We start from the raw sequence: 142,778 nt of genomic DNA, 5'->3' as shown, positions 1-142,778 counted from the left end.
CCCTGCTCAGCCTGCTGGGATCCCAGCTGGCTCTGCTCAGCCTCCTGTTGGCCTGGGTGAACGGTCTGGGGTTCCGTTCACCTAGGGTTCCATCCGCCGGCCTGGGGTTCTGTTCACCCATGGTTCCATCTGCCGGTCTGGGTTCTGTTCACCCAGGGTTCTGTCCGCCAGCCTGGGGTTCCGTTCACCCAGGGTTCCATCTGCCTGCCTGAGGTTCCGTTCACCCAGACCGGCAGGAGGCTGAGTGGAGCCAGTGGCTGGGACCCCAGCTGGCAGCGGGCTGAAGTCCCAGCTGCTGCCTCCGCTCAGCCTGCTGCCAGTTGGGGTTCTGGCTGCCAGCCCCTTGGCAGTCAGGCTCCCAGCTACTGGCCCCCCTCAGCCTCCTGCTGGCCTGGGGTTCTGTTCGCCGGCTGGCAGTGGGCTGAGCAGGCTGAGCAGGGCTGGCAGCTGGGACCCCAGACTGGCAGCGGGCTGAGGGCCAGGGGGTCTCTCCCTGCACTGCCTTTTCCTGCAGACACCACCTCAGTACCTCCCATTGGCTGCAGTTCCCAGAGACCCCCTGCCCCTCCCCCCAGCTGCAAGGACATACTGGCCACTTCCAGGAACGGCCCGGAACCTTCATGCCAGAGAATAGCTGCTCCCCGGTGTGAAGGAGGAGCTGGGAGGGAGGGGGAGGCGTTGAGGGAGGGAGGAAAGGATGAGTTGATCAGTGGGGCCCCTGGACCCACTGGTGTATCCTTGGGAACCCCCAGGGGACCCCACTTTGAGAAACGCTGACCTGACCTGGACTGCTGGCATGGAGCTGCTACCCCTTGGGGATTACCTGAAAGATACTCTGGAATGTCTCCAGCCCATTATTTCCTTTCTGGTGGTTCTCTTTGCAGGGCCTGATGCTGAGGACTTATCAGGGTGCTAAGCAGCACTTCTCAGGGTCAGGGTTACCCTTCTTCCCAACCTGCCCAGACATCGTCCCCTTGGCAAGGAGAGCAGGCCGTGACACCCCACTGAGCCCGTCAGTGCTGTGTCTTGAACTGGCCAGAAAGAGTGAGTCGGCAGGGGCAATGTAAGGTGCCACCGTCTCAGAGCGAGGCTTCGGCAGAACAGTCCCTCCCTGCCACTCAGGAGCAGCCTGGATCTTTAAATACCTGGTGCTGCTTTTAGAGTAGGAACAATTCTTAAACAGTGCAACCATTTGTGCTGGGAATCAAACCGCAGCCCAGCTCTCCCTAGGAACAACAAACCCTGGTTCAACAATATTCTCATTAAAGCTGCTGTCAGGATCAGGGGCCCTGCAAGCCATTATATTTCACTCCAAGGTCAGGACAGATAAACATCCAGCACATGGGAGACATGCAGCTTGCTGCAGAGGCAGAGGTTTGAGAGGTCAGGGCAGCCGCACAGTGGGTGTGTTAGAAGAGAGAATCCAACCTTTTCCACTTGGCCATACACCTAGGCTCTCTAGGGGGGAATCCGTACTGAATGTCAGATGCTAGAGAGCAGTGGTTCTCAAACTTTTGTACTGGTGACCCCTTTCACATAGCAAGCCTCTAAGTGCAACCCCCACCCCCTTATAAATTAAAAACACTTTTTAATATATTTAACACCATTATAAATGCTGGAAGCAAAGCAGGGTTTGGGGTGGAGGCTGACAGCTCACGACACCCCATGTAATAACCTCACGACCCCCTCAGAAGTCCTGACCCACAGTTTGAGAACCCCTGCTATAGAGGTCTGCTCCCTGACAGCTTTTCCATTGACTCCAATGCGTTTTGCATTGGGCTCTTCTTGCTTAGGTTAGCTAGAACCTACTGCAGGGCCATCATGCAAACTAAACTTCGACCAGCACTCCTTTCACACACTGCTCCCAAGACATGTCCTGCAGTGATGCCAGATGCCTTCTGAGCAGCTGCCCATTATGGGGATCACTTTACTATTCCAGTTTATTATGCTGGGCTGTTAAAAAGCATATGTCATGTTTTCCACCCATCTCTGGAGACACCCTCCCCAAAGCTGTAGCCCTGTCAGTGCCACTGTTGCAAGGTCAACCCCTCACTCGTGCCAGCAGAAAGCATTCTGGGTAAAAAACCCCACACCTCTCCCAGAATGCACTCTGCTCTGCCCAAGTGCCTACCACAGCACTACAAATGCAAAGGAAAAGCTGAACTAAGGAAAGGTTTGCATCCTCTCTCATCCCCTCTGTCTAATCCACTCATTTATCTGCACGTTATCAATGGCAAAGTATTGTTGTTCCTTTAGGCTACAGTGTTAGCAAGTATTGAGGGCCTTGCAGGGTTGTTTCTGTTACAGTTAGTGTGAGAAATTGATGACACAAGGCAGGTATAATCTTGATGGAGTCTTGTTTATTTACAAAGAATGTCCACAACATCCTGTTTCTCTGAACACAGTAGAAACAAAAAGCAGCAGGCAGTTTCTTTATCCAGAAATCTCCAGGTCTGCCCTCCAGCGAGCCCTGTGCCCAAGAAGCCCTCTGCTTCTTCTCAGGGTCACACTCACAACTGCTTCTTCTGGCTTTTGGCATCCAATGCACACAGCCTGCAACCCCAGTTAGCCTATCTGGGTTAGCTCTGGCCTGCCATGAGGCTTAGTGCCATGGGTAGCTACCACCAAAGTCTGCAGCTATCTTTGCTATATAACAGGGTTTGATTGTTCCTTCTGCCAAACTTGAAAGAGGGGGTGGCACCCACTGCTTTTAACAGGGTCTGTGATTGTCTCTGGACCCAAGACTCACCCACTGGCAGGCAGCCATTAGCACCTTTCGGCATAACAGTATCAAATTGAGCTGGCCAGATGCCTCAGATATATTGTCAAAAGCCTAAAACTTCAAATGATCACGGAAGGACTTGGTGCCATTGACAAGCACAGGGCATGTGAAACAGAGGGTCAATGGGAAAGGAGCAAAGAGGATGATGGTCTCTCGCCCACCAATGTCAAATGTTCTCATCCTATGTTCTCAGTGAAAAGAAATAAGTATTGGCTTCCATTTTCTCATGCGCAGCAGAAAGTTAATTACACAGAGGTACTTAAAATGGCCCATCACATCACTCAGTTAGCTTAACATGCCAGTGTTCCTCGTTTAAATAACAGCATATATAGCAGTTAGACCAGAACAAAGGAGAAGAGGATAGTTTGTTTCTGAGCTCAGGTGTTACTATCTACTGTAAGCATTGAGTGCAGATAGCCACCTTCCTGAAGCAAATATTATGAAATTATTACTTTAATATAATTAATTTGTAATAAATATGCAGAAAAGAAAGAAATATTCAGGGTTCAGAAAAGAGCTACCGGAATGAATCAAGGTCTGAAAAACCTCAGCTAAAGACTAAATCCATTTAGTTTCTTGAAGAGATGGTTAAGAAGTGGCTTGATCATGGCTGACAAGTACCTATGTGGGGTAGAGACTTCTCATAGTGGAAGGGGGAAAAAGCATAACAAGGCCTAGTGGTTGGAACCTGAAGCTGGACAAATTCAGGCTAGAAGTAAAATGCAGGTTGTTAACAGTATGGATAATTAACTATTGGGACAACTTAGCTGGGGATGGTGGATTCAGTCGTGAAATCAATCTCACTTGCAGTCTTTAAATCAAGACTGGATGGCTTTATAAAAGATTCACTGACTGTGCTATGCAAGAAGTCAGCCTAGATTATCACAATGGTCCCTGCTGGCCATTGAATCTATGAAATATGAATGAAATATTGATTTAATCATACTGCATATTGAGGCAGTGAGATGTTTATACTTAGCCACTTAGCTCACAGAGCATTTCCCAATGTATCAAACCCGTCAGTTACAGACAAACAGTTCCACCTTAAATTGTTCATTCGAAGCGACATTGCATTTTTTCCCCTGACCATTAAAAGTTCTTTGAAACTTTTGGTAAATGCTCTGCTGTAGCCATCTAGAATTCCTTCTCTCCCACCCTGGGGAGAGCAGCATACTCAGCACTGGGTGGTACGGCCCTCCACCCCAGAGATGGCTGCATTTTAAGGGCAGGCTTTCTATATAACATAGTCTTTGGGATCCTGCAGGATGAATGGTGCTGTAGAAATGTAGGATATTACATTATCAATCATGTTATTCTTCTATTAATCATTAATTATTATTGTTCCCTGTTCATTATTTCTCCATTAGGAAAGACTAAAAGGCACAGAGTCCCTGCTGCTTGTATTTGCAGTTAAGCACATGAAATATTTGTTTAAAATGGGCCTTTTCCCCTATGCAAGGCATTTGAATTGGGGGGAGGCAGTGACTTTGGAACTAGTGTGATGGCTTAAAGATCGCCACGAAATTCAAATCCAAAGAGCTGCAAAACGTCCCTAGTGGCAGAACTGCACATGGGCAGGGGAGCAGCGGCTGCAAGCGGGTAAGTACCTGTGCAAGCCCCAGGGAGCCCTCTCACGTCTGTATTTTCCTACAGCAAGGGCCTGGCCATCCCGCTGCTAATCCTCGCTAGCCCGGCAGAACAGTGTTATGGTCAACCTGTAGGTGGTGCTGCACGGCGCAGTGTGATCAGCTCTGCCGGAGAATGGTGATTCAAGTCGCGCCGCTGGTGTAGTGGTATCATGCAAGATTCCCATTCTTGCGACCCGGGTTCGATTCCCGGGCGGCGCAGAAAAGTTTTTTCTTTTCGGAAGCCACCCCCGCCCTTTTCAATGTCAGTGGAGTGCCTAGAATCCTACTCATCGGCTGCACCCTTCGGGCTTCTCTTTAACCTGTCCCCCTCTGAGCCCCCCTTTTATTTGCCTGTCCCCCTGTTGCCAGCCACCAGCAACATGGGAGCGAGGGAGGCTGCAGGGGACATTGCCCCCCTCTCTGCTCCTTGTGGGGCATGATCCCCTTTTTCCTTTGTGGGTTGTCATTTCAAGCAAGGGCTGGAAGGTTTGGGAGCTCCCCTTGCAGACCCGTAGTGGGGCAGGATTATGTCCCTCCCCTAGGGGGCATTTGCACTAAAACTCCCCCTCCCCACCATACCTCCCCCCATCATCTCCCCATGAGAAATTGGCTGCGCTCACTTTAAAGCGGGGGGGGGGGACAGGGAACCAGGTTGAACTTCGTGCATTCTGGGATTTTTAGTCTTCTTGCTCTGATCTTGCCGCTACCTTCCCTGGACTGCCGCACTCGCCGGGACTACAGCTCCCAGCATGCCCTGCGCACCCCGGCCGGCTCTGGTTCTGGACTCCGCCGGCGAGGTGTGACGCAGAGGAACTTTGCGGGCACTGGGGCTGCGGGTGCCGGCTCCCAGAGTCCGCCCCCTGCAGCATGATCGTGGCAGCGGCGGCGGAGCGGAACAAGGAGCCCATCCTGCGGGTGCTGCGGGACTACGTGAGCCCCGGCGCGACCGAGGTGCGGCTGCTGGAGGTGGCGTCGGGCTCGGGGCAGCACGCGGTGCATTGCGCCCGGGCGCTGCCCAACCTGCTCTGGCAGCCCTCCGACGTGGAGCCCAAGTGTCTCGAGAGGTGGGAGCGAGCTGCTGGCGGGACCCGCCGCCTCTGAGCCCGGGGAGATCGCGGGGGGGACCTCCCAGGTGTGGGTGTCACGGGGCCTGGCCCGGGAGTGGGTGCCACACCGACATCCAGTGCGGGTCTGTGGAGTTGGTGGCGGGGTTGCTCACGTGACAACTTTGTCACTCCATTCCTGTGGATTTCTGGTCTGATCCAGGCGTAATTGCATCCAGAAACCAGATCCATAAAGATCCCTGCTCCGGGTGTCCCTTCGCGTGGCAGTAGAGGAGGTGGTTATTGGAGCTGGGCTTCTTGTCTGATTTAAAGTTTTTTATTGTTATTTTACCGTTTGCATTTTGAGTAACTTATCTTCTTCACGAGGATGTGCTTCATAAGGAAACGAATCTACACCAACCCCAGAAACGAGTCAGGAAGATTTCTGGGCATTGCTCAGACTTCAGTTCCAAATCAAAACAATAGAATATATTTCAAGCTGCTTGCAGTCAAAATCCCCATCCCATTCACAGTCTTCACAGATCAATCCCAATAATGTAACTAATTACATCGAGAGAGGTTTAGCCTAGTGGTCAGAACACATCTGGGAGCCAGGAGCTCCTAGGTCTGCAATGGCAGGCAAATCTCTTGAGTTAAGGTTTTCAAAAGCTGCCACTGTTTTTTGCCTACCTGGATTGAGAAACCCTCAGCCTGTTTTATCACCCAAAATCTGTGGCCACTTAACCAAAAAAAGTTGATATCAATCTTGTTGTCCCATTTTCCCATCTGTAAAATGGGGGTCTATTTACTGATGTCCCACGGGTGTTCTGAAGTGTCATGAGATGAAGCTTGCAAAGTGCACCGGTTATGAAAAAAGCCAAATGTTCTCATATTAGTGGGAGATGGACCCTGATTTCCCGTGATTGTTACCTTAATAACAATACTAGAGTAACAAAGTGCAGTTGCAAACAATAACTTGTTACACTGTATTAAGCAGAGAATTGCATCATTCCCCCCACCCCCAGGGTCATTGCATTGCAACTATGGCTAGGGTGAACAGCAGGCTCCACTAGGGTGGCTTTAACCTTGTTACTCCTGAGCACTGCACCTTCTACTTTTTAATGAGTGCTCTCCTTGCTCAGTGGAGTGGGGAGTCTGATGAAAATGTGCTGCCAGGCTGTATGAAGATCTGGTTGGAAACCACGTAGTACCACTGCAGAGTTTGAGGAGTGTAGTCTGATAGGTAGTGCACTGGACTGGGATTTAGGAGATCTGGGTTCTGTTCCTGACTCTGCCCCTGATCTAATGGGTGACCTTGGGCAAATCACTTCACCCACCTGTAGCTTAGTTTCCCCATCTGTAAAATGGGAATAATGAATTAAGGTCCAATCAGAGTAGAGCAGAAGAGTTACTTCTTGTATCTTGCTTACAACAGTCCTGCTAATACATCACAGGACATGTTTGGTTTTTGTGAAGTAATGTTACACTGTTGACTCATAGTTAGCTCGTGATCCACTATGACCCCCAGATCCCTTTCCTATTTATATCCAGGGAAAAGAATCTATGTTTGAAAATGCACTGTAGGAAATTATTTCTCTTCACCATTTTGCCAAACCTCCTCTGAAACCCTTAACACACCATCCCTCTCACCAGTGCTGGGTGTCAGTTTCAGAGTGCACATCTTGAAGCCTATGCATGGAATTTGGCCATTTTGAATGTCTTGGTACTGATTTAAACTCTCCCCTCTTTTCCAGCCAGCCTGCTCTTGATTGAAATTCCGAGTCTGTCAGAATTGGAGTTACCAGGCTTCGAAGCCTCCACGTTGCCATGGTTGCGATGGGAAATTTGCATGCTCCTCTTCGGTCTGTGCCCTCTTGTCTAGACAGTCTCAGCCTGGTGACTGGTTTTGGCAGTTGTAGTGCCTGTGCCGGAACGGCTACTTGGGGAACAGAAGGACACTGCTGTGTCTCCCTGCTACTGGCATCATACCAAACACAGAGCTGAGTCTGTTCAGGATTGGCTTTCCCACTGCTTTTGTGGCACAGTGCCTCATTGCTGTGAATCAGTGGCTAGAAGGCCCGTGTCCGGGCTGTCAGAGCGTGCGAGGCTAGGGTCTCCTGCTTATTTGTAACCTGCAATGCGTGGGGTTTGTGTCATACCTTCCTGGGCCTGGCAGTAAGAGGCAGAGACACAGAAGACTGGATTCACCATTGCCCCGCATCTATTGCAGGGTTGTTATGTTCAAAGGGAAGATACCCCTGCTTCTCCCCCAAGACCTTGGATTGCCCCTTCCGATTTTCGCAGGTCTGTCTTCTGCTTTGTGCCCCCGGGCCCAGCTTTGGAAGATATTGCAGAATCACATTGAATGCTCTGTATGCCAGTTCAACTCCACCCCACCTCTCGTTTTTCTGAAGTCCTGTCCCTGGCCTCAAATCGCCATCTGCACTAATGCAAAGTGGATGTAAATTATCTGATATAAATGAGGACACTGGGGATGAGGCAGGGCGGTTGTCAATCAGAACCTTAGGGTGTAAAACTGTCAAAGTCCTTCATACCTCATTGGCTGAGCAGGGGGGTTGGGAGGGACAGAGTGGAAAATGGGCATTATGTCAACGGGCAGGTAGGTCATCCCCGTGGCCACCCACTGGCATGGCCAGTGCAGCAGGCTCCTTGGCTTTTCTCTTTTAAATCCCTCTCCCTGCTCCGATGTGTTCCTGTCTGTCAGCACAAAGCACTGGACTTCCCTGTACCCTCCCAGAATGGTCTATAACAAAGACACTCTTGGGGTTAAAGGACTGGCTTGGGAAGAAGGGCTTTCCCACAAGCTCCCCTTGGGCCCTGGTGGTTGTCACTTAATCTCTCTGTGCCCCTTCTGTAAGATAAGGACAGGAATCGTTCTTCCATCAGTCATCTCTTTTTAGACTGTAAACTCTTATGGTGCTATGGTGTGTGTACAGCACCTGGCACAATGGGCCCTCAAGGTGCTGTCATACTACAAATAAGATTGACTGCGACACTCAAGTCCCTTGTGTGGCTGTTCTGTCTCCCCCGATGCAGAGGGCTGGGATGTGTTCTCATTTAAAAGGTGATCTAGCAAGTGGTGGTCTAAAATTGACCTGCTCCTAGTGTCTATTCCATGAGCTAAATCGCTGGCTATGGCTGTGCATTTCTTCATGGTTTGGTACACGTCTCCTCTAAAGAGGACCCCTCTCCTGCTGTCAGAGGACAGCTAATGTGCTTATCTTGAGAGCCTCTAGGTTTGCCCCATAAAAAGCTGAGATCGAGGTGTATTCAGCAGTAGCCCCTTGATTCTGGAATTTGCCCCTCCGCCTTGTTCTGGCTGGCCTGACTCTAACTTTCCAAGCATGGTGTTGCAAGGCTATTGTATTCGTTCAGACTTCTGATGACTGGGTTATTTCTCTTTTCTTTTTAAAGGTTCTCCCCAGGGTGGATTTGATTTAAATCACTAGTCAGGAAGACTCAATTTAATCATGGATTTCTACATAAAAGTGCAATCTTGTTGGTTGGTATAACCTTAATACATATTCTTCACAACTCAGAGATGGATGTAGGTTTCATTTTTAGAAGGTACACACTATACATTTTTAAAGTGATTTATTTTGAAAACTTTTTGGATTAGTTTTACACCTATATCAGAAAATGAATGATTGTTTGGTTATTTCATTTACCAAAGGTAATTGAAGCAGATAGTTCACCCCCTAATGACTTCATAAATATCTCCAATTCAACAGGTTAATCATTAATACTTGGAGGATTTTCTTGCCATGCTGTATTAGGAGGAAAACATCACCATGTTGCCGCAAGACAGAACATAGAACACAAAACATAATTTCTGTTGTGCCAGTAAATGCATGGTACGTTGAATGCTGTTCAGCTGGCATCAGTTTTCTCTGATTATCTGAAAGACAAAAAAACAGATCTACCCCTTCTGGGCAGTCAATCATCACTTAAAATATACAAATTACCCTTGTTGATTTCAGGCAAAACAGAGGAATTACCCCATAGTTTCTTGTATTAGTTTCATAGGCAGCCCAGGTTTTCAATTACATAACACTGTGTACATTCTTCAGCTAATTCAACTAAATTATTCATAGCCAAATTAAATGATTGCAATCCAATCATTTCTTTGCCTGAATTTATTTACAAACATTGCAAAGACATTTCAAAGACACCAAGAACTTTCCTCTTTGGCATTTTTACAAAGTTCAACTACTGTTCCCTCCAGCAACTACAGAGTTAACTTCTCACTCTCCCTTAAATCACTTGCTTGTCTCCCAACAGCCACTTTTACCAACTCAAATCACCATTCCAAGTAAGTCCTGAGTATTTGAAATCCCCATGCATACACTTACTGACTCCTTCCTTCCACTACACCCTCAAAGTATTTCAACCTGTTTTCCAATCTCTCTGTCTGTTGCCTGCCTGCCTGGGCCCGATCCTGCTTTTCTTGCTGAACCGTCCCTTCCATGGGCACCAACTTGTTCCACTACCAGTTTAGCTAGGAGGGTGGGCTTCTTAACTAGCCCCCACCCCTCCTGGTCTCTTCCCTTCAACATTCTTACTCACAAGACTACCCGAGTCCTCCCTCGTGAGGCTTGTCACCTGGATAAAAACACATGGCCCATTGGGCAAAGGCCATTTACTTAACATACAATCCAAACCCCTTTAGAGGGTTTACTCAGAGACCCACCCATCTGTCTGCTGACACTTAAACAGAAAAGAGAATTACACAGAGAGCAGAGGAAATTACAGTCTAAGCCAGGCTTTCCCACTTCTATACACTGACCACTACAGGAGACAGGACAGAAGGATCTCAATTTGACCTCAGAGCTTCCTCGTGCGCATGGCTTCCACTCTGAGGAATTACGAACGAGAGGTTCAGTTCCGCCCACACTCCTAACGTCCAAATGAACAGAGCAGAAAAACAACAGTAACCGGTTAAACAAAACAGAACCAAAACCAGATAGCGTTTCCTTATCCTATTAGAGCTCACTTTTAATTATGCAGTTCTCGACATATAACACCAACAGTACCAAGCAAAGCAAACATAAAATAACAAGGGTAAAACAAATAGATGGTGTAAATTCTGCAGGGCTCCCCCCTTCTTAATTGCTCACCAAACTGTGACAAATGTCTGTTACCAATCTATCCCTCGTGTCAGGTGATCAGGCTGACACTACAGGATCGTTGGGGGAAGATAAAGAAAACATGCCATATAACTGAATTTTAAAGCTTCATTAATAAAATAATAAAACAACAACGGAGAGTGTTGGGAACACTCCCACATCACTCAGGAAAAACATTAATGCCCTAAGCCCCTTTCATACTCAAACACGTACGTCCAGACTGGCCACTTCTGTGTATGATGTTCAGAGAAGGGGGAGAGGTGGATGGGAGATTATCCTGTATATAGCTTGTCCAGAATTTCCAACATGCTTCCGCTCTTGGGAGGGCTGTTCTCTTACACCCTGGAATCTCCTGTGGCCTCTCTTTCAGAGATTCCAGTCCAGATCGGCTGCCTGTGGCTTCTTTGGTGTCACCAAGCCACACTGGCTCCGGGGTCACAAAGGCACACTGTTGGATCTTACTGGACAGTTAAGCTTTGCAAATGTAATCTCAGTTCTGTAACTTATATTGCCTTTGGTTCGCCTCTGTCAATTTTCCTTTTTCTGCAGCCAGCTGGGGCCGAAAGCAGTTTTTCTTTGTACTAAGCATAGTCTGCGTTGATTCCTGACCTTGAATGCAAAGCAACTTTCTTTTTATCCTTGGGCCAAGATGAATTTCAAATTAACCCGTTCCTTTCCTCAATAGACAAATTTGCTCATGCTGTGTTAGGGCTTTTTGGTGATTAAACGCTCCTCTTAGATGTGTGGTCTTATCTAGATTAAAGTACCTTCTACTGGGCATTGTTTAGATGGATTTTCACGTGTGTAAATATTCCAATTCTCTAAATACCTGCAGGTTGATGAATCATAATGTACGTACATGTAATATGCAGGGGTACCCTTAGGGGGTGAGGTGGAATGTTTAGACTGTCCCCCTACCCATTTTCCACTTACACACACAGGGAGGGTGCCCTGTCTGTGCTAGTGGCTGATAAACTAAGGATTTTTCCCTACAGGGTACTCACACAGGAGAGACTAACGAGTATGGCCACGACCCTCCTACACCTCCCTTCAGCAAAGAGCGTCGGCTAGTCTCTGGGAGACGGCGCCGCTTACTCTGATTGCATCCAGTGAGATGATCAGACTGTCAGTAGCCTACATGGAAAGGAAAGGGGAAGGGAAGATGGGTACACACACTCCTAGACCCAGGTAGCTTCCTCACTGGACGATGCCAGGCCGAGTCAGCCCACCATGGGTCAGACCTCCTAAAGATCCACTAGTTACCGGGCTTGCGTTAGAGTACTCCTGGTCACAAGCTTTTGCTTCACAGGGTACTCTGGGTGTCTTCCGGTAACAGTCACTCACACTGGCCCCCAGTACCATTCTGCATCTTTTTTATTTTATTTTATTTTATTTTATTTTTGGCAGCCACAACAGGGAGAGAGTGCACTAGGACATAAGGTCTCCCCTTCCTAGACAGGTCCCTCCTCTGTCCCTGAACTATCCCTAACCTGCTTTTTTATCCTTTCACTCCGCTAGACAGGGGGGAAGAACAGGAGCTACGGTGGTCTTTTTTTTTGTTTTTGTTTTACCAGAGCTTTTCGTACTAACAGCTTCAGAAGCTACCTGTTCACTGACAAAACAGGAGTAATTGGAGGATGGTACTGTAATTTACTGATCATTCAGGTGGCCACCTTTTTTGACCCTCTAATGGGTACTGAGGCCAGTCTACCGTACAAAACCTTTGTAACCTACTTTTGGTCATCGGATCCGATCCAAACACCTTCCAATTTTCTAGAATGCATTCTAGGGGGGTACACCGTGCCTTCCCCACCTTGCTCTGTCCCTGCCCCATGTCGCAGGTAGACGCTGGGCTTCCCCAGGTCCTAACAGAGAGAGTCCAGACAACCGGACTTTTCCTACCTTATCCAAGGAACCGGTTCCTCACCGTCGCCCAGGACCGGTTCTACACCGTCGCCCGCAACTGCTTCTCCACTATTCAAACGCGTTGCACCGTTGTGCCCTCTGGGGTCGCTCACACCGCGTCTCCGCCGAGGCCCCCAGTGAAGTCACCGGTGTGCACTGGGCGTCGGTCATCGCTGCGATCCGTTGACCACCAGGAGGGATCCGGGCAAGGCTAATTTTCGCCTCGAGCCCACCCAGGGACGCCAGGAACTGTTGCCGACACAGAGGGTGCCCGAGGCAAGCAACAGTGGTTCGTTGCCCAGAGTGCGTAGCGCCAATGAACACACCAGGGTGGAGAAGCAAAACACAAGTTTATTTGAGCTCCAATAAGGTGCAAGGGAGAAATAACAATCTCAAATCCTGCACACCTAAAACAAGCAGTTTCTTCCTTTTATGTCCCAGTTGTTTACTACAAAACTTTTTCTTGCTGACTAGCTGATCTTTCACTCCCCCCTCCTTTCCCATCCAGCTGCAGTATCTTTTCTCATTCAATCTTTTGTCTTCCCCCTTCCTCCCCCCTCTCTGCTGCTGAGACATGTATACAGTATCTTAAAATGGCCTTGAGCGTGCTTTAGCCTAGCTTCAATGTATTACAGCAGAGAACTGGCTATTACAGTCGAAAACTAACTGCTAACACTACATTTTTGCAGCTATTAGTATATTAGGTTACACTAGGTTACACAAAGTGTTTAGCATGGAGGAACAATGGTTTATTGAGGCCTGAGCAGGAAGGGCTTCATCGGCACTCGTGATCTTCCACCCTCCAGAGCTACCTAGATTTATGCCTAGTGACACCAACAACCAGACAGTTAAATTGTTTTATTTAACTAAAACAATGTTATATATTCTGGATTTTTTTTCTTCAACAGCAAACATATATTTTAACAAAACAAGCATATGAATTTTTGAGTTTAGTTAAACATTCAAGTTTTTTAAAATCAGGTTTGTTTTTGTTAAAATTGTTTTTAACTAAAATAGTTAAAAGAAATATTAAAAAAAAATTAAATCAACTGTCAGCCTGATCCTCATGAGAAACTTAAAATATTGACTTCTGCAGCTAACTCAGTCATCTTCACCTTCATTTTCCTGATTGTTCATAATCTGGAAAAGAACAACAAACTTTCCTGCTTTTTCAGGTCTCAAACGATTTCTCAGTTTGGACTGAACTACTCCAAAGGAAGAAAATATTCTTTCTACACTGGCAGAAGAATCTACTGCTTTTAAAAGTGAGATTATCACTTAAACAGTCTCTGAATTCAAGTGCTTAAGTGACTTCCACCATTTCATTGGTGTGACTTTCTTTAAAACATCATCAGCAAACACATATTTCTTGAATGGTTCACCCTTAGCTCTGAAGTTTATTATAGTTGGCATTATGGAGGGATGATTGCTGGATGTCCATGTCATGGCCAACTCCTCTTCTTCAGCAGTTAAGGTTTGACCCTGATACCAAGTATTGAGAATATTTGCAAGAAAATGAGCTGGAGAGAGTGCTTGTCCCGTTCGTTTTTTTAATGCTTGTAATTTAACTCTGTCATTGGATATTTCTCTTTTTAAGATCTCACTCAGTTCCTTCCGAATTTCAACAGCATCAGCAGTAAAACAGCTGTTTCCCTGCATTTTGTTCAAGGCTAAAGAAATAGGCTTCAGGGTAGTCAGCATGTGCTCAACATTTCTCTGACTACAGAGAAGGGAGAGAGTGTGTCTGGGCTGCATCTTAATAACAACGCCTATGAGAGGGGACAGCTGGGGAAGTGAGGCCTGTTTTCCTAGTCAACAGCAGGAAGGGAATTCCATGCTGGGGAAAGGAGTCCTGGAGTGCAAAGGTCTCTAGTTATACAACCAGCTCCAGTCCCTGCCTGAGAACTCCTTGCTGAGCTGCAGGGTTGCTTCCCTAGTGACACAGAGGTTAGGGGTGGGATTTGCATTTGCAGAAGCACTCGGGTTTGGCCCAGCTTTGTTCCCCTGACTCCAGTGCTGGCCCTGGCCCAACCCCCATCATCCCAGCTAGGGCTAGCTGACTCTCTCCTCAGTCAGTGATTTAGATGGTGAGCTCCATAGGGCTGTCTCTTTCAGTGTGTCTGTACAGCATTAGCATCGTGGGGCCCGGGGAGCTCAGTCACTGCTGTAATAGTGCTGATGGCAGTCCTGGGTTAGAGTGCCCCCTGCTGGATGAGAGAAGGCAGGCGCTCCCCTGGAGCAGGAGTGGTGTGTGCTGGTTCTGTGGCTGGGAACCGGTACTTGTGCAGTGCTTGGGTCTGGCATGCCCATCAAGCAGGCGTTCTCCCTTCTCCCTCCGCAGCATCTCTGCGTTCATTGCGGCGCTGAGAGTCAGGAACGTGAGGCCGCCGATTTTCCTGGACTCGTCCCAGAGCTGGGAGACATGGGGTGGTGTGAGGCCCAACACACTGGATCTCATTGTCAACATCAACATGATGCACATCTCTGAGATGAGGTGCACTGAGGTGAGAGCCCTTCACTTTGCCTGGGGCTATGGGAATTCCCTGGACCCCGTTGGGCTGGGCAGATGAGGGTTGGGCTGGACTCTGCCCACAGAATATAGTCATATTCTAGCTGCCTGGCATCTCAGCTGGCCTTGCCTGAATCTTAGCCTTGGGCAACCAATATTCTGAAGAGCTGTGGTGCCATCTAGTGGAATATAGATGCTTATTCCCCGATTGTGCCCCTGATATTGTCCCTTCTAAAGCATCTTCCCGTCCTAGATCTCAGAGCACTTTACAGACATTGATGAACTCAGTCTCACTAAGCCTGGGGGCAGGGCAGTGCATTTATCCCCATTGGACAGATGGGGAAACTGAATTATGTGGCATTTGAAGTAACCTGCCTTTGGTCCTCACTCCCAGTCCTGTGCGTTTAACTCCAAGTCCATCCTTGGGGGACAAATCTTTGACTCTTGCCCATTGATTAATCCTCACATTTGCTCACAACATCCCCAGGGTGTATGCAGGTGTCCCATGGTAGAATGAGAGCGAAAGAGCTTGAACTGATTCTAGATATCCCTACCCCCTTGTGGCCCCACGGTCTCAGATCGTGTGTGCTCACAAATGGGCTGGGATGGGGCACGCAATATGTACAAGCAAACAAGCTAAGAATCCTTCTCTCAGATGCTTGGACCAGATGGCACAGGTGGAGCCATTTTTATTTTTTTATTTTTTGGTTTAGCATCCACTTCGTAAGTGTGTGAGGGCCCCTTGTGCCACCCTGGGAATACTGGAGCTGGCCCACACCCAGAGTCACATGCTGGGACACTGAGGGGCAGGGGGGGAGGAACACAATCAGCCATGGAAATGAGGGAAAAGGTGGTCACTGCCTCTGGTGGGCGCTGGGAGGAGACCGGCCATTGCACACTTGGCAGGCATCCAGTTTCTTGCGCCTGGGGGCTCCACCCTTTACTGAGTTTCTTTTTCCCCAGGGTTTGTTCAAAGGAGCAGGGAAACTGCTGAAACCCAAAGCTGTTCTGATCACCTATGGGGTAAGCAATGGCCCCTCGGTGGGCACAGCCCAGCTGGGCTTGGACACTCTGTGTACCTGCAGTCCAGGCGGGTGTTAAAGCCGCAAAAGGCGGGTGGCGTGAGCGCAGTGGATGCTGTGTGTCTGGGTCAGGGGGCGAGTCTGTTAGCTGTGCACAGCCACTGAGGGGTTAAGCTAGAGCCACCGGGGGCTGGATTGGCACGCTGGGTGCTGAGCACTTCTGAAAATCTGGCCCTGAGTGTGTGCCGAGCCCTGGGCAGCCTCCCTTTCTGGCACAGGTACTCCAGCACAGGTGGCCCTGCTCACAGTTTCTGCTTTCTGGTTTGTACGTTTGATGGCTCCCGCAAGGTTTTACACACATGTCCTAGGTGGAACACAAGCTTCCCCCCTGCTTAGGACATGAACGCTCTGCCTCCATCCCCCCATCTCAGGAGCTTGTCCCTTGTGCGAGCACAATCCCCATCATCCTCCCCCCCCTTATGTACACACCTGGGGTGCAGTCTGGTGGGCAGTGCTTCACCCGTACCATACCATATTGGCCTGGGTGGTTCATGGGTCCAGGTCTGTCTGCTAACCTCGGTGTGTTTCCATCTCAGCTCTTTGATTTCTCCCCTGCGCTGTTTAGGAATTGGGGAGTGAGGTGGTGGCTGGGCCCAAGCCTGACCCATTGGGAAATTGCGCCCGGTCTGTGGCATCTGGGATGCTGGTGCATGCCTTGAGTTGGCTCTGTAATGAATCCCTTTACATCCTTTCCTCTCAGCCCTACGCCATCAACGGACGGATCAGCCCGCAGAGCAATGTAGACTTCGACTGCTGTCTGAGGCAGAGGTAGGAGAGCCTGGCTCGGGTGTTGGGAGGGAGAGGGGGCTGGGCCAAGGGGATCTAATGACCCAGATGCCCTGTGGCCACAGGGGTGGCGCTCTCTGACACCGACGGGGACCCAGCCCCAGCAGGCGTCTGCAAAGATCTAGGTCCCAGTTGCTTGGGAAGTGGGGCAGGGTTGGAGGAGGGTGCAAATCGGCAGAGTGTACTTTTCCTCCCCTCTTCCCCACACCCCCCTGTCTGTGGAGCCATAGCTTCCTTCTGCATGGAAAAGAGGGGGTGGGGAGTGAGAGTAGCTAGGCAACATGCCCTCTCTTGTGGCCTGGAGCAGTTATCACTGCTCTCTGCTGCTGCGTGCAGCCCAGCCCTACTCCACAGGGTGCAACCCCCTGCCCAGGGTCAGAGGAGCTGAGGGAGGGACAGGCAAGGAAACCCCACGGTGCACCCCGCCAGACGCATGCAGATTCCCACAGGCTGACTCAGGCCCCAGGGCATTGGTAGAGGCGTGGTCTGTGGGGGCTGAGGAGCTATGGGGACCAGTAACAGGCTCAGCAGCTGTTTACCCCCAGTTGGCAGTTTGAATCCCGCCCAGGCTCGGAACATGCAGTCGTTGGCACTAGCAGGTGCAGTTTCTGCTGCAGGATGGTGCGGTGGATCTTCCCCAAGGGCCGTGGCTGCGTCTCACCTTAATGGTGGGTAGTATTGCTCAGCAGAGAGGCCACAGCAAGACGGGCCATGCAAACCGAACTCCCATAGAGGGTAGTGCACCTAGGCAGGGTTGGGGTTTGCCCTGCGTCTGTCCGATGCTCGGTCCTGGGGACTGTCAGTCCAGGGCCTTCTACCAGCTTAGACCCAGCCATTCCCCTGCCCCACCCCCAGTCTGTTGTGCAGCTGGGTCTCCACCCCCAAAGGGAAGGCTGCTTCCTTGGGTGGGCCCACTGCACCCCCATATTTCACAGGGCACGGCCTTGGCCTGTCATAGGCAGCATGCAGCACCTTGGCTGGTTTTGTCCTCGTGCCTTTGAGTCTGCTCCAGCCATTCATTGACTGAGGGGCTGAAAACATTACCCACAATACTCCTCTCCCAGTGTTCATCCAGCCACCACACCACAGCTGGTGCACTCTGGGCGCGACCCTAGTCCTGGGCAAGAACCCCAGACAGGATATCTGAGGGCGGCTGGATCCCCGGGGCTGCCTCTGTCCTAGCCCCGTTTGTAGGGGAGGGGCTGCCTCTGAACCCCAGAGTCCGAGAGCCCTCAGCACCGTGGGGGCCTGTGGCCATGTGGCAGGAATGACACGTTTGCCAAATGTTTGGTCTCTCTCTTTGGCAGAAATCCGGCCTGGGGCCTTCGGGACACGGCTCTGCTGCAGCAGCTGGCCGAGGCCAACGGGCTGTGTCTGGAGAGGATGGTGAGTGCCCAGATCTGCACTGCACTGGATTCCCATATACCAAGAGGGCACATGCCTGTCTTGGAGCCTGAGTGAGAGCCCAACAGGGGCCTGGGATCCCACATACAGGGGGATATTGCTAGGAGCGTGGGATTGTCCACCCTGCAAAGCACACCGTCAGAGCACGATTGTCCACGCTTCAAAGCTGTGGCAGAGCTGGGCAGATCGGGCCCTGCTTTACAGCTTGGCCTAAGGTGGCACTTCTAACAGTGGGAATAGGCCCGGCTCCTGGGACGGGATTAGAGCCCAGGACCAGGCAGCACTGCAATAGGCGCGCCACCAGCACTGGTGTCTGCAGATAGTTCCTTCCCACAGCCAGTTGTGTTCTCTGGCCCCTCACTTCATAGCTGTGTGGGGGAAGCACCATTCCTTCTCTGCAGCAGAAGCCTGAGTCCGTTCCCTTTTGGGCCCTGGGGTGCAAGGAAATTATATGAACCAGGTCCACCCGCAGTGCTCCCCCTCCCCGATAGCAGAATCTGGTTGGTGATGGCCGATGGAGGGCTGGCCTCTCTCCAGTGCATTTGTGGGTGTAGCAGAGGTCTGGTTTGATTTGATCATAGGAGAGGCTAGGGCCAGAGCAACTGTGAGCTCCCCCCACATCCAGTGTGCCCACATCATTTCCTGCAGTGCCTCCTGCTGGAGAGGTTGGGGCTGGCATAGCTGGGCACTCCCTCTGCGTATCCTCCAGCGTCTCCTGCTGGAGAGGGTGGGGCTGGCGTAGCTGGGAGCTCCCCCTGCACTTCCTCCAGCGCCTCCTGCTGGAGAGGCTGGGGCTGGAGTCTTCCCCTTTCCCTCTCCCAAGTGTTGATGGCCTTTGGCACTCTGGGGCTTGTACACAGTGAGCTGGAGCCAGGCTGCCTGGCAAACAGGCCTCTTGGTGCTGCCGCAGAGCTCTAACTCTGGCTTTGTGCCTCTAGGTGGACATGCCCGCGAACAACAAGTGTCTCATTTTCCGCAAGCAGTGACCTGCGGCGCCCGCCCCAGGGGCCAGCTGCCTGCTGAACTGCACCCCGCGGCTTTTCAGTGTCCATAGCACTCTGTGGGTCTTTTCGTGGAGCTGCCCTGCCGGAGACGCACCGCCGGGATTGATACTGACTGACTTTAGGTGGATGTTGCTGCTAATGTGCGGTGGAGGGCTGTATTGTATGTAGCTCGTGTTCCCGCTCCCCAAAGCCCCCAAGGATGAGGCCACAAAACCAGGGTCTCTATTGCAAGCCCACCTGCGCTGCTTGCTTCTACCTACCTGAGCTGATCAGGTCTTGGCAGCCTACGGTGGCTTATTGTCATGTCCCAAGGGGTGAGGGGACCGGGTGAGGAATAAGCCACCTAAGTGGATACACAGCTTGGGTCACCTCTTCCACTGGAATGTAGCCTCTGCAGTCGAGCCGGGTCTACCCGTCTCTCTTGGTGACTGTTCCACAGCCACCATGGGCCTCAGCTTCGTTTTAGTTACACTTCTGTAGCTCTTTATTTTTCTCTGCTCAAACCGAATGTTCTCTGAGCTCGAAAACTAGCGGTGCCATCTGGCTACCTACTAAGTGGCTTGGTATCAGGAGCTGAGCACCCACAGCTCCTATTGACTTGAGCAGGTGCAAGAGCCTCTGACCCCACACCAGCTTATTTAGGGGCCTCACCTCAGGTATGCTGGTCCTGACAGACTGGCCCGAGGAGCTGTTGTGCCTAGTCATGTGTAGAAGGGAAGCATGAAACAACCCGCAGGCCGGCTCGCTGGCCAGTCTGAATGCCTTCCACCCTCCCCCCACGTGCCCCCGCTTTGTGAGCAATCCCAGGCTAGGCTGCCAAGGAGGTAATGTGAACGGGGACTAAAATATAGGGGTGGAAGTTTTCCAAAGTGCCTATGTGATTTAGGGGTATAGGTCCTCTCACTCTTTGAAGGGAATTTGGCTCCTAAATCACATGGGCACTGGAGACTCACGCTAGCTACTGTACTTTACAAAAAAAAAAAATTCCTGCATGGTTGCTGTAGACTGTGAGGGGCTCCCTCTAGCGGCATGAGTGTGGCACGGTATTGATTTGGGTTTCAGGCGGGGAGGACCAGTTCCTCCAGGGAGTCTGCTGCACTGGATCATGTGGCCTTTGGCACAATAAAGAAGTTGCTTTTGCTGGTATCTGCGTGAGGTTGGTTAGAGTGTGTTTCTGCAGCCCAGGTCTAACGTGGGGCTTTGTTTTCCAAGAGGGGGGGCACGTCCCCTAGCTGCAGCCACCCTCCCGCCTCCTCCCCCATTCCAGGGCAAGCGTTCAGGCAGTGTAGCCCCCCAGGGCTGGCAAAGCATTTGACTCAAGCAGCCTGATCCCTAGCCAACCCGTGGCTTACTCAGGGTCCCTGGGGTGGGAGAGCGGGGGCATTGTGGCTGCTCAGCAGGGAGTCTTCACCATTGGCTGTTGCTGCCCACAGGCGGCTCCAGGCCCCAGCACGCCAAGCGCATGCTTGGGGCGGCAAGCCGCGGGGGGCACTCTGCCGGCACCGCGAGGGCGGCAGGCAGGTTGCCTTCGGTGGCTTGCCTGCGGAGGGTCCGCTGGTCCCGTGGCTTTGGAGGACCTCCCACGGGCACGCCTGTGGGAGGTCCACCGAAGCCGCACGACCAGCGGACTCTCCGCAGGGAAGTCCGCCGAAGCCACGGGACCAGCGGACCCTCAGCAGACAAGCCGCCAAAAGGAGCCTGCCTGCCGTGCTTGGGGCGGCAAAATGCCTAGAGCTGCCCCTGGTGCTGCCAGGAGATAAGAGGGGGATGTGGATTTTCTGGGCATGCAGTGATGTTGGGGGTGAGATCTTGGGGGCTAGAGGGACTGGCTGCAGGCAGGACTTCGCCCCAGCCCCAGCCTGGCATCACCCCTTGCCCTCTAGTGTGGGTTTCCTGCTCTTCTGTGCAGCAGGCATATTAGTAGCAGCTGGGCTGTGAGCACTGAGGGGAGCTCCAGCCACCCTCCTAGGGGAGGCCATGAGCAGCTTGTCAGAGGAGCTGTCTCCAGGGGACTCCAGCATGGAAGGGGGAACAATGCTGCTGAGGGAGAGCAGCTAATGCAGAAGGTTCTGTCCACAGGCCATGGGCGTGAACATGCCTGGGTTGGTGCAGGGCAGCTGGCACAAGGGGGTGCAGGGGCAGTAGGGATCATCACAGCAGCTTCTTGCAGGGGGGCTTGGTGGGCGAGTCTGAAAGCTGCCTTATAGCCCAGCTTGGGAGCACAGGCCCCGATGTGCTGGGGCAGCTTTATTCTTCCAGCAGCCTTGTGCTGAACTGCTGGCTGCTCTGTGGCTCAGGAGCCTGCTGCCTTGAGGCTGGATTCAGCATGGCCCAGGGCAGTAGTAATTGAAATGAGGCTCCCTCATGCTCTGAGGGTTCCTGGCTAATGTGGCTCCATCCCAGGACCAGTAGCCATGTAGCCCAGAATAGTCTCAGCAGAAGGAGGCTCTTGTGCATAACTGCCAGAGGGTTCAGTCGTGCTGTTGAAGGGGAAATTTGCCCTCTGCTGTGCCTATAGTTAGAGAAAGCCGGCCACATGGGGGGGGGGTTAATGGAGGCAGTGCGGCCAAGTACACTGCCCTGAGCCCCTTGCTGCACCCTGCACCCCAACCCCCTTCCCTGAGCTGCCTGCCGCATCCTGCACCCAACCCCCTGCCCTGAACCCCCTGCCGCACCCCATACTCCTCCTGCACCCCAACCCACTGCCCTGAGCCCCCTGCCACACCCCTCCTGTACCCTGATCTCCTGCCCTGACCCCCTGCTGCACCCCAACCCACTGCCCTGAGCCCCCTGCTGCACCCCTCCTTCCTGCCCCCCACACCCCAACTCCCTGCCCTGAGCCCCTGCCACACTCCACACCCCTCCTGCACCCCCTGGGGGCAGGGAGGGGGTGGAGTTGGGGTGTGGATTTCGGAGGAGAGGTTGGAATGGGGGCAGGGAAGAGGTGGGGCAGGGGTGAGGCCTCATGGAAGGGGTGGAGTGGCAGCAGGGCCAAGGGCAGCAAGGGGGAGATGTCAGTAATGTGGCCCTTGGGCCAATGTACTAGTCCTCCTCTGGCCTTCGTGGTCATTTGAGTTTGAGATCCCTGGCCTAGAGCAATCCTTCCCTCTGGCCTGATGGTTGAAAGGACACCACCCTCCCCCTTTTCCTGCCTCTTCAAGGAGTGATCTGCCTCTCTCCCCGCAATTACACTTTGGAGCAGTACCATGGGGCTGGAGTAGCTGGCCTCGTGGAGCTTACACCATAGCAACCAGGGACTGGACTGGTCTGGCCCATGCTGTAAAGATCTCAGCACCCTTGGTGGGGAGCAGGCTTGCTCCTTTCTATTCCCCCCACCTTTCCCCAGGCTCCTGGAGAGCTCCACAGCTGGTGGGCTCTGGGCAAAACCAACACTCACAGTTTGGGGGGGAGTGGGAGGGTGCTGATTTTTAAGCCCTTTCTCTCTGGTGCTCCAGGGAGCCCTGAGCCTTTCTCCCAGCGGCTGGTTTCTGGTCGAGTGGGCCCAGGGGGATGTACTTGGCAGCCTTCCCTCACTGCAGCAAGCAAGCGCTCCCTGCCCAAGCCAGGACTCAATGTCCTCACACTGCCTGGCACCATGCACACAAGGGATGTTGGGCCTGCACACCCCCAGCCCTAGGCCCCCTACTGGCACCTTTGCAATGGGTGAGCTAGATGCCACTGTCTGGCCTGTAGTGAGCACTCCCAGCCCAGGGGGCTGGCAGATTCCAGCTTCAGGCACCTGCCTAGGCCAGGTGAGCTCCAGGGGCAGGGCCCGCCCCATATAGCACACGTTTAGGTTACTTTGGCCCCTCAGGCAGGGCTGCAAGGGGAGGGGCAGGCAGCGGGAGCACATCAGCAAAGGACTTTCTGCACTTGCAGCCCTGGGGCTTTCTTTAGCACTGGGAGCTCCCCTGCCAGCCCCCTCAGGCCAGAGAGGAGCTCCCCTGCCTCGGAGCAAGCCAGAGCCTGCATGGCCTCCCTCTGGTTGCTCTGTAGTGTGCTGCTGCCCAGCAGGAGGGCAGAGCGCAGGGCAAGACCCACCCCTGCCCCTGGGAGTTCACCCAGGGCTAAGTTTAGCCCCCACCATGATCCTGAGCCTTCCTCCACAGAAGCCAAGGGGGGATTTGATGATTTAGCCTATCCAAGTGCAGTGCCCATTCCAGACTCCGATGACTGAGCATGGGAGAGTCAGCAATCACCTCCCCGCCAGGTCACGCTTTTATTGGTATAGTCTGGCCTCAAAACGGTACATGGGGCGGGATATGTGGGCAGATAAATTACAGTTAGACAGACAGACAGAGGTAGGTCTGGGTAGAATCAGGCTCGTCACCACCACAGCCCAGGAAGTAAATCAACCCGTTACATGCAGAAATACCGGGCTGTGGAGGTGGCCATGGGGTTCTGGGTGGGAGTGTCTCCACTCTGACCCCAAGGGAGGAGGGTTTGGGGAGCAGGCAGCTCCCCCAGGAATTGCCCCCTGGGTGGCTCAAAGCCATGACCGGCTCGAGAGAGGATGGCAGGGACTGTCTATTTAGCCTGGTGGCTCTCACACTTTTGTACCGCTGACCCCTTTCACATAGCAAACCTCTGAGTGCGGCCCCCCCCTTATAAATTAAAAACACTTCTTTATATATTTAACACCATTATAAATGCTGGAGGCAGAGTGGGATTCGGGATGCTGGATGACAGCTTGTGACCCCCCCTGTAATCTCACAACCCCCAGTTTGAGAACCCCGATTGAGCCTGACTCTCCCCTTCCTTAGGCTGCACCTCTAGTCCTGGAACCTGTTGAGGAGCTCGCAGGTTTTCTTGTCAATCAGCTCATAGATCTTCTTCACGCGCTTGTCATTGGCAGCTCGGACGTAGCTATTGGGGTCCAGCACGGCCATGCCATCGTGCACCTCCCCCATGATAATAAGGGGCCCATCCTCTGTGGTCATGTTGGGGCAGGGGCAACTCCAGTCCATGTCGCTCAAGGTGACCTCCAGGTACTTGATGTTGAAGAACTTGAGGCCCATCTTCTCATCCTTGAGTATGTCCTCAAGGGCGAAACGGGCGATGCCCGAGTCCTGGTCCTCGATGATCTCCATGAGCCGGCCTACAATGGCAAAATCACTGCGGCACAGGCTCAGTACCATCTTGCTCTTGAGCCGACAGGCCTTGCACTGCAGGGTCTTGGGGAAGGGGCAGGCATCCTCACAGGTCTCCTTGCTCTCAAAGTTGTTGTCATTGCCCTCGCAGCCACCGTAGATGAAGGAGTGGCACTGCTTCATCAGGTGGTTGTAGGCCCAGCGGGCCTCCCAGTTCTTGCAGGGTCCCTGCACCATGGGTAGGGTGCACATGTTGACGGCGCTGCTGACACAGGCCGAGCGGCATGCCTCGTAGGTCTCAAAGTGGTTCTGGTTGGCACCACAGCCGCCATAGCGGAAGGTGGCGCATGACCCCTTCTTGGAGTCAAAATGCCAGCGCATCTGCTGAGCCTCGCATTCCCTCTTGTCGGGCTCCTTCAGGCACTCGGTGGCTGGGACCTGCTGGGTGCTGGGTGCCCTGGGCTCCCCCCCGGAAGGCTCTCTCTTGATGATGGAGAGGGGGAAGTCAGCCCGGAGAAGGCCGGCGGAGTTCCTGGCTGTGCAGGTGTAGATGCCGGTGTCTTCCAGCTGGGCATTGTAGATGACCAGCTGGCCAATATTCGTGACCACCACATTGCCATACATCTGGTCAGGCCGCATGATGAAGTTCTCTTGATGGTCGCTCTGCTTCTCCCAGGTGATGTCTGGCCGGGGCCGCCCGCTCACGTCGCAATGGAAGCTGACGGTGCCACCCACGTAGACTGACTGGTGGAAGGGGTTGTTGTAGAGGGCTGGGGGGATGGGCACCTCAGCAGCAGCCCCAGGCGTGGGGTGAACCGTGGTCTCCAGCGGCACCGGGCTGGTGTTCGGCCAAGTGAAGATGTACTTGCATGGCACCACGCTCAGGCTGATGCCCCGGATACAGGCCTCCGCATCCATGTAGCACTTGTTGTAGTATGTGAGCCCATCTGAGGCACATGTGAAGTTGGGCTCCTTCTCACACCTGTCCTTGCACTTGCAGATGGGCTGCCCGTCCCAGATGTCGCAGTCTGAGCCCTGCTGGGTGCACACAAAGCTCTCGCATGAGGCCTCCTGTGCCAGCTCCAGGGACGAGACACTGTCGGCATAACGGGCAGCCACGCAGCTCCGCAGGCCACAGACATTGGTGCAGCACTTCTCAAAGCCTTCACAGTCCTGCAGGAAAGCAATCAGCAGCAGGCTTAAAACCAGCATCCTCACTGCCATTAATACCTCACATTTATACCCTTACATTAGCTGTCTATCAACCACTTCCACCCACAACTGGAATGCAGCCACCTCTGGGGCAGCACATTGGCAGCTATTTAACAGCACACAGCAATATTACGCTACAAAGATTCTGCATCCACTGGAAACTGCAGGGGGACTTAGGAATGGAATTTCAGCAGGACACATCCCTGCTTCTTAAGGAAAGGCCCAGAGGAACATCGCAGGCCCTGAGCTTTGCATTTCATGGGGCCACTGGAAGATCAAGGCACTGAAGGAGCACTCAAGGAAGACAAGGCCATTGCAGAGAAACAATGATTTTTTTGCATGGGTTTTCACTGCAGAAGATATGGGGGAGACCCCCGCAGGTGAGCCATTCTTTTTAGGTGACAAATCTGAGGACCTGTCCCAGATTGAGATATTAGTAGAGGAGATTTTGAAATGAATGGATAAATTAAACACTAATAAGTCAGCAGGACCAAATAGCATTCACCCAAGAGTTTAAAAAACTCAAATATGAAATTGCAGAACTACTAACTATGGTATGTAACCTATTACTTAAATCAGCCTCTGTACCAGATGACTAGAAGGTAACTAATGCAACACCTGTTTTTAAAAAAAGGCTACAGAGGTGATTCTGGCAATTTCAGGCCGGTAAGCCTAACTTCAGCACCAAGCAAATTGGGTGATGTTATAGTAAAGAACAGAATTCTCACACACATAGATGAACACAGCATACTGGGGAAGAGTCAACATAGCTTTTGTAAAGGGAAATCATGCTTCACGAATCTATTAGAATTCTTTGAGGGAGTCAACAATCATGTGGACAAGGGTGATCCAGTCAATATAAAGTACGTGGACTTTCAGAAAGCCTTTGACAAGCTCCTTCACCAAAGGCTTGTAAGCAAATTAATCAATTGTGGGATAAGAGGCATCAGGCTCATGGATCAGTACCTGGTTAACCGATAGGAAACAAAGAGTAGGCAGAAATGATCAGTTTTCACGATAGAGAAAGGTAAGTAGTGGGGTCCTCCCAGGATCTCAACTGGGACCACTGTTGTTCAACATATTCATATATAATCTGGAAAAGGGGGTTAACAATGAGATGGCAAAGTTTGCAGATGATACAGTTTGCAGTTAAGTCAAAGCTGACTGCAAAGGGTTACAAAGGGATCTCACAAAACTGGGTGGCTGGGTGACAAAATGGCAGATGAAATTCAGTGTTGATAAGTGCAGAGTAATGCATTTTGGAAAAAAATAATCCCAACTATACATACAAAATGATGGGGTCTAAATTAGCTGTTACTACTCAAGAAAGGTCTTGGAATCATTGTGTAGAGTTCTCTGAAAACATCCACTCAGTGTGCAGAGGCAGTCAAAATAGACAGACTGTGAGGAATCATTCGGAAAGGCATGGATAATGAGACAGCAAATATCATAATACTGCTTTATAAATCCACAATACACCCACACCTTGAATACTCTGTGTAGATCTGGTTGCCTCATCTCAAAAAATATATATTAGAATTGGATAAGGTGCAGAGAAGGGCAACAAAAATGATTAGGGGTATAGAACAGCTTCCATATGAGGAGAGATTAAAAAGACTGGGACTGTTCATCTTAGAAAAGAGACAACTAAGGGGGGATATGAGGGGTCTATAAAAACATGATTGGGGTGGAGAACATGAATAGGGAAGTGTTATTTACCCCTTCACATAATGCAAGGCCTAGGGGTCATACAATGAAATCAATAGGCAGCAGGTTTAAAACAAACCTAAGGAAGTACTTCACACAATGCAAGTCAACCTGTGGAACTCATTGCCAGCGGATGTTGCGAAGACCAAAACTATAGCAGGGTTCAAAAAAGAACTCGATAAGTTCCTGAAGGACAGGTCCAGCAATGGCTATTAGCCAAGGTGGTCAAGGATGCAACCCCATGCTCTGAGTGTCCCTCGCCTCTGACTGTCAGAAACTGGGAGTGGAGGACGGGATGGATCACTGAATAATTGCCCTGTTCTGTTCATTCCCTCTGAAGCATCTGGCACTGGCCACTGTTGGAAGGTACGAATCTGGGCTAGATGCACCATTGGTCTAACCCAGTCTGGCAGTTATTATTAACCGTATAGTAACTGTCTCCTTTGCGTTCTCCATGCACCTCCCCTCCACGCAGCTCAGCGCACATTACAAACATTCATGACCTCAGCCTCATGGTTCCATGGGACCATTCTCCCCATTTTACAGATGGGGTAAACGTAGGCACACGTGGGGGGTGCTTTGCCCATGGGGCATGGTGAGTCAATAGCCGAGCTGGGACTAGAGTCCTGGCTCTCAGTCCTCCAGGCTTCATCGTATTCATGAGTCATGTTCCATAGTGGTTTTCAGCTCTATGGCTTCACACACACATTCCCTGCCCCAAGGTGCTAACAGCCGAGCTCTGTGGGGCGCCCCAGGAGTCAGGATTCTATCCCTGCCCACCATGAGGCTCTATAACTAGGGCCAGCGGGAGAGAGCAATGGGAACATGCCTATAAAGTCTGTTGAACCTCACAGGCCTGGGGCAGCTAGGGTTGCAGGCACCCCCTCCCCCCCACTCCCATTGGCTGAGAACCAGCCAATGGGAGTGCGGAGCCAGTACACAGGGTGGGGCAGCACGCAGAGCCTTGTGGGCGCCCCATCTAGGAGCCAGACCTGCTGGTCGCTTCCAGGGCACAGCGCGGTGCCAGGATGCGTAGGCACTAGCCTGCCTTAGCCCTGCAGAACCGCCAACCAGACTTTTAACGGCCCAGTTGGCAGCACTGACTGGAGCCGCCAGGGTCCCTTTTCAACCAGACAACTGGCAACCCTACGGGCAGCCCTGGGGAGGGACAGACTGGGAAGTGAGGGTGTCATAAACAGATAGCTAAGGGTTAATGTCTCTTTCACCTGAAGCACCTGACCAGAGGACCAATCAGGAAACCGGATTTTTTCAACTTTGGGTGGAGGGAATTTAGTGTCTGAGTCTTTTGTCTGTCTGCCTGCTTTCTCTGAGCTTTGGAGAAGTAGTTTCTACTCTCTAGTCTTCTGTTTCTAAGTGTAAGGACAAAGAGATCAGATAGTAAGTTCTATGGTTTCTTTTCTTTGGTATTTGCATGAATATAAGTGCTGGAGTGCTTTGATTTGTATTCTTTTTGAATAAGGCTGTTTATTCAATATTCTTTTAAGCAATCGACCCTGTATTGTATCATCTTAATACAGAGAGACCATTGGTATGTATTTTTCTTTCTTTTTTTATATAAAGCTTTCTTTTAAGACCTGTTGGAGTTTTTCTTTACTTCAGGGAAATTGAGTCTGTACTCACCAGGGAATTGGTGGGAGGAAGAAATCAAGGGGAGATCTGTGTGTTGGATTGCTAGCCTGATTTTGCATTCCCTCTGGGGGAATAGGAAAGTACTATTTGTTTCCAGGATTGGGAACAGAGAGGGGGAGTCTCTCTGTGTAGTTTCACAAAGCTTGTGTCTGTGTATCTCTCCAGGAGCACCTGGAGGGGGGAAGGGAAAAAGGATTATTTCCCTTTGTTGTGAGACTCAAGGGATTTGGGTCTTGGGGTCCCAGGGAAGGTTTTTCAGGGGGACCAGAGTGCCCCAAAACACTCTAATTTTTTGGGTGGTGGCAGCAGGTACCAGGTCCAAGCTGGTAACTAAGCTTGGAGGTTTTCATACTAACCCCCATATTTTGGACGCTAAGGTCCAAATCTGGGACTAAGGTTATGATAGAGGGCCTAAAAAAAAAAAAAAAAAATACAGCCCCGGCTTACCCTCGACCCCCTGAAACACCTCCTCTTTACACCTTTGGCGGGGTGGACTGGGCACCTGGCAGCATCTGGAAGTTACTGTCTTGCAGGAAGTCACTGGGAAGGGCCTAGTGAGGCTGTTTCCTCCCTGCTCTGCAAACCAGCGTGAGCCAGCGCCGCCTCCCAGCACCAGTCACCCCCGTGGGGCGCTGGGGCACGTGGACGGTTGCTCGCTGCACCGTTCCCCTGGAGCTGGCAGTGAGGGTACAATGCCTGTCGCACAGGGTCCATGGCCGGAATGCCAGCTTGCTCCCCCTTCCCTCTGATGCAGGTGAGACAGGTCCCCCTTATGTGCACTAGGGTCTGGGGACCCTGCCTCTCGTGGGGGTTTGAGCCCCTCCCCCTGCTGTCCCATGTGGGAGCCAGGATCTGGGGGCAGCCTGCCCTGCTGGGGGGTCTGAACCAGACAACCAGAAAGACAAAGGGTGGGCAAAGAAGCAGGCACAAAAAGGGGAAGTGACTCACCCACAGTCACCCCATAGGTCAGTGGCGGAGCTGGGAATAGAAGGCAGCTCGCTTAGTTTCTCCCTAACCACTAAGCCACACTGCCTCTCCACTGCAAGCCTCATTTATCACTCACAGCATACGGTGCTCCAGGGTCTGCAACTGGCACCCACATGACACAAAACGCTGGCTCAAATACAGTTTAGAGCCTCCCAGGCCAGAGGAAACCACTGGATCATCTAGATTGACCTGGTGATTTTAGCTGGGGGCTATGGCACTGTGAGTGACAGTCACAACACTAGGCCATCTATGGGCCCTCCCTTATGTCTACAGCATGGGGACAAGCCCTACTGGCTGGCTGGTCCAGGCTGCATTGCCTACACAATCACATCCACACCTTTTGACCCTTGAGAATATTGCCCTGAAATCCCTGGCTGATCTGCAGGTGGCTCCTGGCTATTTGTTTTCTCTGGCCCAGAGCCGGATTCATTGCCAGGCCCTTGTTAAGGCATCTCCCCCACAGGGGAGGCTTTGGCTGTGCCTTTCAAGGAGACACGTCCTGTCTCGCTCAGCCTGTCCAGTATCCCAAAACAGTCAGTGGGATGAAACTGACCAGCAGCCACAATTCCTCCTCCCACCCCTGAGAACTGCAGCTAGCAAATAAAAACCTGCCTGGATCTGAGCAAGAGCATCTGCCTGGACAGGCTGAAATCTCACACCCCAGGAGCCTGCAGAACAGGCCCTTGGCTCTTAGGCCTCAGGCAGGACATCACTGCAAGACTGCAGGTGTGCACAAACCTGACCCTCCTTCCACATGGGCTAATGCGGGGCGGAGGGTGGGAGAGAGAGCGCAGTGAATAATTCCTCAGGACTGGTAATCCTGAGTGCTTGTGCAGCATCTTACATCAGAGGATCAGTGACCTCACTGGCCAGGCCTGGACCCTCGAGTGCCAGGGTCATGGTTTGAGCTTGGAGGGGAGAGGCAGAGCTCACCTGGTCAGTGTGGCACTCCCGTTCGCAGGTGCTCTGGGCATCCACCCACAGGTTGGGGTTCAGTTGGTTGGGGCACACTCCCAGATGACTCATTCGGATTGGCTGTAGGCTGGCGCTCTCGGCCAGGACAGGCAGTAGAGACAGGAGCAGTGTGGCCAGCATGGGGTCGGGCTGACCTGCCTCCCGGAGCTGGAGCTCCCCTTTTTTCCTCTTTAATCCCCTTCTTCCGAAGCACCAGGAAGGCATCAATTCACACCAGGCTCCCTCTCCCCAGCCAGGAGGGCTCTTCGCCTTGCACAGCTCCTGACACACAAGAAGAATCACATCCAAAAAGCAACCCGGCACGTGCAGAACCCAGACCTCTGGCTCTACTGTGCCCAGGGCAAGCTCCGCATGGGCTCTCTGGAGACGACGCCTGACGCACGGTCTGCTTCAGGGGCTGCTTGCTGGCTGCAGAGCCCCCCGAGGCCCTTTAAAGGTCATCTCCCAGCAAAGGGTTTCTGAGAGATCCCAGGGCGAGTGCCTCTGGGGGAGGGGGACTGTTAGAAGAGAAGATTCATGCAAAGAAGGGGGAGAATGGATCCATCCATGCGATTCCCAGATCCCCCCAGACTTCATCCATCTGGTTTCCTAAGGAGTTCGTTAAACCCCAGCCTCAATGGGTGTTTGGTTCACAGCCAAGGCTTGAAGTGTGGCTTTAGCCCTCTTGGGTGTGTGGAGCAGTGGAGTATCCCACCGAGTGGCTGTGAGCCTGGTCTGGGGTGTGCCTGTGTGTGTCTGTGGCGTGGGGATGGGAGGGGAGGGGAGGGGAGGAGAGGGAGGCAGGCATGTAACCTGAGTCCACTCCTCTCTCACGGATGCGTCTGGGTGTTTGGAATGGAAAAGCCGCTGACCTCAGACTCTAACCCTGTCTGAGCTGATCGACTGGGCAAACAGTGGGAGAACATCAAAGGGCCTGTGGAGCCTCCAAAGAGCGAGAGGGAAAGGGGGGGAACCTCCAGCCAGAGAGTGAATTCTTACGGGATGAGAAAATCGCCCCAGCACATTGCCCATTTGGAGTGTGATTGACCATGCCAGGCCCAGTAGCAAGAGACAAGCCCAGATCTTTTGCCAGGTGCCTGGCCAGTTTGCTGAGCTGTTTCTCCTGCTTCCTTTTTATTGGAAAGCTGTTTCCAGGGGCCCAGGGAACTATTTAGGGGTGGAGTGGCAATCTCTGGGCTCAATTTGGAAGGGCTCTCAGATACCACAGTGATGGGCACCATATGGGAGCCTGAACTCAGGAGGTGGGCTCCAGCAGCTAGCACTCTAATGCCTGCTGATGCCAGGGCAATCTACGGGCGATGACTTTGCCAAGCAATGACCCAGGCGAATTGCTCTGAAGGGCAGGGGGAGTTGCTTAGGGACAGGCTCTGTGCTTAGCCATGGCTGGGGGAGCAAGACAGCGGACAATGCCTGCTTGCCCAGGGGCTGCAGTGCATTGTTATCCTGCTAATCCTGAGGCCATTCACAGCCAACTCAGGGGGCTGTATTGAAAGCTCAGCAGGCCCGTTTGCTACCTAGGTCCATGTTGGGGTGACTGGAGCCAGGAAGTAGATAGTCACCCACATGTCACGCGTACTATCCACCGCCCCACGCAGCACACTAGGAAATGACACAGGGGGAAAACCTGAACTGATGCTATTGGAGTTTGGCCGTTGACTTACTGAGGGCCTAGCTTACATTGTTTTCCACCCACAGATCTGCTAGCTTATCACACAGAGGGGCCAGCACTGTTAACCCCACGGGAAACAGGCACCTCAGGGAGGTCAAGCAATACTAGGGGCATCTGACCAAGGCCTCATATAGTACACTCCGAGGCAGAATTTCAAGCCTTCCTAGCCAAAGGGGGAGCTACAATACCTGGAGCTTTGTTTGCCTGGTGCCCATCGTCCTAGCTGGCAAGGCAAAGAGCTGGAGTGAGGGCTGCACCCAGATCTGGAGAGGAGGGACTGCATAACTCTAATGGAGAAACCCAGTCAAAAGGGTGTGTGCTGTATCCAATGCACCCATCTTCCTCCCAGCACATGCACACCTGCTACCAGGGGCTGCATCCTTGAGACATGGGAACAACATGTGACCACCTCTGGTCAAGCCTCTTCTGGATCTAATGATTGTAAGGAGCAGCCGCTGAGTAGGCTTCCGGAGACACGATGAGGACTAGCTCACTTCCCAAGAGATGGCTTGGCTCAAAGGCTCAGCACCTTGAAGTGAGAGATGAATCTCTTTAACGAGAGCAGTATGGTCAGCACCTGGCTGGATGCCCACAATGCCAACGGAGGAGGAGAAGGTGGCTACATGGTAGTGGACTGAGCATAGGTTTGGGAGCCAGGGATTCCTGATTTATTTTCTCCAGCTCTACTCTGAACTCCCAGGGTGATCCTGAGCAGTCACTGCCCATCTCTGGGCCTCAGTTTCCCCATCCATAAAACAAAGCTAATGATCTTGATCTCACCCCCGGACTGCTATGAAGACTCATTTGTGTTTTCACACACAGCCCCCCCTGGTTATAGAGGGCTAAGTGCCATTGTTATTACTCTAGATGAACAGCCTGGCCCTGACGACAGCTGCAGCCCATGCAGGAGGGTTGGATTTGGAAAGCATGCCTGTGGGTTTAAGGCAGAAGCCTTTACAATACTGTAATAAATTCACAGCCCCAGGATGCCTCACAGTTGTTGCTATGGTGCACACTCTGGTCACTTACAGCACTACACAGCAGCAGCAGGGCTAGGACTCAGCTCCTCCATCCCGAAAAGCGCAGGCACCTACCACTTGAGCTAAAGGACAGTAGCTAGCATAGGGTCATGACACACAGTGGAGCTGTGCTGACCCCATCTGTAGAGGGCAGTGGTAACACATACTAACCAGTTTACTACAGTATAACAGAGTGCAAGGGCATTAGATCCAGCATCTAGCTGTGACCCTGTCCATCGTTGGTACTAATACAGACCTTCTGACCATAGTATCTGAGCACAATCTGTGGTGTATTTATCCTCACCCCACTGCTGGGAGGTGGGGCAGGGCTCTTGTATCCATTGTACAGCTGGGGAACTAAGGGACAGAGAGATGCCTGGCCTCGTCTACCTTGGGAAATTGAGTAACAGCTATTGGGGAATTAAAGTTACTTGTATTCTGGAATCGTAGCCAAGTGGTCATAATTGGGTTAACTAGGATCTCACAGTATTGTGGGCTGGAGCCGTGCTCCCCTCCCCCCTCCCTTAGTGCCTGTTTTGTGATGCAGCTGAATGAAGCAGTGAGTTCCTTGCCTGCAATCCTGGGAGGAGAGAGTTTGTTTTTGTTGTGTTGAGCAATCCCTTTACAATCATCATTATTCCAGAAGAGCTTATTCTGGTCAATTTCCCCTTGCAGATAAGGCCCAAGGCCACCTGGGAAGTCTAGGATTCAACTCCTTGGTCTACTAGTCTCCCAGATCTTAGGCTAGTGCACTAACCCCTGCTCCTTTCTCTTGGGGAGGCCTCCCACCTGATTGCAGCTGAAGTTTCCAAATACCAGTCACCTCCTCTGCCCAGAAATACACAAGCAGCTCATTTCCCCACAGCTCAGAAATGTCCTGCTCTGACAGAGATCAAGTGATAAGCAAACCAACAGCAACAACAGTGCTTTAAAGCCAACTTTTCCAGGTCAACAGGTTGTGTGTCACTGCCAGAATGAATGACTTGTTAGCTGACTCAGGCCCCTCCCTTGTAAACATCCTGTATGGGTCCCAGGATGAAACCAGCAGGAGGAAACCACTTCACCCATTCCTTTGGCGCCAGAAGAAGTGATTTTACAACTGCAGGTGCTGAGAATTAAGGATGAAATTAACAACATAGGGAATAAGGTCTTTGGAATTGACAGAAATTAGCTCTGTGCTAATAACTTGTAAGAGCAAGTTTCTCTAGAGTGTACACTGAAATCCAAGGAAGATGCCACTATTATCTAAGACAGTGCTTCTCAAAGTGGTGGTCCGGTCCGCGGCAGGTTTCCTCATAAGAGCGTCGAATAGGATAATAATATGGCACCGGTCCCTGGCACATTGGGAAAAAAAATTGCTGGTCCCCCACATTAGATAGCTTGAGAAGCACTGATCTAAGAGACTAAGCTGAAGTCTCGCCACACATGTCCCGCTCCTCCAATTGGATCAGCACAGATGGGCCCCTGGGGTCCATGCGGAGTAGAAATGAAAGCAAAGAGTCTCTGCACAGGTGCAGGGATCTGCCTATATGGATCCAACTTCAGGATCAGGGCCCTAGTGACTCCAGTTCTACTTCAAATTCATCCTGTTAAGCAACTTGGTTTTTTTGGGGGTGCAATAGGAATCCCTTCACCCAGCACTGAAATGCAGCCCCTTCTGAGGTGAGATGTGGCAGCTGTCAGACAAGGTGAGAACCTCTACCTTGATATAACACTGTGCTCGTGAGCCAAAAAATCTTACTGTGTTATAGGTGAAACCGTGTTATATCGAACTTGATTTGATCTGCCGGAGCACGCAGCCCCGCCCCCCTGGAGTGCTGCTTTTACAGCGTTATATCTGAATTTGTGTTATATCGGGTGGCGTTATAACGGGCTAGAGGTGTATTTTAAACGGGAACTTAAAATAATGTAGTAATCAAAATAACTATTTCTAGAGACCCTCCCCAGACCCATGCAAATGGGACAATCATGGCATCATGCATTGCAATTACACCCTGTCAAACAACATTACAAATCACTTGATGCTGTTGCAGCCAAGCACTTTGGAAAGGATAGTTCAGTAGGGCATGGATTGGGACCCCTTGAACAAAGAGGATTCCCTGAATCTATCTGAGGGACTAATACAAACCCCATTACAGTAATAACCTCACACTCTTAATGTATTTGCTCACAAACCCCTTTTAAGATACCTTGCCCTATTATTCCCATTGTACAGATGTGCGAACAGAAGCACAGAGATTCAGGCCCTGCCTACACAAGGAGATTGACTGGAAGAGCCACTGTAGAGTGAGCTGTTCTGCCGTAGCCAGGACCGGTACTAGGGTTTTGAGCGCCCTAGGTGGACAGCAATTTCGCCGCCCCTCCCGCTGGTCCCGCGGCTCCGGTGGAGCTGCCGCAGTGGTGTCTGCGGGGCGGTCCACCGGAGCCGCGCGAGCAGCCGACCGTCCACAGGCACGACTGCGGCAGCTCCACTGGAGCTGCGGACCAACGGATCCTCCCCAGGCACCACTGCTGCAGCTCCAAGGGAGCTGCCTCCCGCCCCCTCAGGCGGCTCCCTGACCCAGGGGACACCCTGGGCTGCCGGCTGCCGTGGCGATGCCCTGATCCGGGGGACCCCCTGGGCTGCTGGCTGCTGCAGCGGCACCCTGACCCGGGGGACACCCTGGGCTGCCGTGGAGGCACCCTGACCCAGGGGACACCCTGGGCTGCTGGCTCCCGCCAGCAGCTCAGACTCCCTCTCTGTCCCAGCAGCAGTGGCTGCTCAACCATTTAAAAAAAAACTGGGGGGCGCTTTTTGGCACCCCCAAATCTCGGCACCCTAGGCAACTGCCTAGTCCGCCTAAATGGTTGCACCAGCCCTGGCCGTAGCTTTGCCATTCAATTTCCCCGGGTAGACAAGGCCCGCCCAAGGTCACACAGGAAGCCTGTGACAAAGCAGGGAGTTAAAAGCAGGTCTCTTAAGGCCAGTGCGCTAAGCACAGGACCAGAGCCAGCCTGTGGGACAGATCAAGGCCTTCTTAGAGCTGGGGGAACTGTGGCATACAAAGGCAAAGGGGTTTGGTCAAGGTCATGCCCCCAACAGAGGCAGGGCTAGAGTCTGAGCTTGCTGGCCCCCGTCCTGTGCGTTACCCACCAGAACGTCCTCCCTCGAGTGAAACAAACTGTGATCAAGCTGCCTCACCACATTCAGCTTCCATTCACTGAGCAGGCGGGATCTGTGCCCATCGCTCCTGCAGTGATTGACCGGAAGCCACTCAGGGGAGCCCCCGAACTCCCCATCCTCCCCTAAGGAGAATCCAAATTAACCTGAGTTTAGATAGTAACATCCATGCTGTCTGTGACAAGAGCACTTTCCACCTTTGAGAGACTGTAGGTAAATAATTATCCAGAAATGATACATGGCACATAGGAATTGCCAGGCTGTATCGGACAGTGGCCAGTACCAGCTGCTTCAGAGAAAGGTGCGAGAACCCTGCAGTACTAATCTCATCTAGCTCTTACATAGCACTTTGCATCCATAGAACTCCAGGTGCTTTACAGACAAGGTCAGTATCATCACTCCCATTTTATAGATGGGAAAACTGAGGCCCAGGGCAGTGAAGTGACTAGCCCAAGGTCACCCAGCAGGCCCCCATCAGAGTTGAGAAAAGACACCCCACCCCCAACACACACACACCTGGGTTTTATCTTAATCCCAAATAGTTAGAGCTTGGTTTTATAGCCCTTCCCACATTGGTTTGGTGGCATTAACTATTCCGCCTCTGGATCTTCTGGTTATCCTTAGGACTCTCCAATCCCTCTTTGAATCTTGCTACGAGTGTGTGTAATTAACCATGCTTGTCTGGAATGCGTTCTTGTAGCACCTGGAGTCCCATCCAAGACTAGGCTCCAACATGCTTGGCAAGCTACAAATAGAATAGAAATTGGGCCCTTCCCCAAGGAGTTTACATGGTCACTATACTGCAGACAGTAGGAGCCTGGAACATTATGCCAGTGGCAGGGAGAACATTCAAATCCTCTTGCCACACTGAAGCTAAAGGAGAATCTATGTTGGCTACCAGCAGTATAAGGTTTATGACACATTGTTGAGCAGTTCTGATTCCATTCCGTAGAGAGCAACTGAGAGACTGCCCTGCTCACTGCAATATTTACAAAATGGCTGAACACACAGTACGTATGGTAAATGCATTACGAGCAGGGGAAAGCAATTGCGAGTTCTAGACAGGCATGTTAATGCCCTGTGTGAGCAGAGCGCAGGCCAAGAGCCAAACGTGCCCCGGCATACTGACCCCAAGCTAGCAACCCACAGCGTGGGTGGAGAGAACAGATGTGCGCTCTGGGGCAGCCGCTGCCGGAGTGTGTGACACAAACATGGTGACCTTGACTCTGTTTTGATATCTGACCTGCATCTCACTCTCCCCAAACAGCCGGCTTTGCCAGAGAAATTGCTCACACGGCCTCAGGTAACCTGCCTTGGTCACGGGATGGCTGTATTATACTACGTGTGGCCATTACCAGCACAACCTAGAAGTGGCAAAGGAGGGACTGGAGAGCTGCTCCCTGCAACTACAGAGTTGGGGTTGGCTCGCTAGCCCTGGAGGCTGGAGCCCTGCACCCACAGAACAGGTATGGAGGCAGTGCAGGCTCCCTCAACTCCACGCTGCCAACATGCCTCAACCTTGACCTGGATCAGTCCCTTCTAGGGGGGCCTCGGAACATCTCCATAACCTCACCCGTCTTTGGCTTTTCTGCTGGCAATGAAAACATGAGAAGGCTGCTGCATGGAATTGGAATGGCTCAGCTGTGTCATAGGCCTCATACTACTAAAAGCAGAGAGAGTCTCTTTTAATGGAAGTGGCAGGGATCCTATGGGGAACTGACAGCTCATTTTAGCTAGGCTACCAAGCAACCATTGGATGGAAACAAGGCTCGGCTAGACTCAGCCTAGTCCAGTAAAGGAGCAAAACTCCATGACCCCTCACTGATCCCTGGAGCTATCAAGCCCCACCTTCAATTTCCACATTATTTCTGCTGGTGAGCTTGGAATGCCCTAGAGTCTGTGGGAGATGCCTAGTGGAGACAGGGCAGTGAGCCTTTGACATATGTTAAACGGATTGAAGGACACAGTGCCTTTGCTATGCTGGGCTTCACACATACTAGCTAGCACCTTGTCAACACTAGCCTAGCCTTGGACAGGGCAGGGAAGGTGGGTTCTACTGCCCCCAAGGGAACTTACAGGTGTTTTCACGGTTAATGCGCACTAAAACGGCTGTGGTGATTTCAGCAACACTTCCACAACGGCTGTCTGACACCTGGAGCCAGGCCTGAGTGGCCCTTGTTCAGCAGGGAGGTAACTGGGAAACCTGGTACTCTAGCAAGTGGTTGCCTTATAGACTCATAGACTCATAGACTCTATGAGTCTATGAGTCTATAAGGCAACCACTTGCTAGAGTACCAGGTTTCCCAGTTACCTCCCTGCTGAACAAGGGCCACTCAGGCCTGGCTCCAGGTGTCAGACAGCCGTTGTGGAAGTGTTGCTAACATAGTTCATGCAACTTGTTCTATGGTAAGAAAGGAAGGTTTATGAGCTGTGACAGCACCGCACATGGAGTATCAGCTCTGTCTGGTGACTAGAAATCATCCCAAGCTTTCCACTCCAACAGGAGTTCTGTTCTGACAGGTCACTACAGTTGGTCCTGCCAGGCACAGTACCAAGCCCAGCCTTGACACCTTTGGTTATGTTACTGCACCACACTTACCATGGGCCTGCTGCACTTTGAAGGTGCGTGGAAACCCAAGCCAGTGCAGGATGCAGCTGCCTGCTTACCAGCAAAGCTCTTAAGACCAGAAGACACCACGCTGATCATTCTAGTCTGAGCTCCTGCCTGGCACAGGCTATAGGATTTCAAAGCTTCCCAAGAGCACGACTGTCAGATTCCCAGCCATTTCTACTGTATTTCTTGTTTCGCTCGCATCTCCTCTGCTGGCTGAGTTTGGCCATGACACGAGTGTCACTAACCGTTCTCTGCCAGCACTAGATTAAAGGGTGTGTTCATCTCCAGGGCACGTTACCGAGAGAGAACCAGTCCAATATAAAACAATCGTGAACAGCGGCAAAGGCACAGGTGCTTCCTGTGACACTGACAAATGCAAGCTAAGGGCTGAGCTGAGATTCACAGATTTGTTTCACTTGTGGCAGCTCAGATTCATGCTCAGATTCACAGCCCCAGAAAGGCTAGTTCAGCAAGTTGTCTCCCCTTCAAACTGCCTGCCCTTCAGGGCCATTGACAAGACAGCAGTATGGTGGACACCGGGGCCCTTTTGGGTGCAGGGGTGACGGGGCTTCCTGTGTTTACAGAAGAGCAGCAGCGATACTGGGAGGAAGAATATGTTAAGGCAAGCTACTGCCACAAGTTGACAATTCCACAGTTCTACAACCGTGCTTGCATAGTGCCCTTATGTGATTGGCTCACTCTTTTACCTGGGAAGCGAGAGACACTCAAAACACAGGGATTTTGCATTAAGCAGCCCAGCTCCTAACGCTGCACGGTGTACACAGGTAGTGTATCCATAGCTGGGAAATATCTACCTTTGGATCAGTGCTAGGGAAGTTGGGCTGGGTCACAGACCCGCTGCAGGTACAGGCCACAGCAGACTCATGGACCCCTTATGGGGGACTCCCTTCCCCAGATTAATTCCCCACTGTCCTTGCTCACCCGGTAGGTAAATGGGCGATTTTTGCCTGGCTGGGAAGCACCCCATCCTGTCTATTCTGTCCTCCTTCCAGCATCACTTCACCTCGTCTGAGCTGAACTTTGGCCCCCGGCTTTTATCCCTGCCCCCAGTCAGATGCTTGGGAAAGCAGAGCGCTGCACTGTCCTGACGACTGAGACCTGGGTGCCATCCCAATGGCCTCAGTTCTTCCCCTCAATTCCACCACAGCCTGGCACACAAGAGGAGGGGGAGACCAGGCCAAGCCTTGTGCACTCCATGAGAGCGCCAGGGCAGGTGAGCAGCCTGAGTCTGGAGCCTCTTAAATTAAATGTCTGCTCCTGCCAGAGCTGCTGACAGGTGAACACACCTCCTGGCAGATGGAACCATAGACAGCTGGTGGGGCTCCCAGGATCGGCCCAACCCCCTGCTGCGCTCAGTTCCTGGGAACAGCCAACCAAGCCAGCGCAGGGTCTAGCAGGTGCACAGGCTGTGACAGAGGGCCAAGGCCTCCCAACTCACGTCCCCCGCCCCCCCACCCCCCAGTGACACCTTAAATAACTGCTTCTTGGAGCAGCTATCCTGAACCTCACAAGAGACGAGGCAATTTTTGATTTAGCTCTAAGTGGTGCACAGGATCAGGTCCAAGAAGTAAATAGAACTGGACCCTTTGGTAATAGTGACCAGAATATAACCAAATTTTATATTCCTGTGGCAGGGAAAACACCACAGCAGCCCAACACTCTAGCATTTAATTTCAGAAGGGGGAACTACGCAAAAATGAGGAGGTTAGTTAATCAACATTTAAAAGGTACAGTACCAAAAGTAAAATCCCTGCAAACTGCATGGAAACTTTTTAAAGACAGTGTAATAGAGGCTCAACTTAAATGTATACCCCAAATTAAAAAACACAGTAAGAGAACCAAAACATGGTTAACCACCATGGAGAAACAAAAACATAAAAGAACAGTGAGAGGCAAAAAGGAATCTTTTAAAAACTGGAAGTTAAATCCTAGTGAAGAAAATAGAAAGGACCATAAACTGGCAAATGAAGTGTAAAAATATAATTAGGAAGGAAGGCCAAAAAAGAATTTTAAGAACAGCTAGCCAAAGACTCAAAAAGTAATAGCAAAAATATTAAGTACATCAGAAGCAGGAAGCCTGCTAAACAACCAGTGGGGCCACTGGATGATCGAGATGCTAAAGGAGCACTCAAGGACAATAAGGCCATTGCGGAGAAACTAAATGAATTATTCGCATCAGTCTTCGTGGTTGGGGATGTGAAGGAGATTCCCAAACTTGAGCCATTCTTTTTTGAGGTGACAAATCTGAGGAACTGTCCCAAATTGAGGTGTCATTAAAGGAGGTTTTGGAACAAACTGATAAACAATAAGTCATCAGGACCAGATGGTATCACCCAAAAGTTCTGAAGGAACTCAAATGTGGAATTGCAGGACTATTAACTGTAGTCTGTAGCCTATCATTTAAATCAGCTTCTGTACCAAATGACTGAAGGACAGCTAACGTGATGCCAATTTTTTAAAAAAGCTCCAGTGGTGACCCAGGCAGTTACAGGATGGTAAGCCTGACTTCAGTATCTGGCAAACTGGTTGAAACTATAGTAAAGAACAAAATTGTCAGACATATAGATGTATATAATTTCTGTGGGGGTGGAGGAGAGTCAACAAGGTTTTTGTAAAGGGAAATCATGCCTCACCAATCTACTAGAATTCTTTGAGGGGGTCAACAAGCATGTGAACAAGAGGGATCCAGTGGATAAAGTGTATTTAGATTTTCAGAAAGCCTCTGACGAGGTCCCTCACCAAAGTCTCTTAAGCAAAGTAAGAAGTCATGGGATAAGAAGGAAGGTTCTCTCATGGATTGGTAACTGGTTAAAAGAGAAGAAACAAAGGGTAGGAATAAATGGTTAGTTTTCAGAATGGAGGGAGGTAAATTGTGGTGTCCCTCAGGGGTCAGTACTGGGCCCAGTCCTATTTATGAATATAAATAATCTGGAAAAAGGGGTAAAAACAGTAAGATGGCAAAATTTTCAGATGATATAAAACTACTCAAGATAGTTAAGTGCCAGGCAGACTGCGAAGACCTACAACAGGATCTCTCAAAACTGGGTGACTGGGCAACAAAATGGCAGATTAAAATCAATGTTGATAAATGCAAAGTAATGCACATTGGAAAACATAATCCCAACTATACATATAAAATGATGGGGTCTAAATTAGCTGATACCACTCAAGAAGGATCTTGGAGTCATTGTGGATGGTGCTCTGAAAATATCCACTCAATGTGCAGCGGCAGTCAAAAAAGCAAACATTAGGAATCATTACGAAAGGAATAGATAGTAAGACAGAAAATATCCTATTGCCTCTACATATATCCATGGTTCACCCACATCTTGAATACTGTGTGCAGATATGGTCACTTCATCTCAAAAAAAGATATATTGGAATTGGAAAAGGCTCAGAAAAGGGCAAAAAAAATTATTAGGGGTATGGAACAGCTGCTGTATGAGGAGAGCTTAATAAAACTGGGACTTTTCAGCTTGGAAAAGAGATGACTGAGAGGGAATATGATAGAGGTCTATAAAATCATGACTGGTGTGGAGAAAGTAAATAAGTAAGTTCTTTACTCCTTCTCATAACATAAGAAGTAGGGGCAACCAAATGAAATTAATAGGCAGCAGGTTTAAAACAAACAAAAGGAAGTATTTTTTCAAACAATGCACAGTCAACCTGTGGAACTCCTTGCCAGAGGATGTTGTGAAGGCCAAGATTATAACAGGGTTTAAAAAAGAAATAGATAAATTTATGGAGGATAGGTCCATCAATGGCTATTAGCCAGGATGGTGTCCCTAGTCTCTGTTTGCCAGAAGCTGGGAATGGGCGACAGGGGATGGATCACTTGATGATTACCTGTTCTGTTCATTCCCTCTGGGGCACCTGGCTTTGGCCACTGTCGGAAGACAGGATACTGGGCTAGACAGACCTTTGATCTGACCCAATATGGCTGGTCTTATGCTATTATGTTCTTATGAGGACCAATGGGCTGAGAGGAGCTGATGCCCTGTGCTCCCACAGGCCGGCGTTCATGTCCCCTAGCAGCGGGCTATGTACCGCACTGCCTCCCAGGCCCCATGCGCAGACTGCAGACTCAGCTTCTCCTGGTGCACCTAGGAATGCAGGGAGAGAGACTCAACCCAAGGTGACACTGGCTGCCATGGAAGCAGAGACACCCAGCCACAGACACTCCACTGTCAATCTGAGCAGCCAGAGCCTATGTTCCCAGATTATCAGCCCTGCGGAGCTGCTCCATGGGCCAGAATTTACAGATCTGCTAATGCTGTACTTACCAGCCACCAGCACAGCCGTGACACAGGATTTCACCACCGTGGCTGGCCAGCCTCAAGGCGAGCTGCTGCTCATCAGAATGCCACAGGACCCCGGAAGAAGGATGTTTAGGAACAAACAGCAACAGCAGAGGGCAAATGCATCATTTTAGTGATAGTCATCAGAGGCCCATGAATGGAGACACAAGATGTCCCATTTCAATCAGCAGAGCACTGTGTAGCACCATAGAACTTGCTAGTCCAGTATCCAGACGCTCACAGTGACCAGTACATTATTACCGAGGAAGGTGCAGGAAAGCCTGCAGTGGGCAGGTTATCCCAGAATCTCTATTTAGCCTCGCAAATGAATTCTTCCTGACCCTCCAGTTAAGAAGTCAGCTTGTGCCCTGAAGCATGAAGGTTTATGTAGGACAGGCCAGAAATCATGGTACTCAAAGCTGTGTTAACACAGGAAATAACAGTTTGGACAGAGCCAGACAGCGCTTAGAAACCAGGTCCCTGCTGGTCTCCAATATCTGACTGAATGTGGCCTAACTCCACCGGCCAGCCAATCTGGGTTTAATCTGGAACAATTCTTAGCACCTATACTAGGATTCCAGAGCATTTGACAGAAGGCTGGTAAGTCTCATTGCTTCCGTTCCCAGATGGGGAAGTCGAGATACAGACAGGACACAACGTGCTCTAGGTCACAGCAAGTCAGCAGCAGCGTTAGGAACTAGAATCCAGGAGTTCCGATGCTCAGTCCTCTGCTCTGGCCACAGCACAATGCTGGTTCTGGGGTTTAAGCAGAGGCCTTAGTCCATTTAAGCTTGGTTTGTGTAACACAGTTCTCATCCCAGGACAGACAGGGCAAGGCCCATACAACCTTTCCAGTCCGATGGGCCAGAGACTTAGTTCGCCATGTTGTGGGCACCTCGGAAAAGGGGCTGCATGGCATCATCGGTCCCCATCCAATCATGTTTCTGTACTTCCCCCTACAGAGTTGCTGCCTCTTCCTCCAGAGAGCAAGGGGGACAAGCTTATAGCAGTTTGATTCACCCCCAGCAGCAGGGCCAACGAAACAAACAGAGCAGGGGGGACCGGTCTTTCCTATAGTTCTGGACACAGAACTGGAGCTATTCCTTTCCAGTTCCTCCTGCTTCACCCAGTCTCCGTCACCCGCTTCTGAGTTTTCCTCTTGATCCAGGCTCACTGGGCAGAAGAGCCAAGGTCATCCGGTCCCCAGCCCTGATGTGGTAAAGACATTGATCAGTTGAATACGCTGTATCACCTAGTGCCCTCTGCAGGCAGCTGGGGGTGCCACACAACAGCAAGTTACACATTGGAGGGACTCTTTTACTCACCGCGGAAATGCAGCCGCTTCTGAGATAGAACATGGCAGCTGCTCAACAGCCATGCAGCAGTTAAGGCCAGGCTAGTGGGAGGAGAACATTACCAGGGGAGGTTGATCCTGAATGTTCACAGAGGGGGAGCTGCATGGGGTGAACACAGGTATCACAGAGGGGAAAATGCTCAGGTTTGAGGGGTAGGAAGTACCTAGGAGACTTTGGGAAATACCCGTGTCTGTTTCGGGGGGCATGTGCATGGCAGTGGCACCTCACAGGACCTCTATAGGGGAAGGCTTGCAAGGGACAAGCCTTTCTCTAGGGGCAGTGACCCAATAAGCCAGAGGAGAGGGCAGACTGGCTCCCAGCCTGTCACATGTCCCAGAGCTGAGCCTGGCAACCTTCTCCCCGTATGCCCTTTGCCTTAGGCTCTATCCCCTTCCCTTAGACCTGCAAGAGCGACCCGAGGGGGGCTCAGGGCTGTGCCACACGCTGGGGTCTCCCTCATCTGTCTGATCAGGAAGCTGGGAGATGCAGGGAAATGCCGGCTGCACGGGGCTGAGCGGGTTTTGATTCAATAATCAACAGCAGCTTCTTGCCATGAGCTACACCTGCCCCAGTCCTGCCAAGCTCCTGGCTTCCCCCTCTCTTCTCTCCTGTCCCACAGCATCTCAGCTACACCCTATCCTTGATGCACTGATGTGCCCAGGGGTGCAACATGGACACTGCAGCAACTGACCTGTCTCCAACTGCCCAGGGTCTCCCTCCGCAGGCAGCCCATGACACCCCCAGATCACTGACAGAGCAGCTGCAAAGACAAAGAGAGTGACCTCACCGTGTGTTAATAGAGGCCCGAAGGGGAACCCCAGCAGGAACCAGCAGAAACGCTGTCACTGGGAAGTTAAGCACAGTACATGGGAATGCTGCCAGCAGCCATATAATCCAGCTCGTTTAACCTTGGAAAGTGTCACAGGTCCTGCTATGCAGGGCTGGGTAGCCAAGATCTCTGCCCATAGTCCGTAGACTCGCTCGCTTTACTGATACCTTAGCCCTGCCCCACACTTCGGGTCTGTTGCATCCACACACTGCATCTTCTTTACCTGATTTGTATCTCAGCACCATCTGACCCTGGTTGTTGTCCCACTGTGCTGGGCCCTGCACCAAACACACAGCAGGAGATAGTTCTGTCCCCAAGGGCTCACAATCTCTGTGGACAAGAGGCACAGAGGGGGAAGTGACTTGCCCAAGGTCACAGGTCAGTGGCAGAACTGGGACTAAAACTCAGATCTCCTGGCTCCCAGTCAGATACTGGCATCGCGAGCTCACAGGCTGCCTCCAGCCTACGCTGGGAGCTCATCAGGGACTCTTCTGTGCATGTCTGCACCACTTCTAGCCTGTGAGCGCCATGTCCCAGTGCTGCTGCTGGACTAATAGTCCAGTGTGTGAGGGAGACGTGGCCTTGGCACCTCCATCCACACGTCCATAGTAAGGGCAGCCAACAAATCCTGCAGTTGGAGCACAGGGCTGACAGCCCAGGTCTGCAAGCCACTTCTCTCTGGGCCCTGTCTTCCCCAGTTGGAGAAGGGTGACCTGCAATTAGCATCTGCAGAGCGCTTTGCAAACAGAAGCGCTAAGCGCAAAGGGTTAATCCTTACTGAGGCCACTACTCTTACAGACAGCCACCAAGCACGAGGGGGAGCAGGTGGCAGGACAGTGGCTCCCACCTCAAGCGGGCACCACACTGATGGCTGCAGCACACAATCCCAGCTAGAGAGCAGCACAGCCAGCTGGGGTATTTAATGGGGAAAAAGGCATCACCACCTGAGTTCAGCTCCCCCATCATCTGCTTGCTAGTAACAGCAAGGAAAGGAAGCTGGGAGTTTGCTGCAGACTGTTTCAGGCAGGTCCAGGCACGGGATCGCAGCACTGGCTCTCAGCAGCCCAACTGGCTAAACAGTACAACCCCAGCGCCCCGGCCAGGAGAGCCTTCCAAGGCAGCCCTGTTTCACATGCACTCCTGAGATGTCTCACCCCGCAGGTCACAAAGATCAAAAGCAAACAGGGAGGATAAAGGGCTGACAAGAACCTTTGTTTCACATGCATCAGGCAAGCCCAGGAGAGGCCCCCAGACCCAGGAGCTATTTCCTCTCTTGTTTGATCTGAGAGCTCCAGTAACTTCTGTCATGACCTTTTGGCCCAGGAGACAGGAGCAGAGATGCCTGACCTCAAAGACAGAGCAACAAACTAACCCCCAGCCAAGGGGAAGAGCAGCAGAGCCTAACACTCCAGGCCAGGGGAACTCTTCCTCTGGGCTAGCAGCAGAAGCTGCAGCTCCGACCAAGCCTGCAGCTCAGGGGCTCATGTCTGGATTCAGCAAAGCAGATACTTATGACATGGATGAGACTAAGGCCTTGATTCAGCAGCACAGCCAAGCACATACTAAACAGCAGAACGTGTGGCTCTACAGAGCCTAGCACGTTGTTTTCTGTAGCATGCTGTGCCTGCCTGTGGCACTGCGCCACTAGATCACTCACTCTTGCTGTTGGCAATGTTAAACCACTTACGTGTAGTGGCTGACAAACCACCCCTCTCTGGGAAGCAGCCTGGCTTCAGTGCCAGTCGCTTCCAGCCAGAGTTTGTTTGTTTAAATGAAAACCATTTCTTACCTAGTGACATGACTCCAGGAGCTGGGGCTTTCAGAAAACCACCAGCTCTCACAAGAGTTGGGAAATTAGTAAAGTGATCCCAGTGCAACATGCTGCTCCTGCCTACTTCTCCATGGGGGGTGAGGCTCAAGGAGTTATTTGTGAGAGTCATTTGAACTCGGGCAGAAAGAGGCTAGCGGGGCACAGTGTTAATCATTTGTCCTGAGCAGTTTTCTTGCCTTGTTCTTTCCGAACAAGGACATCTGCATGAAAACAGAACCTACTGCTGGAGAGTCACTGACTCCTGCTGATCCTTCCCCACCTGAAATCACACAAGTCCTTTGTTTAGGCTCCTGGGGTGAGACTGCACAGGGTACTTCGAGAACCTGCCTGAAAAACAAGAGGCATGTTTGCTCACTCTTCCCTGACCAGGCTTTTACCCCATTATGGGGTTTTTCCATGCTTCAGCTGTTATCTGATTTCCCTCCCCCAGCAAGCACTAAGCTGCTAAAACAAGCCTGGCCAGCCGGGTTCAAAGTGGAGATATAATCCTACAGAGGAGGTGGGGGGAAGGGGAGAAGAGGCAGGTCAAAAGGAGGGCCAGTGTCCCCTGCTTCCTTAGAGGGTGAATGAGAAGAGAATCAGGCCAAGAGAAGCTGTCCCTCTTCCCAAAAGTGACTGCTTCTCTGGGATCTAAGAGCCTCATCCCCAGTGATGACCATACAGGCCATTCTTCTAGCTGGGGGTCTCGGCATGCTCTGTGACCCCATCTCTCTGATTGCCCCTGTTCACTCTGGAGTGTAGTGACTGCAATATTTGCCATCGTCACACAAAAACAGAAAGTGAGGCAAACTATGAAGTCACAAGACAGCGCCTCCACTTTGTTTATAGCTTGCTTTCGAAATTCACTTTGAATCTATCTTTATATCAATTTCATTAGCAGCTTACTCCAATTTGGATAGTTCCATTACAGCTCTCAGAGTAGTTACCCCAGATGTAACAAAGCAGAAGAAGATCCCTACCTGGGATTGAAGCTCTGGTGGCCAGCAACTGATGTAGCTGCACAGGGTGAGTTTTACACCACTTGTAACCAACATGAGTCAGAGCTTATGTGGGCTTGATGTGGGGTTTAAACACCTGCGTTGCAAACTGTTGTGATTTTCTCACAAGTCTCAGGAGATTGAATGTTTTTCAATGTTTTTCTTTAAACATTAAAAACATATTTTGGAGACTAGACACGTTTGAAAAATGACTCAAAGGTTCAAAACACTGAAAGACAAAGAACAAAACCAAATGTGAATTGAAATCTCATCATCTGTAAGCCAAATCTCATGATTTTTGAATGGCTGGGAAGGGCAATCCTGGGAACACTGGTATAACGGCCCCCCTTTGGCAAGCTCCCAATCACCATGAGCCCCGCCACATCCCACCCTCATCCTTGAGCAACCCCAGAAAACCCCGCTTAAAGACCTGCTAAAACCGCAGCCCCACTTGAAACTGATATGATTGTCCAGATCCCGCCTGGTAGTTTAAAACAACAAAAGACTTTAATTTATATAAAACAAAACATGTATATCAGTTGAACAACACTGACTGTACAAAGGAATAAAAGAAAGAGTCCAAAATAACATTGGAATGGTCCGAGTATCAGACAGCAGCTAAAGACTAGTGTTGATATCAGATGTGAGAACCGCTTTCTTTTCAAATGGAGAAAACAAGATGAGTTCAGTTTTGATCAGCAGACACTCCAGCTCAATGAATCTTTCCTTTGGACAGGATTTGCTGAGATTGTACAGGGGAAAATGTACGGTGGGAGAAGAGATGGGAGAGGGTTTATTTGTAGGGGATAAACCATCCACAGGTAGTTGGAAGAGTTTCTAGACATGCAGAATGGAATCTTCCATCTCCTCCTCACACCAGCTGCGTGTACCAGATATTAGATATGGAAGAGGCAACATAGGTGAGTTACAGGCTGCTGAGGGGCTGCCACAACTAACTGTCTAACGGAAACCAAATTCAAAGAGGGTTTTACACTGACTGATAGGGGTGTGTTCTGCCTCCCATCACCTGTTAGCCATATATCCCTACACTGCCTGGCTCCTTCTGCTCCCTGTTGAGTGACATGGAGCAGTGGGTGTACACTGCTGACAGGTTCTAGAAATCCCCTGGCTTCCCTGCGACGGCACTGAACTGGACTACAGCTTTAGTTCTTGGTCTGTACCATGGCCACAAAAGACACCCCCAGCCCTCGGTTTATTTTCTCCTTCTCCCTCATTTGAGCTTCGTTGGTGGCCTGGTTTATAGCCCTGCAGCTGGGCTCTCTGTGAAATCTGTCCTCTGGGATTTGAGTGTGCGCAGAAACTCCTTTGTCTCCAGACCCTGTCAGGGAAGGAAGGGAAAGGCACAGCAGGGAGTGCTGCTGTGGGAAGGGGTTGTGCCATTTCCCTGCCACCCGTCTTTTAGTTGCTGCTTGAACAGAGTGGGTGGTCAGCCGTGCAGGAAACGCAACAGCTTCATCCTGCCCACGTAACAAGCTGCTTTAGGGTGACAGACTAAGCCTGGCCTTGGAGAACTGCTGCTAATGGGAGACAGGCGGTAACAATAGAGCACCAGCATCTCAGAGCAGACGTGCCAGTTTTAGTTTCCCAATAAAGAGGGAGGTACAGTGGAGGCAGAACAGAGCAACCAAAAGCAGTTCATACAGTTAGATGATCCTGAAAACCACTGAAAAATTACAAGTCTTGGTGGTCTCACTCACCTATGACTGAACTTGCATCGAACTGTAATCAGCCTCTCTAGCTTAACAAGAACTGGGCACTACCTCTGCTGGAAGCCCTAGTGGAAAGTTAAAAGTCCTACTGCTATGGGACTAAGTAAGGGAAGCTGCTGCTATTGTCCTAGATGGGATTTCTCTAACATCACATGCCTATCCCAAGCACATTGCCAATTAGAGAGATTGCTTGCTCTAGAAGCTGTGAAAACCTTGGTGACAATAAAAACAAGCCAGTGCATTTGCCTTCATGTTTTCCTGCCACTGAACAGTAATCATGGCTGTCTTGATTATCCAATGCAGGCAAACTCCAGACTAGCAAGGCTGCATTTTAATACCACTTAGAATGGCTACTAGTGCTCGAGTCCTGGTCAGTTCTAATATGCCACACTCCAGTGTGAAGTGTGTTCTCCCTTCTCCTGCCCCCATCTAGAAGAGGAGCCATGGGCAATGCTAGAAGATTAGATGTTCCTTGGAAAGGTGAAGTGGATATTTACAGGTGCAGAAAGGACCCTGCATTCAGGGCCTGCTCAAAGTCTCCGTGCCTATTAGAGGGTTGACCTTATGGCCCAGAAGAATGGGAGGGACAAATAGCAGTACTGGGGAGGATGGGGGAAGGAACAGTGACCCCAGAAGGGTAGCTTGTGATCAAGCTGTGTGTTTCTCTCCATTGCAGGCCCAGCAGAAGTGTTTTACTTCTGTGCCTGCAGCTCCTCAAGGCCAGCACTGATCAACAAACCTCACATGAGAAGATGCTGCCTGTCATGGGAAAATAAACCTGGTACCAGCTGACTTTTGGGTCTCTAATATTTGGTCTGACAGAATCTTTGTCTTCAGGCTCCTGCAGGCCACGGCAGCCTCACAGCTGCAACTCTATTTGGGTTTTGGTTTAAGTGAGAGTACAATCAGCCTCTGTCCCTCTCACTATTACATTTAAATCCCAGCCCCCTCCCAGGCCCTCACCCTTGTTACCAGGAATGTTCAGAAAAGGAAGGATCCGGAGTGTAGCATACAAATCGCTCTCTCCTTTCGCATAGATAGTATTTAAAACAAACAAACCCAGAGCAATCCTGTTTGTACAATTCCCCCAAAGTGTTTGTAGATATTCACCTTAAAATCCCCCCTCTCCTTTCCTCCCCCTTAGCTGGTGCATTGCAAACAGAGGTCCCATGCTTCTATTTACATGGCTGCATAAAATTTTCCCTGCTTCTTAAAAAAAAAAAAAAAAAAAAAAAAAAAAAAGGTAAAAAAATGTGAGATCTCTCTATAATTTTTATATAAATAAATGAAAGGCAAGCAGGACTGCTTCCTTCAGATTCCCAATTGGCCAACTCTTGCCTCTTTTTTGTCAATGGCAGGTTAAAGTCCAGGTAGAATTTGCCATCATCTTATGCCCCGTTTATTCTTAGAAGTCCACTGTTCACTATCACACCAGCAATGCATCTGGGAGTTCAAGAGTTACAATTGCAGCACAGATTCTCCCTTGACCACCCCATAAGCCTCTTGATCTTCCGCTAAATCCCCTCCTCTGCCAAGACTGGACGAGCTTGTCCCTCCCCCATGCCAGCAGCTGCTGAGTTTTCCACCCAGGCTGAGGAAAATCCCAAAGCATTCCTGAAGGTTCACTTGGCACCGTCCCCTTTACCAGCGATGTGGGATCCAGTCGATATGATGGTCTGAACGTTAAGCTGAACTCGTTTCCCAAAGCTATGCATGTCATCAAAAAAGTGACCCAGAAACGTTCAAAAGGATCCTATTGAAAAGGGTTACGTGTGCAAACATCTGTACATCGGTGGGTGGGTGTGTTTGGAGCACACAGCATTACAGTCTTGCTAAGATATCTTGCAGTTGTTGCGTGAGCAGTTCTGTGGGGGGCTCTGCGGTGGGCGGATTGATTTGGATCTCTTCAAGCTGTTACCTTTGCTGCTGCTCCCGCCCCCACTGCTAGCCAAGGAGTATGACCGGCCGTGCATCATCACTGCGTTCATTCCATTGGCCATGGAGAAGGATTTCAAGTGGCTTTTGATGGTGACAGGCAGTGGCAGCTTGTCAATGAGGTGGACCGGTGTGCAGGAGACTATTGCACGGCAGCAGAGGTCCTGTAAGCTGAACACTGTCGGTAGAGAAAGAATCAAGCACAGTCAGAGGGCAAGTGACACCCAGGTGGTGCTTCCAGGGAGAGAGCTTTCCTTGCTGCACATCTCACCTGCACTGTACACCACCCATTTCTTAGGGAGGGAGAAACTAGTGGTGGCAATACAGTGCCTTAGAGACTGCGGATCTGATGGTGAAAACAAGGAACTAGGAGACAGGACTTCCAAGTTCTCTGAGCTCTGCCTCCAAGTCTCAGTTTAAACCATCAACACAATAATCAATCCTTCCCAACCCCGCCATACAGTGCAGCGAGACCTCATTTAGTCAGTATTTGCAAAGTGTTTGGCAGTTGAATTGCACAGCCCCCTTCTTCCCACTCCAAGATACAAAGAGCAGACATGGTCTGGAGGAAGGCAACAGCCTTGCTGGGGCGAGGCAGAGCACATTCCTGTTTGGGACCTGTTCAATCTGTACAAGCCCAGGGGCAGGCTATTCTGAACTCTGACCCCATCATCCAGCAGAACTGCCAGCCCCATACAGCTAGAGCAAGACTCAGCCTCTCTGAGAAAGCCCTTACTTCCTTGAATTCAGTGTAAAAAGCATGTGACACTGCTTTGTGAATGCCCCAGCTCATGCGGGATTTCCTTACAGCTGGCCACACGGGGGCACACTCCTATCTTCAGTCTGCCCAAGGACCGAGCCTGCATAGCACTGCTTTGTGGCTTTGCAAGGGGCACAGAAGCTTGCGAAGACTGTAGACCCTTCCTATGGAAGGCGTTCAGGACAGATTTGCAGTGCACAGAGGACTTCAGCTTTAAATCTTTACTGTTGTTTAGCAGGGCAACAGAGCAACTAGACTGGCTTGATCTTTAAATCAAGCCAGCTGTGTATGCTGGCTCTTGACGCAGGGAAAGCTTGCACCACAGAGCAAGGTATCTCCCTGCAGAAACTGCAGCAGCATTGCCTTCTGCCTCCATCAAGATGTGGGTTTGAATCCCCTCTAGTATCTCACTGACACTCCATATGCATCAAACAGCAGTGTGCTAGCAGGCCCAGCTACAGGGACCTTGACCATTGCCTTGGCAGAGAAGGACTCTCTCATCCCTTCTGGATGACGCACCAGCGCTTCAGTGATGGCTAGTCAGTGCCCAGGACAGAGGGGAGAGTGTCTAAGATAAAGGGACTTGGCTCACACTTGGATACCTAGGTTCATTCACCCCCCTGCACCATCTGCAGGAGAAAATGTGCCACCATAAAAGGGGATGACAGTCTATTTCTTCCTCCCCAGGGTACTGCGTACCAACAATCCCTGCCACCTCCACTGCAGCCACCCCCCCACATCTGGAAGAGGGTGGAACGAGCCTCACCTGGAGTAGAGCCAGCAGCCAAGTGCCGCTTCTCCCCCAGCCTATCAAAGGACTGAGCTCATTCACATACAACACTGCACCACAGGCCAAATGAGGTGCCTCTTCTTTTAAGCTCACCACACAGTGTACTATATAGAGCAAAGGGCCTGTAGCACTGGAAATTCAGGAGTGGATTACTCAAGCCTTCTCTGGCTGGAACTGGCACTAGTGGACTGCCACGTCAGACATAGTGAGTTCAGCTAGTGAATCACCACAGCTCGGAGTGGTCACACAGGTGTGCTCGAATACAGTAGCAGCATGGCCCAGTGGTTAGAGCAGGGGAACTGAGTCCAGTCTCCTGGGTTCTATTCCCAGCTCTGATAGCAACTGATTCTGTGACTGTGGACACACTACTTACCTTTGGTGCCTCAGTTTCTCTGTGTGAAGCAGGGATATGTTTGCCGAGCTCCCAGAGGTGGGTGGGGACTGAGGCACTTTGTGATTGTGAAGTGCTTGGAGGTCCCCAGATGGTTATTAAATACTGCCTCTTCCGAGCAGGAAGGCAAATGCCCACCCCTTCAACGTGGGCAGTTTCTTCTGCCCACAGAGCATCTCATCAGCACAGCAAGAGCAGGTCTCCACTCACCTCTGTTAGGTCTCCAGATCTTCTCCATGCCATGCCGCATTAGCACGATGCGAGACAGCTCCGTAAAGGACTCAGTCACGTTGAAGTTGCACAGTGGGCTGACCTCGAAGAATGTCATGCAGTTCTTCTCAGCGTAGGAACGGGCCTGCTCCGTGGGCACCTGTCGCTTGAAGGCTAGGTGAAGCCTGTTTCCAACCAAAATCCGGGGGACACCTGGAGCATGCTTTAAAAGACCATGGCTCATCTTCAGAACAGAGCATCAAACTCACTGACACACCAGTGAACACACATTATAACTAGTAGGCTGCTTAGCTCACAGTATCAAAGGGCACATGAGGAAGCGAAACTGCCTCTGCTAGGACTGGCCACTGTGATATAATGCTGGTGTCTAAGGAGGGACTCCTCATACAGATTAATCCATTTCAGACCTTTCCGCTCATGATTTTACAGGACATTGCCCCAAATTCCTTGGTTAACAGACCCACAACTCAGCTGTACGGATATCCTTCTCCCTATTGTCTGCACAGTTTTAGCCTGGTAGAAGTGGATAGCAAGAGAGAGGCTTTTCTTTCTTCTCTGACTAGGGAACTGCAAGTACTTTCTCTCCACAGGGTAGTCCGTCTTTGCCTCCAAAGGTCTCCTGGACACAGCAGGGATTTCAACTCCTCTGCATCAGACCTTGGTTTTGTGGCTCATTACAACAGTTTGTAACACACCCTACTGCCTGCTAACCCTCAATTACTCACTTTGTTTTAAGTGGCCTTCTACAGTGTATGCGAACCCCTTATGCTGAACAGTTTGCCTCAACCTGTAGTTAGCCCAGGCCTGGTCTACACTAGGAAATTAGGTCACTATAACTACAGTGCTCAGGGGTGCGAAAAATCCACAGCATTAAGTTGATGGGAGAATTCTCACATTGACCTAGCTACCGCTTTTTGGAATCCAACTCTGGATTACATATGCCAGTGCCAGAACCCCTCCCATCAGTGTAGGTACCATCTTTACTGAAGCACTTCAGCTGTACCGCTGCAGCATTTTCAGTGTAGACAAGCTCACAGACACTCTGGTTGCCTTTCCTGGACCTGAAGAAGAGCTTTGTGAAGCTCAAAAGCTTGCCCTTCCATCAATAGAAGTTGGTCCAATAAAAGATCCTATTACCTCACCTACCTTGTCTCTTTTGATTATATTTGTAATCTCTGCTTTCCAGCAAGTGCCATCTGTGGGGCTCAGTAAAATCAGAAGTGTAAGCATCAACAGGCTATTCAGCATCCAAGGGGACCTGCCACTTTTACAGCATAATGATATTTCTGTGCTGGCACCAGAAGCTGCAGAGTTTATATTACTGTTGTCACACCAGGCCCTATTGTGATAGATGCTGTATGAACACATCCTAAACAAGTTGCAGTGTCACACTTACCTCGTCTATTTCCTTTATCCAGCGGTCTATCCCATCGAAGGACCAACGGTTAGTGATGTCATACACCAAGAGAATTCCCTGCATGGAAACAAATGTGAGCCTGCTGAATTTCATGCTATGCAAACTGAAAGGGAGATGCAGCTGGAAAGACCCCTCTCCCTTGAATTTTTCAGCTGAAAGAAACGGACACTCAGCACGAGAGACTAAATACTGCTTACCTTGGTCCTCTAAAGTATGGGGATATTGTAAACTGCCCTGGGGAAGACAGCCAACTCTATTTTGACTTCCAAACAGCAGTCTTTATCATGACTGAGAACATATGGGCAAGGATGAACACAGTGGATTGACACCAGCCCAGGAGGTATGTTTACAAGACTAGCAGTTTGGGGGATGGGGGAAGGAGCTGCCCAGTAGCATGTTTAAATGGACTATCTGAAGCGGAAACTGAGTCATTTTTACACAGAACAACTTCACATGAAGATACGTTGGCAACAAAGCTGACAAAGTTAAACCAGTACAGCACATCTAGCACACTGCCTGCACTTATTTTGCCAAGAATGGTTTCACTCTCTGTCCAGACTTTCTTTTGGTGGAGAAAACTTTACATTTGAGTGAATTCACCAATCAGGAAAGCAAGGGACTAGACTAAATAAGACATGGTACCGTGCAAGCTCCCAAACAACTGTCACTTGTGCATTGTGCGCGCAGGACAGATCACCATTCTGGCTGCATCCACGTGGGACAAACCAGGCATTGGGACATTCCCTAGGTTACTCTTTTGGGTTTTATGAATGGGCTCCCTGTCTTGATCTTTTGGTTGCTGATGGCACTTAGCTACCATGACGACGAGGGCACTATAAATGCCTGTGACAGACAGGCATGGCTTTGCAAGAGACTTTGCTGTACTAGAGAGCATTAAATAAGTCATACGGTGCGTATACTACCTTCTCTAGAGAAGTTTTACAGCTCAGTTTCATTTTTGATAGTTCACCATAAAGCTTCCTCAGTCCTGCAGTCAGAGCAGAGCAACCTTCATTGAATGGACCTTTGGTTTTCAACAGGAAGACAATTTTTAAGCTCATGCCTTGCCCTGAGGCTGCGACAAAAGAAAGCAAATAAGGTGGTAGATATAAATGTGACTGTGTGTGATGGGAGAGAAGGAGACTTTGTTGATAATTCCTCTGGATATTTACACCGGAGTAACCTCTAACTATTTTTGAAGATTCAAGGGACCAGGCCACACATCTGGGCCGAAGAAGTACACTTTGCAAGACATCCTGTTTATGTTTAGGTTGCGATAAGGCCGTCTTGGTGGTAGGAGACGACAATTGTGAAAAGAAGCCAGCCGTGGAAGATATATCATCAAAAGGTAAAAGCATTAGAGTCAAAACAGAGAATATAAAGCTTACGAGGAAGACTAAAGATGGCCCAGGAGGGAAGAATCTCAGGTTAACTGCGGGCAGTGTTGCATTTAAAAGCATCTCAGTCACCAACAGCTGACGAGAACACACATCCTAAAGAAATCTGTCCCTTCTTTCAAAAATAAAAATAAAAGCATGAACTATTTCATCAGAGAAAAGGGCAGAATTACTGTTCTCATGTTCTGCAACAGCCTGCTGCTTGCAATGGATTGCCTAGATAGGTAGCTATACAATGCTGCTTTTAGCTCCAGGTAGTCCATTGAAGTGACAACGATCACCATCAAAAAGCTGCCAGCTGCTAACAGTTACTGCCTAGTAGCTGAAATATCACATTTCCTGCCCTGTACTTTCATCTGGAAACTATAATGGTTGCTGTGTGGTATCTGTTGGGCAAATCTTGCCTTTTTAATGACAGCTACTATACAATGAGTCCATAGTGGAACATATTAGAGAAAACTTGGATTAGTGTTTCTTACTGAATCAGTCCAGTTCCAGGCTTTCCTGTACTCCCAGCACCAAGCGATGTGTCTGACCCTACAAGCACACATTTTACCACCTCTGGTTTCAAAGCATTGACCAGAAAGTGAGCGGACGTTTAAATGATGCAGAGATTCTTCTTAAAGGGCAGCTAATGCCTGATGCTAGCGCTTTCAAATGCTTCTACTTTATTTGTTCTCTCTCTCCCCCCTTTCTCACCAAGGGTATTTGAATGAAAAACAGGAAGTTCAAGGTAATCTACTCCTACAGCTCTGCTGCTACTGTTGTTGTAACTGGGTTGCATAGGAAGAGTCACAATGGAAGATAGTGATTGGAACTAGAGTAGGAACAGATGAACCAACATTGTTATGACACAAAGGCTCAGCTGGAAATAACTACATCATAAGGAAAAAAATCCAGCACTGATACAAATGGTCAGAGGCCAATGTAAGTGCAAGACAAACAGGTCCAGGCCATAAAATTTAGGTCTTGCGGCAGGAATAGCGTAGCCAGGCTTCTAAGCAAATGCAGCTGATGTCCCCATAGGACAGTCAGGTCTTGGGTTGGAGTTAAAAGGTGTGCCCCAAATCAAAACAACTTGCCCTTTAGTGAGAAAAGAGTCTCGCCTCACCTCTACCCTGGATCTGTAAGCAGTGCAGTGAAGTTTTGAAGACTGCACTGACATTTCAGTGTACCGACTGGTAGAAGTCAACTGACCTACAGGATATTCCAACAGACCGGGGGGTTACTGGTGCTACTGCACAAAAATCTGTGCTTCATTCAGTTAGAAGCACAGGATTTACTGTACCAGATCAGACCGCAAATCCACCTAGTCTTCCAGGATCCTTGTTCTACGTCCAATACTTTAAACAAAATCCCATAATGCACCAGGTCAATTGTACAAAGCGGTATAGGGAGGGGGTGGGATTTTCCTTCCTGTTCTCCCAGGGCAGGAGCAGAGCATGTGGTTTGGATTACACTGGAGTGATGCCTGCTGGGGCATTCTAGCTATGTCAGTATTTGTACCATGTACCACTGTTATTGTCTAGTTTAGTCAAAATTTGCCAGCCATTTTATAAAGCAGTTGCAATATTTACCTCCCTTCTGTAGTTGTGGATAGCGCAAGGAAAACATATGCTTGGTGCAGCTGAAAATGTGTTTTCACAACGGACTTCCCTTTAAATAGGTTTCCTTGCTTATGGAAAGTGTTTTGGGATTGGGGTGGGGGAAGGGCCAGGGCCTGGCCAGTTTTTGCTATATTCTTCAATACCTCTCAAAGCAACTCTAAATTCCCCTTTCTATACAGTTCAATAGCCCTGATCCATAGAATCTTCTGTCCTCTACAAAGCCTGCCCACTCCTCTTTATTAGTCTCCATCAATGTGGAATTTCTGTTGCCTGCAGAAATGTGAACATCTGTCCAAGGCCCAGTGTGCCAAAGCATAAGGTCATGAGAAAGTTGTTAAAAATCACCACCATCTGCATTATTTACATCACCTAAGTGGGAAAAAGTTAACATTTTAAAAATGTAAGGTTTTGCCTAAAGTACCTGATTGATAATTATTTTTACAGTCATAAATAGCAAGAGTGAGATCAAGAAAGTGTATGTATGTAGGGGGGAGAGGGAGGAGGGGGCAGAAAAAAAATTTTCTTCAACAATTTTGCAAAGTTCCTATCAAGTAAGGATTTAAAAAAAAAAAAAAATCACTCCAGTTCTGTGGCCTTCTATGGAGTCATCTACTAAAACAGAGAAGACAAAAATTAAGGTGCTCCCAAAAGTAAACATACAGGTTTTTAGTTTTTGTTTGTTTGTTGTTGGTTTTTGGGTTTTTTTTGGGAGGGAGGGGGGAGATTTTCCATGATTTCTTCATAAATCAAGGCAGACAAAACAGAAAACAACTTTTCCTTAACGAAGCAGAAAGTGGGATTTCTTTTTTAAGAAAATTAAACTGCAAACCAATTAGACAGAAGACATTATGCAGCTGTCTTGTTTACTTGTGGACAAAATTCCCTTAGCCAGTAGAAACAATCATGAGGTCTAATTTGTCAAGAGTCTCTTTCTGCCAGACATATGCTGTAGGATAGCACATTTAAACACTGGAGATCTTGGATGGCAGCTCCCAAAGAGGAATATTGTGTATCAATGCAATACATTACCAGGAAGATTGTGCCAAACTATCAGTAGCTGAGTGAAAGATCAAGGCTATATACTTGCTTTGACTTCAAGAAAGAAGTAAGTACTTTATATTATAATTCCATGCACACATGGACTGGAGTTTAGATTGCCAAGTGTGAAATCAAGAAATACCAAAGTTAAAGTTGTCTGTGACCCTTCACTCTGCCACCATTCCCCCGTATGTGCATTAGGATAGAGTAAGCACATACTCTTTTTTTCTGCACAGGATGCATGCTACTGTCTGCATGAGGCATTTTTTTTTTTTTTAATATCCTACCTTTTGTTCTGCCCAGTGCCTGATACCTGCCGAACTCATTGCATGGTCTGTAGGGTGTGCTTTGGAAACTACTGTCACTGTTCATTTGGAACAAAAAAAACAGTGACACAGCCATATTATTAAGCACACATGCAAATGGGGCCTGGGATAGAGCTGCACAGGCAATCCTAACTTAGACATTGCTTCACTGAATGCCTCCCTTTTCCAACTTACAACCACACTAACTAATGTTCTGTATGGAATTTCTTAGGTTACTTTAAAGAACAGAAGAATGCCATAGTGTGTAACTATTTGCTAATCAGAAGTAGTACAGTCTGTCACTCTAGGTACTTACATGGTTCTCATCATCATACACCTCACCAAAAAAAAAAAAAAGGTCTGTAACCTGATAGTGCTCCTCAGAGGTAAAAGACTTTTATTAACCCCATTTTGCAGATGAGCAAATTGAGGCACAGGGAGATTAAGTGACTTGTCCAAGATCACACAGGAAGTGGTGGAAACTGAATCCTGATCTCTTCACTCCCAAGGCAGTACGTTAGCCAGTGAATCATCCTTCCTACCTGTCCTGCACAATCAATTCACTCACCTTCATTTTTCAGATGGAAGAAGGCTGATGCAGTCCTAAGCCTGTCTCATTCCACATTTTCTGATGCATTTTGAAAATGAAGTGCTGCTCGGCTTTTTGGCATGCGTACGTATCACCAATACAACACAAAGAATGAATGTGTGCTTGTCTCTCTCCCTCTCTATTAAGTGGAAGTGTCCATGTCATGTATATGTGCACATACATGCAATGAAAAAGGAATGGTCATTTGTTATTGTATAATAAAGCAGTGTGCTTACACATTTATTTTTAAAGCATTTTAACTGTGCTGAAGTTAAAGCTGATTTCCACTCGACCACCAAAAGGTATTTCTGCATAACCAAGAGGAGGCGGCAGGAAAGTCCTGTAATTGCAGGGGAAATCAGAGTCCCAGGGAGAGCTGCTGCTACTGCATTAGCTAGAGATGACTAGATTGGGCCTATTGAAGACTGAAGATCTATGAAGTCTTTACAGGGTGTTTGTTCTGGCTACCAATGCAATGCATGTTATTTCTGCTATGGTGTTTTGAGTATTTAATGAGTGAGCAAATTGTGGCTTGGAAAACAAGCTTTTGAGATTCTTCGAGAGAGAAAAATACAAGAAAAAGAAAAACAAGGCACTAGGAAATTATGTGATTGCAAAAGGCCTCAGCTTAACCCAGGTGCATGCTATTTAAAAGTACGATTGTCTGGAGTTTGATATTCATTAGCAACCCTCTCCCTAGAAGGCTGCTGGGAAGGAAGGCTGGGAAGAGCATCTATCCTTCTCTCTTGTTCAGGGGAAGCCGCATGTAACCTGGATAGAAAAATCCTCTGAACTGGAGGACTGAAGGCATTTATTGTAATCAGAGCAGTTACATGTTGTCCTTTGCCGCCTCCTCTCACCTTGGCTTGAGTTGAGTGATTGACATAACCCATATATCTGCTGTGATCTAACCAGCTGCAAGGCAGAGCACAGCCAGCATCTGAGAAACAGCAAAAGGTGCCAAAAATTCCAGTATCCCACCAAATACTGTTAAACCATCAACTGGGTGATCAAAAATGTTGTTACTAGGCAGAGCTCAGCAATATTTTTATTGTGTTATGGCTGCAGCTTGGAGACTCCGATCCAGGCTGCCCATGGAATAATCTTAGAATGCATATTAAAAATGAACTGCAGACAGCTGTCTGGAACAATTTATGTAGCACATTCTTTCAATCTCTGTGTATTACAGCCAATGTGAAGGATGGCTGGTCAAGTCTCCACAGTGTCTGTGGAAACAAGTTTAGTTATTGGCATCCACAAGGGTGCTGAAAAGAATGACTCCTCCCCAGACTAGAAACTATCCAATACTTGAAAGAGCCACATGATTGCTGCAATGTTATTTACTCCCTACTACTCTTATAACAAGCTTAGGAGCACTAGTTGTGAGCATCAGACTAGAACGATTTACAACAGAGAAGGGCAAAAGACTAGAAGCCAAAATGGTATGTAGATTTCTGCACCATCTTAAACACAGTTAAATATGCTATGTGTACTGTATGAGACACTGCAATGGTTAATTAAACAACATTAACAACTACTTTGTATTAAGTCATCCCCCTGAATGTTGGGCTTTATTTTTAACACATACACATGCAAATAAAAACAACTTCAAAATCAAGATTTGCATTTCTAAAGGACTGGTGATTTCCTAACAGGATGCAATTTCTGCTCATTAGTGTAAGCGGAATCTGATCTTCACAGGCATCAGAGGGTCCCAAGTGAGAGTGTCACACAAGATGTGCCATGAACAAGAAGGCAGTTTAGAGTGCCAACTCCCTGGTTGCAGAAGGGAGGGGAAGACTGGCGCTCTACTGATTGTTAGTAGATCCCAACTGATAAGAATTCTGAAAATTCAGCTAATGAAGCTCGTTTGTTCGTGCTTAATGCTCAGTTATGTGCCACAAAAGTTATCGCTGTCAAAATGCTTCCCAGGTCACTCTGATCTGGCAGACTAGGTTGTATTTGCACTACTGTCAGAGATGTGAAAGTTTACAATGATAGCAGGCCCTTGCTCTAGCTGTTTGCTTTAAGCCCTGAGAAATGGTATTACACGAACTAGGTTGCAAACAAATTTAAAAATCAAACGGTAATCAGCTATGCAATCCCCTACAATTACAACTGCAATGTGGACACTGCCACATATTGACACTTATTCAAATATCATGAAACCATGGCTGTGCTTGCTAACTGCACCATGGCAGGCTTAACATGGATCAGTTCAGAGGCAGTCAGATGCCTTAAGGTATGCTACTGCTGGCTATTTCTCTTCTAGGCAAAGTCTATTTTCTTTAGTATGTGGTCTAGCAGATGGAGTAGAGTCCCTAGATTCTGTTCTTGACTTTGTGACATTTTGATGGTCACCTTGATCCAGTCACAGTTCCTCTCTCTCAATGTACCCATCTATAAGATGGAAATAAATGTCCACCTTGTCGGTAGTAGAAACAAGGTGTTTGAGGCTTGACTGATGTTTATGTAGAAAGATGCTTTGAGATCCTTTAATAAGAGGTGCTACTGAAGAACAAGCCAGAAAATCCAGAACTGATACCTTGGTCATGAACAAAAAGTCAGATTAATTTGGCAGAGTGAGAGAGCCTAATTCACACACGCAACCCTTTAATGTCAGGAGCGTTTTAGCACGAGGTACAAATACCAACTAGCAAGAGCCATAATAGTGACAGCTACAGGCCTACTGAGGGTTTTTGCTAGCTGCTCACACTTCTGACTAGAATACAACCTTGTAGGATTTTGAACATCTACGTACAGTCCAAACTCACTAGCCCCACGATGTTAAATCAGTATGGTGGGTCTAAGTAGCTGAGGGCCTGTCTATACTTACAGCTAAATTGGCACTGCTGCGAGTGATGCAGCAGTGTTGATTTAGTGGGTCTGGTGAAGACACGCTAAGTCGGTGGTTGAGCGCCTCCTGTTGACACAGCATGGTGTAGACACCGCTGTAAATTGATCTAAGTAACATTGACTTCAGTTATGTAACTTACATAGCATAACTTAAGTTGACTTACAGCTTAGTGTAGATCAGCCCTTAGTTACATGAGTGGCAGATGAAGTTGTAAAACAGCATGAGAAAAAAGGAGAAATAGGAACTGGAACAGCTAGCTGTCAAGCGTGAAGAGTAAAGCCCTCATCGCCCTCCCATTTCAATCAGAAAGAGCATGCAAGGGCAGGGTGAGGAACGGCAAGCAAGCCCCAGAAGGCAGTGATCAGTTTGCTTTTCCAGACGTCCTAGCCTGTCTCTTAGGAGCACTCTTCTGACATGACAGCAATTGAGTTAGCCATCAACACACACTACTTCTTTCCTATTTATTTTCTCTGCCTGAATTCCCGAAGTCTGAGCTGCACTGACAGCATCTGCCGGGAAGCTGCTCACACAGGTTTCAGTGATGCTTCCTCATTCTTCCCTGCCTCAAGGATTTAAATTCATGTAGTGAGAGCAGAGGCTAGGAACACTGAGGTACTACAGAATAGCTTCCATGAAGATCTTTCTGCGGTAGATGCAGAAATTCAAGCTGGAGAGAGGTCAGAAAGATTAGAGCGCTGTACCCTCAGTGGACAATTATTCCAGGTGGTGAGCTATTTGGCACAGTTACGACAGGAATGGCAGCATCTACTACACAGATGCACAGCCCCAGACTGTGATTTACATGTGTTGGATCTTCCCCATCCCAAATATGGGGAGGGGCAACAGGGGGCTGTTCAAGTTAGGACACCAACTTAATCACACATTCCATCTGAACAGTTTGTAACTTATTTGTAGCATCCAAGGTCACTATTAACAGAAAAGATTAGAGACAAAAGTATTTCCAGTTAGGTAATTGAGTGCGTGTTTGACAGAGCTTTGGGTAAAGTTTACAAGAGTACCTAAATCTCCCTGAGTTTCACAGTGCTCAAACCACTTTGAAAATGGGACTTAGATGCTCTTGAAAATGTTGCCATCTGTGACTACTCTGCTTTTCTGTTTCCTTGTAGTCAGTTTCCCCTGTCCGTATGCACCTTTCATCCAACAGCGAAGAGAAAAAATGACATTCTACCACCACAAAAAACTGGCAAGGGGCTCAGGGGTAGATATAGGGCTACTTAAGAAGAGGCTGTTAAAGTACTGGGGGGGAGCCTATAGTGAGGCTTTCAAAGATGAGAAAATGGAGGCACAGATAGGCTGGAGTGCCTTGTAGCTCTCTCACATTCAGGAGAAGAATTAGGACTAGAATGCAAATGTCCCAAGAGTCACTTGTTCTACTCACTAGGCAGCACTGCCTGCAACAGCCTATTCCTAATTCTGATGAAGACTCAGTTAGGGAGAAACGCACGATTGTTAACTAATGAACACTAATAGACAAAGGCAGCATTTCAGACCACAGCCTAAAGAATTTAGCCTAATGTTCTACTGGCCTATATCACTGTTACTGCATTTTAAAGCCCTTTTGATGAGGCTCTTAATTGGTACTGCTTTCCTTCAAGCCTAGACAAACCTTTTATCCTTTTTAAAGCAGTAGGTAGCCAAGTGAGTTAAATCACCTATTCCTTGTCTAAGGAGATGGCGTGGCTTTGTCGCTTGCCCTACTGTACTCCAATCATGTGTTCATGGCTCCAAGCACCACCTAGTCAGGTGGGCTTGTTTGCTTAGGCTGAAAAGGGGACTATTCTTCATCGTCAATATCTGAAATTGGCTAATCTTGGACAATGAGGTTTGAATGCTGATACGTCCAATGACTGACTTTTTCCAGAAGATCAAAGCATGTGCCCAGCTGAAGTGGCCCATAAAAATGTGTAATGTTGTTTACCATGTCCAGTGACTGAGAAATGCTAATAGTGTGCAATCTGGAGATACAGCAAAGTGTTCAAAACACATGATTCCTCCCTGTTAATGCAGACTAATCTCCTCTCACAATCCAGAGCTCAGGCTGAATGAGAAGATGTATGGTACGGGAAAGGGAATCGTCAAGGCAGATTCTCTTCCCACGCTGAGATTGCTTTCCAGTCCATGGCAATTAGGACCAAATTTCTTAAGGAAACTTTCATAGAGGTTTTGCTCTCCCCACTCCATTCATTCTCCACACCACAGTTAAGCGCAACCTCCCTGAAGAGGAGATGCTTCTCAGACCAAGCGGCTACTTGGCATTTATACCTAGGAGCCTGAGACCCGGCTCCTGGTGAATGGTAGCTTTCAAATCAGAGGAAAAAGCAGAGGTGCCAGTCTAGTGCGAAGTCTGTAGGAGCATTTTCAAGAGCCAGAAGGTGGTGCTAAGAAATTAATGCACCAAAGCCCATCCTTGCAGCAAATTCAGCCTTCTGATGCAACCAGTCCCATCCCTTTGCTTGGCTTCTTAAAGAGCAGTTTACACTAGAATGGCCTTTTTCCTGAAACATGAGGCCAGCTTCATGAGAAACCGCGGGCATAATTTATTTAAAGGGACATCATTCTGTAATGTTTTAATCTCGATACAAAGGCACCCTGAGATCTGCACAAATATTTCAGCAAAAGCTCAGGCTACACAGTGCATTCTACACTATGAAGGACAGTAGGCACCAAATTGAAGGCAGCTGTTAAAATTTAGAATTAGGGATCACCTTATTCCTCTGTATAATATGATTTCAAGAATGTCATGCCATGTGTCACTCTGAATCCTAGAGCGTGAAGTGATGGAAACAGCTACAAACATGGTTAAAAGGTATTTTTGTTTAGAATATGACCAGGTGCAATCATTACAGGGATCTGTGGTCTGTAACTGCCTAATTTCTAAGTTCTCAGCCTTTTTTTTTTTTTTTTTTTTACACACATGACTTTACAAAGTACAGCATGGGCTTTCAGCTACTAGTATTGAGCGAAGGTTCTGTTACAAACCACATAGTGGAAGGATCCCTGGGCTTCCTGTCCTTAGCCTCCAAAAATTGCCCAAGTTTCCCCACACAAACGCTTGTCTCATGAGAACAACGCTATGAGGTTGCAGTGGAAATTGCATTCACATGCTGCAGAGAGGTTTTCATTTAGTGTCCTTTTGCTTTTTAATAGGTCAGCTCACTCACTATTTACACTCAACCTTTAGGATCACTTAACAAGCAAGAGAGGTGCACCTGTGGAAAGGGAAGTTACAAGCTGTGCAGAATCCAGAGATTTTGAGGAAGACAGAAGTTGTACCTTGCTACATAAGCCCCCTGCTGGTTGTCAGCTCTATTTACATCCCTGCACACAGTCCTTTGTTTACACTAAAATGACCCCCTCCACCCAGATCAGCTGTAAAGTCTGGGCTAAAAATCACATTCCTCACAGACTGCTCCCAAGTGGCAAGGTACGCAGGGAAGGTAAGTGAGGCATACTTTCCACACAGATAAACACTTTCAAGCTTTAATTGGTCACTGTGGAGTGCTGGTGCAGGCATTGTTGGATGTGTGCAAACACCAGCAGTTCCAGACTCTTCCATTCAAAGGAAACATCCAACGCTCTTGTATAGGGGAGGGAGGGAAGCTACCGCCTAAGAAAATGCTCTATTTGGGACTGAAAGTCAGCTCTCCCAATTCAGTTTCAATAAGAGGCTACCCCTCCAAGCCACCTTGTCACATCACAAGTCATTCCAACAGACAGCAGTGCTGAGGACAGGCCTATTTACAGGAATGAAGTGGTTATCCAATGCAGCCATCTTGCATTATTTATTTTGATTTCTAGTGGTATAACTAGGGTGATCATATTTCCCAAAGGGAAAAATGGGACACCACATGGGTCTGAGCCGCTCAACCAAGCCCTGTCTCCTCCCCTCCGTTCCCCGCATCATTGTTCACTCAAGCCCTGCCTGCCCCTTGTACAGGGCTGGAATCGCTGCTCAGTCGAGCCCTGCTTCCCCTGCCCAAGCTCTGCCTTCCCCTCCCAGAGGCTAGCACTGCCACTTGCCCCCGCACTCCACTTTTTTGACAAAAGTGGGCATTTGTCCCATTTGCTCTTGCCAACTGATGACCAGTTAGCAAGAGCAAACGGGACAAATGCCCACTTTTGCCAAGAAAGTCGGGATGGCTGCAACAGGGCTTAAAAAAGGGACTGTCCTGGTCAAAACGGGACATATGGTTACCCTAGGTTTAACTCCATTCCAGTTGTCCAGTTTTGACATGGTAAGAGGTTGCTTACCACTGCAAGCCCGCTTCTTTAGCCTTTTGTTTCTCCCTCACTTTTGTACTTGTAGGGTTGGAAGTGGTTAGAGGCCCCAGTTGTGGACCAGGACCCCCTTGCACTAGACACTGTACATGGACCTAGAGATGTCCCTGCTCCAAACAACTCTGTGACACCCCCATTCGTGCATATGCTGATCAGAAGGGCAGGGACAGGACATCGGAAGGGAAACACGAGATGCTGGATGGTTCTGTTTGGCATTAACTTGCTTCCCATTAGTCTGGAGAACTTTGATGGTGAACAGGCCCAGTCCAGCATAGCAATGCTGGTAGTGCTTACCTGAGCACCTCTGGAGTAGGATCTGAAAATGGTGCAGAACCTTCCCTGGCCAGATGTGTCCCTGAAACAGAAAATCCAACAAATTGAGAAGAGTTAGACAGACAAGCCTGGAGAACCCCCTACTGACATTGCTGACGGGAGACTGAAGTACGAACCAATCCATCAGTGAGTCACACTTGATCTCTTTGTACGTGCATAGTATCTGGCTGCTCAGCAAGATGCTTTTACATGATTTTGGAAAGTTTTTCCTCCCCAGTAGGTGACCACCTTTAGGATATACCAGGAAGTCCCCTGCTGCAGTCATCATCCTTCCTGTGGAGCAGTACTCTATTTGCACCTTCTCAGCACTACTCTATGATTAGGGCTGCCCATTTGTCACACCATTTTTTAAATCAAAAATTACAAAGCAGTCATGGTAAATTTAGTAAAAATCATGGATTTGAGGATTTTTAAAATAGAAAATGTTGTGATTGTAAGGATGGGTCGCAGCAAAGGGGCTGAAGAGCAAGCCCATTCTGCACTCACCCTGCAGGAGCGGCTTACTACTCTGAGCATGGTGACTTGGCACACAGGGTCACAGCACTGCTCAGGTTTGGCCTGGCTGCCCCCTCATCATGAAAATGGGCCAAACATGAGCGGTGCTGTGATCCTGCACACCAGGTCACCATACACAGAGTGAGGAGCCAGGCCCAGCCCTGTGGGACAGAAGCAATCGCTGCAGGGTGAGTCACAGAGACAACGACAAGTCATGGACAAAACAGGAAAATCAGCATATCCATAACAAACCTGCAGCCCTCTCCATGATGAGCCAAGAGGCAAACCGAGTCACTATTCAAAAGGGCAAGGCATCTTCTCTTTAATTTTGCTCAGCTCCGAGCGAGACTGGGCTAGGAATCCCTTCTCTGGCAATGGTGCAGACCTAGCCTACCTTCTTAATATTTTTATTTGAACTCTTTTTTTTTAAAAGGGGGGGCAATGAGAGTCCTCCTTGAGCTCATCAGTTCAGAAGCCCTTACTAAAGGGAAGCTGTATCAGGGACCCTTTTTGGCTGTAGGAGAGACCTTTACACCCAATCCTCCTTGGCCAACATGTGTGCAGACATGACACAGCACACCATCCTTGGGAACAGCACATAGCAGTACAGCATGTTCTGCAGCACACAGGCACGATAGGGTGCATTACAGACACTAAACACCTCAACTCTTTATTTGTCATTCTTTTAAGTTAATGTCAAGTTTTAAATAAACAGAATTTCAATGAGTATGTGTGGACATCTGGGAGATTATGCTGGAGCACAGCACGGTGATCTATCAGTGTCTACTGAAGTGCAATTTGAGGTCAGGCTAAACAGACAGTGAACTGGGATGTCTTCTGCGCCTGTTGCGTCCATTCGATACTGATCTAGGAGGCGCACGTCAACAAGCAATGTGAAATCACCCTGGATCAAGTTTCCCAGAGACTCAATTTCAGACTCTCATTAGCTGCATGGTAGAGTCAGATGTGCTTTAAGTTTCAACACAGCACTGCACTCAGATTAAGCTTTGAAATGTCACATTATGGAACCTGGGCATCACTGTGACAGCTCAGTGTAGATCTCTGCTTAATGGGCAGCTATGGTCAAAACAAACAAACAAAATATTAGATTACATAAGGAGTAGGATGGTGATTAATACTGAGACTATTATAATGCTGTTATATAAATCAAAAGGTGTGGCCTCATCTGGATAGTGCGTATGGTACTGCTCACTGCATCTACAAAAAAGATATTTCAGGATTAGAGGGGTTCAGAGAAGGGCAACGAAAAAGACAAAAGGCCTAGGAAAATTCTCCTAGGAAGAATTACTGACAAGACTAGGACTGCTACCTTTGAAAGAAGATGTGTAAGAGGGGACACGATAGATAGGGATTGCTATCCATATAAGCAGCAAAGGAAGATTGGGAACATCTGCTCTCCCTGTCACATAACAGCAGCAGGACAGTCAATCAAATGAAAAGGAATTCAAAGCCAGTAGAAGGAAACATCTTTTCACACATCTAATTCAACTATAGAACTCAGTCATGGCTACGCTGGCACTTTACAGCGCTGCAACTTTCGTGCTCAGGGGTGTGAAAAAACACCGCCCTGAGCGCTACAAGATACAGCGCTGTAAAGCCTCAGTGTAATCAGTGCTGCAGCGCTGGGAGCGCGGCTCCCAGTGCTGCAAGCTACACCCGTAAGGGATGTTGTTTACGTGCAGCGCTGGGAGAGCTCTCTCCCAGTGCTGGCGCTCCAACTACACTCACACTTCGAAGTGCTGCCGCAGCAGCACTTTGAAATTTCAAGTGTAGCCATACCCTCAGTGCAACAGGATGTGGAGTCCCAGAACGTAACAGGATTCAAACAGAGATGGAACATTTACAGGAACAACAAATATACAGTGTTTTCATAATGGTACACAGTTTGTGGAAGGGATATTAAAACCTCATACTTCAGGGCTTAAGTCAATCTCTATTAGATCAGGGTGAGACCTATATGGGGGGCAGATTCCCCTCACCTTCCTGCCTCAGGTCTTACACATTCCTCTGAAGCACCTGTTGCAGACCCCGATGCAAGATAGTAGACTAGATGGACCACAAATCTGATCCAGTCTTGCAATTCCTATCTACCCACCGAGGACACTTCATGCAAATATTGTACTCCATTCTCATTATTCTCTGCTACAGACTCATGTTATTGCAGTAAGCCCTGTTCCCAAGAAACTGAATGCAATCTATGCCCTTTTAGTTTTGGGGTCTGTTCCTTGCTCATCATAGGGCTCCCCCTCACTCCAACTCTTAACCTAAAGGGTGGAAGCCAGGGCCCAACAAAATCCAGGGCCAGCTCACTGGAAACAGATGTGGAGCCCCACAACCAGGCTTCTTTCCTTCATGTAGTTCTTTCCCTGTGTGATCTGGGAAGGCAGGCATTGTAGCTGAAAAAGGATTTTTTTTTTTTCCCTTTTTTAAAGTGCAGGAAGGTTGTGTGGGAATTGGGTGACACGCTGGAGGAGCAGCAAATGGGACTGCTCTGGGAATAAAAGATGGTGGTCTTGTTGCTGGGACTGGGTGTGCAGATGGTGTGGGCTGACTACAGTTGTACAGTGTGGGAATCCAGCTAACAAAATGTGTTGGTTATGTATTCCAAATTTTCATGGGCCACACACTGAAAAGAGGATATGTATTAATGCTGCCATGTGAGTTACTATGACAAAGAGGGACATTAATTGCACCAAAGCAGCTTAGGTAAACTGTGCCTGGAGATTAGGTATGTCACCTTTATAGTGCACTGAAATCTTGTGAACTAAAGGTGCAAAGCTCTCAACAGGACTGTAGCAAAGCACTAAATTATATCGGCAACATTTCAGCTCTCTCCTTGGGTGTGCTACTTACTAAATAGGAAACGGTTTGGTCATCACTAGGTTATTCTAATGAAAAGAACGAGGAGTCCAGTGGCCCTTGAAGAATTCCATATGGATTTCAACAATTTCCACCCCACCATCAACCTCAGTTTGGACCAGTCCACACAAGAGATCCACTTCCTGGACACTATAGAGCAAATAAGTGATGGTCACACAAACAGCACCCTATACTGGAAACCTACTGACCGCTATACTTACCTACATGCCTCCAGCTTCCATCCAGGACACATCACATGATCCATCATCTACAGCCAAGCCCTAAGATACTACTGAATTTGCTCCAATCCCTCAGACAGAGACGAACACCTACAAGATCTTCATCAAGCATTCTTATAACTATAACACTCACCTGGGGAAGTGGGAAACAGATTGACAGAGAGAGATGGGTACCCAGAAGTCACCTATTGGCCATCACTTACAGCCTCCAGCTAAAACCTCTCCAGCACATCATCAACGATCTACAACCTACCCTGGAAAACAATCCCTCACTCTCAGACCTTGGGAGGCAGGCCAGTCCTCGCTTACAGACAGCCCCCCAACCTGAAGCAAATACTCACCTGCAACTACACACCACAGCACAGAAACATTAACCCAGGAACCAATCCCTGTAACAAACCCCATTGCGTACTCTGTCCCCATATCTACTGTAGCGACACCATCAGAGGACCCAACCACATGAGCCACACCATCAGGGGCTCATTCACCTGCACATCTACTAATGTGATATATGCCATCATGTGCCAGAAATGCCCCTCTGCCATGTACATTGGCCAAACCAGACAGTCTCTACGTAAAAGAATAAATGGACTCAAATCAGACATCAGGAATGGTAACATACAAAAGCCAGTAGGAGAACACTTCAATCTCCCTGGACATTCAATAACAGATTTATAAGTAGCCATCCTTCAACAAAAAAAACTTCAAAAACAGACTTCAAAGAGAAACTGCAGAGCTACAATTCATTTGCAAATTTAACACCATTAATTTGGGCTTGAATAGGGACTGGGAGTGGCTGGCTCACTACAAAAGCCATTTTCCCTCTCTTGGTATTGACACCTCCTCATCAATTATTGGGAGTGGACCACATCCACCCTGGCTGAATTGGCTTTGTCAGCTCTGGTTCTCCACTTGTGAGGTAACTCCCTTCTCTTCATGTGTCAGTATATTTATGCCTGTATCTGTAATTTTCACTCCATGCATCTGAAGAAGTGGGGTTTTTTACCCACAAAAGCTTATGCCCAAATAAATCTGTTAATCTTTAAGGTGCCACTGGACTCCTCGTTGTTTTTGTGGATACAGACTAACAACGGCTACCCCTCGGATACTAATGAAAAGGGGAATGAGCAATAGGTTTGCATTTCTTACAGCATTACAAGTGAATTGAAGAATGCTTTCAAAAGCTATCTATATTCTCTCTCCAGTCACGCAGAGACTTGACCATGTTTGGAGATACTGGGCCTGCTGCCAAGATAGCTTAGAAACGTAAACTCACCAGAGTTCCAACTTGACCCTTCTGCCATCCAGCAAGATAGTGGTGGTCTTGTAGTCAATTCCTGCAAAAAAACCAACAAAAGCTGAACAAACACTGAGCAGGTCTTTAGAGACACAAACATGCAATCTACTTTCCCCAGCTGCTGACAGTTCTGCAAACCTTTGAACCATAGAAGATGCTGCTTCATCCCAATATACTATCAAGTACATATGGAGTGCTTGGAAGTAGAAGAGTGATCATTAAAGTAGCTCCACTGGAAAGTACTTTGCTTTGATGCAAGAATTACCCTTCCCTCAACCATGTTTAACCTTTTTCATCATATGCAGGTGTGACGAGTTGAATCACAGAACCCTCCTTGGAAGCTGCCATCTGATGGGCCAAGACTACTTCTGCCTCTGCTTTCCTGCCATCAGCTTAGGACTTCAGTGCCCTGCCTGATTTGAGCCAGACTTGCTAGCCTGCTGCAAACTCAGTCCCAGGGTCTGAATTTCTTGCCCCAAAGCTGCAGATTTAACTGAAAGCAGCTTACAAAAGTGTTCCTGTCTTTAACACTCAAATGTCCAACTCCCAATGGGGTCTAAACCCAAATAAATCTGTTTTACCCTATATAAAGCTTATACAAGGTAAATGCATAAATTGTTCGCCCTCTATAACACTGATAGAGAGAGATGCACAGCTGTTTGCCTGCCCAGGTATTAATACATACTCTAGGTTAATTAACAAGTAAAAAGTGATTTTATTAAATACAGAAAGTAGGATTTAAGTGGTTCCAAGTAGTAACAGACAGAACAAAGTGAATTACCAATAAAATAAAACATGCAAATCTAAACCTAATACAGTAATATAATTGAATACAGGTAAAAATCTCACCCTTAGAGATGTTTCAACAAGTTTCTTTCACAGACTGGACACCTTTCCAGTCTGGGCACAATCCATTCCCCTGGAACAGCTCTTGTTCAAGCTCAGATGGTAGCTAGGGGATTTCTCATGATGGCTGCCCCTTTGTTCTGTTCCACCCACTTATATATCTTTTGCATAAGGAGGAAATCCTTTGTCCCTCTGGGTTACCACCCCTCCTTACTGGAAAAGCACCAGGTTAAAGATGGATTCCAGTTCAGGTGACATAATCAAGCCTTCATTCCTCCCAGCCTGACTCACAGGAAGGCTTGCCTGCAAACAGAGCCATGCACAGTGAATTGTCCTGGTTGATGGGAGCCATCAAGATTACAAACCATCATTAATTGCCCACACTTTGCATAATAACAATAGGACCTCAGAGTTATATTTCATATTTCTAGTTTCAGATACAACAGTGATACATTTATACAAATAGGATGAACACCCTCAGTAGACTGCAAGCTTTGTAATGATCCCTTATAAGAGACCTTTTGCATGAGGCATATTTCGGTTACATTTACTCATTAGCAAATTTTTATAAAATCATATAGACTGCAAAGTCACACCAGGGCCTTGGCTATACTGGCGCTTTACAGCGCTGCAACTTTCTTGCTCAGGGGTGTGAAAAAACACCCCTGAGTGCAGCAAGTTACAGTGCTGTAAAGCACCAGTGTAAACAGTGCCCTAGTGCTGGGAGCACGGCTCCCAGAGCTGTAAGCTAATCCGCACAGGGAGGTGGAGTACCTGCAGTGCTGGGAGAGTTCTCTCCCAGCGCTGGCGCCGAGACCACACTCGCACTTCAAAGCGCTGCTGCGGGAGCGCTCCCACAGCAGCGCTGTACAGCTGCAAGTGTAGCTATACCCCAGGGCTTCCAGTCTTCAAGAAAAAACTGAAGATCCTGGTTACATGGAATTTATTGACTTATACCACTACCCTGAATGGCAGTGCTGAGTATTAAGTTCAAGCTTTTACGCTGATTAACTGGTGAGTTGGCAACTTTACATCAAAGGAGTTTTTAATTTATTTAGCCTGAGAACCAAGAATCTTCCTTTCAGTGAAAGGACATCACCTCCTGCAACTTCCACTAAGGGTATATGTCTACATCTACAATTTTGCAGCGCTGGTTGTTACAGCTGTATTAGTACAGCTGTATAGGGCCAGCGCTGCAGAGTGGCCACACTTACAGCAACCAGCGCTGCAAGTGGTGTTAGATGTGGCCACGCTGCAGCGCTGTTGCACACCGCGGGGAAGGAGACCTGCTTGGAGGGGGGGTCGGGGAACGCCAGAGCACACCGCGGGGAAGGAGACCTGCTTGGAGGGGGGGTCGGGGAACGCCAGAGCACACCGCGGGGAAGGAGACCTGCTTGGAGGGCAGTGGAGTTTGCTTGATTACCAGAGAGGCTTCCTCAGGTATGCTGGGATACCTGCTTATTCCACGGAGGTCAACAAAAACGCTGGTGAGTGTCTACACCTGATGACCAGCGCTGGTGATCCAGCGCTGGATCCTCTACACCCGAGGCACGACCGGGTGTACGGCCAGCGCTGCAAACAGGGAGTTGCAGCGCTGGTAATGCCTTGCAGGTGTGTACACATCCTAAGTTGCAGCGCTGTAACCCCCTCACCAGCGCTGCAACTTTGTAGTGTAGACAAGGCCTAAGTCAGACTTAGTGACAAAGGCACTCTCTCAAATTTCACTTCATTATAAGAACAGTTCCTCCTCCCTTATCACCTACATATATGTCAAGATAAGGAGACGGCAACACACACTACAGGATTGCACAGCATTACATCAAAATCAGTTTGAGAACCATGCTCCAAACCACAAGGAGCAAGTCCAAAAACAACAACTTCTAAATCTGCTGACAAGTCAGAAATGTATTGCAGCACCTCACAGCTTCTTTGTTTCTGCAGAAAGGATGGTTGTAGGAGAGAGTCATATCATGTCTTGTAAATGTCAGAGGTAAATGTCAGGGACTAGTGGATTGTGTTTCTTTTTCATTTACTTAACTGATGAAGTCATAAAATGATATCCATTTAAAAAGGAATCTTCTGTTCAAAGACACCTTACAATGGGAAGCTCAAAGTTATGCTTTCCCAGATTTCTGTAGAAGTGTTTTTCCAGGCTATTCATGCATTGTCCAGGTGGCAATACCATTTCACCTTGCCTGCTCCTTGTTTAAGTTTTTAAGAACTTACTAGTAGGAGGTGTTCACAATACCTAGGACAACAACACAAACATTGTTTAAACTCTTAAAAGTTTAGTCATGGAAGCGACAGTTGTTAGTCTAAGATGACCCATGCAACTCGTATGCTATTTGGGTCAAGTAGGGAAATGAGCACCCTTCAGACTGATCCTTTTCCAAGCGTCTCTAGAGGAAGTAGGACAGTTTAGAATTCTAGTTCAGATTTTTAGCAAAATGTGTATTGAGCTGTAGGCTCAACAGCATAGAAATACCAAAAAGTTCCTGATGTGGGCCATGTTAACAGTTAAGTCCCATTTATTTGAAGGTGTTTGAAAACTTCTGGATAAACAAGGATTTTTGTTAAAAATCAGGGAGCCAGTCCGCTTGCCGTCTCCCTCAGTTTCAGAGGAAGCTGGATCTCCTTCCAAAGTGATTGGATGGAAAAGGCTACAACATTCCTAGTGAGCACACTCCTTTTTAAAAACTAGCCAACATGCTGTTCATCACACTACAGGTATGTGGGGAACAAAGTGCACCCCACAAAGCCAGGTAGCTTCAGATGTTAAGGGAGCCAACTTGCTGCTTTTCAGTGCTCTTATTTAGGGAGCCTGGAATGTAGTGAAGTTTACATTCCCAGTGGCAATGCTGTAAAGAGAAGTTAGGCTACAGTCCAACCCTGTTTCACCAAGCAGAGTCCCATCTTCACAGATGGAACCTACCATGTTAGGGCTCAACCTTTCTTCCCCTCCAGCTAGATTTCTCAAGTCTGGAATTAAAAAACAGCTAGCTGTCAAATTACCGAGTGTATTTCCTCTCTGCTGCAACCAAAGTCCTTCCCCACTAACCTATTGATAGCTACAAGTTTGGTCAATAAAGCAAATATCCTGCCCAGCCATCTGATTTCTGCTGATGAGAAGTTAGAGTTGAGCTCTGATTGGGGGGCTATAAAAAGCCATAAAGATAATTATCTTGAATTCCAGCTATTTCCAGTACTTAATCACACAGTACATACAGTTTATATTTTAGCTTCACCTGGAGACAAGCTACTGATCTGGATTTACTTCCATAGATAAAGATCTCTAGAGTCCCAATCCACAAGCTACTTGAGGTCAGTCCAGTCCCTGCATTAATACTGGTGAAAGCTTGCTCCCTCCCATAAAGGAAAGACACTGTAAGAAAACATCCAACCAAATATCCCTTAATGGAACACTGACCACCCCAGACACGGCATTACTCTGAGGGGGTTCTGTTGGGGGACAGAACTAATTAAGAATGCTGCCTTGTTTCAGCTGCAATGCCCCTGGAGGCTCTTCTCCTTACAGAGGGGCCCTGCTGTTTTTCATGCGCCACAGCTCTGCATGAGGAAAGCACTCAGACGGAAAGCTCTCTGTGCCAGCGTTCAATTGCATTAATGGAACACTTGTAAAAGTGCTAAACCAAGCTGACTACAGGGAATAGCAGCATATTCTTATGGGTGCAAAGGCCATGTGCTTCTAAAATACCTTTGCCAGGGTAAAACTAATCACTTGGCTATTGTTTCTTTTAAAAGCTAGCAGTGCTTGATTAGCTCAGGGAGGGTGGAATATGTAGGCTCTAATACAAGACTATTAAAGGAAGCAAAAAAGCTATATGTAGTCTCCACTTTCATTAGCCACCTACTCTGTACATGAACAAGAACTCCTAGTACATTCTGAACAAGCAGCAATTACCCTGTTGAGAATTTATGCTGGTTAGTCACAGCAGCAGTGCTTTCTGCAGTTCTATGTAAAAACAGTCTGTGTACTTTAAAGAATCAAAACAGACTAAGAGAAGGTCTTTGGGCATGGGCACATCTACAATAAAAGCATTAAGCAGTGGGCAAACATCTCTGTCAGGAGTTTACCTAGCAGTCTCTTGCACTCCTACTTCAGACATGGGTGTGTTAGATGCCTAGATAGAGGCAGAGGGTTAAAGCAGTAGCCCTTCACCTCAAAGCCTTTGTTCAAATGAGTGAGTTTGGGTGTTTCACTTTAGCCCGCCCCCTCCCCTCCTAGCAAGCCTCTTACCACATGCCTAAATCAGACACTGCTAAGACACAGCTGGCAGTTCGGGCCTCACTCAAGCAGAGAATTGAAAGAGTGGGCCGTGATAGAGGTACATTGGCAAAGCCATGTAGCAGAAGCTCAGAGCACCTGCTCCCACTAAGCCTGACTCTAGGCAAATGGCAGTCTCACTCATTAAAACAAGTAAAATAAAAAAAACTAGGGATCTAGCTGGTGAACAATGTGACAGCACTCTAAGACTGTACTAAAATAGAATCAGACCAGACATTAGAATGTTTCCTCTCTTTTTAGGCAATGGAGTCCCATCCCTGCCAATGGAGGAAGGGTCCCTAGAGTATTTCTAATGCTTTGCTCAGTCTAATTTTAAATGTCTTAAGCAATGGTGCACAGCAAGGAAACTGTCAAGTCTGCCTCCAACTCTGCACTTAAAGTTTCAGGCAGCGGCCCAATAATTTCTGTTTACAACAGTTTAGTTAACTCCTAAAGGCAGCCTATATAATTTTTTCTACAGTGCTTATTCCTTGCTATTAAGTGCTGGAAAGGGAAATTGCATTTAGGGTTGTATACCAGCCACACCCATTGACCACTATCGCAGCACCTCACAAGTTTGAGAAGTCAGGAATTTGTATTAGACCAAGTTAAAATCAAGACACTTCTGTATCTGCTAGACTTTTCTATTAAAATATATTTGATGTCTAAATAGTAACTGGTAACTTGAGACTTGGTAAACTGAACCACCACTACAGCTTGCATAGATTTAAGTTCTCTTGCTGACTTTACCACTAATCATGACTGGCAGTCATGAAATTTCCTCATCCTGTATCAACGCCATGCTAAAGGTACCTGATCATTGTTAATGGGGATGGGGAAATATATGTTATATGCAATGGCAACATTTCAGAGGTGTCATTTAGAAAAACACATACATATGCACAGAGCTGTACAGGTCTGGCCTATAGGACTCAATAAGGTTCTTTCAAGAGCGTTAGCCTGTGAGACACTGCATTTTATGTCCTTGTTGTAGGTAGGTCAGTCTGTTCGAGCAGTATGTTGCATATGCCTGCAGCTTCCTGCCGGACTGGTGGGAAGGTAATGCTCATACACCCGTGCAGGAACACCGGAAGACTCATCAAATCCATGGGTACCCTTTACTGCTCCTGGGAGCTACAGTCATGACAGAAGCACCTGAAGTCTTATCTTGCAACACTGCTGGCAATGCCACAGCTAGGTGCAGGACCCACCCACCTGTACTTTATTATTTGTTTTTAGAGAGACCATCAACTAGAGGCAGCAGACGGGGAATACAGCTGAATAACTGACAGAGTCCCATGTGAGCCATTGCGGGAAGAGGGAATTGCTAGACTGGTACTAACACAGCCTTGCAGCAGTAATCTAAAGTCTCACTACTGCACAACAGAGCAGAACACTCCTTTAAGGTTTTGGAATCTGCAGCCCTGTTCAATATGGAATGGAAAACCTGTTTTATGAAAGGAGACTCAAAGAGCATGGCTTGTTTAGCCTAACCAAAAGAAGGCTGAGGGGAGATACGATTGTTCTTTATAGACATATCAGAGGGATAAATACCAGGGAGGGAGAGGAATTATTTAAGCTAAGTACCAATGTGGACAGAAGAACAAATGGATACAAACTGGCCATCAGGAAGTTTAGATCTGAAATTAAATGAAGGTTTCTAACCATCAGAGGAGTGAAGTTCTGGAACAGCCTTCCAAGGGGAGCAGTGGGGGCAAAAGATATATCTGGCTTCAAGACTAAGCTTAATAAGTTTATGGAGGGGATGGTAGGATGGGATAGCCTAATTTTGGCAATTATCTGATCTTTGACTATTAGCGGTAAATATGACAAATTTCGTTGTGATGGGATGTTAGATGAGGTGGAATCTGAGTACTACAGAGAATCCTTTCCTGGGTGCTGGCTGGTGACTCTTGCCCACATGCTCAGGGTTTAGCTGATCGCCATATTTGGGATCGGGAAGGAATTTTCCTCCAGGGCAAATTGGCAAAGGCCCTGGGGTTTTTTCGCCTTCCTCTGCAGCATGAGGCACAGGTCACTTGCTGGAGGATTTTCCATACCTTGAAGTCTTTAAACCATGATTTGAGGACTTCAATAGCTCAGACATAGGTTAGGGGTTTGTTACAGGAGTGAGTCTACGGCCTGCGGTGTGCAGGAGGTCGGACTAGACCAGGGGTAGGCAACCTATGGCACACGCGCCAAAGGCGGCACGTGAGCTGATTTTCAGTGGCACTCACACTGGCCGGGTCCTGACCACTGGTTCAGGGAGCTCTGCATTTTAAATGAAGCTTCTTAAACATTTTAAAAACCTTATTTACTTTACATACAACAATAGTTTAGTTATGTATTATAGGCATATGGAAAGAGACCTTCTACAAACATTAAAATGTATGACTGGCACGTGAAATCTTAAATTAGAGTGAATAAATGAAGACTCGGCACAGTACTTCTGAAAGATTGCCGAACCATGGACTAGACGATCATAATGGTCCCTTGTGACCTTAAAGTCTATGATTCTATGAATACGTTTACCAGTACGTACTACCGCATTTCCTTCTGAAGCCGAGACACACATCACACTCACTCATAACTCAATAGTTAGCATTTTAATTTTAAAAGATTATACATGTTTTAATCCTATTAGAGCAGAAACATTCCCTTAGGCAGTGTGTGTCTAACTACAGCTACCAGGAGTTTGCTCCCCATTGAAAGCATCAGGCTAGAACAGACAGTGAGCCAGGTGGAGTCATGCTTGATTCGCTGCACATTTGCTACAACAGATCCCCAGTTCAGGTGTGCAGGGTTATGCTTTTCTTTTTGTTGCATTGATTTTGCAACTGGAGAGATGAGTCGGAACATAATAATATTTTCATGTTCATCTGCCACTAGATGCCACTGTCTCACAGAAACTTTTGGCAATGCGACAACCTACTGCTCAGCCATGACAATACTTCTCTTGGGTCTGGAGAGGGCTGATCTTTTGCAGTTTAATTTGTCAGCTTCTAAAGAAAGTTTGAAATTGATTTCTGAGAGAATTAAAAATTGTGGTTACAGAGTTTTCCCCCCTTTGAATGTACAGTCTACCAGTAGCAAAGTACAGCTCATTTTGAAATACATGTCTCATAGGTCAGCCAGAACTAGTTTCCATGCCGAACATATCTACTAAGGAGCCCCATACTTGCTACTATTGTGGCATATGCAATATCGGTGAAAGAGTTAGTCCAATAGCTGTGGCTGCTAGGTAACCTTGTCCTGCCCTCAGGATGCACAACACTAAGAAAAATAGATTCTGATGTAGGGCTTATTGATGTCTTATTGGTTGAGGATGAGATCACTTAATATCTTGTTGAAAATATTTTGGACATGTTGCAATGGATGAAGTCTGGAAAACCAGCGTGAGCTGTTGTCTCTAGGCCAGAGTGCATGCTAGGTTTTCTGCTATCCTTCTAACTCAACTATAGCCTGTTAGACACTAGCCCAACTTGAGATTTTGTAAGTAACTAAAGCTATTTGGCATAAGATGCTGTAATTGAAGGTGAAATAGACCACCATATCAGGCTGCCTGCCTGCCCTGGCTCCACGCAGGTCCCAGAAGCAGCCGGCATGTCCCTGCGGCCCCTAGGTGCAGGGGTGATCAGGGAAGATTTGCGTGCTGTCCCCGCCCTGAGCACCGGCTCCACAGTTCCTATTGGCCGAGAATGGCAGGCAATAGGAGCTGCAGGGGTGGCGCCTGCAGGCATGGGCAGCTCATAACACACACTCCACAAAGCCGCCTGGCTGCGCCTAGGAGCCAGACATGTTATCTGCTTCTGGGAGCCGCATGGACCCAGGGCAGGCAGGGAGCCTGCCTTGGCCCTGTTGCACCACTAACCGGGAGCCGCCAAAGGTAAGCGCTGCCCAACTGGAGCCCGCACACTGAACCCCCACTCACACCAATGCCCTACACCCCAGCCCTGAGCCCCCTTCTGTATCCCAACCCTCTGCCCCAGCCCTGAGCTTGCTCCTGCACTCTGAACCCCTTGGCTCCAGGCCAGAGCCCCCACCTGCATCCTGAACCCCGCATTTCTGGCCCTACCCCACAGCCTACCCCCCCAACCAGCACCCTCACCGCTGCCCCAGCCCAGCGAAAGTGAGGGTGGGGAGAGCGAGTGACAAAGGGAGTGGGGATGGAGTGGGGTGGGGTGGGGGGGACCAAGGTGCTCAGTTTTGTGCAATTAGAAAGTTGGCAACCCTAATTCCTCTCCTTTGAGTAGTAAATTTTGAATCCCTGGTGCACTTTCAGGTGGACCAGGGATTACTAGTATTATAGAAGCTTCCAGGTCCTGCTCCTAAAGGATTCCAAACCCATGTGATTTCTTTTGATTGTCTGTGATAAGAACAGCCATTAGCTATAAGGAAAGTTAAAGCCAGCATTTTTCATGAGAAAATGCAGCCACCTTCAAGAGAGCGGGATCAGTCATACATTGCAGGATTCTCTAATCAACCTACCAAAACTGAACTCAGGACCCTTAAAGGGACATCAACTTTTGAAGAATTACACTTCCAGTATAAAATTGTGTACCTGCCAGTTAACTGCAAGACTTCAAATGTCATGCATTTGGCAACACTTAAGTTTCTCTATTTTTGATTGCCAGTTACATGTCTATTAGCATGCACAGCTGTGGAGGAGCTCATCTGCATACTTTTACCAGGCCCTGCAAGAGTGCTTGCTAGCAGCAGCAGGTCAAATCTGAAACCAAACAGGCAGCAAGCATGTATGTGCGCAGAGCAGGATGGTGGGGGTGGAGACAGGGAGGGTGTATGCTTGGTGGTACTGCTCCCGGGCCCATCCTCTCTCTCTTGTTCAAAATATCTTTAAATAGATCAGTAGGGAAGCATCCCCCCCCCACCCCCCGGTTAAAGAAAAGTCAGCTCCTGCCAGAATACTAAATAAGTGCGCTATCAAATCAGTTTTTTATACTCCGTTAAAAATATTCAAGTTGACTGTTCCTGTAAATACTCACTGCTCTCAGCCCAGTAATTGCTCAGAAGGACAGGTGGTCTTGTTTTTGTTTTTAAAACTTAAAACTTAGGATGCTTTAAAAGGTATACTGCAAATGATTTTTTTGTTGTTGTTGCCAAGCCTTTACTGCTTCTTATGACAGGGACCTGGCAATGGTCCTCTTCATTTTAAAAAAATGATCAGATTAAACTTTTAGGACTGAAAAAGGTTTTTGTCCAAATCTATGGCCAGAGCAGTAGAAAAGAGTGCATGCCCTTTTTCTCCTTTGTACATCATCCTGGAAGCCCTATTGACAATGGAGTCAGAACGACACTATATTACTGTTTAAACATGACACTGACTAGCAGCATGATAGTGCTTTTTTTGGATCAATGTGAACAGATTGTTCTTCCCTCCCTCAAGGGCTGTGCTAAGCCAGTCCCTGAAGGCTAACAGCCCTAGGTAATACTTCCTGCTTATATCTACATAGCATGTTTACAGAGGAGGGAAAATATAATTTTACAGATGGAGAAACATGTATACAAGTGAAGTGACTTTGACAATCTCACAGAGTAAGCAACCAGTCCCTCATCGCCGACCCCACGATTTGCCTGCCTGATTTTGACCTGCCCCATCGCCAATGGTCCCTGTTGAACAGGTTTTGGACCGGGCAAGATCTCTCTGCAGCTAACCAGTGTTGCTAGGGCTTTTGTAACAGCCCTTTTTGCAGCTGTGGTGCAATACAGACGACGATGCACACTGTCGATGAATGCCTGCTGACTAAGTTCAGCCGTGGCCTAGAAGAACTGCATCATGCCATTGAAGATGCCATCGCTTGGCCAGACAACTATGCACATGCCAAAGGGAAAAAAAAAGCAGAGTAAATGAACAATGGTCTCCATGCTTGATCTACAGGACCACACTGCCTATATAAGTAGTCTACAAAACACTGTAATAAACAATTCCAGCACAGTATTTGAATGCTGCCATAGCCTGAGGTGTCTTTGAGCAAAATGGAAAAGGCTTTATAGTTTATCTATCCATAAGCCTGGGCCTGGAGAGGCTCTTTCTAAAGAAAATAATCCCCCAAATCCCACCCCAAAAACACAACAAACCCTCCATGTACTGGATTATTTATAGCTTTAACATATGTTTGCTTTCTTCCCAGAAATTCTTAGTCATTTGTTGCTAGAGATGTATGCATGTATATTTGTTGCATTAATTGTATACTGATCTGAAATGCTTCATTACATATGTTCATATGTATGCTTTTTACCACTCAGAGGCTGGAGACTCTTGTCTTCATAGTAATTTATTAAATAAAATGTTTGCTCTAGCAAAAAAAAGCCAAAACCAAAAGAAACATCTCTGCTAAAATTCATTAAAAAATAAAAAGCCTAGCTCCGACACATCACTTTTCACCAGTAGATTTCAAAGTGTTATACAAAGACACAATCTGCAAAATGAGAATTGTTCAGCTTCATAAATAAGCTATTATTAATTTTAGCTCTGTTAGAAATCATGAAGGGGAAAAAAAGTCAATTGGCCCATTTGATTTTATCCTATATAGGGTCAACATTTTAAAAGCTCCATTATTCTACCCTCCATAGAAGAGCAAAGGATGACTCCTTTCAGAGCATAAGTAAGCAGATGGGAAATAAGGTAAGCTAAGTAGAATTGTGTAACCCAGTCTTGCTCGTATGGCTCCCTAGAACTAGCAGATTGCTGTTTAAACAGCAGACATAAGTAGAGCAGAAGGTGCACGACTCCAGGACTCTAGAGACAGCTACTGGAATGGATTTAGACTCTCATCTGGCAAAGACTAATGAACAACATGTGGCTAGCCCAATGAGCCTCTGGAGAAGGAATCAGATGCACTGGGATATATTATCCTTGCCTCACAATCCATCTGGTAGTCTCAGTCACAAGAGGAGACAAGAGATGCTGTGGCAGTGCTCTGCTGCAAAGGAGGAAGACACACTGGGTAAGAAGAATATAGATGACTGAACTTGGCTCAGTGTTGCTGTAACTATGTCAGTCCCAGGATATTAGAGACAAGGTGGGTGAGGTGATATTTTTTATTGGACCAACTTCTGTTGGTGAGAGAGAAGCTTTTGAGACAAGCTTTCGCCAACAGAAGTTGGTCCAATAAAAGATATTACCTCACCCACCTTGTGTCTCTGAACTTTGCTTAGACAGGATAGTTATGTTATTTATATTTACAATGCCAATGAGCTTCCATTCTGCAGTTAAGAGTATGGGGAAATTCTCAGGAAGGTATGAAAATAAAAAAGTGACCGTGGGTCCTTGGTACAGACCATTAGCACTGAAAGAAGAAAAGATTTCTGGACCAAACTCTCCAGTAACCATAGTTATATTTTATTTCCTCTGTTTTGTTTTAAACCTACTCAGATACCCGAACATGTTAACATACAATCAAACATGCAAAGAGCTAAATCACACAGAAAATGTTGGGATTCCATACGTTCTGGATCACAAAGGATAAGCGATCCTGGATTTCTCTCTTTCTTACAAGGAAGAACTGATTCAGAGTCACAGGGAAAATTGCTACCAGTAACCACAAACTACCTGAATTCATCACTAAAAGGAATATATTCACAGAATACATCTGTACAAGGGTAAACTCTTTGAGGCATGCACCAAACAATGAAGCAAATGGGAAAGTCTCTGAACATCTAGTTAATGGAACTGTGATCAGTAAGGACAGGTTTATAATCAGTAAGCCTTGACAGTTCTCCCATTATTCCCCCCGACCTGAACAACAGAATTAGAGGTTAAAAAGGAACATTATATAGATTTGATAGTCTTACAAAAATTTCTTTATGGAGTCAAAACTTGCAGTACAACTGTAAAAAAAAGTAGCGATATATCAAGTTGGGGGAAGTGCCAAGTGGGGAACAAACTGGGATTCAAGTTAGATCTCTACTAAAGGTTTCACGAACATCTGAAACGTTACTAAAATTCACCTCCTTAACTGGGAGATACTGTCAGTCTCAGGAAGGACACATACAAGAGAGCAGCTAGGGAAAATCAGAAATATGAACAGAAAAGAGATGAGTCACATTTTTGGAAGAGATACTTTCTATGTTGCGTGGCTTGCAATTTCAAAGATTCTGTGGGAGAGAAAAGCCTAATTTCTAGCCCTACAGCCCCAAAAACAATAGCAAGCATGTTAGGTGTGTGACAGCAAGAAGCCAATGCAATTTTGGCTCCATTGGAATGTCATGAAGCAGGGAGTTAAGACAGAGTTTCCTAAACTATGGCCTGTGGACAACTGGTGATCCATGGGAAACTGGCTGGTCACATGGTACAAAATCTCCTCGTTTCTAGAACAGATAGAGTACACATAGGAGATTATAGAAGGGACACTTAGTGCACTAAAGCAGCTACACATACTTTCCTGATGTAACTTTTCCCTCTAAGTAGTTTCTGTAGTTGTCACAAATGTTATATGATTTGACAGCGAACAGGAAAAGTGGCAGCCCATCTGATTGCAAATGGGAGTGGAAGCATCCATAAGACCAGACGACAATATATGGTCCATGAAAGGGTTTGACAAATCCTGCTTCTACCACATATGGCTCTGGAGCAAGAGCATCCGGAATACTGTATTCAGTTCTATGTACCACATTACCAGAAAGGTTGACAAATTTAAGGGAATTCAGAAAAGAACAAAAGTCAGGAGACTGGGTTGATGAATGAGACTAGATTAGAAGAGCTAATGATACACACTCCGGGAGTTGGAGGAGTGAGGAAGAAGAGATTGACATAGGACAACAACTATTTGAATCATGTAAACATTAAGAGAGGAAATTGAGATGATCCAGTGGGAATTAACTAGGAATAATTGGATGAAATTAAGAAACGGGTATTTAGGTTAGAAAGTTCTCACAGCTATCCAACAGTGAAATTGATTAGACCGTACTTAAGGTCAGGAGTGGCAGTCTATTGAGACATTTAAACAATGGACTGGACAGTATATTAGTAAGTATACAGGAGAGAACAATTTTATATTTTCAGAGGTTACAGACTAGATTTTTTCCTTCAGATTTCTGATAATATTGTCACTAATTGGGAATAAATCACTTGAGCAAGGAAACAGCGCGTGCAGCTCAAGCAATTGATGGAACAAAAGGCATATATGCTCGCATTTGAGAGGTGTACTATGCCTCGGCAGAATCCTTCGGGAAATGTATGTTTACTGTATGCACTACATTCAAGCAGCTGAAAATTCTTTCCCCTCCTTTCCCACAAGAGTACTTATTAAAAACAAAACATTTCATCTAAACTAGCTCCTCCTGCATATCTAAAAGGCTACAGCTCTGTAGCCATCACTTGTTCTCAGTTTTACATTTCTTCTTTAATGTAGGCAATATTTAACTATTTTCTGTCCAATGCAAATTATAGAGCAACCAGGGATAACTCTCCACAAATTTAACTCTGCCTTTTATTCAGATTCCAAGAACTAGAGTATTACAGAGTATTAGCCTTAGAATTACTGTGCGGTGCATGGAGGCTACCTGGCTTTGTACTGAGGTGCTGGTGCCAACCACAGCATAATCAAGATGAGGACCAGAAAAAGAGGCGGTGTGATTCTCTCTCGATGAGCTGTGAAAGAGGTTACCTCTGAGAAAACAACTGCTTTTTCAATATAGAGCATGTTGAGTGTTTCTTGCAGGTGCAGCACCATTGCGAAGGTCTGTTAACAGAATGTGTCATATGCAGAAGATGCCTTCTGTTCACAGCTTGCAATGTTAGGAATGTTCAGTCAAGCAAGCCAGCAATCTGATAGGTAAATATTCCCAAGTGCTTTACAATCTACTGCTTTTCAGATGTTAAACACAGAGTTTCACTGGTGTGGGTAAGAGCAGCAAGATTATTTGAAGGTTAGGCTTGTAGCAAAGGTGATGTTCTGGATGGGCTTCCATAAAGCCAATAACTTTGCATTAACAACAAACTGATGGTATCTTCCCTCCAAGCCAGTCTTCTTCATAGGTCTTGCAACTGTGTGACAGGTTCCAGATGCAAAATTTAAATGCTTGATCCTCAATAGGAGCACTTAATGTGAATTAGCCCTGCACAGCCAGTAAAGTAATCTGGTCATAGACCTCTCCAATTCAGTACCTGATGGCAGAAGGATGGAGTGGATATAATAGGTGACATTTACATACCTGAGTTCAGAAGACTTTTTCTAACATGAAAGGGTAATTTAAAAAGGCATTTTTGCAGCCTACAGAATTTGAGTGAGTTTTACATGTAATGCTTTAAAATGGCTCTGCTTAGGGACATAGAAAATGCTACAGTGGATCAGACCAATGGGCTGTCTAGTCCAGTACCCTACAAATGGCCAATAATCAGACACATCAGAGAGAAGAGCAAGAAACCTGATAAGGAATATTCACACACAGTGAAAGGCGTTATCTCATCTCTTCACTTAATGACTAGCTTATGCTCTGAAGCATGAGTGTTTATATCCCTTATTTTTTATTCTCATGCAACTGCAGAGGTTCTCATTATCCACAAAGTGTCTATGTGGAACTGTGCTAAAATCTTGGACTATCTTGGAGTTGTAAGTTCCACAGGCTAATTATGCTTTGTACACAGTAACAGACTCCTCATGCCAAACGTTGACCCATATTCTGGATAGCAGAGCAAAATGCAGAGACTGTCCAGCCAAAGCTTTAATTTGGGTGAGTGACCTACCGCAATAGCCTTTTGCTTCCAGATTAGGCGAACGATCCCTCCTGCAGCTCGCTGGATAACAGGAGTTTCCTGACAGTCAAGAGTTGCAATTGTCTTCTTCCTCTGCCCCAGACAAACTTGGTCACTTTTCCTGGACTGCACACTGGCTTAGACCGCCACACCACCTCTGACTATTTGTGGAAGAGGATCATGACCCCTAGAATACCAACAACTCAACTGGTTATACTCTGAGTGGAGAATGATGGGTCACTACACGTTAAGAGTCAGAAACCAAGAGACAGGAATAGTAGTTTCAAATCTGTGTTGTGACAAAGCACCACCCCACAAACCTTGTAACAAAAGCAACATTTCCACTTCTAGATTTCAATATTCAACGAAACTTCTCTGAAGAGCTCATTAAAGTAGCTGGTAGCAGCAATTTCAATACAGAGGAACTGAGACACTCAATGCAGAGCTGGCCTACAAAAAGCCATGGACACTAGCTGATCCACAAGCAGCAGTCCTAGCCCCAGTTTCTCTATCATGTCCAGCATTAAAGATGCTCCAATAAGTATGAATGAAGTGGGGTGGGGAAGAAGAGGTGCAAGATTATATATGCAACACAAATGAGAGCAATGAATCAGTATTTCACATGTCATCTATATGGAATGATCACGTTCCCCACAAATCCTTTAATTTGAAACACTACAGCAGGCAGAAGCCACCTGGGACCCATTTTCCTGCATAATGACTGTATTCCACAAGGAAGTGGAAGCTATAACAGAGGGCTGCTTTGAAAAGATGGTTGTTCCCCATGGAGTCAGACAGGCACGCAGTGAACAACAGGAAGCGCTGTTACGGGGACCTTCTGCATTGGCAGCAGGAAAGATTCACTATCTTCTCCGCCAAAGGTCCACGGAGGCTTCAAAGCTCCTTGTAATTATTATTTCCCTGGCACTGTTTTAGCAGTCATCTTCCTTTGCACCACTACAGACAGACACACCGTGGAACCATAGCCCTCAGGGACTATAAAATAAAAGTATGAAGTCAGATTCTAAAAATGGCCACTCATCTGCCCTTCCTCTGCATTTAAATTCTCACTCAGAGGAACAGTTTCAATGTGCATTACCTGGCACACAATATGGCCTATTTTATTCAGGTTCATACATTTTCATCTGAGCTTTGTCTGCTCGTTTACAGATCTGCAGCCAGAAAGGTCCATGGTAAGATTCACTCTGAAGTAAAACAGATGCATTAGAGTTAACACTCAAAATCCTGACTGACCTTCCACTTGTAACTGCTCCCTTCCTGTCTTCACAAGGTGGTGAGTGAAGGGCGGAGTTATCAGTCTTGGTTGTGAGACTGAGCTTTGAATGGTTTCTTACTTGTTTGCATAAGTTAACACAAACATTAACAATTTTTCATTCCATTTCTCTAACAAAACCGTCAAATGAGTCCATATGGCCCTCTTCACTCTTGCACACTGACAATGTAGCTGCTATCAGTTTAAAGGGTATTTTATACTATAGTATGCAATGAGTGCTAGTTATACATTCAGAACTTTCTATTAGCTATGAAAACAGTTAATGGGAATGGTATAGAAATACCCCACGTGCACACAGGATGCAGGTATTTAGGATCCCTGATAATGTAGTAACAATGCTATTATTTAGAAAATATTGCCATGACATAAATGCACAGCAAAAGAAAATGCAGTTAACCTTGAGGAGCAACTTTCCATCTACAGATGGATCATAAACTGTGAGTGGCCCTAAGTCTTCCAGAAAAATCCATTACAAATAGATAAACATTGTCTTGAGCTAAAAAAGTGAAGCTTTATGTTAAAATAATGGATAAACACAGAAGACATCTGAACCTAGATTTACTAGTGGTAAGGAATTTCTCAGCTCAGAATTATAAGCCATGGAAAGATGGGGTTTCCAATGGATGTAGAGAGTGACAGAAGCTTTATTACAGCTAGAATCATGTTCATAGTTATCCAATTTGCGTACTCTTTAAATATCTTATTTAGTAGATATAAAAATACTCATCTTCACTGCCAAATAATAGGGTTCTCCACAGGTCCGTCTTTTAAATGCAGTGTAGCCATGCTGGTCCCAGGATATTAGAGACACAAGGTGGGTGAGGTAATACCTTAGGACCTGAAGAAGAGCTCTGTGTACCTTGAAAAATTGCCTCTCTGACCAAAAGAAGTTGGTCCAATAAAAGATATAACCTGTTTAAAAGACGCAAGGTGAGAGAGGTAAACAACCACAACCAGTCAACTCAGGCCTGTGCTTTCTATGGTCAATATATTTCCTTTTTAAAAGATACAGTAAAGTTCCCAGGTAGGATAATATCAGAATAATGCCCGATAGTACATGAAGTGCTAGGACTTAAGTAGCAGTCAGATCAGAAGGAGTGGAAACTATTTACTGATAATGGCACTACACTGGAAACAGTTAAGGAAGCCTCTTTAATTTGATAGCAGCAAGGGAAGGTCTCAGTCTACACCAAGCACTCTGGAAGAACCATAGTGACTATGACAATTGTGCTCTCTTACAGTGTAGCATGCTGGTTTCTGTCTCTTGCCTGGTCTACCCTGTAGCCATTTGGTTTAAAGCCTGTGGCACTTCCTGCTCACCAGAACATCAAATGCAAGATCTATTCTTGCTGCAGGTCATGATGGGCTGCAGCTGCAAGGAGCTTTGAGTTTTAATTCTTCACTCTTAAATTTTTTACTATGTGTGGCCATTAGGAGTTATGACTCTTCCTATTGAGTCTAGGAATTTATCCCTATAAGTGGTCAAGCGGCAGCATACCCATGTTTGGGAAGGATCTGCAGAAGCCTCATATTAGTTCCCTCCAACTAAAGTGTGAATGGTTTGGACTACATTGCAGAAAGTGGGCTTGGGTCTGAGAAACTGATGTACCCAGAACAAACTGACAAGAGGCTTAGCATCAGGGGCATCAGAAGATCCTGGAAATGAGAGATAACAACTTACCTGCTGACTTGGAGTTACTACAGATATAAAAGACTTTAAACAAAACTTGCTCCGAACTCTCTCCTTGTCTGTATCCAACAATTTTTTTCATCTTTCACTTAAAATGTAAACCGGGGTCGGCAACCTTTCAGAAGTAGTGTGCTGAGTCTTCATTTATTCACTCTAATTTAAGGTTTCACGTGCCAGTAATACATTTTAATGTTTTTAGAAGGTCTCTTTCTATAAGTCTATAATATATAACTAAACTATTGTTGTATGTAAAGTAAATAAGGTTTTTAAAAATGTTTAAGAAGCTTCCTTTAAAATTGAAATGCAGAGCCTCCTGGACAGGTGGCCAGGACCCGGGCAGTGTGAGTGCTACTGAAAATCAGCTTGCGTGCCGCCTTTGGCATGCATGCCATAGGTTGCCTACCCCAATGTAAACTTTGGCGCATGGACTGTCTTCGGTGAGTGTACAGCACCTAGCACAATGGGGTTGTAGTTCATGGCAGGGGTTCCGAGGTACTGTACAATACAAATAAGTATTGCAAATTGGATTTTGTACATGGACAGCAGCAGAAAGCATGTTCTGACACACCTGTAAAGAGTCCAGATTTGTAGACTACTTCATTCTTCAGCTTCTCTCTCTGCAATCCAGCGGAGAAAACTTAAGCAGCTACAGTTTCCATTCACAGTAGAACTTTGTTCAAGGCCTCATTTAAGGATAGCAACTGCATCTGAAAATTGCGTTCTGAGCCAAATTCAAATCTGTTCCTAAAGTTCCAAACAATTTCAATGAACACTCAGGAAGCCAGAGAAACAGTCAAGACTCAGTCTAGAATTGGGAATGTTACGTGGATTTGGTCTTTAAAAGAAAATTAAGACTGATTTTATGCACAGAAGCAACACAGACAAAAGTTCTTTCATGATTTACAGTTCAGTTAGCCATAAAATTATACAACTGCACTTGATAAAAGACTATGAGGGAAATCAGAGGGCATCATAACAATCTGCATTGTTAGATTACAACACAGATGCAATTATAGATCTGTTCTGAGATAAAATATTCAGTATGGTCAAAATAAATTTTAAGGGAACACAAATATTGTGTTTTGAGGAAAAGCTATGTTCCAAAGCCTGGAATTTGAGAGAGAAAGTTTGTTTCTTTAAAAAGAAACGAATCAAACAAACCAACCACCCTTAATCCTGGATAGCATGTAGTACTTTGGAAGTATGGAGCGCAGGCACCATGCAGAATTCACAGATGTATGCTTCAAAACCTATGTATGGCATCAATGCATAGTTTGGGCAACACAGCTGATGAAAGTTTCCTAGAGTGCAAACATGGCAGCTTCCAGATTTTAGAATTTTGTGGTGTTCTAGATGCACATGGACATAGCTTCTAATAACTTAAAACACGTGTGAAGAATTCTCACAGGCACTACTCTTCACCAAAGCCAGCTGTTTAAAACAAATTCAGCATTTCTAAGCCATGCCATTTGAATCATCACATTCCAGAGACACACCAGGAAAACATTGGAGTAGTGAAAACAGCCCAATTTTTCAACCATATTATCTCCAAAGTCCTTGACTCAATTTGCCCCAAACTATCCAAGAAAAAATAAATAAATAAAATGAACTGCAGCATTCAATCACACCTGGGGAATTTCAGGTAAATTGGTTAGGTCTAGAAAAGTTAAGTGTCAAAAACATCAGGTTTACAATGGCCCAATCATAATTATGGAGAGATCAGTGTTCATAACGAATAGAGGAGGAGGTTGGGACTTGGCTGCAGTTCTCCTTATAGCACCCTCAAGCGCTGAAGTTTCACACATCAGTATGCATTTCCAATTGCTGACATAGCTACAACATTACGTACAGCACTTCCCAAGGTATTTGACCTTCCCAACTTGCTCTACAATTAAAGGTATGCTCCTTTGTATTCTCCTTTATGAATTCTGCAGTGTTCCAGCAATATTGCTTCAGATCTGAATAGGAGAAACTTCGTTTCCAAGCAAGCTACTCTCAAGCAGAGACTACACAGTTCATTAAAACCCCCATGAGCCCTCCTTTTGATCTACAGTCAGTGCACAGCTCTGGCCTGTGAAGAGCTCAGTCCAGTTGGTCTCTTTAGGGATGCAGCAGAGTTAAGGTACAGAAATAACGGAGAAAATTAAGATGCATGGGGGCAGGCAGAGAGAAAAAAGAGCCACTCATACTTGCAGTCACAGAACTACTTCCTTAATTACTTTCCTCATTTGAGAGGCAAAACATTCATTTGGCTGTAAGTCTAGATGATGCCAGTGTTTTAAGTTTTAAAGGGACATTGTATATTTTAAAATTGTACTATGAGTTTTTAACCTAATGTTAAAAGCAACACCTATGAGGATAGAGGCTAAGGCTTCACTGCCAAAAAAGGTGTGTTTTTTCAGTAAGAGAATTAACATGTAAGCTATCTTATTATAAAATCCTTGTGGAAACAAGGCTCTAATTTTTACCATGATGAAGCTATGCGAGGTCATCTGCGTATGGGAGTGGGGAAGTATTGACCTCACTCAGCTATAATCACTGTAAAAACTACCTGTACATTATTTCCACTGGACTTTCCAGAAAGGTAACTAATGCATATTTGTTCTCTCTGTAAAAAAAAAAACAAAAAAAAAACCACACCTCTTTTTGGCAGTGGAAACAGTCTAAGATGAAACAAACTGGAAAGAGAGGAAACAAAGTGCACTGTTGTTAAATAAGTCTTTGTATTTAGTCAGTTTCCCCAAGCTCCTCCAGGTGCAGACTGCATACCTCTGTTTGTTCTAGACACTTGACTAAAGGGGTCCTGATCCCAACTGGAGAGACTGGACTTTTCTGTAAATCAAAACCTTTGTAGTTTCTCCTGTGTGTCAATCTCAAACAGCAGAAGGGAGAAAAAAAACCCAACATTTTAAGACAGTAAAGTGGGATTGTAAAACCACAAGTGCTGGCAGGTGATTCAAGGCCTAGTGTAGAACCTGGAACTATTTAACTCTTAAAATAGATTCAGTTGAAGTCCCTTTAGGAATACAAAGAAGTCCGAAAGGTGTGACAGAGTAACTAAGCATGAACCCAGAATTGCATTGCTGCCTTCCATTTAAATATTGTCACTTGTTTAATGTATCTTAAGTGTGCCTCCCTCCCTAGAATGGCCTAACAGTAAATATATTGTGTCAATCTTAACAAAATCCTATCGCAATTAATACCATGTCTTATGTTGAGATGATCACCACATCACATAGTAGGGATGACAAACACATCTCTTCTTGATACATCTTAATGAAAGAAGCCTCCTACAGAAAGAAAAGCCTCCTACAAAACAGAACTTTGCGTCAAATGCAATCACCAGACTTCAGACTCAGACCTCCATTCTCTAAGGAAATCCCTTTTAGTGTATGGGGTTTCTGGCATTCATCAGAATATTTATAGGAAGGGAAGAGACACCAGTTCCAATGCTTTCCAAGTTAGACAGCTTCTTCCTACTCACCCAAAGCCTGGAATAGGCTAGGAGCCCAGGTGACGTAATGCTGCAGCTAAGGAAACAGATAACATACAGAAAGTTTCTGGAGAAACAAGTTTGGAGGGCAGTGGAAGGTAGAAGAGAGACTTACCAGGGGAAGGAAATGCAGAAGCGAGCTTAAGGAAGTCAGGGAGCCAGACTTATTACTACCCACAAATGTATTTCAAGCTTTCTGCATGGCTACTGCAAGTACCATTACAGATGCAACAGGAAGATGCCTTCCCTCTCCCTCTGCAAAGAGTAGAACTTGAGGAAAGTGTGTCAGGAAATGCTTGGTAACAGAAGCTCACTGGGAAGGAAGACAAAGATTTTCCATAGCAGAGTGCATGTAACTTTTGTATTGAGCTTGCAGCCTTTCCACAAAGAACTGGGCAATGCTATATCAGGACAATGATGAAAACGCTAAACCTAACAAGCACTGCTTGGTTAATAAAGCTGTTGTAAGAGCAAGATAGCAAAAACAAAACATAAAAGAATACCACTTTTCCTTTTAGTTATTAAATATAAACTTCTGACTTCAGATTTATCAGCTATAAATCCATAGTGATAAAGATGCAGGAGTCTTAACCACACACAGACAGACATATAAAAAGTGTATTATAATCTGTGATTCATTGTATTAGCATTTCCAAGCATCCATGGAGCATTTTGAAGGGCACTTCCCCCATCCCCTGTATTATAAATTTGTTCTGTAACTCTAAAGCCTAATTCCAACCAATCCCTTCCAATGAGGTAACCTCAGCCCAGTCCTATAAGGTGCTTAGCACCCTCAAAAACCCTCCATGAGAGTTGAAGATGTTCAGGATCTTAGATGATGTTCAGCACCTTGCATGATCACACTCCTAATAAGTTAAGTGGGAACAGGATTCTTATAACCCCTGTTTAGAATTAGCCCCACCTGATTCATATCAAGCAGAAAAGAGATCTTACTAAACACAGAGTGCAGAATCTGCAGAACATTTGCTCATGAAAAGAACTAAAAAAGGAGACAAGGATAAACTAGAGGTGTTGGAATTGGTTGGATTCAATGCTAGCTCTGATTAGATTAGAGCTCTGTCCCCCTACTGTAGTGGAGATAAACGTTTCCCTGAAGGGGACTGGAGCGAGTGCTAGCAGATGGAAGGGATTACTGTAACAATTGCTCTCCACTTGTACTGTATTTCAAGCGATTGCAAGAGAAGGAGATTCCTAGCTGCATGGCCAATGCAGCAGCCCTGAAGAGTTCCCTGCCTATTAATTCTGCAGCCACTGAGGGAACTTGATGGCATGGCTTCATTTACAAGATTTTGTCCCTATCCATCACTCACCAGAATGCTGAAACCTCAGCATGAAACATAGTTGCCACAAACAGAAATCATGCCAGAGAATGAACAGTCATTTCTATTGGTGTGTGGTGCCTATTAGTGGGCCAGCCCAAACTGACAGCTGATGTCTATATTGATGTGGAAAATACTGTTCTGTCAGGACACCATGAAACACCCAACTGCATGCAGTCAGGGAAAAGAAAAAAAAAAAAAAGATGGGTAAGCAGCAGAGAACAGGTGTCAAGATAACTGTTCCCTCCCACCTCCCAGACATGCTGCTGCTGTGTCCTTGATGCATCACTGCAACATTATAAAGAAAAATCCACTTGGGTCCAGATTTGCAAAAGTACTTTGCTGGCCAAATCCCACTGATATTAATCAGAATTAGGCACCTAAATACCTGTAAAAAATCTGGGCCCTGGACGTACAAGTCTGCCCAAGCAACGCAACAGCATCTAAGCCTCGAGAACTTGTGCTGGTCAGAGGAGAGGGCAATACATCTTGATTGCCCCATTCCAAGATTTTAGTAAACACTGGGTGCAAGTCAGACAGATGCTTCCTGTGCACCCCAAAAGGGAAAGGGTAGACTAACTGCATGCTGACAAAAAAAGACAAAGGCCTTCTTCTGAAAGAGTTAGCAGTCCAGAAAGCAATCTTAAACAATTTCACTTGTCTGCTAACATTTCTCAAGTCAAACAGTGGCAGAGCAGCGGTCCCAGTCACTGCAGAACTCTGCCCCAGGAAGACCTGATTTGGGGGGGAAGGAGGGGCAATGCATGCAATGGGAGTAGGAGGCTGCTGCCTCTCTCTGGTGGATCTCAGAAGCTTGGCAGGAATAGGAGCATGGAGGGGAGGATGAAGCTCTTCTGTCCTTACTGAGCAGGAAATAAGGAGACAATCTTTCCCTCCTTTCCACTCCTGCATGCACTGATTGCAAGAAGAATACGTCTTTTGGCTAGGGACCTATAGGATTGCTACACAGACAATCAAAACATACAGCTAATGCACTGAGTGATGACAAGGTGGAATGATACTGTGGTGCTGCAGGTTAGATGGTATTGTTTAGAGGACATTTTAAAGGAGGATTTGAAGCAGAGGGTGAAAGCCCATAAGACTTAGTTGAGAGGGTAGTTCCAAGAGATGGGTCAGAGAAAATGACAAAGGGAGCACTGGCATGTGATTTGGGCAGAAGACAAGATCTGCTCTGGAGAACCACCTAAATGGATTATTGCTGATTAAATGAGAGTAAACTTTAATGGAAGAGTGTATGCGGTTAAAGATAGTGTGGTGGGATCTGTAGGTATTGGGGGGAACCCCATATATAACAGTGAAGTGCCCTATCCCCTCCTGAGGATTCACCAGCACATCCATCTATTCTCTATAGCACAAACTAGGGGTCAGGACCCCTCAGGAGGTTGCGTGATTATTACATGGAGGATTGCGAGCTGTAAGCCTCCACCCCAAACCCTGCTTTGCCTCCAGCATTTATACTGGTGTTAAATATATTGAGGGGTCGCACTCAGAGGCTGAAGCCAAAGCCTGAGCAATTGCCTTGCTTGCTACCCCATAAGGCCAGCTCTGGCTTTGTGGCACAGCTGGGCCGTGGTGTTTTTATAGCATGTTGGGGTGGTCTCAGAAAGAAAAAGGTTGAGAACCCCTGATTTATAGTATTGCTACTTGCCTGCCTTCTTACCCAGAGAAAGCACATTAGAGTAACACTGGCCTAGATTCTTGCACCTAGTGAAGTCAAAGTTTCAGCCAGTGGCATCTGTGTCCACCCTGTGCTGAGTTTTATTATTTCTCTAAATGGCAAGTCCACTGCTATATCCCGCTTCTCTTCCTACCCTAGTCCTAGCCAGCAGTGTACAGAGTTGTCTAGAACTATGACCAGACCCTACACTGGATACCTCGGTAAGAGTGGAGAAAGTAGAATGGGATGGAAACAGGGAAATCTCATTTCAAATCCCCTTATCTCGCTTAGCTGAGTTTTACTAGAAAATTACTGAAACTACAAAGCCCACAGAGAGAAGGAAAGAGAAGAAGAGGGGTATCAAAAACAGCACACCCCCTATTTATCTCTCTGTTTTAAATGATTAGACCTCACAAAAGACTGAACAGTTTCTCAGATCAATGGAACCCATGAACAACTATATTGTAGAAGGTCAGAATCTGACTCTAGTTTATTTTAGTTTTTTCCCCTACACCCCCACCTTTGCCCATTTTATAACAAAGACCCTGCTGGAGAGCTCACTACATCCCTCCTCTGAACAAATGCACGATACCGTATGGGGTTCTAGAGCACTTAGAAATGGTGCTTCTCTCTGTACTGTAGCCCCAACTAAGGGTTACTATGTCTAGCAGACACCTCTTTCCTTAAACCTGTTCAAACTGATAGTCACCACTCTGATACAGTAGGAAAAGAAAGTTGCTTATCCCATTCCAGTCCAAACCCACCTGTGTAGGAAAGGATAAGTCAGAGATAGAGTAGAACAGGTTCCCTATGGAGAAGCACCCTTTTCCACAGGAGTGTGCAATATGTTTGGAAGCATGTACCCACCAGGAAAGCATGTTGCAGGCAGGTCCTCACCCATGTTAAGACAAACCCTGTTTCCTGTGGATGCTGATCACCTGCTCACATGGCAGCAGTGTCACTTGTGCACACTGTCAAGTATTCCAGAGAGAGAAATTCACAAGTCTCATCTGGTTGTGACGCAGCACATAACAGAGCAGACTTCTCAGCCAAAGAATGAGGCTGGACAAGATTATTTAAGTGCAAGCATATAAGCAGCTTGAATTTCAGGAAGAGGTTTGATTTGTGACACAGCATTGTCTAAATGACATGCATTCCTGCAAGGAACAAGCATCTTCCCAGCTGAACAGATCTGCCTTTCACACCCTGGCTCAGGGCTATACACACACACACTGCATCCACTTGCCCAGATGCCTGAGAACTCTGCAATTGAGGCATTTCTACTGTGCTTTGGTACGCCTGGCTACCGCAACATTTAGGGGTAGGACAAGGACAACTGTGAGATTCAAGTAATGCAAACAACTTAATTAGTTTTAAGAGGGGGCTGGACAAATTTATAAATGCACTGTATTGCAAAGTTGCTTGTGATGATAGGGGCAGGACTCAACCGTCACGGGACTCATTTCCAGTTTGTTTTATGTTCCTAAACCAGTGGTCCTCAAACTGTGGGGCATGCCACCTTAGGGAGGTATGGAGGAACGTTCAGGGGGGCGTACAGCAGGGCCCAGGCCAGCCCCCACGGGGAGCAGGAAGGAAACGCTGAACAGCCCAGATCCAGCCCTTGCCCAGCTTTGCCCGATTCCCTTTCCACCCCCAGACTAGCTCTGCCTCTAGCCCCAGCTCCTCCCCCATCTCCAGTTCAGCCCAAGCTCCTCTGCTGAGCCAACTGTGCAGTAATGGAGGGGGACATGGACAGATTCCATTACTGGTAAGGATACAACAGGAAAAGTTTGGGCTCCACTGTCCTAAATATGCTGCCTCAGGGTTTCTGCCAGTCACCTGCAGGGGTCAGGAAGGGATCTTCCCTCACCAAGGTCTTCTAGGTTTTTGTTTAATCTCCTTCCTCAGAAGCATCAGGAACGGTCATGGCAAGAGATGGGATATTGGACAGGGAGGGTCAGAACTCTGAGATGGTGCAGAGCATATTCTCTCTCAGGTTCTAACTGATCATCAGTGTCAGGAAGGAATCTTCCCAAAGGTCAGATTGGCAGGGACCTTGGCCTTCTTCTGCAGCATGTGGGTGCGGGTCACTTGCCAGGATCATCTGAGTAAATCTCACTTAATCGTTTCCCTACCACTGCAGGGGCCTCAGGCATCGGTACACCTCAGTTCCTCCTGTGGCACACAACAGTCTAGTATCCTGTGGGCTGTAATACTTTGGCCTCATTGTGGCTGTTGGGTTTCATGTGCGGGAACTGGGGTCCTGTACTGTACGGGAGGTCAGACTAGATGATCTCACAGCCCCTTCTGACCTCAAACTCTATGAAGTGACAGATGTTCAGAGCACACAGCAGTCACACAGTTTTGCATTTAGTCTCAGCTAGTCTAGCTGCAGCATAGGCTGCTAAGCAGGGTTCAGAGTGCAAGTGTCAAGCTAGCCTCTCTCCGCCCAAGGCAGCAGGAGCAGAAGGCATACAGGAAGGAGCATGCTCAGCCTCAAGGGAAAGAGTAGGCTTTGTACCCTTCTCAGGAGGTCCCTCTAGCTGAAAGGAAACAGGACAGGTAGGCTCCCAAGGAGTCCTGCTTCTGCAGTAGGAGGAAGGCAGCCTGTAATCGTTTGGGGGGGCGGGGTAAATTGGGGAGAACAGGAGGAAAGACCCCGCACTCCCTCCATACATCCTAGCATTTCAAGTGACTAAAGTGTGACTGCCCACAGGGAGTGGGAAACCCGGGGATAGGGTGGAACAGAGTTGCGGAGTAAGACCACCCTGCGCTGGCAGCTCCTGTCCTGTGAGGCTGGCTGGGCTCAGTTTCTGGGCATCATAACTTTACCCCGGGGGGCCAGGAGAAACCTGAGTGGTACTGTGACCCCAGGGACCAGGTTGCAAAGCCAGAGCAGGGAGTTGAGCCCAGCCAGCCCCACAGGACAGGAGCTGCTTCAACTGGGATAATTCTTTTTTTTTTTTTGGGGGGGGGGGGTCAAAGTGGTTCAGTCCCTTGAAACCTGGGACTGTTGAGACATACGCCCTCCCCAAATAGCCTGCACTGGGCTTTCTTTGCCCAAACATTCCAGGGAGGAGATTGCTTCAGAGCCTTTGTATCCAAACAGCCCATCCTGCAAGGAAAGCCTTTCGGTTAGGACCAGACCAGCAGTCTGTCAGAATGCAGTCCACGCCCACAGAAGATGAGCTCTATGAACTCATCCTCACTTAAAGGATTTCCTTTATGAAATCAGCCCTGGTGAGGGATGCCAGTATATAGGGATGCCAGGGCCCTAGGAATACAACTGCCACACAGGAAGCAGGGGGTGCTGCAAACAACAGGGACCCCATCAGCCTTACATTCCTGGTGACTGACGTCTTAATTATTAACTGAGGATGAACAGCATAGGGAACCCCAGTGGAAGCTTCCGCATCAGCGTGTCTCAGCCCCGATACCAAGCTGCCATCTTCCAGGCACTCCAAGGATGTTCAGTAGCCCTGGCTCCTTCAGTCGTAGGCTGCTCAAGGGTGTCAGTCAGTGCCAATTCACAGCAGTAACCTGTGATGGAGCCACCTGTCCAGAGCTAGAGTCAAACCCACCAATTCATTTCACGGAGGCCAGCCTCCAGAGTTTAACAACTATGTCACTGCATACATGAACACATTGTCAGTTTGAGCGTGAAATATTGAAACACAGCAATAGCTTAGTAATGCCTCTATCTGCTAGGCATTGGAAAAAAAAAAAAAGTAATTCAGAATAAAACTATCAGTTTGATAAGAGGTTCATATTCAGGAGTGACCTTTGAACTCTGCTTCCTGTGATTAAAAAAAAGCCTGAGAAAGGTCTTTATACTGATGATGCTTTCAGGAAGGATGCAGTCCATTCTACATATGGAAGTCCTTTAGCAGCTGCACATAAGCAGGAATTGCAGCTTCAGAGGCTCTTTGCCTCTCTTATGGACTGCATAGTCAATTGCAAAGAAAGCAGACTCCCCCTCCTCTGTTGGACCCCATTTCAAGTCACTCCTATAGACTGCCAAGAACTCTCCTGGTGCAGGCCTTTGCTGAAGTCAGATAGGGTAAGGGCAAGCCAAAGCTCAACTGCATAGAAGACCCTGGTCCTAGGTCACAAAAAGAAATGATCAGCTCCAGAATTATTATTATTATTTTTTTTTTAGTTCTATAAGTTTCTCTCTCAATATTTGAGTATCTTCCCCACCTCCCCACCCCACACCACCAGGTTTTCCCATCCCACCCCAGAGTCCTGCACCACAGTAGCCATCCTTGGCAAAGGATGTGGATGGAACTCCCTGTTGCTCCTTGCTCAGGAACAGTAGTTACCAGGAAGGCCACTCCCCAACAGAGGTTAAGCACATGGGCACTGCAGAACTCACCCCAGAACCCAGCCAGGGCTAGGAGAAATCAAGCTTGAGAAATGAGTTGTTGCGCTAACCAGAAGGCCAGCTCATCAAAGCTTATTTCTTTTTCTCAGATAATGGTAAGATCCGTTGTCTGGGCAATTAAAATGAGAAACGGATGGCATAATATGAACATCTGTTTATAGGAAAAAGAGGATGTGTATAGAAATTGCTAGGTTTTACACAAGAGCCTCTGCATAATGTTTCAATTTGGTGGGTTTTGGACAGTATTAGAAATGTGTCCTAAGTTTATAATAGACAAAATCGGATGGTTTGAGGGGCTGGTAATGGAACATGCAGTGTTTCACTTACAGATCACTCATTTGAATCTGGATCAGTATTGGCCAAACTGGATTGCTCTTCAGGGAGCATATATAGAGTATTCACTGAGAACTGGGCTGAGATCACTAGACAAGCACTATCAACACAAACATACAAAATTAACCTTAGCTGCCTGTTTCAGGTGAGAAGCCCTGAACGCACATGGAAGCTTAACTTCCTTTACAGCTAGAGATGGTCACTGCTTGGTGACAGTTGAGGCATACTGGCAGGATTTTGTGAGTGCACCCAAGCTGCTCAGGAGCCAGAGGAATTTGATTGCCAGGACTGTCAAGACTTTTTATGAGTGTTAAATTCACTCGAACTGCAAGGCCATCCAATCCCACTATCCACAGGGTATGCAATTTAGCAAGATGAACCACTAAGTAGTGGAAATACCAAAAATGCAATAGCCTTGAGTAAAACTCAAAACATAACCATAAAATTAGCTACATAAAAATGGGTTCAAGAGCACACAGAAAGCAGTCATGGGAAATTTTAAAGCTATTAGAGGTATTTGAGGTTCTCTTTAAAATAAAGAGAATTGTGGTATTTTCTGGGGTACACAGTTTAGAGTGCAGGGGGCACAGCCCATATTTATCGATTCCTGATATACTGGTTTCTTTTGTATATTTAGTGTTATGGTTAAATGTAAAAATCAGCCCAAGTTATTGAATCACTAGTTCTTTTCCTACTTTACTGACTTCCAACTGATTTGAATTGCCTTATCAAATAAAAAGGTTTTTAATTATATTTTTCAGACCTTAGAAGCACCTGTTGAAATGGTATCAACAATAATTCCTGCTGTATCCTTCATTTTTTTTCTTGTCAGTCAACACTAGGTGCAAAGTACACCAGTTCTCGATAACACACCACCCTCACTTAAGGGGTGTGGAGCCCTTTTTGCAGGTACCCAGTACCTCACAAAAGCAATCCTTAATATATGAATGCTAGCACTCATGTCAACTCTTGTCTACAGCCGTGTAATTTGCTGCTATGAGTCTAGATCTCACAGCTATCCTGCCCTCTCCAAGCCATCTTCTCACCAGTTTTTGCTTGTACTCATACAGCAACTCTTATAAAGACTATGCACAAAGAGAACTCAGCACTCTCAGGAGTCAAGCTGTACTGCTCCTCCAAACTCTGAACTCAATCTGTCTCACCCCAAATGTTAACAAGCACCTGATTCTCCCAGACTCCTGTCTGCAGATTAAACTGCAAGTGCCAGCTACTACAGCCCCCAGGCTGGTCTTGGCAAAGATGCAGAGTTCCAGGATCTGGATTAGATTGCTTCTGTCAAGCCCTTGGAGTCACATTTTGCACTGAAAATGGCGAGAACTATGACAGATTGCAAGTCACCACAGGACCTGCACCCTGCCAGGCAGCATTACATTTTAACTACTGAGAGGGGATGCAGGAGAGAGAGCAGCGCCACTCCTTGGCTCTTAATTATAGTCTTGTGACACTATAGTTAATGGTCTGTCAGGGCTTCCATTATAAACCTTGATTTTGCAGGAGGTAGAGAGATTAAGTTTAGGCTCCTGAGTACCCAAGTAGCAACTCACCAAAAGCTTTAGATATGAGCTAATCTCATAGGCACTTGTACCAAAAGAACTGAGTACTAACTGAGTATAGTTCAGTGCCTGTTCTAACCCTCCAACAATGCTCCAAAATAATTTTTTTTTTTTATTTTGGAGCAATGTACAAGAAGTGCCATGCTATTGCACATGTAACAAACGTGTCAGGTAACAGAGTACATGTTTCTGATCATTTCTATACTATGACAGAGGGAGGCAGATTCTTATGATTTTAAGGAATAAAGTGACAACACCTTTGCACTAGCACAGGGGTGGGCAAACTACAGCCCGGGGGCTGCATCCGGCCCATCAGATGTTTTAATCTGGCCCTTGAGCTCCTGACAGGGAGCGGAGTCCAGGGGCTTGCCCTGCTCTGCACATGCCATGGCTCTGCTTGGCACCTGGAACCAGCGGCATGTCACCCCTCTGGCTCCTACACATAGGGGCAGCCAGGGGGCTCCACACACTGCCCCTGCCCCAAGTGCCTTCCCCACAGCTTCCATTGGCCAGGAGCTGTGAGCATTCATGGCCCGCCATACAATTTCCATACCCAGATGTGGCCTTCAGGCCAAAAAGTTTGCCCACTCCTGCATTAGCACTAAAGAAAGTCCCATTAAGCCTAACTAGTAAGTCACCAAGCCAAATTGTAGCCAAGTACAATGCAAAACATGGGACACATCCACTGAGCATCATGTACTGTACAGTTCCCTTCCTCAATAAAAGTAAATCTATTTGTAAGAAAAACTAGAGCTGCAGCTCAATAACAATTAGAAAAAAGAATTATCAATAGCTTCTTTATAATTATGGCTGAAGTTTTACTGAGTAGAACATTCTCCCTCTACCCTTTCCAAAATCCTTACCATTGCTATAGGCGTAAGGGGATTCCGACGCTCCATCTTGAAGGCTCTCCAGGATTTCTCCTTTCCCAACATCACTGTCTCCTACCAACAGGAACTTGAGCAGATAATCATAGCTCTTCACAGGGCTTCCCTGGGTTCCCATTCTCCCTCTCATTAGTGAGGAGGCACAATCCGCATACTAAACATGCAGCCAGACTGAAAGGAGCACTAATGCCAGCTTCCTCGCTTTTAGGGAGGCTCTTACGAGCACAGGTTTTTGTCTCCCCCTTCAAAGGGGGGCAGGAAGGCTAAGGAACAATGAGTCAACCTCAGAATGAACCTTTCATCCTTTCCACCTTATGTCCAGTCTTCTGTACCAAGATATGCTGGGAGCCTAAAAGGAAAGAAAAGGAGGGTCCTCATTTTTTCGCTTGCTTTTAGCACCTTTTCAATATCCAGACAAAAATTTTGGTTAAATTCCCAAAGCTGCCAACAAAGAACCCACACTTGTGGGTTGTTGTTTTTTTTTGAAAGGCAGTTAACTTAGAATGCCAGGTTCTAGCATAAAGCTTGTTTTCCTTTCAGACTGCTACACAGCCCTTTGGGGGAAGGGGCAATTATTGGTACAATGCTCACACAAGAAGCTAACACTGCTCAAAGCCTCTGAATCAGAGGTTTACCTATTCTGAAAAGGCATAAATCCTCTGATACAAACAAAACAGTCAGGCCTGTGGGGAGCAAGTGTGGCTGCTCCCTAGCATGGAAAGAGACCATTTCTGGACCAGTGGGGCTGAGCTTTGCCAGCAAAATAAAACAGTAGTTTGCATAGGTAGAAATAAACAGGCAGATGGTTAACTTCTTAAGCTTTTCCCCATCTCCCCCGCAATACTACCCCCTTCTCCAGCCCACACCCATCTTTAGAAAACCTGGGGTGGTTGTTTTTAAATGCTGAGGGAAATCAGATCTGTTAAGATTTAACTGCCCAGATCAATAAAGTGGCTAATTTAAATTCACACCCATCTTCCAGCAGCTGTGCTATCCCCACTTCATTGTTCTCTCTTCCCTTCCCCAATTAAAGGTGCCCAATCCCCTCTTCCAAAATAGAGGGTTCCCTCTACAGACATCAGTCTGAGCCAGGAGACCAGAGACCAGGCACTCAAGAAGCTGAAATGAAGTGGCTTAGTTTTCAAACCTCCCCCTCATGCAGAAATGGGGGGGGGGGGGGGGAAGCACAGCCATACAGAGGGACAGGAATGAGGACGCCAAAAGACAAGCCCCAAAGGGAGTCAGCCACCACACACATCACCTGAGAGTGCAAGGCCCAGCCAGTGCAGCAGGGCTGAGGGTGCCAGGGGCAGCTCAGCTGGGGCAATGCCAGGCCCCACAGAGATGGGTGGAGACCAGGAGCACCCAGCCCATGGGGTAGCAAGACACAAGGTTAAAGGGTATTTTGCATGCCAGCCCTCCAGGATAGAGGGATGGGAAGTGCCAGCACCAAGTGATGAGGTAATAGAGGGAAGTATAAGAAGAGGGGTGCTCGCAGGGCTTGGCAGGGGGTCTCTACCCTGGTGCAGTGAGTCAGGCCTGGGGATGACAGGGCCTAGGGCAGAGAGGGTCTGGGCAGGCTGGGGACAGGGGTGCCAGGCCAGGGATTGGGATGCCAGGATGGGAGGGCCCCAGGGGCCAGGTCTCAGAGCAGTGGGAGGCTAAGAGGCAAGGCTGATGGGGACACGGCCGGATGCTGTTGTGAAGCCATTGGGTGCCAGGTTCCAGGGATGGCCAGAAAGGGGGTGGTCAGTGAGGCAATGCCAGGCCCAAGAGCAGGATGAATTAGCCAGGCTGGGGGAGTGGGTGTCAGGGGGCAGGACCCAGATGGGGGAGAAGTCCAAGGAGATTGCAGAAAGCCAGGACCAACGGGGAGGGGCACAAGAATGGGGAACGGTACAGGGAGGTGTGGGGGGGGAGAAGAGCAGGCCCCGGGGGGTGCAGGGAGGTGGGGGGGAGAGCAGGCCCGGGGGAGGGGGGGTACGGGGGGAGCATGGGACAAGGGAGTGCAGGAAGGCACGGAGCAGGCCCCGGGGGACGGGGGGGGTACAGGGAGGTGGGGGGGAGCAGGCCCCGGGGGACGGGGAGGTGGGGGGGAGCAGGCCCCGGGGGACGGGGAGGTGGGGGGGAGCAGGCCCCGGGGAGTGCAGGGAGGCGCAGGGCAGACCCCGGGAGTCCGGGCGGGAAGGCGCCGAGGGGGGAGGGGAAGAGGGAGCGGCGGGGGGCAAGCCCGTGGGGGCCGAGTCTGGGACCCAGCCGTACTGGGGGGTTCCCGCCGAGACTCACCGTCCGGCCGGACTCACCGCGCTGACACTGGCCGGGGGAGGCTGCAGCAGACTCCGACACAACCTCCGCCAGCCCCGGCGCTCCCCCTCACCACCGCCTCGCAGCACCCGCCCACTGTCTCAAGCCCATAGGCCAACGTTCCCGCCAATCAACATCAAACCCGCCCTATCCGCGCCCCTTTTCGGACTCCCTCCCCGCCCTCTTCCGGCATCATCCTATCAGGAGCCGGAGGACTCCACCTTATTTGCGGAAAATAGAGCCCATCGAGGGCATAGGGCAGGACTACAGACCCCGGCATGCAACGCACCGTCCTGCCCCAGTTTTGGCCTGAGCATAGCATTCTGGGATATGTAGTCTCAGCTCTAGACTTCAGGGAGGGTTAATATCTGTGCAGCAGCTTGGCTCTACACAGCTGCCTGCAGGCACGGTGGTAGCTGTGCTGGGCTGCAAGGCTGCCTACATACAGGGTGAGCAGCTACCGCGCAGCGGGGCTGGGGCGCCTTCAAGCTGGGCAAGGGAATTTTTATGATCCTCATTTTACAGATGGAGAAGGGAGGCTCTGGGACTGCAAAGCTGTTCACAGGCAGGGCTGGGAGCAGTGCGGCTCTGCAGGTGACTGGGAATCAGTGCTGTGCAGCAGTGAGACTCAGACAGCGCCGCCCGGCGGGGGGGCAAGAGGGGCAATTTGCCCCAGGCCCCGGGCTCCGCAGGGGCCCCCATGAGAGTTTTTCGGGGCCCCTGGAGCGGGGTCCTTCACTCACTCGGGGGCCCCAGAAAACTCTTGCGGGGCCGGGCCCTGGAGCTTCTGCCGCTCCCGGTCTTCACTGGCCGGGGAGTCCTTCTGCTCCGGGGCGGAAGGACCCCCCGCCATCGCATGACCGCCGAAGCGGGACCTGCCGCCGAAGTGCAACTCGGTCTTCGGCGGTAATTCGGCGGCGGGGGGCCCTTTTGTTCAGGGACCCGCCGCCGAAGTGCCCCGAAGACCCGCGGCGGGGGCCCCCGCCACCAAATTACCGCTGAAGAGCGGGCAGCACTTCGGCGGCGGGTCCCGCTTCGGCGGTAATTCGCCAGTGGGGGGCCCCCTGCCGCTTGCCGGTCCCACGGCTCCGGTGGACCTCCCGCAGGCGTGCCTGCGGATGCTCCACCGGAGCCGCAGGACCAGCAGATCCTCCGCAGGCACGCCTGCGAGAGGTCCACCGGAGCCGCCTGCCGTCGATGGCCCCAGGCCCCCGGAATCCTCTGGGCGGCCCTGGACTCAGATGTGTTTGTCCCCAGTGGATAATTTCAGGAATGGCAAATTTCCATCGCTAAACCCTGAATTTTAAGCCCAGTCCGCCTGGCTTGAAAAGCATCATAAAGCTCCTTATACACTCACAAAAGGAGGGGAATAGTGAGTCTCCCTCTGGAAGCTGGGCAGTTAAAATCTGGGGATGATTTAGGAGCCCACCAGAAACAAAGTTTCAGTGAGTACTGTACAGTTAAAGGAGAACTGCCTGGTCCTTTAGACCCAATTTGTGCATATATGTTAGTTAAGATTTTTTTAAAATGTCAAGTAAAAGAGTTCCATTGTTTTTATTTAAACATATGTACATATCTGCAATTCAAAATTGCATCAGTGTCCTACTGCATGGGAATCAGAAAAGGGATGGCCCAGACCCTCCAAGGTATTTTGGCTTCTAACTCCCATTGATTTCAATAGGAGTTGAGTTAGGTACCTAGATACCTTGGAGGATCTGGGCCCATATGTTATTCTCTTGATCCCCACAGTCATTCGATCACAGCACCTAGGGTGACCAGACAGCAAGTGTGAAAAATCGGGATGGGGTGGGGATAATAGGAAAAAGACCCCAACATTGAGACTGTCCCTATAAAATCGGGACATCTGGTCACCCTAACAGCACCACAATCCTGCTGATGTGGTGGCAGGCAGGGGAAAGACACAGGAAATGGAAATTGTTCCAGATTAAATTCTGTAACCTTATTCCTGTTTATGACTGCAATTACACACTGTATAAGGTATTATTAAATGATGATTAATTATTATTATTGAAGCAAAGGAGTGCAGCTAGTGTATTATATCTATGAGGTGTAAACATGGGTAATGTGGCTGAACCTGACAGTGTTTCCAACATATTTGGTGTTTGTCTTAAAGCCCCAGCTTCTGGAGTCTAGTGATTATATGAGAATTTAAGCTTTTGTTCAAAATATAAGTTTCTAGCCCTGACGGTTGCAGAGAAAAGCTTGAAAATGTGACCTGAATGCATCCTAAATTCAAGGGATAAATAAAAATGACCAAGCATTTTTTTTTTAAAAGTCTCATGATTTTTAAGATAATTTCGTGATTGTTTGGGGCCTGACTAATGATTTTTGGGTTGGCAATATTGAGTAAAAAAAAAAAAGGCTTGTCTCTAGGACAAAGAAGAATTGAAAAATTACAGAATGATATTAAGGAATCACAGTCAAGCAAATAAGGAAAGCATGGAAGAATACAGATGTCATTATATAAATATCAAGTATTGTAATGGATCAAATGCCACAGCCCATTAATGTAACTGCAGTATTTTGTGTCACAATACCGTCAATGAGAAAGGTACTAGCTGCCTATCAACCATATTCCAATCTGTTCAGTGCACAAGGATTAAGAAATCGAGGAAGTTGACAATCAGGCTTTTGACACCTGAGGTGGAAATTATTGACAGAAGATACAGATAGGGTTAAAAAAAAACCAAATGAATTCTTTGTGTTGGGCTGGATTCAGGACTTTAGGAGATGTTTAAAGTGAAGTGCAGGCAAACATGCTTTGCTGATTCAGGGCCCTCGTTTGCACAAGAGGGAGGAGGGAGAGAAGGGCAGGAAAGGTGTGAAACAGACACATATTTTCTATAGCAAAACCAAGGGATATTGCTGGACAACGGGATCATACCAGAGAAAGTGGTCTAGGGCCTGATCCAAAGCCATGAAAGTCTGTCCACAGATTATAACAGTCTTTGATTCAGGCACTTAAAACTCAGCTCTGTTGTGAAAAGTGATTCTGTAAAAATGGCATTGATTGCGAGGGTTCGTGTTCATTGTGTCTCAATGTCTCCAGGTTAAATTTACATAATTTACAAGTAACCAGCTGTTTCTTCTAACTTTTGGCTCTGCACATTCCCGTCCGGGCTCTGACTGAGAGTCAAGCTATGTGCTTTCCATCTAATGCACCATCACTAATGAGGTAAGATCTGCAAGGCCTGACTCTGCTCTCAGTGACACCTGTGCAACCCTATGTCTTCAGTTGCATTGCACAAGTGTAAGCCATTGGCCATGCAACCAGAATGTAGTAAATAATGCTGTTGGTGAGGCACAAGCTGCAATAGACTCCAGGCCGGCTCTGTGTGGCTGACAGAAGTGAAACACAGTGAAAAATGTATTTATGCCACTAATGCACCTGCATCTGCCCCTCACTATACACAGAAGGAGCAGATCTCTTACATTTTAACACAGTCCTTTTAAAGAATAGAACAACACTTAGTTATTAAGGCTGGTAAACTGGTAAAACCTCGGGGCTGGATGATGCCACGCCTGAGGAAATTGGGTGGCAAAAGATATAGATCCTTATACTCTCTGGCAACAAGGGAGGGACTGGTGCTGTGAAGAGAGGCCACACCTGAATGTAAGATGGGATTCTAAGGGAGATCAAAGCAACTAGATGCCCAGCAGTGGGGAAGATCCAGAGAACGCTGTTTAGCCGGAGAACACGGGAACATCTAGGAATCTCTGAACTAATACAGGATAGTCAGTACGGACTCATACAAAGGTAGGTCAGGTCCCTAGGTAATCCATTCCAGTGCTTTACCACCCTCCTAGTGAAAAAGTTTTTCCTAATATCCAGCCTAAACCTTCCCCACTGCAACTTGAGACCATTGATCCTTGTTCTGTCATCTGCTACCACTGAGAACAGTCTAGATCCATCCTCTTTGGAACTCCCTTTCAGGTAGTTGAAGGCTGCTATCAAATTCCCCCTCATTCTTCTCTTCTGCAGACTAAATAACCCCAGTTCCCTCAGCCTCTCCTCATAAGTCCTGTGCTCCAGCCTCCTAATCATTGTTGTTGCCCTCTGCTGGACTCTTTCCAATTTTTCCACATCCTTTTTGTAGTGTAGGGCCTAAAACTGGACACAGTACTCCAGATGAGGCCTCATCAATGTAGAATAGAGGGGAATGATCACATCCCTCGATCTCCTGGCAGTGCTCCTACTTATACAGCCCAAAATGCCTTTAGCCCTCTTGCCAACAAGGGCACACTGCTGACTCATATCCAGTGTAATATAATTGCTAATATGACCCTCACTGACCCCTGCTGGATGCAAATCAGACACATTCAAGAGTGTGTCATTGGTCCTCTACTGCTAGTGCTAGTGGTGATTCCCTCTTGCTCCGGTGGCTGGGGCCCTTGGAGCAGGAGAATGTGAGGTCTTTCCCCATGTACAACTGAAATGGTGGTTGGACACCATGTGAAAACCAAAGTGATTATAACCATCCTAAGGGGCGTGGGTGGAAGAAGTTTGGGGTGGAGGCAGGTGACTAACAATATTCTTCACTTTATGGAACAGTAAACTGCCAGGGAGAACCAGCAGGAAGGAAACAAAGTTTGCTGTTACTTCTCCTATTATAATTATTTATTTGCATTGTGGAAGCACCGTCCTATGCCCCAATCACTGCATAAGACTCCATGGTGCAAAGCACGGCACAGACACAGAACAAAAAGATAGTCTGTGCCCCAAACAGCTTACAGGCCAAGTACTCAGGCCATCTGTATGGGAAAGTGGGGTAGGGAACACTTTATCTGCAAAGGGGACAAGAACAGACCAGCCTAATTAGCCCAGCTCCTAGCTGGACCTGATTCTCCTCTCACCAGTGTGACTCAGGAATGCCTCCAGTGAAGTTACAATGGCATGAACTGACAGGAGAGTGTACCCTGAATGTTGCCAGAGGCTCTAAGGGCCATGGCTTGTGAGCAGCGGCTGTACTAGATGAGCTGTACAGAAGCCTGCCCTCGTCTGGCTCTGCAGAGAATGCTATGTTTGTCTCAGCTGGATGTCACTGTTAAATTCCCAGTTGCAGCATACACTACACAGACAGATTCATAGATATGAAGGCCAGGAGGGACTAATATGATCATCTAGGCCAGTGAAACTCAGACCTCAGTGGTTCAGGAGCCAAATTAGCGATCAGCATTACCCAAAAGGCCCACAGGAGTGAGAACTCATTGGTTCATTTACTGTTCTTATCTCTCTCTATATTTTTTTCTCTACAGTCGGTTAATAAGATAGAAGAAGCATCCTGACTGGTTAATAACTCAGACTGGTTAATAATTAAATCAAGCAGTGTTTTAGTATCCTGTGCTGCAAAGAGCCTCAGGAGACACATTCAAGAGCCATTGGCAGCTCCCGAGCCTCAGTCCGAGTCTCACTGCTCTAGTCTGATCTGCTGCATGACACAGGCCAGAGAATCTCACCTAGAAATTTCTCCATCAAGCCCATAACTTCTGTTTGAGCTACAGAAAGACACTCAGCCGCGATGTAAAGGCTGCAAGCGATGGAGAATCCATCGAAGTATGAGAATGAAACCAACTGTATACAGCAGGCTAACGCCCTGGACATTAGTGCAATACTGTTATTACCGTAAGACAATATCAGATAAAGGCTAATTGGAGAGGAATCGTTGGCATTCATTTTACCAGGCAATAATCCAAAGCCAAGTGGTTTATTATGGCAAGGAGGGAATTGGATTATTACTGAGGGAAATGGAGAGAGGAAACTAGCTGCGATCATCATTCCGCTGACGTCCCCAGCTACTCCGTAGCAAGCCCCACCTCAGTTCTGCAGCAAAGCCCCTTCTCCTGCATCACTTCATGCTGGAGAGTCGGATGCAGCTGCAGAGAAATTGAACACTGATTTTTAAAAATCAAATTCAATATGGAAATAAATCATTTGATTAGCATAGCTGGATGTTAATTCGTTTCCTATTGCAATGAATCTATTTGGTTCTGTCCTGTATTTTCCATGTGCAGTGTGCTGCAGAGATTTGAACTGAGAATGCAGAGTTGCCTTATTAAAGTTGTTAGGGGGAAGGTGGACATTGGGACAGCTGGATAGGAGGTGCTTGGGGTTTCATGACATCTGAGGAGTCATGGGATTTTGGGAGTGTGTGGTATGTACATTAACTGCATGGTTTTGCTAATATGATCTGCAATGAAATAGCTTACAGTGCAGACATTCCAAATGCCATCCTTATGTTTCAGAGTTAACAACCAAGTGAGATAAATAGGGCAGTTCAAAACACTATTGTTTCAGGCTGTCTGCAGACTCCGGCAGATGTTGCTGCATTGCTGCAATCAGTTCACATTTCAGAGGTTTTCTTTGGACTGATGAGAGCTGGAGCCTTAGTTTTACAAAACAAGGAGAGGCTTCCATTCTGAGCTAGATTCTGCAGCAAGGCTGGAGTTTGTGATGGATTCCCTGGTCTCAGAACTGCAGGTTACCTGGGGCCTGGGTTATACTGCGGGTTTAAGCACAGACATTATATTGAGCAAAAAGAACCCCCTCTACTCTTCCAGCTGAGATGGAATGTTTCCTCCCTTATTTAAAAACCCAGTTATATCCCATAGCCTCCACCTTTCCCTTTCCTTTGGTGTGCAGAATTCTCTTCTAACTCCCAGCTAGTTCACAGCGAGGCTGTTGTCTGGACTCTGGGAACGCACAGAAAGGGCCCGTCCATTGCTGCTGAGCTGTATTCTGTGTGCTTTGCAAGCAGAGTCCTGGGAGGCTGAGAGCTGGCTTATTTTCTCTCTTGTGGGGGCATCATAGGGCTGCCATAATTCCCATGGACTGGGTGGCCCATGGGGAAGGGGCAGACAGGAATAGGGCTAGTCTAGGGAGTAGTGTTGTCCCCATCTGATTTTTTCTGAGAATATTCTGATTACAGCTGGGTGCCCAGGGTGTCCAGCCAGCACCTCACAGAAGAGACTACTCATGCCCCTGAAAGGTGTCAGTGGAGATACCACAGGTGACAGCTACACATGCGACAGAGCATTTCCCGCAATGGCATCGTGCCCTTTTGTAAGGCTTGTGCCCTCTTGTGGCGATGCAGCATCTCCACTCAAAGCCAATGGGAGCTGTGGGTGCTCAGCCCTTTCTGAAAATCGGGCCCAAGATGTCTCAAGTTGGGCAGCCAAAAGTCAAGGTACCCAGAATCAGTAGGCATGTTTGGCCTGGATCACAGGGCAGGGCCAGGAGGCTGGTCCCTGAATCAGTCCCTTATCTCCTGAATGACCGTGCCTCTTCCCCACAGGCCAACCCCTCCAGCTCTTGCCACTGCTTAGAACAGAACTCTTCCACAGTGACTTCAGTGCGAGCTTTGCCCTTGGTCGCCAAGGGAGCAGGATCGGGGCCCTAGGTAGCAGTAAACCCTTCCCAAAAGAGAACTCCTGCAGTGGGGGACCTGTGTACTCAAGGCCTCATCCCCCGGGAGTGTCAGTGACAAATCTCACAACAAACAATGGATTTGGGCTAATCCTTTTATAGCTTGTGCAACCAGCTAATTCCGCTCCACCACCAGGCTGCCCCGCCATGCTTAACGATTACTGCCATCTAGAAAACTCCCCCTGGCTGGGAGACAACTGGGCTGCGAACCCTGACGGTGATAGTTGCCTCATCAGCATTCCCATCAGGGTCACTTTACTTGTCATTTCAGGCCCTGGCTTAGAGCATTAACAGGCTGTTTCATTGCATTTGCAGAGGCTGAAAGTGGCTGGCGATTTCCCGTAAAGCTGCTGCATTAACTCATAATAACATTAGGGGTCAGCCCTATAGATTTACTGTGGCGGAAGAGGGAGTTTTAGGAAACTCACTGCGGTAACATTGGGATTGCAGTTGGCTTGTAATGTTGGCTGGCTACATGCACTGCAGGCTCCAGGCAGTGGCACAATGCTGCAGCATCTGAAGGGCTCAGTCCTGCACCAGGAAAGAGGTTCCTCCTCCCTCGTCTGTTGAAAGCAGTGTTAGCACTTGTGGTGAGCGCTGGCCTGTTGGAGCTCAGTTGCAGAGGGAGGTGTCATGAGAGGCACTGCCCAATGAAGGGAAATTGAACACGATCCTCCAAAAGGGAGGGACTAATAGGAAACTGGGGTCAAGAGATTGGGGGGGGGGCAATTGTATTGCCAACCCCAAATCATGAGTTGGACCCCCCAAAATCATGAGGTTGTTAAAATTAACACACTTGTTTGTTTTTTGCTCTGCTTCCTGGGTTTTAGAGCTGTTACAGGTCACGCTTTCAAGTTTTTCTCTGCCACCTAGAAGGCCAGGAATGTTCTATTTTTGTTCACAAAAACGGAGATGATCACAAAATAACATGACTCCAGCAGCGGGGGCTTTAAGTCAAATCTCAAATGTCAAGAGACTCATGATAAAGCAACAAGGATCGGCAGCACTGGGAGTGCAGGAAGAGGGTTGAGTCAGATGCTAGCAGGGGAGAGCATCTCAGACAATGTCTGCTGCTCAGAGGAGAGCTGTAGGGATCCTGGATGTGTGAGGGCAGGGCATATTGCCCCCAGTCACAAAGGTGAAGCAGGGCAAGCTGCCTCTACCCTGTCTAACTCCTGCCCTCTGAGCCCTTCCCTACCATCAGTGCGATTATCCCCACGAACACCCTGTGAGGCAGGGATCCATTGTCTCTGTTTCACAGCTGAGAACCTCATGGCTGAGCTATGCAGTGTTCTGCATCTTTGGTATGCACTTACTCACACTGGTAGGACCTGCAGAGTTCAAAGGGACTACTCCTGTGAGTCACAGCTGCACAATGTGGTCCAGCGAGATGAAGGGACTTGCCCAATGTCACACCTGGAGCCTGTGGGAAAGCCAGGAAGCTAACGCAGGCCTTGGGAGTCCCCAAGCAGCTCCTTACTATGATGAGGCCATCCTTCCTTCGCTGGGCCCCAGCTATGATGGGGGCCTGGGGCGATGGACACTGCTTCCCTTGGCAGTGGAGCACGCTCACTAGTTAATTTCACAGACCATCGAACAGTTGCTGGTAGATCCTGTTTTTCTGGGGGAGGAAACATTGCCATGAAGCGTTGGATGGTCCCCAGTGAGTAGGGTGACCAGATGTCCCAATTTTATAGGGACTGTCCTGATTTTTGGATCTTTTTCTTATATAGGCTCCTATTACCTCCCACCCCCTGTTCCAATTTTTCACCCTTGCAGTCTGGTCACACTACCAGTGAGTGATCTAACCAGTTACGCCTGGCTGGGTGAGGGGCACTGGGGGTCCTTTGGGCAGGCTGGGTGGGTCCTGCCCCCTGTTCTGAGCCACATTTATTACATGCTGCTTGGAACTAGCTTGGAGCAGCACCTTTCTGTGTGAGTTTCACCTCCTCGCTTTCTCACATTGCTGGGTTTGGCTGGCCTGGTGGGGGATATGTCCTATTCTTCCCCTCAGCCCAGGATGGTGCAGCCTGGTCTATGGAAATGTTACTTCAGGGATGGGAAAAAAACAACAGGAAGGTCTAAGGAGGGAGCAGGACCTGCTGCCAAACTAAGCACTTTCCTCTCGTTTACCACTTGTGATCAGTGTAATTGTTTCCATCAATCAATATCCATATGTTCCAGGGCTCAGGTCTCTGGTCTCCCAGTCACATGGTATTTCACTGGCTCACTAAGGAGTGTGGGTTTGCTCTTTAAAGTTTAAATTAAAACTGAGAATGCCGAGCAGCAGGGATTTTCAAAGCACATCTCAGACCAGGAGCCTTGCAGGCTGAGATCCTGTATTCATTCCCAGGACAGGCCCAGCTGGGGCAGCAGCATGGTGGGCATTCCTACTGCTACCACCAATGTGCCTCAGCCATGATCCACACAACCCACCTGGAGGGAGCAGAGGGGAGTTCTGAACCAATGGCCTGTTTGGACCTTGACCTTTCTGCCAACAAAGTTGCTAATAGATAACAACTGTGGTGCTTTTTGGGATGAGGAGATCTGTGTGCAAGAACTGGACTGAGCCCCTCCCCAAAGTCATTCTACACAGGACACCACGCAGGTGTTGGATAATAATTATCACCAGTCACTACCAAATCAGGCTGGATTAGAACTTGTGACTTAGGCTCCTAGATAAAACTATGATCAATATGGCATAAATGCACAGCCACCACAGAACAGACAGCTATCTATCTATCTAGCTTTGTCTGGATGGCTAGGTGTGCATGTATGGAGAAGGGTGGGTAGCTAGCTAGCTAGCTAGGTGAAGCTGTGAAAGGAATCATATCTCATTCCTATCTATATATTGTTTAAAAATCTTCCTTAGTACATTAAAATACAGTTACTTGCATCATCCTTGTCTCAATTCACTCACTGTCTCAGAGCGTGGTTGGGCAGGGGGAACTGAACATGACAGACAAATATAACTAACGCTACTGTAGGAGAAGGGAAATGAAAGATGCTCATCCTCAGCTGAAAGGAGCGATGTGCTGCAAGTGCAAAAGGATGTTATAGGTGACCATAAAGAAGGGCACTTAAAGACTTCAGTGTGATTACTCATATGCTTAAAGTTAGGCTCATGCTTCAGTCCCTTCCTGAATGAGGCCAGAATGCCTTTCATCCCCAAGGGCTGGAGGGCAGCCCAGTCTGGGGTGGAATGTGACAGCTGATTGCTAGCTCATGGCAGCACTTTAAAAGAGGAAGTGAAGCAGATTCTGGGCCAGAATCCCAGCTGGTGCAAAGCGGCAGAATGCCATTGAAGTTGGTGGAGGAGAACCGATTTGCACCAGCTGAAGAGCTGGCTTGCTGCCTCAAACTGAAACTGCCAGGGGAATTTAGGGAGGAGCAATGTAACAAACACAACTGGAGTTCAACCAGGAGGCACATCAGTTTTCATGCCATGGACCTGACTCTCCTCGCCAACTAGGTTTACACTGGTGCAGCCCCTCTGATGTCAGTATCATTACTCCTGATTTACACGGGCGTAAGATCAGAATCAATCTCCCGCTCCCCGATGTTGGTGCAAAGTACCCTGGGATCTTTAGTGACCATGAGAGATCAGCACCTTGGAGTCACAGTTTGGCATCCCCACCAAAGGAATGCAGCCCTGGCTCCTGCCTCTCCCCCCCAACCCAATTTCCATCCTTGTGAGAGGATCATGCCACCTTGGCATCATGTCTGGTGGGTAACACCCTCCTTTTGAGAATGATTTCATTGTGGCTCACGTAGATTGGGCGCTGTGTGGGAATTTTCCATTTCTGCTTCTGCAACATTTGTCTAAATGACCTTCTTCTGTGCATGTGCACGTGTGCATGTGTGAGCGTGCGTGCGTGTGCATGTGTCTGCATGCATGTAGGCAGCAACTCCTCACAATCTGACTTTTATCCGGCACCTTTAGCTGCTGCGAGCAGCAAACTGTTGACTTCTAATGCAGTATCCTTTTTTCCCTGTCTCAATAAATAATTTAATCCTCCAGGGGCAGAGGCTACCAAGGAAAGCCGCTGGCTGCTGGCTAAGAGGCCTTTACTAGGCATAGGAGCCTTCTCGCAGAATCTGGAATTACTAGGGTAAATGCTGCCAAACAGGCTGCCAAAGCCAAGTTCCTTTATAATGGGACTGCAGAAATGAATCGGGGGTGTGAGCAGGAAATTAAGGCTGTATTCATCCGCTTGCTGGCACTTCTGGTTGCCTCTGTGCTTGAGGGATGGAGCAGGGCCACATGCAGGTGTTGGGATAGGCCATGGGCCTGTACCTGTACCTGCCCTACACCTCAGCAATGGTGTGATCCTGGAATGTGTGGGGCTTCAGACAACAGCCTATTGCCCATGGCTAGGAGCCAGTCAACGGCGGCCCATTGATAGAAATAAGTGATGGCTCATGGCTTGCAGCTTCCAGTCCCCTGCCCCATCTGTGGGACTGACTGTCCATGGTTAGAAAGCACCCAGGGCCCCTCCTCGCCGACATCTCACTGCCCCCTGTGCATGGACTGGACACCATCTCCATATCAATTGCCACAGCCATGTTTTCCTCCTCCAAATCCCTTCTTACGATCTCCCTCTGCTACGACACCGAGGGCAACTTGCCTCTGCCTGCCAGCCAGTGGCCTGGTGTTGGTTCGTTATTGTTCTTTCTCCATGTAGGGAATGTTTCCAGCAGTGTTAGTGCTGCTGCAGCCCCAGGCCCCAGTGAGTCAGAGGGATGGGCCCTTGCTCAAATCCCCAAACCCAATCACTTCAGCGATCCCAGATTGTGTCTTCACGGCAGTCAGCCCAGGTGGTCAGCTCCCAGGGAAGCCTAGCCCAGGTATGAGCAGCCGCACTGCAGAGCCCAGCCCAAGTCACTGGGTCCTCACTGGTGCTGCACTCTCTGTGTGTTGCTAGGACTTCTGGGGTAGAGTGACCAGATGTCCTGATTTTATAGAGACAGTCCTGATTTTTGGGTCTTTTTCTTATATAGGCTCCCATTACCCCCCCACCCCAGTCCCGATTTTTCACATTTGCTGTCTGGTCACCCTGTTCTGGGGACCCATCCCATGGTGCTTTGTGCTGCAGCAGGCTGAGCTGCTCTTGAGGCTTTCCTAGTGAATTGTGGGGAACCTGTCTGTCCTGGGTACATGGGCGGAATTGTGGGAAGGCATTGGAGGACTAGCCACACTGGAATGGTTTAGCCTGTGTCCTCACTGCAAAGCAGGTGGGCTACCAGCCTGAGGGAAAGCAGAATCCAGGTTCTAATCCAGCCCCCAGCCAGGCCAAGGGGTGAAAGCATCACTCAACCCGGCTGAGAGGGCTGTGTGTGGGAGCTAGGTTAGGAGCAACACCCGAGTAGGACCTGGGCTAAACTTGCACTTGAGAACTACCCTCAGCTAATATACAGCTTTGTGTCCCTTGCACTGCCCTGTCCTCCCCTACTGCCCATTTCCCCACCCCCCTTGCATCTTGTCCCTGTTTAGACTGTAAGCTGTTTGGGAAGGGACTGTTCTCTGTCACAGAGCCCAGTGGAATGGGACCCACTCTTGTCTGGGCTCATTGGCTACTATTGTAATCCAAACACATGCTATTTAGGCTGCGAGCCTGGTGCTGAGAGAAAGACACATTTCAAAACCAGTAGAGCAGCATTTTCTAATGCTGGAACATAAGGGGCTGTATCGAATCCTGTGAAACCTCCGGCTTATTTTGGATGGCTATGGATATGTTTGTCTGTATCAAAGCCAAAAGATGGAAGAGTCATGGCTTTGTGAGCTGAGCAGAGGCTCTGTGGCTTAAGGAATGCTAGCTCAAAGCTCACCAAGGTTTGCATGGGATGAGCCACATTTTCCTTCGGGTGAGTTAGCAAGCACCAATTTACTGAGTCTTCTTTATGTTTGTCTTATGCCATTGTATGTTCAAGAACTCCTATGGGATTTCAATGTGCATTGCAGAAAGGTGTGTTGAAATGAGGTGAGATTGGAGGGCTAGGGTAGCATGTACATGGCTGACTACATTGGAATGGGGGAGTTGCTGGCTGATTGCTCTTTTGGCTCAGATCTTCTAAGCTATTTAGGCTGATTTCAGTGGAAGTTAGAAGCCTACATTCCTTTGAAGAGCTGGGCCATAATACATGTTTTCTGTATCTCCTGCTGTGCTCAGTGTTTGAGCCAAGGACCAGCATCTAGCCTCTCACAACACACTGAGTTCTAATCATCCCTCTGCTTGCATTGGCTATAGGGATCAGACAAATAGGGAGTAGGATAGGGAGGTACCTCTGTGTTGTCACTTCCCCTTCTGTGACCATGCGGAAGCCCCTCCATTGCTTTCCAGACTCCAGGTGGGTCAGGCACTCTAGCTGTGGGCATGGAGCCAATGCACTGTGACCATTTGGGATTGTGCGTTAGTTTATGGAATTGTGTCAGGAAGTTACTGGGGCATGGGAATCATATATGGATGTGGATTCCCTGTGAGCTGGCAGGTTGTGTCATGTCTCTGCCAGGCCAGAGCCAATGGTGGGGAGGGTGCGTCTACACTGCAAAGAAAAACCCATGGCACCAAGTCTCAGAGCCTAGGGCAGCGGACTCAGTTGCAGAGCTAAAAATAGCAGTATGGATGTTAGGGCTAGAGCCTGGGCTCTGAGCCCCACCCCCTCCCCAGGTTTCACAAGCTGGGCTCCAGCTACCCTGCTATTTTTAGCCCCGCAGCTTATGCCTGAGTCAACTGAGCTGAGCTGTGGGCCTTGGCACCATGGGCTTTTGGCTGCAATGTAGAAATACCCAGAACGATCAGCATGCCAGGATGGCCTAGACAGAGTCAAACACTTTGGGCTGATGGTGCTCTAGCCCAAGAAGACACATCCTCCTGTGGCCTGAAGGCAGGGGGGCCTGGGAGTACTGGAAAGTTACCAGAAGGTAGAACAAAGCAGCAGGTGACCCCAGCTAGGTCTATAAAAACACTTGGGAGCGGGTGGGGACTGGGAAGGGAGCCATTTTGCACCAGCTTGAGTGGGAGGCTAAGGCAGGTAAGTGGTGAGAGGCCCCTGCCTGCCTGATGGAACACTGCTGATTAGCAGGAGGGATAGCTCAGTGGATTGAGCATTAACCTGTTAAACCCAGGGTTGTGAGTTCAATCCTTGAGGGGGACATTTAGGGATTGGTCCTGTTTTGAGCAGGGGGTTGGACTAGATGATCTCCTGAGGTCCCTTCCAACCCTAATAATCTATGATTCCCCCAAGAGATAGGGGATCAGCAATGGATGTTGTGCTTAGGCTAGTGGTGTGATCCCATATTCTTTGGTTATGTAATTATGATGTGTTTTGTACAAGGTAAGTTATGTGAGGTGTCGGTGGAAAAGTTATGATTTGCTGAATATGATTATCCTATTTGTAAGCACGTATCATTTTTGTATCTGAAGTTATGAATATTCACTATGTATCTGTATTTCAAATGTAGTTACACTTGTGTGACACCCACTAGACAAGATGCTTTTAGTCTAGATAGTGGATGGGGAAGGGTCTATTCGGGGCAATGGGCCATTAGAGAGAAAAATAGACCTTTTGGAGAAGCTTATCTCCCACCTGGTGAGCCTTCCTGTGAACACTCCAAACAGCCTGTAAATAATGGCTGCTACAGGGACATGTGACCAGGCCACATGATACTGGACTCTATCTTCGGATGTCAGTATTTTTCCACAAACTGGCCTGGAAACCAAGCTTTGGAACAAAGGGTTTCTGCCATATGCAAAAGCAATATAAGGCAGGGAGTGACATCATCAGTTGTTCTTCACTTCTCACCCAAGAAGACCCCTGGAAACACCCGAGGAGCAAAGACTGAACTGGGGGAAGTGCTGGACCCAGGCTAAATGGATTTCTAGCTTGTGAATGAAACACCTGGTGATTCCAAACTGTAAAGCTAGTGCAGCTTGCCCCTTAAGAACCTGCAGCCTGCTTGTATCATCTCTTAGGGTAAGAATCTGCTAATTCATATCCAATCTATCTAGTATATTAAACTTAGTTTGCATTTCTATTTACTTGCTAGGTAATCTGCTTTGATCTGTTTGCTATCACTTATAATCACTTAAAATCTATCTTGTAGTTAATAAACTTGTTTTTGCTTTATCTAAACAAGTGAGTCGGAGTGAAGTGTGTGGGAATCATAACTCAAGGGTCAAAGACTGTTGCATATTCCTCTCCACACTGAGGGAGGAGGTGAACTTTATGATCTTACGCTGTACAGTTCCCTGTGCAGCATAAGACAGTATAATTTTGGGTTTATACTCGGGGGGGGGGGGGGGAGGCGGGCTGCCTATGGACCTGGAAGTTGCCTTGGCTGTAGCCTTCCTATGCAGGGGCTGGTCAGAGAGCCTTCAGGTAACGGCAGCTGGGTGTGTCCCTACCTGCATGAATGCTGGTGAAAAGGCAGGCTGGAGGGCTTTGCAGCTTGTCACAGCAGTACAGTGTGAGAGGGAGCCCAGGCTAGTGGGTCAGGGGGCTCAGTGTACCCTGGTTCCAGGTGGCACCCTGGGGAGAACCCATCACAGATGGTTCCGTGTGATCTGTCCTGTCCTGTGCTTTCCACAATGAACTATAAAGAGCAACATACAGTGGTGACCAGGTCCAAAGCGCATGTGCATTGGCTGCTTCACAGCTGCTATGGGTGCCCTTGCATTAAACTCTAGTCTGCAGTGTCACCCCTTGGGATGTGGTTCATGCACCGGGGAGTCTAAAGGGTCAGCGCTGTGCCCGAGGGGCCAGGTGGTGTCTAGTGGGTCTCGACCCACATGAGGGGTGCCGGTTGGAAGGTCTGTGCCCTCAGTGTGCTTAGGGACCCTGAGACAGGCGCAGTGGCTGGGCTTTGTTCAGGCTCCAGGAACTTGAAAAAGGTGGGGGATTCAGAGCACAGAGGGCCTCTCACAGCAGCCCTAGTGGGTGGCGAGGAAGGGGCACCCACTAGGATGTGTGACAAGCAGGCTCCAGTGATCTTCCACTTCAGACCATGGTATTTGTGTGGGGAAGTTGCTGGGAGCCTGGTCAGCACTAACCCACCCTCCTCTGCCTCCCACAGAACCATCTGCTGGGGCTCAGTGGCACCCAGGGGCAGTGGTTGGATGAGGAGTCATGTTTCTTGGGACCTGCAGAGAGCTGAGGGGTGCAGATGGACCTGTGCCTTTGTGCACTCCCCTAATAGCCACATGCCAGTAACAGCCTCCCCAACGTTCCATAGCCAGGGTGGTTTCAAACCAGTGCCCCCTAAGGAGTGATCTGGAGGAAACTTCCTGAGGGGCCCCTCCCTGAGTTCCCCAGGCCCCCAGGGGAGAAGTTCACAACATGGATTAGCCAAAATTCATCATGCAAATTATTTGCATTAGAGTGGCACTGAGGGGGCCCAATCCAGATCAGAACTGTATGGTACAAGGCATGGTACTGACACACAGCAAGGGCCAGTCTGCCCAGAAGAGCTTACAATCCAAAAAGGCAAAGGGTGGGCAGGGAAACTGAGGCACTGAGCAGCAAGGCACCTTGCCCAAGATCAGTGGCAGAGTCAGCATTAGAATCCAGATCTTGAAGCTCAGTCCAGCTCCTACCTACTGGCTATGGCCCTACTAAATTCACAGCCCTGAAAAATGTGGCACAGACTGTGAATTCTGGTCTCTTCCTGTGAAATTTGGTCTTTTGTGTGCTTTTACCCTATACTATACAGATTTCACATGGGAGACCAGTGTTTCTCAAATTGGGATCCTTGACCCAAAAGGGAGTTGCTAGGGGTGTGTGTCACAAGATTATTTTAGGGTGGTTGAGGTATTGCCACCCTTACTTCTGCACTGCCTTCAGAACTGAATGGCTGGAGAGCAGCGGCTGTTGGCCAGGCACTCAACTCTGAAGGTGGCACCCTGCCAGCAGCAACGCAGAAGTAAGGGTTCTATACCATACCATGCCACCCTTACTTCTGCACTGCTGCCTTGGGAGCCAGGTGGTCAGAGAGTGGCAAGGGTGTCAATACTATACCATGCCATCCTTACTTCTGCACCGCTGCAGGCGGTGGCTTTGCCTTGAGAGCTGGGATCCCAGCCAGCAGCCGCTGCTCTCCAGCTGCCCAGCTCTGAAGGCAGTGCCGCCACCAGCAGGAGTGCGGAAGGAAAGGTAGTGGTACTGCAACGTCCCCTACAATACCCTTGTGGCCCCCCACAACTCCTTTTTGGGTCAGGACCCTTACAATTACAACACTGTGAAATTTCAGATTTAAATAGCTGAAATCATGAAATTTATGATTCTTAAAATCCCATGGCTGTGAAATTGACCAAAATGGATGGTGATTTTTGGTAGGGCCCTACCAATGGCTCATGCTGCCCCTCTGGCTCTGTAGGCTCTTCACCCTGGTGTGTGAGGGATGTCTAAGTGCATGTGGTTGTTCAGGGTCGGGCAGGAAGGCCTGTATTTCCTCCCAGCCTCTATGTGGCGAACGCAGGAATATGCCACTTAAACAAGATTCCTCTTGCTGCAGAAATCCTTCTGAGAGACTCCAGGCAGGCCCCTGGCCCAGCACAGAGGTTTGGGAGGGCTGAGAAGATGGTGCCTGAAGAACTGCACTCTCTGCACAGCCAAGATCCTTGGCCACGGAACGATTCATCCCCCCCTCCCGGTTCCACATTTTAAAACCAAATCAGCAGAGAAGCTGGCAGGAAGGGGTGGGGGGGAGTGGGCAGAGGGAGTGCTAGATACGGGGGCAAGGGGCTCTGCGCTTTATCATTTTGACACTGATTAGGAGTCAAAGACAAGGGGCGTCTGACAGAGTGTTGTGACAGTGAATAATTCATAACCTACTTGGGAAGTGACCTGGCAATTCATTAAATACTTATAACGCACAGCACGGAAAAACCAGAGAGAGCTTTCTGCAGCTGTGTATGAGGGGGAGGATGTGTTGCCTGGGACAGGGGCACCTCAGCTACCCTAGCCTTCTGCATCCCACACTTATTGCCTCTCGCTCATTCAGCAAGCTCACAGTGCATGAGCCCCCCAGCGTTGCTGCGACCCTGCCCCAGTAGTGCAGTCTTCATCCTGCCCCTCGCAGCTGTCAGAATCCCACATGCCACCCACGAGGAGGGGGCTGTTTCCAGTCCTCTAAGTGCCACATGCCGAGGATGCTGGTTCCAAACTTCGAATGCCCAGAGGCCCCTCTACCCCTCATGACAATGGGGCCTGGCTGCCGATCTCAAAGCCCATCTTCGCTGTGGTCTGAAGTAGCAGCAGGCAGTCTCTTTCCAGTTCCCTCTGCCTCCTCCTGCGAGTTCTCTCACTGTACCACTAAGGGCCTGATCCTCAGTTCTCCTTCCACAGGGGCTCAGCACCTCTGTGAGGCATGGTCAGCCCTCAAAAGCCTGACCAATGGCAGACCATAATCGCTGGCAGGTGGGATGATGGCCTGGAAAACTTCCTGCCTATAATCCTTGCCTCGGCCGGTAGCCTGGAAACGCTAAACTGTCAGGCTGCAGAGCTCAATCCAGCCCCCGCTTCCCTTGGGGTGGTGAGTCAGCTGCTGAGCTCTGCTTCCCACCCAGCTTCACTCATTGTACTCGTCTCTCTCTGCCTGCATGCCTGAAGTTGCTGCAGCAGCAGCAGGATTTTTTACCTGTATGAAATATTAATTGCTGCCCAAAGCAGCCTTTACCGCATGGATGATTCACCTTCCCCCTCCAGGGAGGACTCTGCGCTGGGCAGGAAAGCACCAAACATTTCAAACCGTAGGACTTGGGAGGCCGAATGGAGAGGCCCTTCGCCAGCTCCAGGACTAGCTCAGCACTCTGGGTAGCACATGTTTCAGCAAAGCCAATTCAAGCCAGCTTCCAAAAGCCACTAGGTCAGCACTCTGAGCATGGGTGTGTGTGGGGGTGTGGTTGCTGCAGCACAAGGCATCCCAGGAGATCAATTCCACCACCACACGGGGAACGTGGCCCCAGTCCTGTGTTTCTGTGGATGGTGCAGGGATGGGCAGGCTGCCTGGCTCTGCACCAGAGGGAGTTACTGAACAGCATTCTGCAGAGAAGCCAGACGTGACAGTGACACTAATACTGTGATGTAAGAGCCCGAACAGAACCAGACAAACTACCCCATCCAATTCCATTCCAAGGCCCATGCGACAACCATCAATACTGAACCCGGCAAGCTAGTCCACGGCTAAAGCACCTCCTGGCAGTTGCTTGCCTTGCCTAAATGAGTGTGGGAATTCAGTCCTGCTGAAAGGTGCCAGAGCAACCAGCCCTAGCACCTCAAGTTCTCTGCTTAGCCACAGAGCAGATATAGCATGGGCAACTCCTGCTCCCTGCACATTGTCTGCCAGGTTCCTGCAGCTGCTCTCGGAGTGGCCGAGGAAAGCAACCAGAGGCATCCTCGTGCCAGGGATGTGTGTGGGTGCATATGTGGCCTGTTGTGCGGAGGCTGCTGATTGGGTGCCACCGTGCCAGTTAACGCCAGCTAGGATGGTGTCTTTTGAGGCATTGGCTCCTGGAACTGGACTGGAACCGCAAAGTAATTTTAATGGTCACCTCTGTGGTGTCTGGCTTCTTGGGTGCCCAAATCTAGCAACACAGCACCCCTAACAATCACGCCCTAGGTGACTAGATTTGGGCAACCAGATATAGAAGGACCCAAACCCAAAGCCACTTTTGAATATTTCAGCCGCAGTGACTTGCCCAAGGTCACCCTTCAAGTTGATGGCAGAGGCAGGCGTGGAGGTCCCAATTGTCTGTTGTCCCATCTCTCAGGTCCAAGATGACTCAGGCCACTAGAGTCATTGTTGTTTCCCAGTAGGCTCTGTCTGAAAGGAAGTGGCTGAGATTCAAACCACGTCAGAAGCAGGTGCTGGGAATGCCAGCATAGGGACTGAGCAAAGCATTTGTCTGCTTCAACGTGAGCCTGTTGTCTCCCTGAGGTGATGCGGCATCTTGGGAGAGCGCAGTGCCACAGTGTTGTATTTCCAGTGCCAGATGGCTAACCTGGAGTTTTCCTTTCTGTCCCTGCTGTTACTGAGGGGCCCTTCATGCTGTTATTGCTCCCACCGTGATGAGCAGCTGAAGCTCCTAAACAGGAAGAGCAAAATGTGCCATGTGAAAGACAAGAGGGGCAGAACCATTCATAACAGCTTGAATAAACACTAACCATGGCTAAAAAGCTGGACAAGAGCACCTGAATTGCATGATTAACAAGAGGAAGTGTATACCAGATACTCCCTGCTTCCCAAAAGAGATCAATGGATGTTTAAGGAGGAGCAGACATTTCAGCATAACACGCAGCACCTTGCTTGGGCCAAGGCTATTTTTATTCTATACCAAAGAGCCTGCCGGGACTGGAACTCTGAACATCAAAATACCAGGGATAAATGCACTAATGCACACAGTATTTGCAAAGCCACTGCCTGTGCACAGCACCTTCCTGACACTTAAAAGGCACATCAAAGATGTGAGACTAATGATGGAGCACAGATTGGTCAGGCGAGTGCACCCCTGGCTTTTTTGCAAAGCAGGAGCTGGAGGAACAGAGGAGAAGAGAGAGTTCCTGCTGCTGTGAAACAACAGCCAATGACTCAGCCAGTTTCGTTCAGCTCTCTGTCCCGGGAGAGAAAGTGGGTTAAAGGAGGAGTTTTTCACAACAGAGAACTGTCTGCTTTCACTTTATGGTTGGTACCTCCAGGGGAGATGCAGACTAATGCACTTAGTTAAAATAAATCCTGGGAAGAGAAAGCAGTGGGATGACATGGTCTGTCCACTGAAGGTCTAGAGACACAGGGGTGCATGCTGCAGAGATGTTAATCTAGAACAAGTAGGTACTCTAACAACACTTGGCACTTTACAGAGTGCTTTTCCTCTACAGATTTCAAAGTAGCCGACAAGCCGGGGGGAGTACCATTCTCCCCATTTTACAAGTGAGGAAACGGAGGCACAGGGAAGCAAAATGACTTTTCCTAAATCACATAGTGTGACAGTAGCAAAGCCAGGAGCAGAGTCCAGGGCTTCAGCCTCCTAGGCCAGTATCCATCTCATTAGGTCACACTCCCTCCCTAGTAAGTAATCCCTCAACTGAGACCCACTGCCTCACATCACTCAGTTGAGGAATATTTAAAGTCTCTCCCTCTAATGAAGAGGGACTGTATTTCAACCAGACATTTAAATCCTATACATTCCAATTGCCATATGGTAGCTTGACAGCAGTTACCCCTCTCCCACTGCTACCACTTTTGGGAAGTGGGTGCAGCAAAGGATTAAACAAGAGTAAGCCTGCAGATATGTGGCACACTCCCTGTCTTTGTTCAGGGTGCAGTAAGGTTGAGGTTGAGCAGGGTCTCAGTTGCAGGGGAAATAGGGAGGCAGGAAGATCAGGCAGACTGGAAATGGCCTCTGGTGAGATCAGAAGTGGATTCCTCAATGCTAGAATTGACCTCTCTTCAAGGCACGTACACTTGTCATACGCTCGCTATAAGATGGCAGAACACTGGAGGGGGAAGGGAGAGCAGGCAGCAGACTCCTGCCCATTTATCAGTGCAAACCAGCCAGCCCCACATCCCAAACACTGATGTCATCATCAAACACACACAGTTTGCTGAGTAGCCTTGCACCAGCCAAAATGACCATGGTAGAGGATATCAAGTCCAGGCATCACGTAATGATGTTCACAAATCTGGCTCAATCCTGTGAATCCATGAATCTCGGGGGGGAATGGGTGGCACCAGGTAGGACCAAGGGATGCCCCCCTTTCTCATGTTGATGGAAAGTTTAGGAGTAAGGTGCCCTGGGTTTTTTTTGTCCATCTTGGTGACATCGCTGAAGCGCTTGCACCGCCGCTTTTGAATATGAGTGATTGAAGGAAGGCCAGATCTCTGCGAGACTGTGACATTTTGCACAGTCAAACCACTTTACGCTGAGGATTTGTCACTGACAGTGCATATGGAATGCCTCCAGGTGCTCCAAGTCTTCCTGTAAGAGGGTTCAGATTTCTGACCCATATAGCAATACAGGTAGCACATAGGTTTGATAGACCCTAAACTTTGTCTCACTGCAAAGATGTTTTTGTGCCCACAAACAAGACATGGGCTTCATGCAGGAGGCAGCAAATCCTATTTGTTGAAGAATGTCCAGTTTGTGACAACTGCTTGAACTCTGCTTGCAGCCTAGGTAGATGAACTTAACAATTCTCTCCTCTGTACTCAACCCCACCTGCACTAGGGTTCTTGTGGCCCAGCTCCAAGGTTCTGGACCTTGGTCTTCTGCCATGAGATGTTCAACCATATAGTGCAGGTGGTGTCTTGGAGACCTTGGAAGGCAGGCTGAAATTCCCTGATTTCTCCACAAGCAGGAAAGCATCATTGGCATAGTCTTGGCTGGTAAACTCTTCTTGACCCACCTTGATTTTAACATGTGGAGCAGCAAGTCCTAATATCCAATTGATAGCTCAACGGAATAGCACTGGGGCAAGAATACATTGCTGATGCACACCTGAGGGTATGCAGAAATGCACCAAAAGCCATGAACCAATGCACACTCTTGAACTGGTGCTGGTTTGAAGACACTGCACTTGATTTAGGAGGACATTTGGAACACCAACTCCTTTCACTGCAAGCCAAAACACTGACCTGTCAAATGAATCAAAAGCTGCTTTGATTTTGATGTATCCCTCATGAAGCGGGCACTTAAATTCTCGGTGGAGTTCAACTGCTGATGTGCTCCATGGAAATTCTAGTTCTTACGGCTGGGAAGGGTTTTCACTCAGATCCTCAAAGTTGATTTCAATGAGGGTTAGGTGCCTAACTACCTTTGAGGACCTGGGCCAATTTTGTTTAAATAAAATAATATTTTCCCAAGGGACAGATTTTATGTCAATGAAAATGAAACCCTGCTCTATGAAGAGATTCAAATAGAAGAAACCAGCTTTGGCAGATGGCCTCCTCCAGCATTTCATGTATAAGGAGATGGTCAAAAATCTAGCCAGCCACCTGTCTTTCTCCAATACTTCTGCAAAAGGCAGTGTTTTGGTGCTGGTTCCATGGCTCATAGTTAATACTGCTTCTTTTCTTCTGCTATCTGAATAGCAGCAGCCAAAAATGTCCACCATCCACCCATACTTCCTGAACGTCAACAACTCATCACAACATGTACAAAAGAAAAATTAAACAGCAGATGTCCTGCTGAGTTCACCCGGCATTGCTGCTGCTATTTTTTCCCCTCCCACTGTTGCCAATAACCTTCTCCAGGGACCTGTGGGACTGTAGATTAAAGGTTGCATATAAAACTCTCGCTGAAACATGAGGGCTGGTGAAGGTGGGAAAGGGATTGAAGTGAAATCAGAGTGCATGCAGGCGCATGTGTCGGAATTTCAGAGAAGAAAAGAAAGGTCATTTACCAAATTAAGCTCCCGTTGTCTGATCCAAAGCCAAAATAGTGCTGGGATCAGAACGGAGGAGCTGGAGAATGGGAAGGGATTGTTTAAACCAGTGTAGAGTTCTCCTAGAGGTCTTCTTCCCATCATATAAAGTTACTGAGACATGCTCCAAGTTCAGAAAAACAGGTGCAAACCAGTTCCTCAGAGAAAAAAGGCAAATTGATGCCTCAGCCAGGTGTCAAAAAATCAAATAGACTATCAGCTGGTTAAGTGGCCATTCTTTGCCAGGAAAAAGGGTATGAGTGATAAATTTACATCTTGCAGAGACAGCTGGAAGTTCCTGGCCCTAGACTTTGTCCTCTGAATCCCTGCTGGAAGTGATTCTCAAAAAGGAAAAAGATAAAAATGAGGAACAGAGGCCTCAAATCACCTCTCTCCCCTCATCTCTACTCATGGCATCAACAACCCCTGAAAGAAAAGGAAGCATCATTTAACTGGGGGAGGGGTTGTCATAAACAGATAGCTAAGGGTTAATGTCTCTTTCACCTGAAAAAAAAGTAACCTGAAGCACCTGACCAGAGGACCAATCAGGAAACCAGACTTTTTCAGGTCTGGGTGGAGGGAAGTTTGTGTCTGAGTTCTTTGTCTTGTGCCTGTCTCTCTCGGCTATGGGAGGATTTCTGTCTCTTGCTTTCTAATCTTCTGTTTCCCAGTTGTAAGTACAAAAGATCAGATAGTGAGTTATATGTTTTTTTGTATTTTACATGTGTGTAGTTGCTGGAGTGTTTTGAATTGTATTCTTTTTGAATAAGGCTGTTTATTCATATTTCTTTTAAGCAATTGACCCTGTATTTGTCACCTTAATACAGAGAGACCATTTTTATGTATTTCTTTCTTTTTACATAAAGCTTTCTTTTAACACCTGTTGGAGTTTTTCTTTAGTGGGGAACTCCAGGGAATTGAGTCTGTGCTCACCAGGGAATTGGTGGGAGGAAGAAGTCAGGGGGAAATCTGTGTTGTTAGATTTACTAGCCTGACTTTGCATTCCCTCTGGGTGAGGGGGGAAGAGAGATTAGCTCTCGGAACTTCTGTTTTCCAAGGCTGGAAACGGGGAGGGTGGAATCCCTCTGTTTAGATTCACGGAGCTTGCTTCTGTGCATCTCTCCAGGAACACCTGGAGGGGGGGGGAAGGGAAAAGGTTTATTTCCCTTTGTTGTGAGACTCAAGGGATTTGGGTCTTGGGGTCCCCAGGGAAGGTTTTTGGGGGGACCAGAGTGCCCCACAACACTCTAATTTTTTGGGTGGTGGCAGCTTTACCAGGTCCAAGCTGGTAACTAAGCTTGGAGGTTTTCATGCTAACCCCCATATTTTGGACGCTAAGGTCCAAATCTGGGACTAGGTTATGATATGGTGGCAGCGTTTGTGGGAAAGATAGAATCCAAAAGCCAGTAGGAATATTATATATTTTCTTTTCTCTGCTAGGGGCTTTTAAGCAGAGAGAAACAGTTTGGTTTTAAAAAGGAACCAGAGAAAATTTTTTTTTCTGCTCTCTCTTGCAGTTTCTGGCTTGCATATTAAGCAAGGAACCATTAAGAAGCTATTAAGGGTCTTTTGTGACAATAGCACTCCCATTGAGAGTCATTACCAGCACAATACACATGCAAATAAAGTGGTTTTTCTGGTTTACTTTACATTTAAAAGATTAGCTAGAGGAAGAAAGGGAAAAAGGCACTGTTGCTAGGCAGACCCCAGGAGGCAACAGAGCCTGCAGTTCAGACAACAGACACCAGAGGGCACCCCAACACAAGAAAACAGGAACCATGACTTCCAAGGAAAAAAGGGAGGCAGAAGAACAATTCAAAGAAGCTAAACACAGGCGACAACTGAAAATAAAACAAAAAGAGATGGAACTAAGAGAAAGAGAAAGAGAGGCGGCCCACAGAAGAGAACAAGAAGACACAGAGGCAGCCTACAAAAGAGAACAAGCAGCCAGAGAGGCAGCCTACAAAAGAGAGCAAGAAGCCAAAGATGCAGACCACCAAAAACAGCTGGAAATAAAGGAGAAAGAGTGGAAACTCCAGAGGGAAGCCCACCGACAGGCCATGGAATTAAAAAAGGCTAAGCAAAACACAGCCAAGCATAACAACCGTGCACCAATAATTGTTCCACAGCACAGGAAATTTCCCACCTACAAGGCAGGTGATGACACCGAGGCCTTCTTGGAAAATTTTGAAAGAGCCTGTCTTGGGTACCGCATCTCTGAAGACCAGTACATAGTAGAATTTAGGCCACAGCTCAGTGGACCTTTAGCAGAGGTGGCAGCTAAAATGCCTAAGGAGAACATGAGCGACTATAAACTTTTTCAAACCAAGGCCAGATACAGAATGGGGATAACCCCGGATCATGCCCGTCGGCGTTTCAGAACCCAAAAGTGGAAACCAGATGTGTCATTTCCCTAACACGCCTACTACATTGGGAAAAATTATAGGCCTGAATATCAGGACACAATGTTAAATCCTTGGAAGAACTGCACCTCCTCATACAAATGGAGCAGTTCTTGGATGGTGTTCCTGAGGACATAACACGGTACATACAAGATGGAAAACCCAAAAATCTCACCGAGGCGGGGAAGATTGGAGCCAGATGGATGAAAGTGGCAGAAAGCAAGAAAGCTACTGTCAAGGGGAACGAATACCCCAGAGGGCACACCGACCATAAACCCTACAACCGAGGGCAGCCAAAAACCCCACCTACAACCCAAGTAAAGCCACAGACACACTATTCTTCCACCTCACCAGTCTCCAGTAACTCACCTCGACCCAGTGACCCATCAGATGGAAGATGCTTTACGTGTAATGAACTGGGACATATCAAGGCCAACTGTCCAAAAAACGCCATCCGAGTGCAGTTCATTACACCACCATCATCCAAAAGATCCCCAGGCCTAGATGCCTCTCAAATACCCTTGGAGCGAAGGGAAAATTTGAGAGTGGGCGAAAAGAAGGTTACTGCGTGGAGAGACACGGGGGCACAAGTGTCAGCTATCCACCAATCCTTCGTAGACCCCAAATTCATCAACCCAAAGGCCCAAGTGACAATTTACTCCTTCATGTCACAAGCTGTAGACTTGCCTACAGCTGAACTGCCTGTCCAGTACAAAGGCTGGTCAGGAATGTGGACTTTTGCAGTCTATAACAATTATCCTATCCCCATGCTACTGGGGGAAGACTTGGCCAACCAGGTGAAGCAGGCCAAGCGAGTGGAAATGGTTACACGTAGCCAAACCAGGCAAGCTTCCAAACCCATTCCTGTTCCTGACCCGTCCTCTCTGTATTAAGGTGACAAATACAGGGTCAATTGCTTAAAAGAAATATGAATAAACAGCCTTATTCAAAAAGAATACAATTCAAAACACTCCAGCAACTACACACATGTAAAATACAAAAAAACATATAACTCACTATCTGATCTTTTGTACTTACAACTGGGAAACAGAAGATTAGAAAGCAAGAGACAGAAATCCTCCCATAGCCGAAAGAGACAGGCACAAGACAAAGAACTCAGACACAAACTTCCCTCCACCCAGACCTGAAAAAGTCTGGTTTCCTGATTGGTCCTCTGGTCAGGTGCTTCAGGTTACTTTTTTTTCAGGTGAAAGAGACATTAACCCTTAGCTATCTGTTTATGACAGGGGTCCTAGCTAATAGGAATCCAGCCAGATTGCTGTGAACATGTGGTGAGAGAAACCTTTTTGCTTTAAGTTCACTTAGCTTCTTAAGTTAGGTATTAATTTGTGTTTTACCTTTTATTTCTTAGTAACAAATTCTGACTTTTATGCCTCATTACTTGTAATCACTTAAAATCTGTTATTAATATACTTGTTTTATTGCTTTATTTAAACCAGTGTGTATTTGTGTTTGGGAAACTTCATTTGGTATAACAAGATTTGTGCATATCATCTTCTATTAATAAAATGATGGACTTTCTATGAGCTTGTATTGTCCAGAAGGAAAGAGCTGAACAGTACATGCACATTTCTGGGGACAAGTCTGGAACTGGGAATTTGCTGGTGCCACTCTGCAATATAATTCAGGTGTGGCTAGCTAAAAGTACTCCTATAACTCAGCTGGGAGTAATTTACATGCTGCAGGCTGGGTGTGAGCAGGCCAGGACTGGTTGCTCTCACAGCAAAGCAGTGTAAAAGGCACCCCAGGCTGGAGAACTGAGGGGACACAGCTGTTCAGCAGTACCCTGGGTAATGTCACAGGGACACTCAAACACTTTTACCTCAAGGGCCAACCCCAATTCCATGAATTGTGGGAACTCGCGCAATCACTTGTTTCCTAGGGGGCTGGTGCAAGAGAGAGAATAAAATGGCCAGATCCTAAGCTAGCATAAATCAGTGTTGCTCCATTGACTTGGAGCTGCATCAGTTTACACCAGCTGGGGATGTGCCCCAGAGAGATTTAGTTATTTAAGAAGCTCACTACACTACTGTGTTGGGAAAGAGACATCAAACTTAGAGTTCTATGAAAGCACATGGAAATCCCAGCAGAGACTGTACCTGTGGAGTGGGGAGAAGTGTCACATCAATGCAGTCCACTGGTTACATTTGACAGTCAGTGGGCCTGAAACAGTGCTAGATAACAGTAGAATTCCCATAGCACCACTCTGCAGCCACAAGACATTCAGGGTCTGATCCAGAGTGGTGCTGAGGCCTTGCAACTCCCACAGACTCAGCTCCAATCAGAATCATGTGCAAACCCTTCTGAAATCATCCAAGTAACCCTCAGATCATGGTCTCCAGGACACAGACCCAGTTGAGGAGGGTTGACGTGACAGTTAGAACAAAGCCAACATTATTTAAATGGGCCCCACCCAAAAAAGCCATTATGTGAGTGGAGCAGTCATGATCCTTCTCCCTTCACCCAAACAATTACCCAGTCAGTGCTGGTTCCTGCTGCCATCACTGGTGTGGATGGTGCACTCAGAAAGGAATCAAGAGAAGGCAGGACGGCTTTGGCATCATATAGCCACAAGGAAGCAAATCAGTGTTTGCAAGTGTCTCAAATTAGCAGGGAAACAAGAGTTCCAGTTTTTTAGAAGCTCTAACATCATGGAGAGAAAAAGCAGCATGAGAAAGGCAACACAATCCTCTCCAGTAAGCACGGAGTTACCAGTAGGATCAAGAGCAGCCACTGAAAGGAATAAAGCATTTCAGAGTCTGATCCTGCTCTCATGGAAGTTGGTGAGGATTTTGCCATTGATTTTGGTGACAGCAGGTGCACAGTTTAGGGAATGAGTCCCCTATACGCGACACATAAATCATGAGGGTTCAAGCAATTCAGCAGCCAGATCACCATTTGTATCATGGACAGTGGATGCAGAGCAAGTCAGTTCCTGATACTCAGGACCAAGAACGGCAGTCCAATCACAAAGATGACCAGAGTTCAGATGCCAGGCTCTGCAAGGCTCACCTCTCATTTGCCTTACCTTGAATAGTTACAGATGCAGAACCTAGGGGCTACTAATCTTCCCACACCCACCACAGCATCACAGTCAGGACCAATGAGTAAATACTTTTTCTAAAAACATCTTTATTCTAATGTAATCAAAATAAGTTTAAGTTCTGATTAAAATAGCTAATTTAAGAAATGATTGCCAAGAGTACAAAGGAGTACATCCTCTCTCAGCCTCAGCTGTATGTGAATCCACCATGGCAGTACAGTCAGTCAAGCTAAAATCCTCACCACAATGCCAGGTATTCTTGTTGTGACAAACTTTATTCCAGTAAGCACTAGTCAATTACATTTATTAGGCCAGGACTTGCTCATTGAACTATTAAGCTAGTCTGCTGCATTTTAAAACAGGGTCGCGATGGGAAGGAAGTCTCGGCTTTAAGTGGCATACAGTGGCATTTTAAAACAAACAGCAGTCTCGTTTGTATGTGCACATTTTGTTCGTGCTTGGCAGCTAGGCAGCAGATTTCCATTAAACACAAAACTGACTGACACTTTTAAAATAGCTCCCTCTCTCTCTCACACACACGGCAGAATTTCAGAATAAGCTCCAAGTGTTTGTGCAACTCTTTTTGGTATCTTCTTGTTAAGAAGGATTTAAACACTGGAGGTTTAAATACAAGAGTCACTGGGAAATCTTCACACAGTTTCATAACATCATGTGTTTCTTTGAGTACATTACAAAACCACAGCAGCGATACATAGGTCCCCAAACACACAAACGCACACCCATCGACGGGGTTTGTTGCCTCACAGAATAGACATGGTCAGGACTCTCATAGGTGGCGTTCTTTCTGAACTATGTCATAACTGCTGGTAACTGTAGAGGTCCATCTTTTGTAGCCTCCAGCAGTTATAACCACGTACACACACACACAAGCATTCAATGGATTCTTCATTCAGTTAGGACCTGGATGGATGGAGCTTTGGAGATCAGGTTCAAGACTGAACCAGGGCTGAGGTTCAGGGAAGCTGACCTCTTTCACGCTCCTCTTCTGAGATTTCAGTGCAAAATGGTGGAAATATGCAATCAAATACCATGTTGGTGGATGCATTATAAACATCTAGATACATCTGACAAATCAAAATGGCATGAGATCAGCTGTTTTTGTGAGGCTTCTGTCATCTTCGATCACATTGTTACCAGATCCAGAGAACAGGTCTCTTTCTTTGGGTCTGATGCAGATCCAAAACCAGAGAGGCAGATTTGGAAGGGAAGAAAAAGACACCATTCCTGATTGGATGTTCTGGTTCAGGGCCATCTCTTATCCAATGTAACATACACGATGTTCCAAACACTAGGTCTAACCATAGAAAAGAATAAATCACTAAGTAATTTAAAGTGTTTTAAAGATAGTCAAGCCGGAAGGTGGAAACACAGTAGGGCAATTATGCTGTGTAGGGTGGAAGAAAACAGCTCACTGTCTCTATGAGGACACAGCAGGAAGCTGCTTTAAGGTTGCTCATTAAACTAAAGGAAAACTTCTGACCTCTCAACTCCTTTGAGCAGCCTGGATCTACCTCTGTAGACAGACAGAGGGCTAGCTCCTCCTTTGGTCCCTAAGGCTCACTTTACCTTAGAGACATTGACACTAGTACCTGCATTGATGTAGCTATGCTGGTGCAAACCCCAACCTAGATACATTGCAGCAACATTACTGAGACTTAATTTGATAAATTACTGGTGTAAGCCCCATGCTGTTAGGTTGCCAGCCGTATGCGCATCCTTGAGGTCAAGCATGGCTCTGCAGCCACTCTGCCTCAGTTTCCCTGACAGGGTTTCCAGCCCACTGTGGTGGTTTACGGCTCAGTGCTCTGGCTTGAGTCACTATGAAAGTTCAGCCTCCTCCTCTTCTGGGGTAGCAGAGCCCAAGATCACAGTCTCAAAACAAACATGAAATAAAGGCACCTGTATCCCAGGTGGACTTAGTTCTCAGCCCGTCTGAGGTTATTCATCCAACGTGCCCCCAGGCTCAGTTTACAGCTCTCATTATTCCCCTCAGGTGAGATACCCTCTGCTGCCTGGTTTATCAGCAGGTCCCTGATAAACCCAAATAGTATTGCATCAGGCCGGCCTGCCTGCCAGGGAGCCTCTAACCAGCACAGTCCTACTGAGTCCTGGCTTCAGCCAGGCTTCTCTTCCCCAATGAGAGCAGCTGGTCTTCTCTCTTTCCAGCCAGCCACAACTGAGTGAGCTCCCCCATTTCGATCCCCTTCCTACAGGCCTGACATCCACTACAAGTGTAGCAGGCTGGGCTGTTTGTTAACCCTTTCCAGCCTGAGCGTGGTCTGTATACCCCATCGCACCCCACTTTACATTGGTGCTGCGTGTCTATGTTAAGTAGCTACACTGTATAACTACACTGATTTAGTTACACCACTGGAGATTTCTCTAACTCACCATACAACAAGCTTCAAGACTCCTCCCTCCTTGGTCATACATCCCAGTAGGAATCACAGCCCTTGCACCAATTTACATGCCATGCAACCCCATTGGCTTTAAGGGGATGGGGTGTGGTGTCATCAGGGCAGCCAATGGTTCCCTCTGTCTTTCTTATCCACATCAGAGCTGGCAGGCAGCTCCTCGGGCACCACTCATCAGGAAATATCCAATAACCTGGCTCCTCAGGTGTTCCCCCCTGCTGAGATGTATCAATAAAATGGCAACGCTCTCAGAGAGACACCCACTCCAGTCCCAGCGAGTAGGGTGGTGTAAGTCTTGTAGGTTATTTCTAAAGGCTTTTAAAATTCACTTTAATACAGCGTACATTCCTGTCTAGTATAGAATTACAGTAGCTACCTTAAGGGCTGTCCTGTGAGCTGTATTCATATTGGTTTTAGCAAGAGATTTGTGTGCGGTGGGGCTGTAGAACAGGGGTTAACATATCAGCACTGATCTGTTTCCTGTTATCTAGAACTTGTATTGCTATCACTGGAGATGGCGTGGCATGCAGTGAAAGCATTCAATATATGGATCTCAGTTGTATATAGTGGCTGGGCCTGCATAACAAGGCTTGAATCCAACTGCAGGACTGCATTAGGGGAAAACCCCAAAAACCACAAGCCAGGCCTTTTGTTCAGGAGAACTAACAGGGCTATTTCCTTTCAACAACTGCATGCTCTTGGTGTTTAAGTCAGCCCCACAGTACAAGCAGCTCTTTCTCTCAGTCAGAGAAATATTAGTGCTGGGACACAGCCTGTGCTAGAGTAGAAGAGGATGCTCATCCCAGCACAGAAGAATGATTATATACAGAGTGGCTGTAGTGGGGATGAGAAGCCCTGAGCCAGACAAATGTTGCTTTGTTGTAATGTGTCTCTATTCATAACCAAAAAAGGTTTGACAAATGGCTTTCCCACACTAGCAACCGAAAGGAGGTACATGGTGAACACCAGGCAGAGAAAATAGGGGTTCCATAGGCTCAAGTCCCACCAAAGGCAGAGAGCACTAGGGGTGTCAGTGGCAACCTGAATCCCAGTGAGGAAAGCCCAGGCAGGGATCATGACCAGAAGTGGTTTTCATTTCCAAGTTGTCTCGCTCAAACCAGGGTAACCCTGTGTGTCTCAGAAGGGTCAGTGCGTTAGGTCGATCAGAAGGGTATTTGTCAGTTCTACTGATAATTAACAACTCTTAAATCAATGTCAGTGTCTTTATAGAACTAATTTAACACTGGATCATCTAGCAAATTTGGCACTTGCCAAGAAGAAGGGTCACAACCTCTAAAAGGGGGTGGGTATAATCTATTAACTACAGTAGACAAGTGATCCTAAGAAGGCCAAACTTTTTTCTGATCTCAGACAAGAATCAGACTTAACCAGCTAGATCCAAGATTTGGAAGAAGGCTTAGAAAAGTGGGAGATCCTGAAGAGGCAAAGCTCTAGTGACAGAGCTGCTGATAGTTGCAGTATGAAGTGTGGTTCTAGTGTGAAAAGTGACTATGTTTTGATGAACTATTAAGATGCCATTTTTTCAGTCTTCTTCCTGTGCATATTCAGTTTCATCTGTGCAGTGTTGTCAGCCCTGCAGGACCAGCTGAGCTTTTGGAGAGCACATTGGATTATTTTTGCATTTGTGCATCAAATAGTTGCAAGCAGAAAAGTTCAAGTGGTTGGGCTATCCTCTTGTCTTCAGATTCTGCCCTCCCACCAGTGAAGACATTAAGGCTGTCCAGGTGGGTAAAAGGGTAGGAAAAGACTTTCCCTGTGGGCAGGTTATCCCGTAACTGCCTACTGCAGGGTTCCTTGCACCTCCCTTGAAGCCGCTATTAATGGCGATTGTCAGAGACAGGATACCAGATTAGGTGGAGGTATAAGGAACCCTTCAGTAAGCAGTTATGGAATTACCTGATTCAGTTTGTCTTCAACTCCAAGTAGGAACTTACAGATTGCCAGTGGCGTGATACAGGTGTTTCAATGGGATTAAATACAAGAAGTGTAAGGTATTTCTGAAGGTAAGGGCATTAAAATCTGGCCCTTAAACTCACAGAGCAAGGAGGCAAATCTGAAGTGTTATTTAATTGCTAAGAGCCACTGTGACGGTTCACTAACATAAGGGGTCACAATCTGGCCTTAATGAGACCTATGCTGGAGACAACAGTTTGTACATTGTGTACTCTGCGCTGTTCTAAAAAAAAACAACAAAACTGACTAACACACTGAACATTAAAGACCAGCACAGAACTCCATGGTGACTGGAGCCACCTACTGTGACACCCTGTACCCCTGTTCGCCACTTTCATATGGTTATGATATATTTTGTACAAAGTATGCCTTGTGAGGTCTCAGTTGAAAACTCTTCATCTGTTGAATACTGTTGTCCTGGTAAAATGTGTGTATCAATGGTGTATGAGAAGTTATTAGATTCTACTATGTAGCACTGTTATAACTTGCTCCAAGGTTAAGACAAGCAGTTTTTCAGAGACAAAGACACATTTGCACCCCAAACAGGTGTCAAAGAGCCATTACTTGTTTAACTGGCCGTTCTTCAGCAATGGGAAAGTATAATTTAAAAAATGACATTGTATCACAGGAATGTTTCACATCCCATATACAAAGTCCCCTGTTTGTCTATACTCAGTAGGGGGTAATTCTCAGAGAGGAGAAGGGTATAAAGTAAGAGACAGTGACCTCCATATCACCCCTTTCTGCTTAGTACATCAATGACTCTGAAAGAACTGAACTAAGAAGGGGAACAGTCCCAGGTTGGAAGGAGATGCAGCTTGTGAAATTTCAGTACAGCGTCTGGTGAGACAGGCCTTGTGCTTTTAAACCTATTAGCCTTGATAAAGTTTAGGAATTAGCTTGCGGTTTTATCTTTTTATTTCTTTTGTAGCCAATTCTGACTTTTA

The 142,778-nt window shown here is 47.7% G+C and overlaps 3 protein-coding genes, 1 long non-coding RNA gene and 1 other non-coding gene across 8 annotated transcripts; 3 read left to right on the top strand and 2 right to left on the bottom strand.

Moving 5' to 3' along the window:
• The first annotated feature begins 4,558 nt into the window (after window positions 1-4,558).
• TRNAG-CCC (transfer RNA glycine (anticodon CCC)) lies at window positions 4,559-4,629 on the top strand. Its single transcript has one exon. It is a non-coding gene; the product is annotated as a tRNA-Gly (tRNA).
• Window positions 4,630-5,175: 546 nt separating this feature from the next.
• On the top strand, window positions 5,176-20,436 carry METTL26 (methyltransferase like 26). The gene is made up of 6 exons (XM_050968483.1): window positions 5,176-5,474; window positions 14,847-15,009; window positions 15,978-16,037; window positions 16,797-16,864; window positions 18,190-18,268; window positions 19,225-20,436. Exons 1-6 carry the CDS (start codon window positions 5,278-5,280, stop codon window positions 19,270-19,272), a joined length of 615 nt encoding a protein of 204 aa, XP_050824440.1. The 5' UTR covers window positions 5,176-5,277; the 3' UTR covers window positions 19,273-20,436.
• Window positions 20,437-23,509: 3,073 nt separating this feature from the next.
• Window positions 23,510-46,141, bottom strand: WFIKKN1 (WAP, follistatin/kazal, immunoglobulin, kunitz and netrin domain containing 1). 3 transcript variants are annotated; one of them, XM_050968253.1, is made up of 4 exons: window positions 45,739-46,141; window positions 43,678-44,901; window positions 30,870-31,172; window positions 23,510-25,553 (listed from the first exon to the last, which is right to left on the bottom strand). In XM_050968253.1, the coding sequence occupies exons 3-4, from the start codon at window positions 31,113-31,115 to the stop codon at window positions 24,063-24,065; spliced, it is 1,737 nt and encodes a 578-aa protein (XP_050824210.1). In that variant the 5' UTR covers window positions 31,116-31,172; window positions 43,678-44,901; window positions 45,739-46,141; the 3' UTR covers window positions 23,510-24,062. The 3 variants fall into 3 exon arrangements, with proteins under 3 accessions (XP_050824210.1, XP_050824211.1, XP_050824212.1); XM_050968254.1 differs by lacking the exon at window positions 45,739-46,141 and having other exon boundaries at window positions 43,678-44,973; XM_050968255.1 differs by lacking the exons at window positions 43,678-44,901; window positions 45,739-46,141 and having other exon boundaries at window positions 30,870-31,299.
• Window positions 46,142-51,651: 5,510 nt separating this feature from the next.
• RAB40C (RAB40C, member RAS oncogene family) lies at window positions 51,652-108,184 on the bottom strand. Of its 2 annotated transcripts, none has more exons than XM_050968448.1 (7): window positions 108,096-108,184; window positions 105,769-106,141; window positions 73,254-73,314; window positions 68,325-68,385; window positions 55,918-55,995; window positions 54,501-54,723; window positions 51,652-52,527 (listed from the first exon to the last, which is right to left on the bottom strand). In XM_050968448.1, exons 2-7 carry the CDS (start codon window positions 105,920-105,922, stop codon window positions 52,247-52,249), a joined length of 858 nt encoding a protein of 285 aa, XP_050824405.1. In that variant the 5' UTR covers window positions 105,923-106,141; window positions 108,096-108,184; the 3' UTR covers window positions 51,652-52,246. The 2 variants fall into 2 exon arrangements, with proteins under 2 accessions (XP_050824405.1, XP_050824404.1); XM_050968447.1 differs by having other exon boundaries at window positions 108,079-108,174.
• A 268-nt stretch (window positions 108,185-108,452) lies between these two features.
• LOC127058455 (uncharacterized) lies at window positions 108,453-113,777 on the top strand. Its single transcript, XR_007776365.1, has 3 exons — window positions 108,453-108,545; window positions 111,167-111,292; window positions 113,374-113,777. It is a non-coding gene; the product is annotated as an uncharacterized LOC127058455 (long non-coding RNA).
• Window positions 113,778-142,778: the final 29,001 nt, after the last annotated feature.

Source organism: Gopherus flavomarginatus, chromosome 9 (genome assembly GCF_025201925.1).
Source record: "Gopherus flavomarginatus isolate rGopFla2 chromosome 9, rGopFla2.mat.asm, whole genome shotgun sequence".
In the NCBI taxonomy this organism is placed as follows: domain Eukaryota; kingdom Metazoa; phylum Chordata; order Testudines; family Testudinidae; genus Gopherus; species Gopherus flavomarginatus.
Note: the sequence above shows the minus strand (reverse complement) of the source record. Positions and strands in the feature narration are given on the sequence as shown.

Bases quoted from the DNA above. Each gene is read 5' to 3' on its own strand.
- METTL26 (XM_050968483.1), top strand. From the start codon at position 5,278: ATGATCGTGGCAGCGGCGGCGGAGCGGAACAAGGAGCCCATCCTGCGG. The intron at 16,038-16,796 runs GTAAGCAATGGC...CTTTCCTCTCAG, and splicing joins CTGTTCTGATCACCTATGGG to CCCTACGCCATCAACGGACG. The intron at 16,865-18,189 runs GTAGGAGAGCCT...TCTCTTTGGCAG, and splicing joins GACTGCTGTCTGAGGCAGAG to AAATCCGGCCTGGGGCCTTC.
- WFIKKN1 (XM_050968253.1), bottom strand. From the start codon at position 31,115: ATGCCTTCCTGGTGCTTCGGAAGAAGGGGATTAAAGAGGAAAAAAGGG. The intron at 25,554-30,869 runs GTGAGCTCTGCC...GCTTTCCTGCAG, and splicing joins GGGAGTGCCACACTGACCAG to GACTGTGAAGGCTTTGAGAA.
- RAB40C (XM_050968448.1), bottom strand. From the start codon at position 105,922: ATGAGAGGGAGAATGGGAACCCAGGGAAGCCCTGTGAAGAGCTATGAT. The intron at 73,315-105,768 runs GTAAGGATTTTG...GTTTTTTTGCAG, and splicing joins CCCTTACGCCTATAGCAATG to GAATTGACTACAAGACCACC. The intron at 55,996-68,324 runs GTAAGCACTACC...GTTTCCATGCAG, and splicing joins CCTACTCCAGAGGTGCTCAG to GGAATTCTCTTGGTGTATGA.